The sequence below is a fragment of the Squalius cephalus genome (genome assembly GCF_949319135.1).
Source record: "Squalius cephalus genome assembly, chromosome: 1".
Lineage (NCBI taxonomy): Eukaryota > Metazoa > Chordata > Actinopteri > Cypriniformes > Leuciscidae > Squalius > Squalius cephalus.
In genome coordinates this window covers 48,955,829-49,100,007 of record NC_137122.1, presented here as the reverse complement: position 1 = coordinate 49,100,007, position 144,179 = coordinate 48,955,829, and the positions used below count along the sequence as shown (strand labels likewise).

Sequence of the window (144,179 nt, the reverse complement as noted above, 5' to 3'; positions counted from 1 at the left end):
ACAACCAATGAACGTCCAAAGGTCTGAAGCGGGAAAAATGTCTTTGTCTTAGTTCCCAGTTTAATTTGCATGTTTTATGGCAGCGTTATTATGTGATCAGTTATACTCTAACGAGGGTAAAAATAGTATCATACATTTTACCAGATCCTGATGCATACATTTGGTTCCAGTACAAGGAGAGCTTTACGTGGATACCGAATTAGATATGTTTCGAAGGTACACGTCGAGATAGATTATTATTCTGTAAAAATAAGCTTAAAAGTTAAACTAACAACCTAGGAATAAAATGAACCCAACATGTGGTGTACATTGATAAGTGGGCATTGAAGATTGGACTTTAGAAAGATCCACATGGCATATCTATGATTTAAAAAGGGTGCACATCTGCAACATTATTCCTTTACGGTTTACAAGAATACAAAAACCCATCACAGAGAAGAACAATCATGAAAAAGAGAAATTACATTCAGGCTTACATATTTCTTCAATGGTTATACATATAAAATATCTAGGATGAACACCTAATTCTGCTCTTCTGGCTAACATTCCGTTAGGTAATAAAACACAGTTCCACACAGGGGGGAAGGGATTGCCAGAGAATGTTAGTGAACCCTCTCTAACTAAAACACTATTGATTAAAGAATACATTTCAAAACCACACCTCTAGAAAATCATAATTATATGGTCAAACGAATTAATAAAACATGCGTACAGGAAGATCAAACCCAAATCTGAGTTACATACATTAAAACTATATTTCTATAGGAGGATGTTTGTGTGTGTGTGTGTGTGTGTGTGTGTGTGTAGAAGGTTTCAAGTTTTGTTATCTCTCTGTGGTCCAGAGAGGGGAAAGGGGGGGTTTGGAATGTCTCTGAGGTGACATTAGTGTCGAAAAAGTCAACTGGTTCCAGTCTTTATGGAGCCAAAGCCTGATTTGCACTCACGAGTTCAAAGTGCACCAGCTTTTGTATTCAGGAAGAAATGTTTTTAGCAACACAGAGTATTTGAATTTGTTAATTCAAACCAACGACGAATGATTCGATAGCCAATGTTGTTACAGAGCACTCAAACACACCAAACCAACTATTACTAAAAACACACTCAAAAACTGATTTTGCACGGGCACTTTGCACTAGCACTTAGAAGGTTGTGGTATACATAAACACTCAGTCAGCAACACTGTTTACTTCTGAATATTATAGTTTATTCACAGCCATCATTTGTAGTAACCTAGCCTGCTCCCTGAATTCAATGCATTCACAGTCTCTTTCACGGGCACCAAACCAACAATTACTAAAAACACACACAAAAACTGATTTTGCACGGGCATTTTTTGCACTAGTCTATCTATAAATTACAGAAACGTCTGTCTGTCTGTCTGTGTGTGTCTGTGTGTGTGTCTGTTCCTCGCATATCTCTCGAACCGTTAGTCCGATTGATTTCAAACTCGACAGGTGTCTTGCCACGGGCACGAGTAAGTGCAGTGCCAAGTTTGACATTGTTTGGATGAGAAATGCAAAATATATCGTTAAATATATCATTTTTAGAAGGTTGTGGTTTAAAAATAAACATTCTGACATTAGAGAGTTGTATCGGTCAAAGAAGCCCCAAGAAGGTTGTGGTTTAAAAATAAACATTCTGACATAAACACTCAGTCAGCTACACTGTTTACTTCTGAATATTATAGTTTGGTTCCCGAACGTGATAAATCCATCTATCTATAAATTACAGAAACGTCCGTCTGTCTGTCTGTGTGTTATTCGCATATCTCTCGAATGTGAGATAACCACTAAATGTGTGAAAACCACTATTTTCTGTTTCAAACTTTCACATAGCATCTTTAGGTTATAACAACATTGAAAATCAAAATCTGGATTTGAATTTTTTAAGATTTATTATAAAAACGGATTATTTTTTCCCAAAACGGATTATTTTTTCCCAAAAATGCAATAAATTCATGACTTTTTTTTTTTTCAAAATGCAATTAATCCATTGAATCAATATAAAGTTATTTTTGATCATATTGCCATCGCAAGAAATATCTCCTGAACTTTTTTGACGGCGATCAGCTCACAAAAACTGATTTTGCACGGGCACTTTGCACTGCTCCCTGAATCGACACGCTTATTCATTTGTGGATGTTAACTGAATCTGTAAGTCAGCTATGCTGTTTACTTCTGAATATTATATTTCATTCTGGTGCGCTTAACGCTATCGCTACTGTGTAATAGTAGCCTATGCTATTCACCAACTAAACATATCCTATTCAATGCGTTCACAGTCTCTTTCACGGGCATCATTTGTAGTAGCCTATTCTCAAACTGTTTCCTCAAGCATAGCGTTTTCTTGGAGTTCACTGTGTGCTTTCTACCATGCACAAATAAAAATGTCACTGAACTTTTGCTGTGTAATTGTAACAATGAGCACTCACCAAACCAACAATTACTAAAAACACACACAAAAACTGATTTTGCACGGGCATTTTTTGCACTAGTTGTTGTAAAAGGTGAAGTGTGTCATTTGTGTCAGTCAAACATAGTCCAGCCTAAACTCATGCCGGTGACTGAGCAACCAATGTCGAGATGCTCAAACAAACAGAGCAATGTATTGATTGAGCCACAATGACACACTGTACACTTTTCAGCGCAATCAATCTAACTGGGATAGGAGAATATATTTGAAGGTACACTATGTAACAACATTTAAATAATGAGTCAATACATCATCAATCATTCCTCCAAAACATGTTTTTGTCTTACCGTGATTCACTATGGTAACCCTGACATCAACATAGTGTCGGCCCAGATCCGGGCCACATCTGATACATGCGTACTAGATGTGGGCCGGATCTGGGCCGACACTATGTTGCTGTCTGGGAAACATATTATAAGTGTTTATATTTTAGACCCGTCAGGAAATTAATTTGAAACATTTCCAAACCCCACACTTTTGTACAGTTGTGGAAACGGAAAACAAATTTTATAGATGGCATTTCCAAATATGGATTTGGACAATTTGTTTAGTTCTGTTCCGAATTGTTGTTTTCCACCTCATTTCATTAAATGGTTCACTCAATTCAATTCTGAATGACACACAGCCCATGGTTTTGTCGGATTTATCTTACTTCTGGCATATTAGTATTTTGGCAAGTATTTTTCATCAATTATATGTAGGTCAAACTCAGGAGTTGTTTACACAACACCATTTTCAACTAAAAATATAAAACTTTTTATGTGTTTTGGTCGTTCATTTACATGACAACGGCGTTTTGGGAGCCTGAAAACACAACTTTTGATAAAGGGGTTTCAAAGTGCAAGATTTTTTAAGCGGTCTCCGTGTAAACATCAAAAACATGAATCTGTGAAAACGATGACGTCATGCACATGCATATTACGTGTTCAGTCTATAGTGTTTCATGCTACTCAAACAATTTTTCTCCTCACACTTCCTTTATATGGAATAATGCAAATATTTTGGTTGCCAATAAATCCTTATTTTTAAGGAATTGGTTTAACAGGGATATTAATCATCTTATAAATATGTTTGATATTCATGGAAATCTTTTGACATACGAACAGTTCATGAAAATCCATAGTTTTCCTGTGCATTTTAAGGAATTTAATTCTGTCATTAAAGCTATCTCCCCTACTCTGATTCATCTATTCAAAAGTCATATTCAGTATAACTCTACATTAATGACAAATCCAAAATTAATATTAAACGGCATTGATTTGATTGATAAAAAATGTAACAATAAACATATTTGTACAATATTTCAATTACAAAATAAAATAGCACCTAGAGTAAAAATTTTTTGGAACTCTTATTATTGATAATATTAATTGGAAGAATGCTTGGTTAATCCCCTTTAAATATTGCATTAATAATAAAACCAAAGAAATACATTTTAAAATTTTGCATACCATTTACCCTGTTAAATCATTAATTGCAAGATATTCTGATATTGATGATTTATGTTCTTTTTGCAAAAGTGGGAAAGAGGTGTTGACGCATTTGTTTTTTGAATGCAAAATTACCCAAAGATTCTGGAAGGAATTGGCAGAATTTATCTTTAATTTTGTGAAAATTAAATATTATTTTACATTAAAGGATATTATTGTGTATTATGAAAACAATGTTAACAAAGGTCTGGAATACATTGTTAATTTATTTATACTTTTGGCCAAATTTTATATTCATAAGCAAAAATATTTAAATTCATCCCCTTTATTTAAGCTGTTTAAATTAGAATTTGATTGCTTTATATCTTTGAAATTGTTAAAAAACAAAAAGTCACATGTGTGAAATACTTTGATATTATTTTTGGATCCCCTGCTACCAATTAATGTTTATCAGCTGACTACGTTTACAAGCTGTCAATATTCGGGTTATGGTCGGGTTAAGGTCACTATTTGGGTTTCTGAAACATTCGGAATAACCCGTTTACATGCGTGAGCAGAGAGAGTTACTACATGGAATTTGTAATAAATTGGCAATATCCCGATGTAAACGGCGACGCACGGTTAGCGTCTGGACGTAAGGACAACCTTAAGACGCAATATGTGTCATTTTGGATTCTTCTTCCTGTATCCAAAGACAACAACAACAGCAGCAGCACGCGGAAAATGAATAGTTCGGGGCAGATAGCGATCGCCTTTGTTTGCGCTTTCCTCCTCGCTCCAAAAGTGTGGTGCTGTGCTGCGTCTCGCCATGTTTACCTCTACTTCTTGTTTACTTCCGGTATACTGCACGCGGGTTTCTGTATGCGCCATCTCTACTCAAAAGACCAAGATTCCTTGCGAATAGAACATGCGCAGAACACAAATCAATGTTCCTTTTGATGGGGATATGCCGATACGCGTTTACATGACCAAATATTCGGGTTAGAAAAGGGGTACCCCAGGGATCATATCCGGGTTTTTAAAAATCGGGATATGAGCATATTCGGGTTTTTGCCGGTGTTTACATGGCCGTGCGCGACCGGGTTATTGCTAATATTCCGGTTTTGAACGGGTTATTGGCTGCATGTAAACGTAGTCACTGTCTTGTGATGTTGTATGCTATGTCTGTTATTTGTTCTATCTGCAATAAAAAAAATAAAAAAAAAGTCTGTAGTGTTTCATCGCCATCTAATGAACTGGCAGCAGAATACAGTGTTTTTAGTTGTTTTTGCGGATCTGTGTGAATGGGGATCATTTTGACAATGTCTGTGCGCGGAAAACTCAAAGTAAAAACTTCTCGGTTTTAAGCGTATCGTTGTCATGTAAATTTACCCTCACACTCAAACTTAATTTATATAATTATGTTGACTTTCCATAGACATAATGATTTTTATACTGTACAATCTGTATATTCTATCCCCTAACCCTACACCTACCCATCACAGAAAACGTTCTGCATTTTTTTATTTTCAAAAAACATTTAGTGTGACTTATAAGGTTTTCTCTTGTGGACAGAGCAATCAGGACACAGACGCCTCAAAGATAAAGCAGCTGACCCTGCAGATGTCCGACATGAGGTATTAACCAGTCACTCGTCAGAGACATAGGACAAACCATGTCCCACAGTTTCACATGGCATCAGTTTTTTTTTGCATTTAGTGGTCAGAATTGATCATTAAAACCATGCAGCATCAGTCAGAGTGCAGTGTCAAAAACAAGATGTGCAGATACAGTGGATATACATTTTTGTCATAAAATGAAACAAACATAAATCATATCAGAACTTTTGTTTAATGTAAAACGTTTAATGGAAAAATTACAACCTATGCAATGCCACTAAAAACCTGTGACATTTCATAGAAAAAAAGATAATTAAATGTTAAATGTATTTTTAGATTAAAGGTTCAATTCTTTTGTTGCTGACTTTTTATATCCACTGTACAGTTATAATATTTTTAGATGTTTTCTTACTTTCTCACTTTGTGAGGACATTCTCATTGTTAGCAGAATCTGGACATAATGATGCTATATCAGAATCAGTTTTCTCCTCAATTTTCTGGAGAAACACATCCCACTTGTTTTTGCACTGCAGAAGTGCATGAATCTGGACCTGATTAAATTAGAAAAGCAAGTGCAATTTCCTTTCACTGGTGGACATTTTGAGCCCTTTGTACATCACACACACTCATACAGGACTGCAGTGCACAAGCTGAACGACAAAGTGATGGTTCTGTTGAGAGAGGAGAGAGAGGAAGAGAGAAGCCGCCAATACAGAGACATACAAGAGCAGGTCAGACAGACAGAACTCCTCCCTCCAAAGGGCTGGGCCATATATCAAACTCAAATATTATAATATTACTAATAAATCACAATAACCTATATATTGCCCAGCCTTGTTGTTTTAATACCCTAGCATTGGGTTATTATTTTTCCTTAACATTATTTTCATTTCTTCTTTACGGTTCACCTGTAGTTAAACAGCCTCGGGGTTATAATTGAGGATTATGTCGAAAGCTCAGGCCAGGATTAGGTTCAGAGTTCACGTCAGGATCAGGCTCAACAGCAGGAAGAAGGTCACAATCTAAACCAGGAGGTCAGTCAGTTGCCCAAGAGTTACAGCTTGTGTTCATCGAGAAACAGGGGCATTTACAGTACATTCAGACTCAGTTACTGATTTTAATACGCAGTAATATTAAATTATTACCCTTTTGAAAAAGAAGTACACTTTAGCGTATACTTAAAGGGGTCATATGATAGTTCTAAAAAGCACATTATTTTGTGTATTTGGTTTAATGCAATGTGTTTACCCGGTTTTAGGTTACAAAAATAATTATTTTACACGTACTGTATATTATTGTGTCATTTGTGTCAGTCAAACATAGTCCAGCCTAAACTCATGCCGGTGACTGAGCAACCAATGTCGAGATGCTCAAACAAACAGCAATGTATTGATTGAGCCACAATGACACACTGTACACTGTACACTTTTCAGCCAATCAATCTAACTGGGATAGGAGAATATACTGTATTTGTACACTATGTAACAACATTTGTACACTATGTAACAACAATAATGAGTCAATACATCATCAATCCTTCCTCCAAAACATGGTTTTGTCTTACCGTGATTCACTATGAACATATTATAAGTGTTTATATTTTAGACCCGTCACAATGTTTTTCCATGGGAAATTAATATTTTACAATATTACTATTTTTACTTTTATTAAAAAAACTGCTTAATCAAAAGCTCACTGTTTGGTGAGCAGAAGAGTTTATATTTTAATTTTTAAACATTTTAAACATTTCCCTACCCCGAACTTTTGTTCAGTTGTGGAAACAGAAAACAAATTTTATAAATGACATTTCCAAATATGATTTGGACAATTTTAAGTTCTGTTCCGAATTGTTGTTTTCCACCTCATTTTAAATTCTGGAAATTAAATGGTTCACTCAATTCAATTCTGAATGACACACAGCACATGGTTTTGTCGGATTTATCTTACTTCTGGCATATTAGTATTTTGGCAAGTATTTTTCATCAATTTTATGTTGGTCAACCTGTGAAATCTGAGCTTGCAAAGTCCGTGCTTGAAATCCGTTCTGCACGATATTCTTGCTCGTTAACATTGTCAGGGTCTGAATCGGGTTTGAAATGGTTTGAAATTGATGCCATCGTTAATATTTGCATCTGAGTAGAGCTCGCGGTTATGGAGGGGCGGGACAATTCCTGAACACACACTAAGCTCTGCGTCACAACACACTGTTCCAGCTAACCAATCACAGCACATTTCGTATGTTGGAAGGAGGGACTTCAACGAAAACGACACGTTCAACCAGACTGGGGAGAGAGGAGCTGTAATAATGTAAAAATTTGAAAAAATAATGTTTTTTGAACAATCAAGCATGAAAACATATTCTAGTACACCCCAAAAACAAAATCAAGACTTCGTAAAAGGATATAATAGGACCCCATTAAACACACACACAGCAGTGAAGAACGAAGCTGTTTAAGTTGGCTGTAAATGAACACTGCACAAGCTATTTTAGTTACAAGGCTAACGGTGTTGAAGGGCTGGTAACACTGAGGTGCTGTTCTTGACCTTTGAACTTTAAATACCCTGTCTCTGCCCAAGTTGAGGCTCACAAGGTTATGGCCTATGCTGTGTGTATATCTTATCCATGCTTGGTAAACAAAGTCAGACTGTTTTTTTTTTCTGGTCCCAGTAGCAGCATGTGTGAAATGATCAGTGGTGTTTGTCAAGGCATGTATCAAACCTCATTGGTTTTCACACGTCAAGTGAACATGCTTGAGCTTCCGTTTAACACAACTGATGTGGGAGTTGATGAGCAACTTGTGAATAAAAGCTTAAAGTAAATTTTTTCAAGCATTTAAAGCGATAGTCTCTTCAGAAAATTTGGACTAAACCGCCCAATTCATATGGATTAGTTTTACGATCTTTTTATGAACTTTTTGAAGCGTCAAAGTGTTAGTTGCGTAGCTGTCAATGGAGGAGAAAGCTCTCAGACTTCATCAAAAAGATCTTAATTTGTAATTGGAAGATGAACGAAAGTCTTACGGGTTTGGAACAACATGATGGTGAGTAAATGATGGCAGAATTTTTATTTTTGGGTGAACTAAGCCCTTTAAGCTTTGCCTGTGAAACCGGGCACAAGTCTTTTATTTTTTTCTGATTGGATGTAAGTATTGTTTCAAATCAAAGTTTGGAATGTGATTCATCTGGAACCTGCTGGGTTTGTTCAAGAGAAACGAAAATATTAAAATCAATTTTAATTTAGAAATTTGAAACATGAACATCATAAAAGAGGTGTATCTTAGTCATAGCATGTATGAATTGCATTTGTTATGTAATAGATCTAGACAAACACAGCTGACTGACTTCAGGAACAAAGCTGACTGATAAAGGTCAGTGTTGATGTCACTGCCCTCATGCCTGACATGTGGATTGTTGATGGTGTTGCAGGAAACTGGAAGAGACCCATTGGCAGTCCCAGAGGTCCAGTGTAGTGGATGCTGGCCGTGGAAATGCCAAGACTCAGCGCAGCCACTCAATTGGGTTATGAGGAGCCGGCTTTAAAGGGGTCCTGTTGTGCTTTTCCACTTTATATTTTATAATTTTATATTATATTTTATTTTACAGAGTCCACTTTTCAAGAACTGCAACGAACGGCTTGTTCAGGCTACAAAGCGATTTTTCCAGATCTTATGAAATCATAATGTTTCTCATTTAATAATGAGATTATTACCCATGCAATACGCAAAAAAAGTTGGCGAGGCCTGGCTAAGCTGTGTTAGAGAAGATGAAGAGTCACTGTTTTTTCCACCCTGGTAAAAGTTTTTCTTAAGGCTGACGAACTTAGAGATGTTAAAATGTCTTTTTAACACTGTTCCTGAACATTATAACCTCATTATAACGTTTTAAGAAGAAAAGCTTCCAGTAGAGAGTACAATGCAGGCTATACGCACAAAAGCTTCTCCTGAAAGAAATAGCTGTTCCCATTTTGTCCGGACAATCTGTTGTTTATGGATCACAACTTCTAGGTATGTCTTATTATTTGTAGTTGTGTTTTCTATTTACAGTTCCAATTATACGTTTTATGTAGTTGCTATAATAGCTATGATGTAAACGAAGGGCAAAGCTTTGCCTCAGCTAGCCTGTTAACTAACATCAAATACATTTTAACTTGCTTGCCCAAGAGGGGTCTCAAAGATGGCCGCCGAGTGAAATGTGAAATGAACATCAAAGTCCCTTTAACACAAGTTTTATTTTTAGAATTACTAAGACGTCTAGTTTCAAATATAATTATTTTGAAGTGTTGGTGCTTAATATAGCAATATATAGTGTAAATGATAAATCACGTTTGAGATTTGTGCTGGCTACTGTATACAGGCCACCAGGGCACCATACAGACTTTATCAAAGAATTTGCTGACTTTCTATCACTGGCTGCAGATAAAGTCCTAATTGGTGATTTTAACATACATGTAGATAACGAAAAATATGCAGTGGGATTGGCATTTAAAGACATTCTTAACTCTATTGGAGTTAGACAACATGTGTCAGGAACTACTCATTGTCCTAATCATTCTCTAGATCTAATATTATCACACGGAATCAATGTTGATGCCGTTGAAATTCTGCATCAGAGCGATGACATCTCAGATCATTATCTAGTCTCGTGTAAACTTCATTTAGCCAAGGCTGCGAAGCGGACTCCGTGTTGCAAATATGTTAGACCTATCACTTCTACCACTAAAGATTGCTTTATTAATAATCTTCCTGATCATGATTCATCATCTCAGCATCCCAGATAGCTTAGAAGAACTCAATATTGCGACAGAAACTTTTAACTCTCTCTTTTCCAGACACAGTTGCTCCGTTGCCCTTAAAGAAGATTAAAGAAAATAGTCCAACACCGTGGTACAACGAGCACACTCGGGCCCTTAAGAGAGCAGCCAGAAAAATGGAGCGCAACTGGAAGAAAACAAAACTAGAGGTATTTCGCGTTTCGTGGAAAGAGAGCTCGATTGCATACAGAGAGGCCTTAAAAGCGGCTAGATCTGCTTATTTTTCAACCCTATTAGAAGAAAATAAACAAAACCCTAGGTATTTATTTGAAACAGTGGCTAAACTAACAAAAGTAAAGCTTCAAGCCCAGAAGTTTCCAAGCAGCACAGCAGTAATGACTTTATGAACTTCTTCACTTATAAGATTGATAATATCAGGGAGAAAATTATAACTATGCAACCATCTACTACAGTATCACATCAGGCAGTGCATTGTAGTCTCCCTAAGGAAAAATTTGATTCATTCGTTGCTATAAAAGAGGAAGAATTCGTTAAACTTGTTAAATCATCTAAATCGACAACATGTATGTTAGACCCTATACCGACTAAGCTACTGAAAGTGATGCTTCCAGAGGTCATAGATCCTCTTCTTAATATCATTAATTCATCTTTGTCGTTAGGATACGTATCAAAAACACTTAAGCTGGCTATGATTAAACCGCTTGTTAAAAAAACGCAATTTGATCGTACAGAATTAGTCAATTACAGGCCGATCTCGATTCTACCTTTTCTGTCAAAGATACTAGAAAAGGCGGTATCCTCACAACTATGTTCCTTTTTAGAAAGAAATGATATCTGCGATGATTTTCAGTCAGGATTTAGACCGTACCATAGTACTGAGACAGCTCTCATCAGAGTCACAATTGATTTGCTCTTATCATCTGATCGTGGTTGTATCTCTCTAATAGTGTTACTCGATCTTAGTGCTGCATTTGATACTATTGACCAAAACATTCTTTTAAATAGACTCGAAAATTATGTTGGCATTAGTGGAATTGCATTAACATGGTTTAAATCATAATTATCTGACTGTTATCGGTGTGTAGCAGTAAATGAAGAGATGTCTCATCAATCACAAGTTCAGTATGGCGTACCACAAGGCTCAGTACTAGGACCGTTGCTTTTCACTCTGTACATGCTACCCTTGGGAGATATCATTAGGAAGCATGGAATTAGTTTTAACTGTTATGCTGATGATACTCAGCTCTATATTTCTTCACGCCCTGACGAAACTTACCAATTCACAAAATTAATGGAATGCATAGGTGATATAAAAAATTGGATGACTAGTAATTTCCTACTACTTAATTCTGAAAAAACAGAGATTCTAATTATTGGACAAAAAACTTCCTCACGTAATAATCTAGAATACTGTCTGACACTTGATGGCTGCTCTGTCAAGTCTTTGTCGTCGGTTAGGAACCTGGGTGTGCTCTTTGATACCAATCTTTCATTTGAAAGTCACGTGTCTAATATCTATAAAACCGCATTTTTCCATCTTAAAAATATATCTAAATTACGTCATATGCTCTCATTGACAAATGTGGAACAATTAGTCCATGTGTTCATGACATCAAGGCTAGATTATTGTAATGCTATTATGGGTGGTTGCCTTGCACGCTTAATAAACAAATTACAGCTAGTCCAAAACGTAGCAGCTAGAGTTCTTACCAGAACCAGGAAGTATGACCATATTAACTCAGTTCTGTCAACACTGCACTGGCTCCCTATTAAACATGGTATAAATTTTAAAATATTGCTGATTACTTACAAAGCACTAAATGGTTTAGCGCCGCAGTACTTGAGCAAGCTCTTAACGCATTATAGTCCTTCACGTCTATTGCGATCTCAAAATTCCGGCCAGTTGATAATACCTAGAATAACAAAATCGACTGCTGGTGGTAGATCCTTTTCCTATTTAGCACCAAAACTGTGGAACAGGCTTCCTAACATCCTAACGTCAGTTCAAAGCTAGACTAAAAACACATCTCTTTGACCTAGCATACACATAACATATTATAGACTTTTATAATTCAATGTTAGGCTGCATAGATTAGGTCAGCCGGAACCGGGAACACTTCCCATAAATCCTGATGTAGTCAATACATCATAAGAAGAATGGCATCTATGCTAATATTAGTCTCTCTGTTTATCCCGAGGTTTCCAGGCCGTATCTAGATCTAATGAAGGACCTGCGCCTGGACGCAACGACAGTGCAGTCCTGAAATGTCAACTAGGCTCTTTCCTGTGAAGGCCTCCCTCCGGCTCCCTTTACCTATCTACAGATAAAGCGTTGTCGGGATAATTCCGGAATGATTCGTAATCATTCTCTAGATCTAATATTATCACACGGAATCAATGTTGATGCCATTGAAATTCTGCATCAGAGCGATGACATCTCAGATCATTATCTAGTCTCGTGTAAACTTCATTTAGCCAAGGCTGCGAAGCGGACTCCGTGTTGCAAATATGTTAGATCTATCACTTCTACCACTAAAGATTGCTTTATTAATAATCTTCCTGATCAGTTTCATCATCTCAGCATCCCAGATAGCTTAGAAGAACTCAATATTGCGACAGAAACTTTTAACTCTCTCTTTTCCAGACACAGTTGCTCCATTGCGCTTAAAGAAGATTAAAGAAAATAGTCCAACGCCGTGGTACAACGAGCACACTCGGGCCCTTAAGAGAGCAGCCAGAAAAATGGAGCGCAACTGGAAGAAAACAAAACTAGAGGTATTTCGCGTTTCGTGGAAAGAGACCTCGATTGCATACAGAGAGGCCTTAAAAGCTGCTAGATCTGCTTATTTTTCAACCCTATTAGAAGAAAATAAACAAAACCCTAGGTATTTATTTGAAACAGTGGCTAAACTAACAAAAGTAAAGCTTCAAGCCCAGAAGTTTCCAAGCAGCACAGCAGTAATGACTTTATGAACTTCTTCACTTATAACATTGATAATATCAGGGAGAAAATTATAACTATGCAACCATCTACTACAGTATCACATCAGGCAGTGCATTGTAGTCTCCCTAAGGAAAAATTTGATTCATTCGTTGCTATAGAAGAGGAAGAATTCGTTAAACTTGTTAAATCATCTAAATCGACAACATGTATGTTAGACCCTATACCGACTAAGCTACTGAAAGAGGTGCTTCCAGAGGTCATAGATCCTCTTCTTAATATCTTTAATTCATCTTTGTCATTAGGATACATACCAAAAACCTTTAAGCTGGCTATGATTAAACCGCTTGTTAAAAAAACGCAATTTGATCGTACAGAATTAGTCAATTACAGGCCGATTTCGATTCTACCTTTTCTGTCAAAGATACTAGAAAAGCCGGTATCCTCACAACTATGTTCCTTTTTAGAAAGAAATGATATCTGCTATGATTTTCAGTCAGGATTTAGACCATACCATAGTACTCATCAGAGTCACAATTGATTTGCTCTTATCATCCGATCGTGGTTGGATCTCTCTACTAGTGTTACTCGATCTTAGTGCTGCATTTGATACTATTGACCACAACATTCTTTTAAATAGACTTGAAAATTATGTTGGCATTAGTGAAATTGCATTAACATGGTTTAAATCATAATTATCTGACCGTTATCGGTGTGTAGCAGTAAATGAAGAGATGTCTCATCGATCACAAGTTCAGTATGGCGTACCACAAGGCTCAGTACTAGGACCGTTGCTTTTCACTCTGTACATGCTACCCTTGGGAGATATCATTAGGAAGCATGGAATTAGTTTTAACTGTTATGCTGATGATACTCAGCTCTATATTTCTTCACGCCCTGACGAAACTTACCAATTCACAAAATTAATGGAATGCATAGGTGATATAAAAAATTGGATGACTAGTAATTTCCTACTACTTAATTCTGAAAAAACAGAGATTCTAATTATTAGACAAAAAACTTCCTCACGTAATAATCTAGAATACTGTCTAACACTTGATGGCTGCTCTGTCAAGTCTTCGTCGTCACTTAGGAACCTGGGTGTGCTCTTTGATACCAATCTTTCATTTGAAAGTCACGTGTCTAGTATCTGTAAAACCGCATTTTCCATCTTAAAAATATATCTAAATTACGTCTGTATGATTAATAAGGGAATTAAGATCAATATAACTCAAAGGGGATTGAATTACAGTGAATAAGAACCGAATTAATATGCAAATTATTCAGAATTAATATTTAACACTTTATCAACTATTCGTCCACCGATAAATTGAGATTAGGGTATTTTATCAATTCTGGACAGAATATTATCCCGTGGCCTACGGTAATAATAACATAAAATTATGATAACTGATTATGAGCAAGGTAACAAAATCTACAGTTTAAGGCAGTAACTTGTAAGCACACTGCACAAGACGCTTGTGTGTAAAATCAACCAAGACTTTATTGAACTACTATAATAAACACAAACTAAACTAATGAAAACACACAAACATTTATTCAAACAGTGACAGAGAAAAGTGATGTTATTAACGGAGGGTGAATGAAGTCCCATATGTCTAGCGTTAGACACTATTTCTTGACCGCAACCTGAGAGAATCAATCTACTAGCACTTTAATCTTAGTTCGTTTTCTTAATAATTTGCACCAGTTCAGCCAGAATTAGGAGAGTGTGTACTTGCGTTTTGGATGCTCCTGTGAGCGCGTGGGTTCCCGTCTGTGATGAAGTTGCTGGAGGGAATCTCTTCGGCGCTGATTGGCTGGCAGTCGGTCGATGGTGCGTTCTGAGGGACAGCACTCAATGGTGAATGGTTGGTTGGCTTTGCCGGGTGGCGCTTTGTTCGTTGGATTTCCTGGATTGCGGGTTGCTATGCAACGGAGTTTCCTCTGAGTCTGGAGGAGCTGCTGGAGCGACTCTGAGAGTGTTTTCTTTGACGAAGTTCAATAATGGATCTTACGGAAGAGTTGATGAGTTTTGAGTGAGCTCTTGGTGGTTTAAAGAGTATGTAAGCATACACGCTGGACGATGGAAAGGTCAGCACAAACAAGCAAGAGCAAAAGTCACTGCGAAAGCAAGGCAAAAAGCAAAGCATAGCTGCTTGTCATTGGGTTATAAACGTGTCCATCCGACCCGTCCTTCTGAGTGCGACAGCCAATCAGATATTGTCTTGGGCGGGACCTACGCCCCGTTCTCCGGTTCTTGCATGTAATTAGCGCAATGTCCACGTGATCGCGTGTGCCCAAACTCCTGAGAGTTTAGTTAAACACTTTAATAAGCAAACTTAATAGTTTAAATATGGTGCATCCTACACTCATCTACTTTATATCAAAATTCTGGAAATCATTTACCCATCAAGTAGGTACCAAAATACATATATTTCCCATAGTTGAGGTGGGAGTAAATAAGGATTTAGCTGTGATAAGTGTTTAACGCACAAAATTAACTTGAGTAATATAAAGCATACATAATACAGAGAATACACATGTATGAGGCAACTTCTGATGATTAGCTCCTATAACTGATGTAGAAAACCCTACAAATAGCCTAGGCTTTTATAAAAGTTAAACACACAGAAAGAACTCCACAGGTTATATAAAACATACATGATACTTAAGATATATGTGAGGTAAATACTGGTAATCAATTCAGCTTATTGGAAGCAATTTTGAGACCGTTGTTTGTATTAAACCACAAGTAGGTTAATTTCAGTCTATTGGTTTTGGAGACAGAAGTCTCTGGAATTTACAGCTGCAGAAAGGAGCTGTCCCCTGGTTTAAGGTTTTTGGCCATAGGAATGCCTTAGCATCTTTTGTTTCCTGATAAGGCTGTGGATTTATGCATTGGGGTCACCACAGGGTTTCTTGGCCATTTGGTCTTAAGTTTGGGGAACAAAGAGAAATCTTTTCCTGCTGTCCTGGCATCACTGGTATGAGATTAGACAGGCACAGAAAGGGACAGGGGGGTCACATCTCCTTTAGCCATCTCGGCACCATGACTGTGTTTTATGACTTACTAATGGTTCGATGGGGAATCGTTCCGAACTGTGGAATGCGGTGTTGGGTTCATTTAATGAAAATGACTGTTCAAGGATAATCCTACATATTCCCCCTTTCGATCGGTGATGTTCCAGGTGAGGACATCGGCGAGCGCTGGAGAAAATAGGCAGAGAGAGGGAGACAAGCACACATACAAACACAACACTCCATCACTTAGCTGAGCTCTGGTGCAAGATTTTGCTTTTGAGGATATTGTGGGCCTATGGCGCGACAAGTTAACAATTATGATGATGATGGTGGCTTTTTCTTGATTACCCTAGTTTTTGGTGGTGCGACGCACGGGTAGAGGCATAATCTCAATTAAATTGGTCGAGTTCTCAGGTTCGGGATCTGGTTCTGCTCGCTCTTGGTTGCCAGCGTTTTGCTCATTGAGTCTTGTTCTGCATTAACCCTTTGGTAGAGAAGGAACGACAGGGTAAGCATTATGATGTCGCTAACGACAGTAGAGGCACATAGAGCGGTGTCTGAGGCCGACCCGGCCCGAATTATGGGAGAACTGAGTGGCGGAAGGCGAGCGTTTGCCTTTAAGGCCGTGTTAATGGGGTCAAATTAATCAGCTGAGTTCCATCCTCCTTGATCCTTTGTTTTGACTAGGGATCAAGGGTAACGGAGTGCTGTTTGAAATATTTTCTAGATTTTCGCGTTCCGTTTGAGATTCGTCGCCTGATAGGTTATTGAAAGCTAAATCATCGGTATGGAGGATCTACGTACAACTGCATGGTTATAATTATTTGACCGGTTGCGAGAGTGCCATGACGGGTAGCTCACGGGACTCTGCAATCCACGTTTTTGAGCACAGTGGACGTAGTGAGTCAATCCTATCGTCAGGCCCTATACCAAGTTTCTGTAGGTTTAAAATTGTTTAGGTGAGAGGAGTGGAGAGTGGAAGAGAAGGAATGGAATGCTCGATGGTGTTTTATGCCCCCAATGGCTCCTTAGAGGCAGCTAACCCTACCCTCAACCTTAAACCTACCCATCCCCTCGCTGCCTGGAAGGCGACGTTGGGGACATAAAACACCAAAGACCGAATGGAATAGTCAAGTCAAGTCAAGTCATCTTCATTTATATAGCGCTTTTAACAACGTAGATTGTTTCAAAGCAGCTTCACAGAGATAAGCGTATAATTTAAGGTAACAGAGATTCTTTGGAATAAAGAAAGTGAGCATTAGTAATGACACTGGTGGGATACTAATTACTTCTTGTTAGTGGGGCAATCTCAAAAGAGTGGGTGCATATCATTTGAACAACTCTGAGTAAAGTGTTTATGAAGACAATTGAGTGTTTCATTAAATGGGGTGTAGTGTGTGGTGAAATTGATCTGTGTCGGTCACTTTTGGTTTCCCCCTTTTCTTGTCTGTTGGAGCCCAAGTGCCTTTTTATCTGGTTTCGGTGGACCCAACGTAGGACTGGCTCATTGCGCTTTTGGCTCATCTTGATTCGGTATGCGACAGGTGAGAGCTTGTCCATGATTTCATGGGGTCCTGTCCAGCGAGGCAGGGACTTCTTTGACAGGCGATGGGGACCCGATTGTTGTGACTGCACAAAACTGTAGTACCACACTTTGTCTCCGATGTTGAGTTCTTGGTGAGAGGCCTTCTGGTCGTAATAGGCTTTGTGTCCTTCTGCACTTTTCTGTGGTTGTTGTTGTGCAAAGGCAAAGGCAGTTCTTAGATGGCGATGCAACACTTCAAGATACTGGTGGGTGGTATATGCCGTGACAAGGCTCATGTCACCTGGCTGGTAGAGCAAGTGGAGCGGCAGTGTCATTTGCCGTCCCGTCATTAGCTCAAAGAGTGGCACCCCGGTGGACTTGTTAGGAGTTGCTCTGATAGCCATTAGCACTAGTGGGAGCTTGATATCCCAATCCTTTTGGTTCGCAGACACAGACTTCTTTAGCATGCTGACCACGGTTCGGTTGGAATGCTCCACTTGCCCGGAGGCGATAGGGTGGTGGCTGATGTGCAACTTGGCCTGTATGCCCAGGAGTTTCCAGACTTCCTGCATGATTTCGGCAGTGAAATGTGTTCCGCGGTCAGAGTTGACTTTCAGCGGCAGTCCAAATCTTGAAAAGATATGGTTCATTAGGAGGCAGGCCGTGGTTTGAGCTGTATCATTGGGAGCGGGAAGGCACTCTACCCATTTGGTAAATTCACAGACGACGGTGAGGAAATATTTGTTACCCCTTGTTGACCTTGGTAGGGGTCCGACCCAGTCGATTTGGAGGTCCGACCAAGGGAAGGACATTCCTTTTCGCTGTAGTGGTGCTCTGTGGTTCGGGTTCGCCGGTTGGAATTGGCAACACACCAGGCACCCTTTTACATACTCTGCTACATCTTGCTGCATGCCAGGCCAGTATGCCACTTGTCTTAGCGTTTCGTAAGTGGCTCTGGCGCCGCTGTGTCCGGCACATGGTGCATCGTGGGAATATATGAGCATCACCCCCCTTTGGCACTGAGGGACAACAAGCTTGGGCGTAGTGAGTTCATCAGGGGCATATACCAATATGCCATGTTTTAGATGTAGCATGTGCAGGAGTGCATTAAGATGCCGGAAGTCAGAGGAAGCAGCAAGGTCAGAGGTGGTTATGGGGTTTGATTGTGGGTCAGAGAGGTGATTATTTAGGCGACTGAGTGCATTGTTGTGTTTGGAGCTCCGTCGAATTAATTCAGAAACCTTATTTTCTTCTTTACACTCTTTTACAAACAAACATTTTCATTTTTATAGCGTGTAAACATATCTGGAATACTATTCTCTTTAAAAAACAATCGGATTGCTTTGATATCGCTACTTATATCCGAACTTCCGCTACTAGCCTTAGCCCGCTAGCATTGTACGCGTGGTCGCGCCTATCGATCGTCTTATTTACACCCGTATCACTGAAAGCTATAATTCGCCATTATAGCACATCTGCTATAATGGCGAATATGACGGATGTGTGTCTAACGTTACCTTTGAGTGCAGGTGAGGACACCTTCGAGCTGCATTCGGTGCAGTTAGAGCTTGAGTCCGTGGAGAAGCAGATCCGCGACCTACTAGAGAGACAGGCCGAGCTGCGAGATCGGCGATCCGCGCTTGAAACATCACACGCCGATGCTCACAAGTCAGTGATTAGTAACCTTTTGACTCCGACCTCGTCTACTCCGTGTGTTTCTCTGCACAGGACCCGAGCAGCCAGGACGCGATCATCCCTGGTTTCGTTCTCTCCGGCACCGACACATCACCATGGACCCTGGGTGATTCCGAAGCGGAAGACGCGAGCCAGGACCAGAGCAAGGACCTCTCCGCCCCTCCCGGCCTTCGAGATCTCCACCCGGAACCGCTTCTCCCCTCTACGCGAGACGGAACGCGACGCTGTGATCATCGGCACTTCCATCGTCCGGCATGTCCACGCTTCCTCAGGTAAAGGTAAGGTGCGCACTCACTGCTTTCCTGGTGCTCGTGTTCTCGATGTAGCTGCGCAGGTTCCCGAGATCTTGAACGGTGACAAGCGTGTCGGAGCTGTCGTAGGCTTTTGAGTGTATTTTGCCACGCCCCTTTTCTAAATGACCCTGTTACAGCCACCCAAATGCCAAAGTTCAACTTTTTTTTGATAATTATTGTTCTAAAGAGTCCAGAGAATTGTCCTAGACTGGTTTGGTTCCGATAGGGCGAAAAACCAGGGACTAGGTCGCAAAAGTAGGTTTTGGACAAAATTCGACATTGCAGAAAATTTTCCCTGCCTAAATCAAAATCGGAGATAGCCATTTTGTCCGGCTTGAGCCACGGATTCCAACGATATAAGACACTTGATCCTGGGACAAACGGTCTAAGAGTTATGAGCAATTTTGAACTTTTGGCTGCTGTAGCGCCACCTATGGGCCATTCGGGGTCATACTCTGATAGGTTGTCCCCAAATTGAGGCTACTATCTGGCCAGGTTTCAAGTCTCTAGGCCTTACGGTTTGGCCTGCACAATGCGTTTTACAAATCCTTACAATTACAATAGGGTTTCAGCACTTCGTGCTTGAACCCCTAATAATAATTCTGCCACCATGTGTTTGTTTGACACAAGTGTGCAGTCGCGATTGTGTGATCACGTGGTACAGAGTGACACGCTTCTTCCATTTAACTCTGAACCAAAGCACCAGTTGACACACAAAGTTACAGTCCTTCGTTTTAACTTCACCACAGTCTGCGTAGTCATGTCTTTCTGTTCGTTCTCCGGAGGGGAGTTTTATAAAGATAATTTTGAGACTGGTAAGTTGACCCCGATGTAGCTACTGTATAACATATGTAAACAAGGCAACTTATGTAAGCGCATATGTAACTTGTGTTATGTGATTAGTAAAACTTATGGGAATGTCTTGTTTTAAAGTTATCACACATAGTGCTTGTGTGCTTGGTTCTCCACTATTTTTGACATGTTTATTTTACATTTAATATTGTCAAGCATCAATAAAAATGTAACATTAAAGGTTCATTTGTGTTAATACTAGTTGCTTTTCTTCATCCTTAAGTCTCAGTGATCAGTTTAATCTGTAACATTACATTAATTACATTAAATTACATTACATAACTTTACATTAAAGTCAAATTTTTTAACATGAATTAATGTATTAACTAATATGAACTAGCAGTGAGCAATACACTGATAAGCTAAAACATTATGAACACCTGCCTAATATGCTGTTGGCCCACTGCGGGCTGCCAAAACAGCGCCGACCCAGCCGAGGTGGGCTCTACAAGAGCCCTAAAGGGGTGCTGTGGTCTCTGGCACCAAGATGTTAGCACCAGATCATTTAAGTCCTGTAGATTGCAAGGTTGAGTCGCTGTGGATCGAACTTGTTGGTCCAGCACATCTCACAGATGTTCAATTGGACTGGTATTCAGGGGAATTTGGAGGCCGGGGCAACACCTTGAACTCTTCATTATGTTCCTCACACCATTCCTGAACAATGTGTGCAGTGAGTGTGGCATTGTGTATTATCCTGCTGAAAGAGCCACTTCCACCAGGGAACACCAGTGTCATGAAGGGGTGTACCTGCTCTGCTACAATGTTTAGTTATAGGTGACATGTGTCAAATTTACGTCCACTTGAATGGCGGACTCAGGGTTTCCCAGCAGAACATTGTCCAGAGCGTCACACTCCCTCCACTGTCGTCGTCCCACAATGCATCACTTCCCCAGGTAAACGCTGCACACGTACCAGACTAAACTGCATTTATTGAGACCATCCACGTGATGTAAAAGAAAACAGGACTCCTCAGACCAGGCGAACGTCTTCCACTGCTTTAAAGTCCGGTTCAGACACTTGCAGACACATATAGATACTTTCGCCGGTGGACAGGGGTCATCATCTCTCTGATTGGTCAGTGTCCACGCAGCCCCATACGCAGCAGAGTGTGATGTACTGTGTGTTGTGACACATTCCTCCCATAACCATCATTAAAATGTTGTGTGCCACTGTACACCTTCTGTTGGCTCAGACCAGACGGGACAGCGTTCATTGCCCTCGTGCACTGATGAGTCTTGGACGTCTAACACCCTGTCTCTGGTTTGAATTTTTTTCAACATTTTTTTTTTCAGCTCCGCTGTTGGGAAAACGCTCTGGTTGGTTGAAGCGCTGTCCTATTGCGTGCAGAGGGAATTTGAAAGACAGCCATTTATCCCGCCCCTCGGATTGAGCCGTGTCTATGGTGAGTTGCCAGACCCAACATCTTGATGTAGGTCTGGCTTGCCAGGCTATGTTTTATACACAGCTCAAATAGGCTGTATTTGACCGAAATTCCAGAATCGTCAGCAAGATGACTGAGCACGGTGAGTGTTTATATGGTTGTCAACGAATGGGACGTTAAATATCCTTTTGGCTCTAATAAGAATTTCCCAATAAATAGACCTGGTGTCCTACAAGATTCCTGTTCTTTCCGACAACAAATCACTTGAATGCGCCAAGCTCGTAATCACGACATCAGCAGTGGGAAGTAGGAACTTTCTGATAGCATGTGAAGGCAGCTTAACGTTGTTAAAGGGTTAGTTCACCCAAAAATGAAAATTGTTATAATTTACTAAGCCTCATGTCGTTCCAAACCCGTAAGACTTTTGTTCGTCTTCGAAACACAAAGGAGACATTTTAATAAAATCTGAGGGATTTCTGCTGGGTGAAAGACTATTCACCCAAAACTCTTCTCAAGAGTTCTTACGAGACACAATTGCTTTATAATGAGCAGATTGAATTTAGGCTTTTATTCACATATAAACATTGATCAGTGGACGTAGATAGAGCACACAAATATGGTAAACAGAAGCTCAACCGTACTTGAGGGTGACTAATTGATGACAGAAGTTTCATTTTTGGGTGAACTTTCCCTTTAAGGCCCGTTCACACACCAAGAATGATAACTATTAAAGCTGCAGTCGGCAAGTCTGGCAGATTGAGTCGACTTAGCCAAAATTTTGAATGTTTACAACTCTCATGCCCCTCCCCCACTACCAGCGAGCACCCTTCCATCGAGTTCGTGCTCGTCAGTCTTCTGTGAACGCATCTGTCTTTTCAGCATCGATCAACACCATGGACTCGGAGGTAGGCTGCCCTGGCTAATCTATCCATAGATAGCAATAACCGAGGAATTGGAAGCTTGTTAGTAGATTTTCTCTCCGCCATCACGCGTCGTACAATCCAACACAGGCGTGTGCATGTGATATAATCTTTCTAAATATAAAATATTAGCAGAGTTCACAACAACTGGAATGATAACGACACAGAGAAACAATATCGTTGAAATCACTTTCAGAACATTTTTTTTTCCAGCTGATGAACGATAAAAACATTGACAGCCAATCAGAATCCATCCTGCTTTAAAGCGCTGGAGCAGACAAAACTGCAGCGCGCGCTTATAATAAAAAGATATCGTGCATTATGCTAATATAGCTATGCTAATATCCTTCTTGGTGTAAACCGGCCTTGAATCTCTTATCTGGAGAATGTGAACAATGAATTCTGTGACATCTTTTACAGGTTAAATGTGGTAAGTGTGGAAATGGTCTTGGCCATGAGTTTGTGAATGACGGACCCAAGCGCGGCCTCTCGCGCTTCTGAATGTTCAGCAGCTCTCTGAAGTTCATTCCTAAAGGTATAGAGCTGGTAAGTCCCGCCCATCCGTAAAACCCCACTGGACCTCTAGGTTGAAAAATCGTCAAAGCAAGTGAATGGGAGAAAATAATTATTTTCTGGTCCCGTTTGAATTGTGCCATGAATGTGAACATAATGTTGTCTGTGAATTTTTTATGTAATGTTTCATGTTACGAGTTTGACAGTATATGGTATGATTCTTCAGCTAGCAGTTGTGGAAAAGACATAACGAGAAAGACTACATGTCGCCTATGTGACGTCACCCCATAAAGTTGACTTACCCGTGGTTTTCGCCAACCTCAACGATTTTGTCCTCTCCCTGAAAGAAGGCGATGAAGTGCACCAAAGAGATGTTTAGCGGGATCCGTGAGCTAGTGTCCGTGTGCGAGTGGTGTTGACGTTTCAAACGCGTCGAAAGCAGCGAAGAGTTGTAGTCCACAAAGTGCTCTCACACAAAGTCTAACCGTATTAAACTTCTACCCGCTAAATTGTAGCATTCTTCACACGAAAAGTTATATAAAAAATTCACAGACAACATATGTTCACATTCATGGCAAAATTCAAACGGGACCAGAAAATAATTATTTTCTCCCATTCACTTGCTCAGACGATTTTTCAACCTAGAGGTCCAGTGGGGTTAGCGGGAGGGGCGGGACTTACCAGCTCTATACCCCAGCTAACACAGTTACCTTGTGAAGACGTAACCGGACCGGACCATATTCGTCGTAGCGACGTACCACATAACGTTCCAGTGACGTAACTTTGTGATTCCCATAATCGTCGTGGCGACGTTATAGTGGTACGTCGCAAGAACGTGATGAGTACGTCTTAATAACCAAACTGGCACGTTGCGAGGACGTAACATCAAAGGACCATATTAGTCGTTGCGACGTACCACATAACGTTCCAGCAATGTAACTTTGTGATTCCTGTATTCGTCCTGGCGACGTTATAGTGGTACGTCGCAAGAACGTGATGAGTACGTCTTCATGACCAAACTGTGTACACTTTTACAACAATCAATACAAGTAGGCTGTGTTATTATACAGTAGTCAACATTTGAAGTGGATCAAAAAGTTGTCCTAAGACAAGAACGGGTATTGTTCAAAATTCATCTATAACTTTGATGAAAGGTTTTGATCCACTTCAGATGTTGACTAGCCTACTGCATTTTGATGTATATTATTATTGAATAATATTGAATTGCCTCATAATAATTCTAAAATAAAATATCTAATGTACCACTGTGATAGAATTTGTGTGAATGTGATCTGAATTTGTAAACTAATGGTTAAAGTGATCTCAATACATACTAATATGCTGTATTTCTTCAAGTAAGCTATTGATAACTGCTTCTATCTATGTACAGTATGTCTTTTAATACAGTTGTTTCTTCCACAGTCAAGAATGAGCAGCAGTAGAGCCGGATGGTTGGATAAGCATGCGAGGATGTTTCAGTAAGAGCATATGGAGCAGCTTGGATGCGTGTACCGTGTGGATGGTGAATGAAACACTCTGATGAAAAGCCCACAGAGGAGCGTTCAGAGTGATGATGTGTAAAACAGCCTCATGGGAAACATTTAGAAGCTTTCTCCCAATAACTGCTACTAGCAATCAATACGCACAACTATGCCAGATCAAATCTTTTATACTCTGCACAATATACACTACCGTTCAAAAGTTTGGGGTCATTAAGATTTTTTACATTTTTTTTAAATAAAAGTCTCTTCTGCTCTCCAATGCTGTATTTATTTGATCATTATAATTTAAAAGAACTGTTTTCTATTTAACTATATGTTAAAATGCAATCTATTACTCCAGTCTTCAGCGTCACATAATCTTTCAGAAATCATTATAATATGAAGAGTTGACGCTCAAGAAACATTTCTGATTAATATCAATGTTGAAAACAGTTGTGCTGCTTCATATTTGTGTGGAAACCATGATCTATTATTTAAGGATTCTTGATGAATAGAAAATTCAGAAGAACTGCATTTATTTGAAATTGGATTGAACGCATCTTTGCTGGATAAAAACATATTCTTTATTTAAAAGTAAGTTCTTTATTTCATAATAAACCGTATACTGACTCGAGTCTTAACTTCTGAATGCTAGTGCACATTTTATCTTAGTTTGCCTGTTATAGATCAATAGTTACTTTTAATGTGTATTTCTTGGTGACTTGATAACAATGATCCTAAATACTGACATAATTTCTGCAGCCTCACTTGGTCATGTGGAGATCAGCTTTAAAATGTTTACCACTTTAAATAATTTATGTATTTACATGTTTAGAACAATGACAAAAGATCAACTTTTGGAAACGTTTTGCTGTTTCTGTATATCACTGCTTGTGTGCTCACTACAAAGATTTCAATCTTTAAACTTGTTCGATTTTTAACCTTCTGCATTTTTCTGTTGTTACATATTGATAAAAAGCCCAGGAGATGTTTAAAGTTTAAAATCCCCTTAAACATCTTTAAAAAACAGGATTAGTAAATGAATTGATTGTGGGAATGAATATAGAGCTTGATACTTTGAACCTATAAAGACACATTTACAGTCTTTGTAGCAGTGTGTGTGTGTGTGTGTGTGTGTGTGTGTGTGTGTGTGTGTAACTATGCGCCATATACATTTTCTGGTGTGAGCATCAACTTAAATGGCTACTGAAAGGTGATATTTGAGAATAGATTTTCCTACATGTGTGGTTGAGCTGCTGTTTTTCATGTTTATTCATGTGACTGATCTACAGTATGCAATAATTAGTCAATTTGAAAAATAAAACGGCTCTGATTAAAGTACATTTTGTCCCGTTAAATAGTACACATTGTAACTTGAGGGCCAGGGGTCTTGAGAAAGTGAGAAAGCAAATCAGCCACAGGTCATTTTGCAGAATGAGAAAAGCATGAGATGACCACAAAATATGATGTAGTCAGATCTTTTTTTTATTTAGAAAAGATTAAACATTATACAATGTTTCCCATTCAGAGAATGTGTCATTGTCAGACATTGTGCTCACATTTAAAACAAATCAAAATGCTTGTGCTTTGCAGCTATTTGAGACTTTTTTCAATGATAAAATCAACCTTTTCTATCAACTTTAAATGTCATAGTCACAATGCCATCAATCCCAGCTTGAAGTTCATCATGTTCCTGGACGCTTGACACTCCTTTAGGGGTCCCAGTGAGAATGAGATCGCCTTCTTCCAAAGAGATGATCTCACTGATGTAGTTTATGAGAAATGGGATGGAAAAGATCATCTGGGATGTGCTTCCACTCTGTTTCAGGATATCGTTCACCTTCAACCACAGATTGATGCTCCCAGGGTCTGGGATCTTCTCCTTGGGGATGAAGTCACTAATGGGGCATGAGGTGTTGAAAGCTTTGGCCAGGGTCCATGGAAGACCTTTGGACTTGCATTCGTCCTGAATGTCTCGAGCTGTCATGTCCAGGCATAACACATATCCAGCCACATGGTCCATGGCTGAAGACTGAGGAATAGCAGTTCCTCCTTTACCAATGACCACCCCGAGCTCAACTTCATGGTGGAGATTGCTGGTGTAGAAGGGGACCAGAATAGGAGACCCTTCCCTAATGTAAGCAGACGGGGGCTTCAGGAAGAGCACAGGCTCGCTGGGAATCGCATTTTTGAGTTCGATGGCGTGATCTGCATAGTTTCTCCCGACGCATATTATTTTCTTTCCCCATTCCCAAAACCGAACAATATTCCTCGTGCTCATTTTGTCCTGCAGCCGGAAATAAGATGACCTTTGGTCGCTTGATAACGGAGGGCGATGAGACGCGTTAGTAGTACATTACGAAACATGTAAATCTAGTACAAATAGAACAATCAAGAAACTGATACGATTGTCTGGAGTTAAGACCAAGAAACATTATTTGGCTTGAAGAAGTCGAAACGATATCAATAATCCTACTACGGCAAACGGCTTACCTTATGAATATTAATTCATTAAAGCTGCGTTATTGAATATTAATTAGGTTTTTCTGACGCTCCTAGTTTGGCCATCCAATGACAAAAGCTCGAGTTACATTCCCAAGTCTTTAGCTATTTTTGAATTGTTTTCTATTGCTTGCATAAACTTTTTTGCATTTATATTGTTTGCATCAACAAAACGGATATGTATTTATGGATTTATATTTATGGATATATATCTGAATTAATTGCATTAAAAATGTCACTATTTGATGTTCCATCCCTCATAATAGTTGTAAATAAAATATACAAATTTTGTCTTTTGTTCTAATTTAAATGTTTTTATTTTCTAATTGTTTTATCATTGTATATAGAGGCTTACTGTGCGTTGTATTGTTTTTTTTTTTTTTTTGTTTTTTGTATTGTTATGGCTCTTATTGAATATTAATTAGGTCATGTGACATGCGTTCTGAATAAATGGCCAAGCCTTCATTAGGATTCGTAAATAGCCAGCCCGTTTATATGCTGCTACTATGCTACTGATAGGACGAAACTCAACGAGTGGACTAACCAACCACATGCAGGCAGAAAGAATTTAATTGGACCTGCCACATAGGCATATGAAAATAAATCTTTTTATTTATTTTATTTTTTTAAGTTTGCTATTTTTATCATTACATTATCATGTAACATGTAAAACTACATGTATATCGCTTTCCGCTCTCACGTGCACTGCAGATGATGCTGCCACTGAATCAGTTGCTAAGCACCCAAAGACGCCGCCGCTCGCTCACAACACTAAGCGTAAACAGAGCAAACTTGACCCAAAGCAAAGCAGCCGGTAACGTGCGATTTAAAATGCTCACCAAGACGCGACACATTTTATTCGCCATGTCCAATTGGCTACACTCCAAGCTCAAAACTACATTGAAAGAGGAGGACAACGAAGATGACAGCCCATCACAGAGCACTTCCCTGCCGGGGCCGTCGAGCCCGAATGGGGCGCTGGAGCAGAGGGTAAAGAGCTCCGAGCTCAAGAGCTCCTCCGACACGGCGCTCAGCGACAAGGTAAGAGACAGGAGGAAACTTACAAAAACTACTACTGTGAACTAGAAGTGTATACAGAACCATGGTAACTCCACTACACTGTAGGTCTATCACCACAGAACACAGTTGATAACTTACCTTGCTGGTAACACTTTACAATAAGGTTCATTAGTTAACATTAGTTAAAGGGGTGCTAGAGTTGTATTTTCATTCAAATTCACCCTCATGAAATTTCACAAATAAAGAAAGTCCACTGTCAAAAATGTGCCAATGTATGAAGCCTCTTGTGCACAGAAGTCACTTTACATCCCTCACACGATAATGGCCTTTTCACAAGATGTAAAATAAGTCTCTGATGTTCCCAGAGTGCACAAAACACCCCACAGATATTTTTTTATAGCATGTTTTTATAGCACTTTTTGAGGGTGAGCAAAAACGCGCCGTGTAAGCATCTTCGATTACCTAACACAGACACGCACTGAATATTTCAAAAAACTTTTAGCCTTTTATGTTCAAACCACAGTCAGACAAAGATGGAGAGACTCAAGAAGAAGTGACAACATGTAGACAATATTTCTGAATGGTTAGTTGATGAATTTATGTAGCTTATGTGTAGTTATCTTCTAGTCATTGATAAGCATATTCTGTCTTGATAATCTATAAATCGCGTTCCCGGGGGCGGGGTTTTCAGAAGCCAGTAACCTTTCACAACCATCCTAAATCTCACAGGTTCTTATTGCAGTCATTGTTTTGTCAGAGCAGGCGGCAGCTGCAGTTGAGGCAAACATTGACCTGAATGAATGATTTGCTAAATGTAAATGCATAACCAACATCTACAAACAGAAACTGAGGCCAAAAAACGAAGACATTCATCTCAGCCTCAGGTGGCATGAACTGTGCTTTTGTAAATGACATTCCCTCTTGCGTTCACAGGGGTTGCAGGGCACAGTCTCTGCCGCTAAAGACTCCGTACCCGTCCTCCCTTTGAACCCTGGTAGCCCGATTGAGGATGACAGAGCAGGTCCAAGTGGGACAGCTGGTGTAGATCTCTCTTCTCCAAATCAGTCCCTGTCTGACGAGAGCTGCCCGGAGACCGTAGAGGCTCTGGAGGAGGTGGGCAGACTGAGCCCGAATGGGGCGCTGGAGCAGAGGGTAAAGAGCTCCGAGCTCAAGAGCTCCTCCGACACGGCGCTCAGCGATAAGGTAAGAGACAGGAGGAAACTTACAAAAACTACTACTGTGAACTAGAAGTGTATACAGAACCATGGTAACTCCACTACACTGTAGGTCTATCACCACAGAACACAGTTAATAACTTACCTTGCTGGTAACACTTTACAATAAGGTTCATTAACGTTAGTTAACATTAGTTAAAGGGGTGGTATAATGCCCTTTTCACAAGATGTAAAACAAGTCTTTAATGTCCCCAGAGTGTATTTCAACAGAAATATGAAGCAGCACAAATCCTCTCAACATTGATAATAAAAAGAATGATTTCTGAAGGATCATGTGACACTGAAGACTGGAGTAATGATGCTGAAAATTCAGCTTTGATCACAGGAATAACTTACATTTTAATATATATTACAATAGAAAACGCTTTTAAAATTGTACTAATATTTCATAATATAACTGTTTTTACTGTAATTTTTATGAAATACATGGTAAGTATTAGAGATTTTCAAAAAGACACACACACACACACACACACACACACACAAATTGTATCGACCCCAAACTTTTGAACAGTAGAGTATATGTAATGGAAAGTTGCATAAATGTACATCTTGAGTCACACTTGGAAATAACAGCAGCTGTTAGGTATAAAAAGGGCATTGCATAAATAAGGAGCATAAAATAATCTGAATATTTTTGCAATAAATATGCTAATTAAACCTTTTAATTTTGCTGTATGATTTACTTTTAAATAAATATTTTTTTATAATTTTTCAAATTGTTTTCTAAACATGTTATATTAAGGCAACAAACAAAATTCCCAAATTATAGTAAATGTATAATACTAAATACGTAAAACCATAGAATTCAGTATTACTATGATACACAGTCATATGAAAAAGAAAGGATAACGTTACCCCTTTCTTTTTCACATGACTGTGTATCATAGTAATAGAATTATAAATAGTATTTTGGTACTCCCAAAAGCTATAATATTACCATGGTAGTTTTTAATACTGTTTTGTAGGTGTACTATTTGGTGTACCATCACATAATATGGAAATGGAACTGACCAATTACTATATTCATTTACCATTGTGTTTACAAGGTACTACAAGGTAACAGCCATAGTATTTCCATGGTATTTTATATATATATAAAAAAACAGGGTATTACCAGATATTTAAAAAAAGGTCTAGAAGCATAGTATTTCCTTTGTTATATGTCCCAACACTACCTAAATAGATAGAGAGATGAATAAAAAAATAAAAAGGGTATTACCTTAATGCACATCTAAAACAAATTCCCATATAACAGTAGTATATATATATTACCATGGCACATGCTCAAAAACATGGTATTACCATCTAAAAACATAATCATATTTTCATGCTATGTGTCCACAAACACTGTATAACTCTTGTCTTTGTCCAAAAACATGTTAATACCTTGTTCTTTTTGCTAGAGTTGTATTTTCATTCAAATTCACCCTCATGAAATTTCACAAATAAAGAAAGTCCACTGTCAAAAATGTGCCAATGTATGAAGCCTCTTGTGCACAGAAGTCACTTTACATCCCTCACACGATAATGGCCTCTTCACAAGATGTAAAATAAGTCTCTGATGTTCCCAGAGTGCACAAAACACCCCACAGATATTTTTTTATAGCATGTTTTTATAGCACTTTTTGAGGGTGAGCAAAAACGCGCCGTGTAAGCATCTTCGATTACCTAACACAGACACGCACTGAATATTTCAAAAAACTTTTAGCCTTTTATGTTCAAACCACAGTCAGACAAAGATGGAGAGACTCAAGAAGAAGTGACAACATGTAGACAATATTTCTGAATGGTTAGTTGATGAATTTATGTAGCTTATGTGTAGTTATCTTCTAGTCATTGATAAGCATATTCTGTCTTGATAATCTATAAATCGCGTTCCCGGGGGCGGGGTTTTCAGAAGCCAGTAACCTTTCACAACCATCCTAAATCTCACAGGTTCTTATTGCAGTCATTGTTTTGTCAGAGCAGGCGGCAGCTGCAGTTGAGGCAAACATTGACCTGAATGAATGATTTGCTAAATGTAAATGCATAACCAACATCTACAAACAGAAACTGAGGCCAAAAAACGAAGACATTCATCTCAGCCTCAGGTGGCATGAACTGTGCTTTTGTAAATGACATTCCCTCTTGCGTTCACAGGGGTTGCAGGGCACAGTCTCTGCCGCTAAAGACTCCGTACCCGTCCTCCCTTTGAACCCTGGTAGCCCGATTGAGGATGACAGAGCAGGTCCAAGTGGGACAGCTGGTGTAGATCTCTCTTCTCCAAATCAGTCCCTGTCTGACGAGAGCTGCCCGGAGACCGTAGAGGCTCTGGAGGAGGTGGGCAGACTGAGTGACAGGCATGAGAGTCTGGAAACCCATGTGAGACAGAAGAAAGCACACATGGCTCTTCGGAACGATATTCAATATCTGCAGCATCGCCTCACTACATTGGGTACGACATACACAGCAGGGTCTCAACCGACAACATCCTGCGTTATTTCTATTATTCATTCAGAATTCTAATCACATTTATAGTTCATGGTGACCTCACAAAGAGGCTTATGGCTTGAAAAGATGCCGATGTTAAAACAAGTTTTATCACAGACAGCAACATAGTACGGCCCAGATCCAGCCCACATCGAATCCACATGTACCAGATGTGGCCCGGATCTGGGTCGACACTACGCAGCTGTCTGGGATTAAAGGAATAGTTCTGTCATTATTTACTCACCATCATGTCATTCCAAACCTGTATGGCTTTCTTTATTTATGGAAAACAAGATATTTTGAAGACAGTTTTTTTCCATTCAATGGAAGTCAATGGGGTCCAAAACAACAATAATAAAAACAATTGACTTTTCACTTAAAAGCCACCGTTGTCGCTAATGACAAGGGTGCCTTAACTCTATATAAAGCCCCTTTAATATAAATTGGGCATTACAGGTGCCTTCATCTGCATTTTACACCTGCAAATCAATCAAATATATCCATTTATATTAACTACTATGTACTTGCATCAAAAAATATTTGTTATAGGTACAATGTAATTACAGCATTGATGTTGTATTGCAAAACACTTGTGCTGCTATTGAGGTGGATACGGGTAAGGTTAAGGACAGGTTTGGTGGTAAGGGTAGGTTTAAGTTAGCCTGGTCCTACCAGACTGTCGTACATCTCATTTGTACAGAGAGTCTGGCCACTCCATTGACGAGCGTTAACTTCCTTGTAGACGGGTACTCTGCTGAAGTTAAAAACTATTGGATCTGCCCAGAGCCACTCTGGATCTGCCATAACCAATTGCTAACGTTTGGTCGTGACGTAACCTTACAACTCAAACTTGCGCACGACCTTAACGTCATCGTTCTCAGCCACTCCCTCTGTTCGCTGATTGGACGGGTAAAAATTTGGCCGGAGAAAATCCACGAATATACCGCAAACCAAGACGGAGTACTGAAGGAAAATTAAAATTGAGCAGAAGTACGTAGGAAGGCGGAGCCAGGTTAGGTTTAAGTGTGGGTTAAGCTGTAAGCGAAGGTTAACAGTGTAATTATAGATGTGATTACAGAAATTAATTACAGCTGTAATTACATGCAGGTATTTTTATAAAAATTCATGGTCAATGTAAAAATGTACACAATAAGTGCATAGTTAGTACTAGTTAAATGCACTTAATATGAAGTGGGTACCAATTTTTATTCACAGGCAAGTTACTTTTTGTTAATATACTTGTGTAATTATGTTTCTGACATTTTGTTTGTGACGTCTGCAGGAGAGCGGCATATTCCTGACGATGTGCTGTTTCAGCTGCTTTATCTGAGGAATCTTGTGGACATTCTTCTAGAAGATGAAGCGAAGGTATGAGAGAAAATAATCCAACCTAACCTTTCCTCTAACCCTCTCTTTAAAAACACAGTTTAGGGTTATCAGATTATATGATAGTCAAGTTCCTCTAAAGGCTGTTTTCATCGGTACAGTTTATGTAATTATCTAAACAGAACTTCCCCTAGACTTTTATCTATCTATAAATTACAGAAACGTCTGTCTGTCTGTGTGTGTGTGTGTGTGTGTGTCTGTTCCTCGCATATCTCTCGAACCGTTAGTCCGATTGATTTCAAACTCGACAGGTGTCTTGCCACGGGCACGAGTAAGTGCAGTGCCAAGTTTGACATTGTTTGGATGAGAAATGCAAAATATATCGTTAAATATATCATTTTTAGAAGGTTGTGGTTTAAAAATAAACATTCTGACATTAGAGAGTTGTATCGGTCAAAGAAGCCCCAAGAAGGTTGTGGTTTAAAAATAAACATTCTGACATAAACACTCAGTCAGCTACACTGTTTACTTCTGAATATTATAGTTTGGTTCCCGAACATGATAAATCCATCTATCTATAAATTACAGAAATGTCCGTCTGTCTGTCTGTGTGTTATTCGCATATCTCTCGAATGTGAGATAACCACTAAATGTGTGAAAACCACTATTTTCTGTTTCAAACTTTCACATAGCATCTTTAGGTTATAACAACATTGAAAATCAAAATCTGGATTTGAATTTTTTAAGATTTATTATAAAAACGGATTATTTTTTCCCAAAACGGATTATTTTTTCCCAAAAATGCAATAAATTCATGACTTTTTTTTTTTTCAAAATGCAATTAATCCATTGAATCAATATAAAGTTATTTTTGATCATATTGCCATCGCAAGAAATATCTCCTGAACTTTTTTGACGGCGATCAGCTCACAAAAACTGATTTTGCACGGGCACTTTGCACTGCTCCCTGAATCGACACGCTTATTCATTTGTGGATGTTAACTGAATCTGTAAGTCAGCTATGCTGTTTACTTCTGAATATTATATTTCATTCTGGTGCGCTTAACGCTATCGCTACTGTGTAATAGTAGCCTATGCTATTCACCAACTAAACATATCCTATTCAATGCGTTCACAGTCTCTTTCACGGGCATCATTTGTAGTAGCCTATTCTCAAACTGTTTCCTCAAGCATAGCGTTTTCTTGGAGTTCACTGTGTGCTTTCTACCATGCACAAATAAAAATGTCACTGAACTTTTGCTGTGTAATTGTAACAATGAGCACTCACCAAACCAACAATTACTAAAAACACACACAAAAACTGATTTTGCACGGGCATTTTTTGCACTAGTTGTTGTAAAAGGTGAAGTGTGTCATTTGTGTCAGTCAAACATAGTCCAGCCTAAACTCATGCCGGTGACTGAGCAACCAATGTCGAGATGCTCAAACAAACAGAGCAATGTATTGATTGAGCCACAATGACACACTGTACACTTTTCAGCGCAATCAATCTAACTGGGATAGGAGAATATATTTGAAGGTACACTATGTAACAACATTTAAATAATGAGTCAATACATCATCAATCATTCCTCCAAAACATGTTTTTGTCTTACCGTGATTCACTATGGTAACACTGACATCAACATAGTGTCGGCCCAGATCCGGGCCACATATGATACATGCGTACTAGATGTGGGCCGGATCTGGGCCGACACTATGTTGCTGTCTGGGAAACATATTATAAGTGTTTATATTTTAGACCCGTCAGGAAATTAATTTGAAACATTTCCAAACCCCACACTTTTGTACAGTTGTGGAAACGGAAAACAAATTTTATAGATGGCATTTCCAAATATGGATTTGGACAATTTGTTTAGTTCTGTTCCGAATTGTTGTTTTCCACCTCATTTCATTAAATGGTTCACTCAATTCAATTCTGAATGACACACAGCCCATGGTTTTGTCGGATTTATCTTACTTCTGGCATATTAGTATTTTGGCAAGTATTTTTCATCAATTATATGTAGGTCAAACTCAGGAGTTTTTTACACAACACCATTTTCAACTAAAAATATAAAACTTTTTATGTGTTTTGGTCGTTCATTTACATGACAACGGCGTTTTGGGAGCCTGAAAACACAACTTTTGATAAAGGGGTTTCAAAGTGCAAGATTTTTTAAGCGGTCTCCGTGTAAACATCAAAAACATGAATCTGTGAAAACGATGACGTCATGCACATGCGTATTACGTGTTCAGTCTATAGTGTTTCATGCTACTCAAACAATTTTTCTCCTCACACTTCCTTTATATGGAATAATGCAAATATTTTGGTTGCCAATAAATCCTTATTTTTAAGGAATTGGTTTAACAGGGATATTAATCATCTTATAAATATGTTTGATATTCATGGAAATCTTTTAACATACGAACAGTTCATGAAAATCCATAGTTTTCCTGTGCATTTTAAGGAATTTAATTCTGTCATTAAAGCTATCTCCCCTACTCTGATTCATCTATTCAAAAGTCATATTCAGTATAACTCTACATTAATGACAAATCCAAAATTAATATTAAACGGCATTGATTTGATTGATAAAAAATGTAACAATAAACATATTTGTACAATATTTCAATTACAAAATAAAATAGCACCTAGAGGAAACATTTTTTGGAACTCTTATTATTGATAATATTAATTGGAAGAATGCTTGGTTAATCCCCTTTAAATATTGCATTAATAATAAAACCAAAGAAATACATTTTAAAATTTTGCATACCATTTACCCTGTTAAATCATTAATTGCAAGATATTCTGATATTGATGATTTATGTTCTTTTTGCAAAAGTGGGAAAGAGGTGTTGACGCATTTGTTTTTTGAATGCAAAATTACCCAAAGATTCTGGAAGGAATTGGCAGAATTTATCTTTAATTTTGTGAAAATTAAATATTATTTTACATTAAAGGATATTATTGTGTATTATGAAAACAATGTTAACAAAGGTCTGGAATACATTGTTAATTTATTTATACTTTTGGCCAAATTTTATATTCATAAGCAAAAATATTTAAATTCATCCCCTTTATTTAAGCTGTTTAAATTAGAATTTGATTGCTTTATATCTTCTTTGAAATTGTTAAAAAACAAAAAGTCACATGTGTGAAATACTTTGATATTATTTTTGGATCCCCTGCTACCAATTAATGTTTATCAGCTGACTACGTTTACAAGCTGTCAATATTCGGGTTATGGTCGGGTTAAGGTCACTATTTGGGTTTCTGAAACATTCGGAATAACCCTATGGTTTACATGCGTGAGCAGAGAGAGTTACTACATGGAATTTGTAATAAATTGGCAATATCCCGATGTAAACGGCGACGCACGGTTAGCGTCTGGACGTAAGGACAACCTTAAGACGCAATATGTGTCATTTTCGATTCTTCTTCCTGTATCCAAAGACAACAACAACAGCAGCAGCACGCGGAAAATGAATAGTTCGGGGCAGATAGCGATCGCCTTTGTTTGCGCTTTCCTCCTCGCTCCAAAAGTGTGGTGCTGTGCTGCGTCTCGCCATGTTTACCTCTACTTCTTGTTTACTTCCGGTATACTGCACGCGGGTTTCTGTATGCGCCATCTCTACTCAAAAGACCAAGATTCCTTGCGAATAGAACATGCGCAGAACACAAATCAATGTTCCTTTTGATGGGGATATGCCGATACGCGTTTACATGACCAAATATTCGGGTTAGAAAAGGGGTACCCCAGGGATCATATCCGGGTTTTTAAAAATCGGGATATGAGCATATTCGGGTTTTTGCCGGTGTTTACATGGCCGTGCGCGACCGGGTTATTGCTAATATTCCGGTTTTGAACGGGTTATTGGCTGCATGTAAACGTAGTCACTGTCTTGTGATGTTGTATGCTATGTCTGTTATTTGTTCTATCTGCAATAAAAAAAATAAAAAAAAAGTCTGTAGTGTTTCATCGCCATCTAATGAACTGGCAGCAGAATACAGTGTTTTTAGTTGTTTTTGCGGATCTGTGTGAATGGGGATCATTTTGACAATGTCTGTGCGCGGAAAACTCAAAGTAAAAACTTCTCGGTTTTAAGCGTATCGTTGTCATGTAAATTTACCCTCACACTCAAACTTAATTTATATAATTATGTTGACTTTCCATAGACATAATGATTTTTATACTGTACAATCTGTATATTCTATCCCCTAACCCTACACCTACCCATCACAGAAAACGTTCTGCATTTTTTTATTTTCAAAAAACATTTAGTGTGACTTATAAGGTTTTCTCTTGTGGACAGAGCAATCAGGACACAGACGCCTCAAAGATAAAGCAGCTGACCCTGCAGATGTCCGACATGAGGTATTAACCAGTCACTCGTCAGAGACATAGGACAAACCATGTCCCACAGTTTCACATGGCATCAGTTTTTTTTTGCATTTAGTGGTCAGAATTGATCATTAAAACCATGCAGCATCAGTCAGAGTGCAGTGTCAAAAACAAGATGTGCAGATACAGTGGATATACATTTTTGTCATAAAATGAAACAAACATAAATCATATCAGAACTTTTGTTTAATGTAAAACGTTTAATGGAAAAATTACAACCTATGCAATGCCACTAAAAACCTGTGACATTTCATAGAAAAAAAGATAATTAAATGTTAAATGTATTTTTAGATTAAAGGTTCAATTCTTTTGTTGCTGACTTTTTATATCCACTGTACAGTTATAATATTTTTAGATGTTTTCTTACTTTCTCACTTTGTGAGGACATTCTCATTGTTAGCAGAATCTGGACATAATGATGCTATATCAGAATCAGTTTTCTCCTCAATTTTCTGGAGAAACACATCCCACTTGTTTTTGCACTGCAGAAGTGCATGAATCTGGACCTGATTAAATTAGAAAAGCAAGTGCAATTTCCTTTCACTGGTGGACATTTTGAGCCCTTTGTACATCACACACACTCATACAGGACTGCAGTGCACAAGCTGAACGACAAAGTGATGGTTCTGTTGAGAGAGGAGAGAGAGGAAGAGAGAAGCCGCCAATACAGAGACATACAAGAGCAGGTCAGACAGACAGAACTCCTCCCTCCAAAGGGCTGGGCCATATATCAAACTCAAATATTATAATATTACTAATAAATCACAATAACCTATATATTGCCCAGCCTGGTTGTTTTAATACCCTAGCATTGGGTTATTATTTTTCCTTAACATTATTTTCATTTCTTCTTTACTGTTCACCTGTAGTTAAACAGCCTCGGGGTTATAATTGAGGATTATGTCGAAAGCTCAGGCCAGGATTAGGTTCAGAGTTCACGTCAGGATCAGGCTCAACAGCAGGAAGAAGGTCACAATCTAAACCAGGAGGTCAGTCAGTTGCCCAAGAGTTACAGCTTGTGTTCATCGAGAAACAGGGGCATTTACAGTACATTCAGACTCAGTTACTGATTTTAATACGCAGTAATATTAAATTATTACCCTTTTGAAAAAGAAGTACACTTTAGCGTATACTTAAAGGGGTCATATGATAGTTCTAAAAAGCACATTATTTTGTGTATTTGGTTTAATGCAATGTGTTTACCCGGTTTTAGGTTACAAAAATAATTATTTTACACGTACTGTATATTATTGTGTCATTTGTGTCAGTCAAACATAGTCCAGCCTAAACTCATGCCGGTGACTGAGCAACCAATGTCGAGATGCTCAAACAAACAGCAATGTATTGATTGAGCCACAATGACACACTGTACACTGTACACTTTTCAGCCAATCAATCTAACTGGGATAGGAGAATATACTGTATTTGTACACTATGTAACAACATTTGTACACTATGTAACAACAATAATGAGTCAATACATCATCAATCCTTCCTCCAAAACATGGTTTTGTCTTACCGTGATTCACTATGAACATATTATAAGTGTTTATATTTTAGACCCTTCACAATGTTTTTCCATGGGAAATTAATATTTTACAATATTACTATTTTTACTTTTATTAAAAAAAACTGCTTAATCAAAAGCTCACTGTTTGGTGAGCAGAAGAGTTTATATTTTAATTTTTAAACATTTTAAACATTTCCCTACCCCGAACTTTTGTTCAGTTGTGGAAACAGAAAACAAATTTTATAAATGACATTTCCAAATATGATTTGGACAATTTTAAGTTCTGTTCCGAATTGTTGTTTTCCACCTCATTTTAAATTCTGGAAATTAAATGGTTCACTCAATTCAATTCTGAATGACACACAGCACATGGTTTTGTCGGATTTATCTTACTTCTGGCATATTAGTATTTTGGCAAGTATTTTTCATCAATTTTATGTTGGTCAACCTGTGAAATCTGAGCTTGCAAAGTCCGTGCTTGAAATCCGTTCTGCACGATCTTCTTGCTCGTTAACATTGTCAGGGTCTGAATCGGGTTTGAAATGGTTTGAAATTGATGCCATCGTTAATATTTGCATCTGAGTAGAGCTCGCGGTTATGGAGGGGCGGGACAATTCCTGAACACACACTAAGCTCTGCGTCACAACACACTGTTCCAGCTAACCAATCACAGCACATTTCGTATGTTGGAAGGAGGGACTTCAACGAAAACGACACGTTCAACCAGACTGGGGAGAGAGGAGTTGTAATAATGTAAAAATTTGAAAAAATAATGTTTTTTGAACAATCAAGCATGAAAACATATTCTAGTACACCCCAAAAACAAAATCAAGACTTCGTAAAAGGATATAATAGGACCCCATTAAACACACACACAGCAGTGAAGAACGAAGCTGTTTAAGTTGGCTGTAAATGAACACTGCACAAGCTATTTTAGTTACAAGGCTAACGGTGTTGAAGGGCTGGTAACACTGAGGTGCTGTTCTTGACCTTTGAACTTTAAATACCCTGTCTCTGCCCAAGTTGAGGCTCACAAGATTATGGCCTATGCTGTGTGTATATCTTATCCATGCTTGGTAAACAAAGTCAGACTGTTTTTTTTTCTGGTCCCAGTAGCAGCATGTGTGAAATGATCAGTGGTGTTTGTCAAGGCATGTATCAAACCTCATTGGTTTTCACACGTCAAGTGAACATGCTTGAGCTTCCGTTTAACACAACTGATGTGGGAGTTGATGAGCAACTTGTGAATAAAAGCTTAAAGTAAATCTTTTCAAGCATTTAAAGCGATAGTCTCTTCAGAAAATTTGGACTAAACCGCCCAATTCATATGGATTAGTTTTACGATCTTTTTATGAACTTTTTGGCGCGTCAAAGTGTTAGTTGCGTAGCTGTCAATGGAGGAGAAAGCTCTCAGACTTCATCAAAAAGATCTTAATTTGTAATTGGAAGATGAACGAAAGTCTTTTGGGTTTGGAACGACATGATGGTGAGTAAATGATGGCAGAATTTTTATTTTTGGGTGAACTAACCCCTTTAAGCTTTGCCTGTGAAACCGGGCACAAGTCTTTTATTTTTTTCTGATTGGATGTAAGTATTGTTTCAAATCAAAGTTTGGAATGTGATTCATCTGGAACCTGCTGGGTTTGTTCAAGAGAAACGAAAATATTAAAATCAATTTTAATTTAGAAATTTGAAACATGAACATCATAAAAGAGGTGTATCTTAGTCATAGCATGTATGAATTGCATTTGTTATGTAATAGATCTAGACAAACACAGCTGACTGACTTCAGGAACAAAGCTGACTGATAAAGGTCAGTGTTGCTGTCACTGCCCTCATGCCTGACATGTGGATTGTTGATGGTGTTGCAGGAAACTGGAAGAGACCCATTGGCAGTCCCAGAGGTCCAGTGTAGTGGATGCTGGCCGTGGAAATGCCAAGACTCAGCGCAGCCACTCAATTGGGTTATGAGGAGCCGGCTTTAAAGGGGTCCTGTTGTGCTTTTCCACTTTATATTTTATAATTTTATATTATATTTTATTTTACAGAGTCCACTTTTCAAGAACTGCAACGAACGGCTTGTTCAGGCTACAAAGCGATTTTTCCAGATCTTATGAAATCATAATGTTTCTCATTTAATAATGAGATTATTACCCATGCAATACGCAAAAAAAGTTGGCGAGGCCTGGCTAAGCTGTGTTAGAGAAGATGAAGAGTCACTGTTTTTTCCACCCCGGTAAAGGTTTTTCTTAAGGCTGACGAACTTAGAGAGGTTAAAATGTCTTTTTAACACTGTTCCTGAACATTATAACCTCATTATAACGTTTTAAGGAGAAAAGCTTCCAGTAGAGAGTACAATGCAGGCTATACGCACAAAAGCTTCTCCTGAAAGAAATAGCTGTTCCCATTTTGTCCGGACAATCTGTTGTTTATGGATCACAACTTCTAGGTATTATTATTTGTAGTTGTGTTTTCTATTTACAGTTCCAATTATACGTTTTATGTAGTTGCTATAATAGCTATGATGTAAACGAAGGGCAAAGCTTTGCCTCAGCTAGCCTGTTAACTAACATCAAATACATTTTAACTTGCTTGCCCAAGAGGGGTCTCAAAGATGGCCGCTGAGTGAAATGTGAAATGAACATCAAAGTCCCTTCAACACAAGTTTTATTTTTAGAATTACTAAGATGTCTAGTTTCAAATATAATTATTTTGAAGTGTTGGTGCTTAATATAGCAATATATAGTGTAAATGATAAATCACATTTGAGATTTGTGCTGGCTACTGTATACAGGCCACCAGGGCACCATACAGACTTTATCAAAGAATTTGCTGACTTTCTATCACTGGCTGCAGATAAAGTCCTAATTGGTGATTTTAACATACATGTAGATAACGAAAAATGATGCATTGGGATTGGCATTTAAAGACATTCTTAACTCTATTGGAGTTAGACAACATGTGTCAGGAACTACTCATTGTCGTAATCATTCTCTAGATCTAATATTATCACACGGAATCAATGTTGATGCCGTTCAAATTCTGCATCAGAGCGATGACATCTCAGATCATTATCTAGTCTCGTGTAAACTTCATTTAGCCAAGGCTGCGAAGCGGACTCCGTGTTGCAAATATGTTAGACCTATCACTTCTACCACTAAAGATTGCTTTATTAATAATCTTCCTGATCAGTTTCATCATCTCAGCATCCCAGATAGCTTAGAAGAACTCAATATTGCGACAGAAACTTTTAACTCTCTCTTTTCCAGACACAGTTGCTCCGTTGCCCGTAAAGAAGATTAAAGAAAATAGTCCAACGGCGTGGTACAACGAGCACACTCGGGCCCTTAAGAGAGCAGCCAGAAAAATGGAGCGCAACTGGAAGAAAACAAAACTAGAGGTATTTCGCGTTTTGTGGAAAGAGACCTCGATTGCTTACAGAGAGGCTTTAAAAGCTGCTAGATCTGCTTATTTTTCAACCCTATTAGAAGAAAATAAACAAAACCCTAGGTATTTATTTGAAACAGTGGCTAAACTAACAAAAGTAAAGCTTCAAGCCCAGAAGTTTCCAAGCAGCACAGCAGTAATGACTTTATGAACTTCTTCACTTATAACATTGATAATATCAGGGAGAAAATTATAACTATGCAACCATCTACTACAGTATAGCATCAGGCAGTGCATTGTAGTCTCCCTAAGGAAAAATTTGATTCATTCGTTGCTATAGAAGAGGAAGAATTCGTTAAACTTGTTAAATCATCTAAATCGACAACATGTATGTTAGACCCTATACCGACTAAGCTACTCAAAGAGGTGCTTCCAGAGGTCATAGATCCTCTTCTTAATATCATTAATTCATCTTTGTCATTAGGATACGTACCAAAAACCTTTAAGCTGGCTATGATTAAACCGCTTGTTAAAAAAAAAACGCAACTTGATCGTACAGAATTAGTCAATTATAGGCCGATTTCGATTCTACCTTTTCTGTCAAAGATACTAGAAAAGCCGGTATCCTCACAACTATGTTCATTTTTAGAAAGAAATGATATCTGCTATGATTTTCAGTCAGGATTTAGACCGTACCATAGTACTCATCAGAGTCACAATTGATTTGCTCTTATCATCCGATCATGGTTGTATCTCTCTACTGGTGTTACTCGATCTTAGTGCTGCATTTGATACTATTGACCACAACATTCTTTTAAATAGACTTGAAAATTATGTTGGCATTAGTGAAATTGCATTAACATGGTTTAAATCATAATTATCTGACCGTTATCGGTGTGTAGCAGTAAATGAAGAGATGTCTCATCGATCACAAGTTCAGTATGGCGTACCACAAGGCTCAGTACTAGGACCGTTGCTTTTCACTCTGTACATGCTACCCTTGGGAGATATCATTAGGAAGCATGGAATTAGTTTTAACTGTTATGCTGATGATACTCAGCTCTATATTTCTTCACGCCCTGACGAAACTTACCAATTCACAAAATTAATGGAATGCATAGGTGATATAAAAAATTGGATGACTAATAATTTCCTACTACTTAATTCTGAAAAAACAGAGATTCTAATTATTAGACAAAAAACTTCCTCATGTAATAATCTAGAATACTGTCTAACACTTAGAATTAGTCGATTACAGGCCGATCTCGATTCTACATTTTCTGTCAAAGATACTAGAAAAGGCGGTATCCTCACAACTATGTTCCTTTTTAGAAAGAAATTATATCTGCGATGATTTTCAGTCAGGATTTAGACCGTACCATAGTACTGAGACAGCTCTCATCAGAGTCACAATTGATTTGCTCTTATCATCCGATCGTGGTTGTATCTCTCTAATAGTGTTACTCGATCTTAGTGCTGCATTTGATACTATTGACCAAAACATTCTTTTAAATAGACTCGAAAATGATGTTGGCATTAGTGGAATTGCATTAACATGGTTTAAATCATAATTATCTGACCGTTATTGGTGTGTAGCAGTAAATGAAGAGATGTCTCATCAATCACAAGTTCAGTATGGCGTACCACAAGGCTCAGTACTAGGACCGTTGCTTTTCACTCTGTACATGCTACCCTTGGGAGATATCATTAGGAAGCATGGAATTAGTTTTAACTGTTATGCTGATGATACTCAGCTCTATATTTCTTCACGCCCTGACGAAACTTACCAATTCACAAAATTAATGGAATGCATAGGTGATATAAAAAATTGGATGACTAGTAATTTCCTACTACTTAATTCTGAAAAAACAGAGATTCTAATTATTGGACAAAAAACTTCCTCACGTAATAATCTAGAATACTGTCTGACACTTGATGGCTGCACTGTCAAGTCTTTGTCGTCGGTTAGGAACCTGGGTGTGCTCTTTGATACCAATCTTTCATTTGAAAGTCACGTGTCTAGTATCTGTAAAACCGCATTTTTCCATCTTAAAAATATAACTAAATTTCGTCATATGCTCTCATTGACAAATGTGGAACAATTAGTCCATGTGTTCATGACATCAAGGCTAGATTATTGTAATGCTATTATGGGTGGTTGCCCTGCACGCTTAATAAACAAATTACAGCTGGTCCAAAATGTAGCAGCTAGAGTTCTTACCAGAACCAGGAAGTATGACCATATTAACTCAGTTCTGTCAACACTGCACTGGCTCCCTATTAAACATGGTATAAATTTTAAAATATTGCTGATTACTTACAAAGCACTAAATGGTTTAGCTCCGCAGTACTTGAGCAAGCTCTTAACGCATTATAGTCCTTCACGTCTATTGCGATCTCAAAATTCCGGCCAGTTGATAATACCTAGAATATCAAAATCGACTGCTGGTGGTAGATCCTTTTCCTATTTAGCACCAAAACTTTGGAACAGGCTTCCTAACATCCTAACGTCAGTTCAAAGCTAGATTAAAAACACATCTCTTTGACCTAGCATACACATAACACATTATAGACTTTTATAATTCAATGTTAGGCTGCATAGATTAGGTCAGCCGGAACCGGGAACACTTCCCATAAATCCTGATGTAGTCAATACATCATAAGAAGAATGGCATCTACGCTAATATTAGTCTCTCTGTTTATCCCGAGGTTTCCAGGCCGTATCTAGATCTGATGAAGGACCTGCGCCTCGACGCAACGACAGCGCAGTCCTGAAATGTCAACTAGGCTCTTTCCTGTGAAGGCCTCCCTCCGGCTTCCCTTTACCTATCTACAGATAAAGCGTTGTCGGGATAATTCCGGAATGATTCGTTATCATTCTCTAGATCTAATATTATCACACGGAATCAATGTTGATGCCGTTGAAATTCTGCATCAGAGCGATGACATCTCAGATCATTATCTAGTCTCGTGTAAACTTAATTTAGCCAAGGCTGCGAAGCGGACTCCGTGTTGCAAATATGTTAGACCTATCACTTCTACCACTAAAGATTGCTTTATTAATAATCTTCCTGATCAGTTTCATCATCTCAGCATCCCAGATAGCTTAGAAGAACTCAATATTGCGACAGAAACTTTTAACTCTCTCTTTTCCAGACACAGTTGCTCCGTTGCGCTTAAAGAAGATTAAAGAAGATTAAAGAAAATAGTCCAACGCCGTGGTACAACGAGCACACTAGGGCCCTTAAGAGAGCAGCCAGAAAAATGGAGCGCAACTGGAAGAAAACAAAACTAGAGGTATTTCGCGTTTTGTGGAAAGAGACCTCGATTGCATACAGAGAGGCCTTAAAAGCTGCTAGATCTGCTTATTTTTCAACCCTATTAGAAGAAAATAAACAAAACCCTAGGTATTTATTTGAAACAGTGGCTAAACTAACAAAAGTAAAGCTTCAAGCCCAGAAGTTTCCAAGCAGCACAGCAGTAATGACTTTATGAACTTCTTCACTTATAACATTGATAATATCAGGGAGAAAATTATAACTATGCAACCATCTACTACAGTATAGCATCAGGCAGTGCATTGTAGTCTCCCTAAGGAAAAATTTGATTCATTCGTTGCTATAGAAGAGGAAGAATTCGTTAAACTTGTTAAATCATCTAAATCGACAACATGTATGTTAGACCCTATACCGACTAAGCTACTGAAAGAGGTGCTTCCAGAGGTCATAGATCCTCTTCTTAATATCATTAATTCATCTTTGTCATTAGGATACGTACCAAAAACCTTTAAGCTGGCTACGATTAAACCGCTTGTTAAAAAAAAACGCAACTTGATCGTACAGAATTAGTCAATTACAGGCCGATTTCGATTCTACCTTTTCTGTCAAAGATACTAGAAAAGCCGGTATCCTCACAACTATGTTCCTTTTTAGAAAGAAATGATATCTGCTATGATTTTCAGTCAGGATTTAGACCATAGTACTCATCAGAGTCACAATTGATTTGCTCTTATCATCCGATCGTGGTTGTATCTCTCTACTAGTGTTACTCGATCTTAGTGCTGCATTTGATACTATTGACCACAACATTCTTTTAAATAGACTTGAAAATTATGTTGGCATTAGTGAAATTGCATTAACATGGTTTAAATCATAATTATCTGACCGTTATCGGTGTGTAGCAGTAAATGAAGAGATGTCTCATCGATCACAAGTTCAGTATGGCGTACCACAAGGCTCAGTACTAGGACCGTTGCTTTTCACTCTGTACATGCTACCCTTGGGAGATATCATTAGGAAGCATGGAATTAGTTTTAACTGTTATGCTGATGATACTCAGCTCTATATTTCTTCACGCCCTGACGAAACTTACCAATTCACAAAATTAATGGAATGCATAGGTGATATAAAAAATTGGATGACTAGTAATTTCCTACTACTTAATTCTGAAAAAACAGAGATTCTAATTATTGGACAAAAAACTTCCTCACGTAATAATCTAGAATACTGTCTGACACTTGATGGCTGCTCTGTCAAGTCTTTGTCGTCGGTTAGGAACCTGGGTGTGCTCTTTGATACCAATCTTTCATTTGAAAGTCACGTGTCTAGTATCTGTAAAACCGCATTTTTCCATCTTAAAAATATATCTAAATTACATCTGTAAGATTAATAAGGGAATTAAGATCAATATAACTCAAAGGGGATTGAATTACAGTGAATAAGAACCGAATTAATATGCAAATTATTCAGAATTAATATTTAACACTTTATCAACTATTCGTCCACCGATAAAATGAGATTAGGGTATTTTATCAATTCTGGACAGAATATTATCCCGTGGCCTACGGTAATAATAACATAAAATTATGATAACTGATTATGAGCAAGGTAACAAAATCTACAGTTTAAGGCAGTAACTTGTAAGCACTAAGCACACAGCACAAGACGCTTGTATGTAAAATCAACCAAGACTTTATTGAACTACTCTAATAAACACAAACTAAACTAACGAAAACACACAAACATTTATTCAAACAGTGACAGAGAAAAGTGATGTTATTAACGGAGGGTGAATGAAGTCCCATATGTCTAGCGTTAGACACTATTTCTTGACCGCAACCTGAGAGAATCAATCTACTAGCACTTTAATCTTAGTTCGTTTTCTTAATAATTTGCACCAGTTCAGCCAGAATTAGGAGAGTGTGTACTTGCGTTTTGGATGCTCCTGTGAGTGCGTGCGTTCCCGTCTGTGACGAAGTTGCTGGAGGGAATCTCTTCGGCGCTGATTGGCTGGCAGTCGGTCGATGGTGCGTTCTGAGGGACAGCACTCGATGGTGAATGGTTGGTTGGCTTTGCCGGGTGGCGCTTCGTTCGTTGGATTTCCTGGATTGCGGGTTGCTATGCAACGGAGTTTCCTCTGAGTCTGGAGGAGCTGCTGGAGCGACTCTGAGAGTGTTTTCTTTGACGAAGTTCAATAATGGATCTTACAGAAGAGTTGATGAGTTTTGAGTGAGCTCTTGGTGGTTTAAAGAGTATGTAAGTATACACGCTGGACGATGGAAAGGTCAGCACAAACAAGCAAGAGCAAAAGTCACTGCGAAAGCAAGGCAAAAAGCAAAGCATAGCTGCTTGTCATTGGGTTATAAACTTGTCCATCCGACCCGTCCTTCTGAGTGCGACAGCCAATCAGATATTGTCTTGGGCGGGACCTACACCCCGTTCTCCGGTTCTTGCATGTAATTAGCAGAATGTCCACGTGATCGCGTGTGCCCAAACTCCTGAGAGTTTAGTTAAACACTTTAATAAGCAAACTTAATAGTTCAAATATGGTGCATCCTACACTCATCTACTTTATATCAAAATTCTGGAAATCATTTACCCATCAAGTAGGTACCAAAATACATATATTTCCCATAGTTGAGGTGGGAGTAAATAAGGATTTAGCTGTGATAAGTGTTTAACGCACAAAATTAACTTGAGTAATATAAAGCATACATAATACAGAGAATACACATGTATGAGGCAACTTCTGGTGATTAGTTCCTATAACTGATGTAGAAAACCCTACAAATAGCCTAGGCTTTTATAAAAGTTAAACACACAGAAAGAACTCCACAGGTTATATAAAACATACATGATACTTAAGATATATGTGAGGTAAATACTGGTAATCAATTCAGCTTATTGGAAGCAATTTTGAGACCGTTGTTTGTATTAAACCACAAGTGGGTTAATTTCAGTCTATTGGTTTTGGAGACAGAAGTGTCTGGAATTTACAGCTGCAGAAAGGAGCTGTCCCCTGGTTTAAGGTTTTTGGCCATAGGAATGCCTTAGCATCCTTTGTTTCCTGATAAGGCTGTGGATTTATGCATTGGGGTCACCACAGGGTTTCTTGGCCATTTGGTCTTAAGTTTGGGGAACAAAGAGAAATCTTTTCCTGCTGTCCTGGCATCGCTGGTATGAGATTAGACAGGCACAGAAAGGGACAGGGGGGTCACATCTCCTTTAGCCATCTCGGCACCATGACTGTGTTTTATGACTTACTAATGGTTCGATGGGGAATCGTTCCGAACTGTGGAATGCGGTGTTGGGTTCATTTAATGAAAATGACTGTTCAAGGATAATCCTACATATTCCCCCTTTCGATCGGTGATGTTCCAGGTGAGGACATCGACGAGTGCTGGAGAAAATAGGCAGAGAGAGGGAGACAAGCACACATACAAACACAACACTCCATCACTTAGCTGAGCTCTGGTGCAAGATTTTGCTTTTGAGGATATTGTGGGCCTATGGCGCGACAAATTAACAATTATGATGATGATGGTGGCTTTTTCTTGATTACCCTAGTTTTTGGTGGTGCGACGCACGGGTAGAGGCATAATCTCAATTAAATTGGTCGAGTTCTCAGGTTCGGGATCTGGTTCTGCTCGCTCTTGGTTGCCAGCGTTTTGCTCATTGAGTCTTGTTCTGCATTAACCCTTTGGTAGAGAAGGAACGACAGGGTAAGCATTATGATGTCGCTAACGACAGTAGAGGCACATAGAGCGGTGTCTGCGGCCGACCCGGCCCGAATTATGGGAGAACTGAGTGGCGGAAGGCGAGCGTTTGCCTTTAAGGCCGTGTTAATGGGGTCAAATTAATCAGCTGAGTTCCATCCTCCTTGATCCTTTGTTTTGACTAGGGATCAAGGGTAACAGAGTGCTGTTTGAAATATTTTCTAGATTTTCGCGTTCCGTTTGAGATTCGTCGCCTGATAGGTTATTGAAAGCTAAATCATCGGTATGGAGGATCTACGTACAACTGCATGGTTATAATTATTTGACCGGTTGCGAGAGTGCCATGACGGGTAGCTCACGGGACTCTGCAATCCACGTTTTTGAGCACAGTGGACGTAGTGAGTCAATCCTATCGTCAGGCCCTATACCAAGTTTCTGTAGGTTTAAAATTGTTTAGGTGAGAGGAGTGGAGAGTGGAAGAGAAGGAATGGAATAAAGAAAGTGAGCATTAGTAATGACACTGGTGGGATACTGATTACTTCTTGTTAGTGGGGCAATCTCAAAAGAGTGGGTGCATATCATTTGAACAACTCTGAGTAAAGTGTTTATGAAGACAATTGAGTGTTTCATTAAATGGGGTGTAGTGTGTGGTGAAATTGATTTGTGTCGGTCACTTTTGGTTTCCCCCTTTTCTTGTCTGTTGGAGCCCAAGTGCCTTTTTATCTGGTTTCGGTGGACCCAACGTAGGACTGGCTCATTGCGCTTTTGGCTCATCTTGATTCTGTATGCGACAGGTGAGAGCTTGTCCACGATTTCATGGGGTCCTGTCCAGCGAGGCAGGAACTTCTTTGACAGGCGATGGGGACCCGATTGTTGTGACTGCACAAAACTGTAGTACCACACTTTGTCTCCGATGTTGAGTTCTTGGTGAGAGGCCTTCTGGTCGTAATAGGCTTTGTGTCCTTCTGCACTTTTCTGTGGTTGTTGTTGTGCAAAGGCAAAGGCAGTTCTTAGATGGCGATGCAACTCTTCAAGATACTGGTGGGTGGTATATGCCGTGACAAGGCTCATGTCACCTGGCTGGTAGAGCAAGTGGAGCGGCAGTGTCATTTGCCGTCCCGTCATTAGCTCAAAGAGTGGCACCCCGGTGGACTTGTTAGGAGTTGCTCTGATAGCCATTAGCACTAGTGGGAGCTTGATATCCCAATCCTTTTGGTTCGCAGACACAGACTTCTTTAGCATGCTGACCACGGTTCGGTTGGAACGCTCCACTTGCCCGGAGGCGATAGGGTGGTGGCTGATGTGCAACTTGGCCTGTATGCCCAGGAGTTTCCAGACTTCCTGCATGATTTCAGCAGTGAAATGTGTTCCGCGGTCAGAGTTGACTTTCAGCGGCAGTCCAAATCTTGAAAAGATATGGTTCATTAGGAGGCAGGCCGTGGTTTGAGCTGTATCATTGGGAGCGGGAAGGCACTCTACCCATTTGGTAAATTCACAGACGATGGTGAGGAAATATTTGTTACCCCTTGTTGACCTTGGTAGGGGTCCGACCCAGTCGATTTGGAGGTCCGACCATGGGAAGGACATTCCTTTTCGCTGTAGTGGTGCTCTGTGGTTCGGGTTCGCCGGTTGGAATTGGCAACACACCAGGCACCCTTTTACATTTCGTAAGTGGCTCTGGCGCCGCGGTGTCCGGCACATGGTGCATCGTGGGAATATATGAGCATCACCCCCCTTTGGCACTGAGGGACAACAAGCTTGGGCGTAGTGAGTTCATCAGGGGCATATACCAATATGCCATGTTTTAGATGTAGCATGTGCAGGAGTGCATTAAGATGCCGGAAGTCAGAGGAAGCAGCAAGGTCAGAGGTGGTTATGGGGTTTGATTGTGGGTCAGAGAGGTGATTATTTAGGCGACTGAGTGCGTTGTTGTGTTTGGAGCTCCGTCGAATTAATTCAGAAACCTTGATTTTCTACTTTACACTCTTTTACAAACGAACATTTTCATTTTTATAGCGTGTAAACATATCTGGAATACTATTCTCTTTAAAAAACAATCGGATTGCTTTGATATCGCTACTTATATCCGAACTTCCGCTACTAGCCTTAGCCCGCTAGCATTGTACGCGTGGTCGCGCCTATCGATCGTCTTATTTACACCCGTATCACTGAAAGCTATAATTCGCCATTATAGCACATCTGCTATAATGGCGAATATGACGGATGTGTGTCTAACGTTACCTTTGAGTGCAGGTGAGGACACCTTCGAGCTGCATTCGGTGCAGTTAGAGCTTGAGTCCGTGGAGAAGCAGATCCGCGACCTAATAGAGAGACAGGCCGAGCTGCGAGATCGGCGATCCGCGCTTGAAACATCACGCGCCGATGCTCACAAGTCAGTGATTAGTAACCTTTTGACTCCGACCTCGTCTACTCCGTGTGTTTCTCTGCACAGGACCCGAGCAGCCAGGACGCGATCATCCCTGGTTTCGTTCTCTCCGGCACCGACACATCACCATGGACCCTGGGTGATTCCGAAGTGGAAGACACGAGCCAGGACCAGAGCAAGGACCTCTCCGCCCCTCCCGGCCTTCGAGATCTCCACCCGGAACCGCTTCTCCCCTCTACGCGAGACGGAACGCGACGCTGTGATCATCGGCACTTCCATCGTCCGGCATGTCCACGCTTCCTCAGGTAAAGGTAAGGTGCGCACTCACTGCTTTCCTGGTGCTCGTGTTCTCGATGTAGCTGCGCAGGTTCCCGAGATCTTGAACGGTGACAAGCGCGTCGGAGCTGTCGTAGGCTTTTAATAATAATAATAATAATAATAATTCATTACATTTATATTGCGCTTTTCTAGGTACTCAAAGCGCTTTACATGAAAGGGGGAATCTCCTCAACCACCACCAATGTGTAGCATCCACTTGGATGATGCGACGGCAGCCATATTGCGCCAGAACGCCCACCACACACCAGCTTACTGGTGGAGAGGAGACAGTGATGAAGCCAATCAGTATATGGGGATGATTAGGAGGCCATGATAGACAGAGGCCAAGGGGCAAATTTGGCCAGGATGCCGGGGTTACACCCCTACTCTTTTTCGAAGGACATCCTGGGATTTTTAACGACCACAGAGAGTCAGGACCTCGGTTTAACGTCTCATCCGAAGGACGGTTTTGAGTGTATTTTGCCACGCCCCTTTTCTAAATGACCCTGTTACAGCCACCCAAATGCCAAAGTTCAACTTTTTTTTGATAATTATTGTTCTAAAGAGTCCAGAGAATTGTCCTAGACTGGTTTGGTTCCGATAGGGCGAAAAACCAGGGACTAGGTCGCAAAAGTAGGTTTTGGACAAAATTCGACATTGCAGAATATTTTCCCTGCCTAAATCAAAATCGGAGATAGCCATTTTGTCAGGCTTGAGCCACGGATTCCAACGATATAAGACACTTGATCCTGGGACAAACGGTCTAAGAGTTATGAGCAATTTTTTACTTTTGGCTGCTGTAGCGCCACCTATGGGCCATTCGGGGTCATACTCTGATAGGTTGTCCCCAAATTGAGGCCTACTATCTGGCCAGGTTTCAAGTCTCTAGGCCTTACGGTTTGGCCTGCACAATGCGTTTTACAAATCCTTACAATTACAATAGGGTTTCAGCACTTCGTGCTTGAACCCCTAATAATAATTCTGCCACCATGTTTTTGTTTGACACAAGTGTGCAGTTGCGATTGTGTGATCACGTGGTACAGAGTGACACGCTTCTTCCATTTAACTCTGAACCAAAGCAACAGTTGACACACAAAGTTACAGTCCTTCGTTTTAACTTAACCACAGTCTGCGTAGTCATGTCTTTCTGTTTGTTCTCCGGAGGGGAGTTTTATAAAGATAATTTTGAGACTGGTAAGTTGACCCCGATGTAGCTACTGTATAACATACGTAAACAAGGCAACTTATGTAAGCGCATATGTAACTTGTGTTATGTGATTAGTAAAACTTATGGGAATGTCTTGTTTTAAAGTTATCACACATAGTGCTTGTGTGCTTGGTTCTCCACTATTTTTGACATGTTTATTTTACATTTAATATTGTCAAGCATCAATAAAAATGTAACATTAAAGGTTCATTTGTGTTAATACTAGTTGCTTTTCTTCATCCTTAAGTCTCAGTGATCAGTTTAATCGGTAACATTACATTAATTACATTAAATTACATTACATAACTTTACATTAAAGTCAAATTTTTTAACATGAATTAATGTATTAACTAATATGAACTTGCAGTGAGCAATACACTGATAAGCTAAAACATTATGAACACCTGCCTAATATGCTGTTGGTCCACTGCGGGCTGCCAAAACAGCGCCGACCCAGCCGAGGTGGGCTCTACAAGAGCCCTAAAGGGGTGCTGTGGTCTCTGGCACCAAGATGTTAGCACCAGATCATTTAAGTCCTGTAGATTGCAAGGTTGAGTCGCTGTGGATCGAACTTGTTGGTCCAGCACATCTCACAGATGTTCAATTGGACTGGGATTCAGGGGAATTTGGAGGCCGGGGCAACACCTTGAACTCTTCATTATGTTCCTCACACCATTCCTGAACAATGTGTGCAGTGTGGCATTGTGCATTATCCTGCTGAAAGAGCCACTTCCACCAGGGAACACCATGAAGGGGTGTACCTGCTCTGCTACAATGTTTAGGTATAGGTGACACGTGTCAAATTTACGTCCACTTGAATGGCGGATTCAGGGTTTCCCAGCAGAACATTGTCCAGATCTGCACACTCCCTCCACTGTCGTCGTCCCACAATGCATCACTTCCCCAGGTAAACGCTGCACAAGTACCATACTAAACTGCATTTATTGAGAACATCCACGTGATGTAAAAGAAAACAGGACTCCTCGGACCAGGCGAACGTCTTCCACTGCTTTAAAGTCCGGTTCAGACACTTGCAGACACATATAGATACTTTCGCCGATGGACAGGGGTCATCATCTCTCTGATTGGTCAGTGTCTACGCAGCAGAGTGTGACGTACTGTGTGTTGTGACACATTCCTCCCATAACCATCATTAAAATGTTGTGTGCCACTGTACACCTCCTGTTGGCTCAGACCAGACGGGACAGCGTTCATTGCCCTCGTGCACTGATGAGTCTTGGGCGTCTAACACCCTGTCTCTGGTTTGAGGTTCGTCCCTCCTCGGACTCTGCTGATAAACCCTCATCACTGCTGACCGAGAGCGACACACAAGCCTCTCCGTTTCAGAGATACTCTGACCCAGTCACCTTGCCATAACAATTTGGCCCGTGTCAAAGTCGCTCAGATCTTTATTCCTGCCCATTTCTCCTGCATCCAACATGTTGATTACGAGAACTGATTGTTTGCTTTCTATCTAATCTACCCAGATCTTAATATGTGTGTTTGTTAGGAGATGATCAATGATATTCACTTCACCCGTGACTGCTCATTAGGGTGGTCCTTATTTTTAAAGTCTCCAATTGTCATACTCTTAAAATTGTTCCTTTATATAAGAAAATACAGCATGCCAAATTTTATGGCAGTAACATAATAATTACTGGTAGCTCAGCTTTAAACTTTCTGAGATTTTGATGATTTTCGTAAAAACAGATCATTTGAATTGGTATTGTACCTGGCTAGTAAAATTCCCAAAAAATCTCCATAAAAGCATCTAATGCACCATATATTCCTAAATATGTATTTTAGATACATATCTCAGTTGACTTATTGTAGAAACTAAATCCAAATAAATCCATCCATAACCCGGTTTAGCAGATTTACCTTTCCTGGTGGAATCAATACATATTTCTATTGATGACCACCTTGGTTATTGTTTGGGTTTAGAGCACATTTTTTGGTTTAAAAAATTACATTACGTTCCTTGAAATTGACCCGGAACTTTGGCCGAATCAAGCAGATTATCAGGAGGCATAGGCAACCATACATGCAATGAAAGTAGTCAATGATCACGCCGAGAGAGGAGTGGCTCTGATTCAAGAATACAATGGCTATCTCACACACTCTGAAGAGCAATTGCAGTTTCTCCTTCATGTGGTGGAAGATCACCGACGGATCTATCCAGACTGCAAAAAGTCACTGGCTGCTGAGCATCAGAAATGAGGGATTGTTGAAAACTTTGTGCTTTTTTGAGATTGTTGTCATGTCAGTGTTGCTCTGATTTCAATAATATTAAAAGTTTCCACTTTTAATATTACTTGCATATAACGCCGCACAGCTTAACATAGGCAATCCTCCACATGATTGAGCTACCTCTAAATATAATTTTTTTTGTCAACATTTTTGCATATTTCTAATTTTGAAGTTAAAAGGAACAGTTTAAGAGGTTAAGACATTAACATTTTGCAAAAAAAAAAAAATGGACTTGATAAGGACCACCCGAATGCTCATAATGTTTTGGTTCATCAGTATATTTTTTTTACTACAAGACAATGTTTTTGAATAGTCGTATTAGTGAATAGTGGGTTAGTAACTTTTATAAAATAAGATCATCTGAATCTTATTCCAACCGCTTGTGTGTGTGTGTGTTTCTCCTGCAGGCATGTATGTTTGTGCTGAATGTGGATATGAGCTGTTCTCCAGCAGATCCAAATATGAGCATTCATCACCCTGGCCAGCCTTCACAGAAACCATCCATGAAAACAGTGTGTCTAAACATGAGGAGAGACGGGGCGCTCACAAGGTAAAGGTTAAAGTGGTTTCCAGTCTGTAGAAGAACTCCTGCAGTGCAGCACGATTTCATTGAGCATTTAATGCTGCCTTCACGTGCTATGGGAATTATTGTAAATGGGTGGGAGACATGACATGCAATTCTACCCGTCCATGATGTCATAACCTAATAAAAATGGGTATTTGTTAAAAATATATATCTTCATGTTGTTCCTCTGACAAGATATTATTACAGCATACCATAGCTGTAGTTGGTGTATAAAGACCTCTACTTCAAATTTTTATCTAAACATCAAAATTGTCATGTGGTGTGACTGTCCGGGATATGTGTGACCTTACAAATATGACAATATATATCAGCAAAGTATAAATAATTGATAGATTTACAGTTTAAGTAACAGAATTAGGCCATTTCAACAGACAGAGAAAGTGTTGATGTCTGTGTATGATTTTAAAGCAAGTTCTGGCCAAATACATTTTGTCCGTAAAATGCAGTGCCATCTCTGGAGTGGTTTGCAAGGTCAAGAGTTGAGTTCTGGCTTTTTAATTTTTAATTAAAAAAGCTCTGTATCTGTACATTTAATAGTGAACATTAAATTACCTATACAATTAATGTAGTTCTACCAGAAAGACTCGGGAGAGTTATTTCAATAAACCATACATTTATTGACAGCTCAGCAAGCTGATAAACTACAAAGTCATTTGGCGTAGGCCCCGTCCGTAGTGCATAATCCGAGAGTATCGGATCTGCGATTCCTGCCTAAAGATGAAGGCAGGGGCGCAGCCGACCCCCCCTGGGAGGTATGGACGGGACCATCCTGGTGGTGGTGGGGAGGATGGGGGTAATCGTCACTTCAGTATCTGCGAACTCAAACATGTGTAAGTACCGTGCTTTTATACAGTGAGCATAAGAATATGATTGGATAGAAGTGAAGGCAATAAGTGACGTAGTAATTGAGTCTTCCCAGCAGAACTTATGCTAAAGCTTTCATTTCTACCAGAAAGACTCGGGAGAGTTATTTCAATAAACCATACATTTATTGACAGCTCAGCAAGCTGATAAACTACAAAGTCATTTGGCGTAGGCCCCGTCCGTAGTGCATAATCCGAGAGTATCGGATCTGCGATTCCTGCCTAAAGATGAAGGCCCCCAAAAATAGGTGGAGTATGACTACACTGGGACGGGGCACGCCAACCCCCAAAAGATGGTAACTGAGTATACCCACCAGTCTAGAGTCCTGGGGTTCCTGAAAAATAGAGAAGGAAGAAACAAATGGTGAAGATACAAATTAGATGTGAAAATACAGCGTGCCTAAAGTTTAATAGGGGAGAAGGACAGATAATTCTAAAATAACTATGTTTTTATTTGTTAATTTAAAATTATTTTATTTTATTTATTTATATATTTATTTTTTAATTGCCAGTTCACTCCTAGGAAAACACAGAGACAAGGCCTCATTAGACCGGCAATGCCGCTTTTGGCTTGCATAGACAAGGCCACATTGGACCACACAGACAGCCGCCTTGGCAAAAATAATAAACAGGCCTCCTTGGACCACATATAGCAGCCACCTGGGGCTGAGCATAACACAGACTCTGGCCTCATTGGACCACATGGCCTTTATAGACCACAGAGACGAGGCTTTAATGAGCCACACGGCCACAATAGACCACAGAGACGAGGCTACTAAGCCACAACGGCCGCTAATGCCACAAAGAGACCAAGACTGTAAGACTGGACAACACAAGTTTTTTTTTTTTTTTTTTTTTTTTTTCTTCACGGGATACAACAGCTTTAAGATCACGAAACATATGCCCCGGGGGGGGCAACTGGCCACCATTGCAGCTTTTAAGGACAAGACCGAGCCACTAGAGCCACAAAGACAAACCACACAAGACTACGGCATCTAAGCCACATTAAACCTCTGCCCCAAGGGGGCCACTGGCCATTCAGGCATCTTTTTAAAAGGACAAGGCAAACATATGCCACAAGGCGCCAAGCCCCACATGTACACAAGGCCCACGTGGCCACAAGGCCACTAATGCCACACGTAGACAGACATACTTGAGTACAAGGCCACTAGGCCACATTTAACCATGCCATGAAGGCCACAAGACCACGAGACAAGGCCACATTAGGCTACACGGTCACAGTAGACCACACAGAACATAAAGGGTTCCAAACCATAAGCCCACACATAGACGAGACGTACAGACAACGGCCACTAAGCCACACAGAACAAGGCCATAAGGGCCACAGCCTTGGAGGCCGAACATAGGACATGGCAACATGGACCACGAAGCCATGAGACCGACACAAAGACGAGGCCCACCAGGCCACAAGGCTGCTAAGCCACACTGAACAAGGCCAACGAGACAGAGCCACTAAGCCACACAGAACCTGCCATACTTTATGGCCACAAGACCACGGGACAGCCACATTAGGCTACACGGTCACAGTAGACCACATAGAACATGAATATCGCATAAAATAGCCGTTTTTTTTTTTTTTTTTTTTTTTTTTTTTATTATTTATTTATTATTATCAATTGACGAACATGTAACAAAGGCACGACGGCTGCTACAGCCACATAGAGACGAGGCCACATTGAACAGAGCCGCTAGGCCACACATAATAGTTGACTAGATAGTCATTGAGGAGTGCTAGCTAGAATAATAACAGGATGAAGGAAATAAGATTATGACACCACCACCAGTAGTTGCATAGTTATTTACCTTTGGGTTATTGTAGAGCTTGCTGGGCTTGAAGAATAGTTTTAGAATAGGGTCTTATATAAGACTTGAATGCAGAGGAAGACTATCTGCCCAGGATCTTGAAAGCTGAAGTAGAAATGCCGCGTTCAGCTGCTGTAGTGGCTGCCCCAATCCTAAATGAATGACCGTTATACTGGAGGGGAGATAACTTCAGCTTGAGGACAGAACTAGATGAGTCTTAAACCAGGCTTAAAAGAGATGCTTCGTAGGTAGGAAAATAGGGAAAGAGATCTGAGAATCTAGCACAGATTTTTAGGAATGTAATCAGAAGAGAAGGGACAAAATGTATTGCTAATTTTAGAAATTGTTGATGTGATACCAGAACTTGAGAGTCGGTTGATATGCTTAAGAAAGAGTAAAGAATTAGGGGAGAAGGTGAATCAGAAAAAGGACCTAGGGCAAGATCAGAGTGTTAGATCTGAAGAGAATCTGAAGAGCCATGAACATAGTTAAACATGGATACGATCTGGATATGAAAATAGGAAAAGAAAAACCAATATGGATGGGAGGTAATAAAGGGGGTTAAATGGATATCACTTTCTGTAATGTTACTGTTAAAGTATAAACAACATCTGCAAAGTTATAATGCACAAAGTTCAAGCATTGAAGATTAAATTAAAGAGATCGCTTTTAAAAGACTACAACAATGCTGAGAGAGACTGTGCGTCATTCCTTGGATTAGTGGCATCACAAACCATAAAGTTATATATTCAGCTCCCGGAATATAATTTATAGCATAACAAAGAGAATGAGCTAATCAATACTAGAAGATATAAGCTACACGATACATCAACTAACCATCCGGAAATGGGGTCTACATGTTGATGCTTCTTGAGTCTCTCCATCTTTGGCTGACTTGGTTTGACTATAAGCTAGAAGTTTTGAAATGTCTGTGAGAGGTAATCAAAGCTGCAAAACGAGCTGTTGAACTCCAGCCCTGTTCCGGGAGCAGCAGCTCAACTGCATCCAAAGGGACGACAAAAACCATGCGCTTTACTTACCCTAGATAATTCCAGCATAGGATATGAAATATATTTAGGACATTCCAAGCAAAACCCTTCACACACACCATGGGGACACTGAGACCCACCACGCATCGATTTTACTAATTGTAGATAAGGAAGGAACAACCGGCCGTGATCCGGATAAGAAATAAGGAATCTGAAAGAAAAGCGAAACATAATAATCAATTCTGCAGAAATACAAGCTTTAAAGGTGTAGGGAGCCACATCTTCAGTGATATACTGTCTAGCTGAATTGAGCAGAGTGACTAATTTATTTGATCACAGTTAAAGGAGGGCAGGGTGATGGATAAGGGTTCACTCTTACCCGAATTAGTTGACTTTACTCGCAAACGCGAGGAAACCCGTTGCCTTATACCACTTTAGTTTTTACACAAGCAGAAACTAAACATGTTTAGTTGTATTAACATATAACACTAACCTTTTACACAAGCTGAAACTAAACTTGTTTAGTTGTATTAACATATAACCCTAACCTTTTACACAAGCTGAAACTTAACATGTTATGTTGTATTAACATGGTTTAGGATAATAGGTTTACTATTGGGTACCCAGCATGCATTGCAAGTGTCACCATTGTTGAGATTCATATACAATTCCGTTGGATTTTCTGCTGAAAAATATTAGGAATAGTCAAATGCTACTGACTTTAGAGATTTATAATCTCTATTAATAACAGCATCAATAGACAGGTATAGTCAATTGCTCAGTTTACTCTTGGCTTTTTGCTATAACTATTGTGACTTACAAAATCACAGTAAAAGCAGTCAGAGAAAATATAATGTTTAAATGTCAAAGGGAAGAGCCCAACTAAAGCCAGCACCTTTCACCATCATGGTGACTACAAATGAAACAATAAATAATAAACATCTAAACCTCTGTTGATTCTCAACAAGATCTTTTGTAGACTCTGACGGAGATAAAGTCAGTCTGTTTAGTAATAAGTTAAGCTGGTAATGTTCGACTCTTCGGTTCAAAATTTAAATGACGCACTCTGCGCACTGTCACCTATTTAAATAGGCCACACCCCTCCCCTGCAGAAGCTTAACATAGCGAGTTATCTTAGCTTAACATAATTAGTGCAATGAATCTTTCAGCTAAATAGTACAAACAGCTAATGTTGTTTAGGAATGATAGCAGGTTTTTACTAAACATAAAAGTAGTAATGATTACTCGTAAGTTTAATTAGAAACAAAATCTGGGTTTACAGAGTTGCTGAAAGGCAGAGCCGCCTTAAGACTACAGTGCGTACATGCTTTGCAGTGGTCAGGAATGTGCTTGCGTGACCTTAATCATGAAATTGGAGACTACTGATTGCCGGCTGAGTGTCTCGGGAATAGCGTGATCGTCTAACGAGATCTGCCTTAGTGATGCAACCGAGCTTCATTAGCACATACAACATAAGTTTTGCAACCACTTCGAACCCAGAGATGTTAGCAGCCGCTATAAGATAATTTTGTTGAAGTGCGAATGAACAGAGTCTGAGTAGGCTTGGTAATTTATCTGACCTTTGCTATCCAAATGTCCAAATCTGAACGGATATGCACCCTTTGACTATGGTCAGTGTTGATAGGCGAGAAATAAATGCCCTGCCTTAAAGAGATACTTATGGTGAATTTTTAGAATTTTTTATTTTTTATTTTTTTATTTTTTATTATTAAATCTCAGTACAATACTTACCTGTAGTAAGGTGACAGCATACCGATAAGATACCTCAATCACGCTTGATATTCTGTTGTTGACTTTTGAGCAATCTTTCTCAGCTGCGCAGCGTACACCTGACATTACTCTCAAGTTGAATGAATGAAGATATTCACAACCGAGAGATCACTGCCATGGCAACCAAATGAGACCCTTGAATAGAAAAATAGGTGAACATTTCAATCATACAGATAAGTAAATATGATGTCATTCAAGTCTTCTTGACTGAGATTCGTCTGGTGATAGGTTTGAATTATATAGTCTACACTTATAACTTAGTTCTACTGTGTTAGGCAAGTTTTGGCAAAGTCTGTGACCTTTGACCTGAGCATCCTTAGTCTGCTTTTGTACATTTAATATCAAATCCTTATAATGTCGATATCTCTATGACTATATCGGTAGATTAAAGTAGTCGCCAAGAAAATTTGTGTTATGGCGGTTGTATCATATTTCTGTTAGTGAAGAACTTAAATGCAAGAATTAAAAGATCTTGATATGAAAAATCATATCATTGTAGGCCTATATGCCACAAGTCAAATTGAATAGAGATATAAGAATTATTAGCACTGTAAATGTATCATTTACTTTTGTATCAAAAAAACTCCTGCTACAAATACCCTACATACCCTTCATAACCTAACCCTAACGTAAAACATCCAACTTGCTTCTAATATGGACATATTTACATATATCACTTTCAATTTTTACAAACCCTTTATAGATTTATAACTTATGTATTTTTTATTTTTTAATAATTTAACAGTAGCTATTAATTGCTTTTGTATTATGTTTGAATAATACATAGTTATATTTACAGAAAATGAACGGAGATAAAATGCCCCCTTTTATTGGTTAAAGCGCAATCTAGAATAGAAGAATAGAAATCTAGGTAGGCTATAAGTTGATTCTTACCGGCGGTCGGGAAGTGATTAGCAAAACGTCTCCATAAATGCCGAAGCAATAACGAAATCAGATAGGGCGTAAAATGAGTTGAATAGGTATGCTCCTTTATTGAAAGGCACTCTCACATAGTGAGTGAGCGGATGAGGAGCGCGAGCTGTAAATGGCATAGGCCTAGATAAAGCCAATTTGATAAAGTTGCTCTTAAGCTTGATTTAATTATATTCAGCAACCCAGCTGTAAATATTTTGCAATTAACCATGAGAGCGTGGAATCAACAACACTAAAATAAATTAGTAGCTACTGCGCTGAGGATATCATATATACGTGTCGTGAATCTTTGCTTGCAATTGCTACAAACAGCGAGCTATCCGTCCCTTCTTTTAAAGCGTTACAGTATGTTACGTTGCAGACTGTAGCATGTATTAGGAATTTTTTTTTTTTTTTTTTTTTTTTTTAACTACCGCGTCACCAAAGTCACAACTGAACTTTACCTCTGAAGAAGGGAGCAGTAGAGTAGCAAGTTAATATACTTACCTGAATGGAATTTAATCATAGAAGCCTAATAAGGATGTAAACAGTGGCCGCGGGAATGTATACAACGTGAAAGCCTTGAAAATGGAACTTGAACTTGAAAGCCCTGTTAGGAGATCGTCTCGTGAGATTTAAAGCCACCACATTTGTTTCCTCTGCAAGCGTGGTGCATTCGCGCACCGCGAAAATGGCTGAGATCAAATCAACGATATGACTTGTGTTATGATTGGAATCGAACGCAAGTGAATGAACGCCGGTGTCGTTCTGCGAACTGAATTGAAGCGTCGGCATCTGCGAACTGAATTGAAGCGTCGGCATCTGCGAACTGAATTGAAGCGTCGGCATCTGCGAACTGAATTGAAGCGTCGGCATCTGCGAACTGAATTGAAGCGTCGGCATCTGTGAACTGAATTGAAGCGTCGGCATCTGCGAACTAATCGTCACTTCAGTACTGCGAACTCAAACATGTGTAAGTACCGTGCTTTTATACAGTGAGCATAAGAATATGATTGGATAGAAGTGAAGGCAATAAGTGACGTAGTAATTGAGTCTTCCCAGCAGAACTTATGCTAAAGCTTTCATTTCTTTTAAATTTTATACTTAATTTAATGTTCTTGAAGTGAGATGGTGTTTGATTTACTCATACACTCACCTAAAGGATTATTAGGAACACCATACTAATACTGTGTTTGACCCCCTTTCGCCTTCAGAACTGCCTTAATTCTACGTGGCATTGATTCAACAAGGTGCTGAAAGCATTCTTTAGAAATGTTGGCCCATATTGATTGGATAGCATCTTGCAGTTGATGGAGATTTGTGGGATGCACATCCAGGGCACGAAGCTCCCGGTCCACCACATCCCAAAGATGCTCTATTGGGTTGAGATCTGGTGACTGTGGGGGCCATTTTAGTACAGTGAACTCATTGTCATGTTCAAGAAACCAATTTGAAATGATTCGAGCTTTGTGACATGGTGCATTATCCTGCTGGAAGTAGCCATCAGAGGATGGGTACATGGTGGTCATGAAGGGATGGACATGGTCAGAAACAATGCTCAGGTAGGCCGTGACATTTAAACGATGCCCAATTGGCACTAAGGGGCCTAAAGTGTGCCAAGAAAACATCCCCCACACCATTACACCACCACCACCAGCCTGCACAGTGGTAACAAGGCATGATGGATCCATGTTCTCATTCTGTTTACGCCAAATTCTGACTCTACCATCTGAATGTCTCAACATAAATCGAGACTCATCAGACCAGGCAACATTTTTCCAGTCTTCAACTGTCCAATTTTGGTGAGCTTGTGCAAATTGTAGCCTCTTTTTCCTATTTGTAGTGGAGATAAGTGGTACCCGGTGGGGTCTTCTGATGTTGTAGCCAAACCGCCTCAAGGTTGTGCGTGTTGTGGCTTCACAAATGCTTTGCTGCATACCTCGGTTGTAACGAGTGGTTATTTCAGTCAAAGTTGCTCTTCTATCAGCTTGAATCAGTCGGCCCATTATCCTCTGACCTCTAGCATCAACAAGGCATTTTCGCCCACAGGACTGCCGCATACTGGATGTTTTTCCCTTTTCACACCATTCTTTGTAAACCCTAGAAATGGTTGTGCATGAAAATCCCAGTAACTGAGCAGATTGTGAAATACTCAGACCGGCCCGTCTGGCACCAACAACCATGCCACGCTCAAAATTGCTTAAATCACCTTTCTTTCCCATTCTGACATTCAGTTTGGAGTTCAGGAGATTGTCTTGACCAGGACCACACCCCTAAATGCATTGAAGCAACTGCCATGTGATTGGTTGATTAGATAATTGCATTCATGAGAAATTGAACAGGTGTTCCTAATAATCCTTTAGGTGAGTGTATTTATGAGTTTCTTATCATTTTAAAAGTTTTAAAACAATGTTAGGATGTTTTTTGATTAATGTTAACTGAATTGAATTAATTGAATGTTGAATGCAAATAAAATACAGTTTTTTGTATTGACAAATTGTGGAGTGGTGCAGTTCATCATATAGCGTGACACTATATAATTTGGTGTGACATTCAGAATTGTGCCAGTAAAAATACTTTCTTAATTATAAATCATAAAAAAGTCAACGGAACACAAGAGAAATAGTATCAGCAAGAGTCACAAGCATTTTCATAGATTTATAACCGGGTTTAACATAATTAATCTAAAATATCTGGAAAGGCTGAGGAGAGATGACTTACTTTGCATGATGGTTTAAAACAATACAAAATCTAATGAATCTGCACAAAAGAAATGTTAAATCTTAAGATAGTAATGAAAACAATTTAAGTTGAAGTTAGTTACTTAGGGAGAGTATATCCCATTTTCATTTTATATAGAATAACTTTTATGTCACACCATATGACAATTTTAGGCACGAATGCAACAAATTGGTGAATAAATCCAATTTCAAATACAAAATCTAAAAGACCACATATATTGTGGGAAATGCAAGAGTCAGTACAACACAACTCAATATTTTTTATGCCTAATATTTGAAGTAAAAAATAAAAACTTTTTTCAGGCTTATATGTCTCCCACCCAAATACAAGTTTCCTAGTTAAACATTGGACATGAACACCCTCTCAAGTTGTATTTACCACTGGGAAGTTTGGGGATAATTTTGATACCCAAGTTCCCGAGTTGGGCGAGCCATAAACTTAAGCCCTGTTGTTAAAGTAGTGCATATTTACATCTTGAGTAATCATTTGAAGCATATTGTATGTTTTATATAGCCTAGAAATCTAGACGCACCCTAGCGGCAGCAAAATGTATTTTGCAGCCAGGGTAGTCTAGCAACTCTCCATTGACTTTCGAGCTGCAAAAACCTAAATTGGGTCAGGCCAATCACGTCGTGTATAGAGTAGGTGGGGCGGGCTTAACATAATGACGACAGAGTTGCGATGGTTACCTGCCACTTGAAAACAAAGAATGGCGGCTGCTGCTGGCGAACATCTTTCGAATCGGCTTTGTCCGTGACTCTGGAGGACTTGGAGTTAGGTTTTTCTTTGAGAAAAGAGCAAAGAACGGCAGTTAAGTCATTCTTAAAAAAAGGAAGATGTGTTCGTAGTTTTGCCGGCCAGATATGGCAAAAGTTGAATCTATCAACTAGCTCCGCTGTTGGGAAAACGCTCTGGTTGGTTGAAGCGCTGTCCTATTGCGTGCAGAGGGAATTTGAAAGACAGCCGTTTATCCCGCCCCTCGGATTGAGCCGTGTCTATGGTGAGTTGCCAGACCCAACATCTTGATGTAGGTCTGGCTTGCCAGGCTATGTTTTATACACAGCTCAAATAGGCTGTATTTGACCGAAATTCCAGAATCGTCAGCAAGATGACTGAGCACGGTGAGTGTTTATATGGTTGTCAACGAATGGGACGCTAAATATCCTTTTGGCTTTAATAAGAATTTCCCAATAAATAGACCTGGTGTCCTACAATATTCCTGTTCTTTCCGACAACAAATCACTTGAATGCGCCAAGCTCGTAATCACGACATCAGAAGTGGGAAGTAGGAACTTTCTGATAGCATGTGAAGGCAGCATAAAGTTGTTAAAGTTCACCCAAAAATGAAAATTGTTATAATTTACTAAGCCTCATGTCGTTCCAAACCGGTAAGACTTTTGTTCGTCTTCGAAACACAAAGGAGACATTTTAATAAAATCTGAGGGATTTCTGCTGGGTGAAAGTCTATTCACCCAAAACTCTTCTCAAGAGTTCTTACGAGACACAATTGCTTTATAATGAACAGATTGAATTTAGGCTTTTATTCACAATAAACATTGATCAGTGGACGTAGATAGAGCACACAAATATGGTAAACAGAAGCTCAACCGTACTTGAGGGTGACTAATTGATGACAGAAGTTTCATTTTTGGGTGAACTTTCCCTTTAAGGCCCGTTCACACACCAAGAATGATAACTATTAAGATAATGATAAAGATGTAGTTCTAAAAATCTTTCTAAATATAAAAGAATAGCAGAGTCCACAACACAACTGTAATGATAATGACACAGAGAAACAATATCGTTGAAATCACTTTCAGAACAATTTTTTTTCCAGCTGATGAACGATAAAAACATTGACAGCCAATCAGAATCCATCCTGCTTTAAAGCGCTGGAGCATTTAAAGGGGTAGACGACAAAACTGTAGCGCGCGCTTATAATAAAAAGATATCGTGCATTAGTGTGGATGCTAATATAGTTATCTTTATAGATATCCTTCTTGGTGTGAACAGGCCTTTAATCTCTTATCTGGAGAATGTGAACAATGAATTCAGTGACATCTTTTACAGGTTAAATGTGGTAAGTGTGGAAATGGTCTTGGCCATGAGTTTGTGAATGACGGACCCAAGCGCGGCCTCTCGCGCTTCTGAATATTCAGCAGCTCTCTGAAGTTCATTCCTAAAGGTATACACTTTTACAACAAACAATACAAGTAGGCTGTGTTATTATACAGTAGTCAACATTTGAAGTGGATCAAAAAGTTGTCCTAAGACAAGAACGGGTATTGTTCAAAATTCATCTATAACTTTGATGAAAGGTTTTGATCCACTTCAGATGTTGACTAGCCTACTGCATTTTGATGTATATTATTATTGAATAATATTGAATTGCCTCATAATAATTCTAAAATAAAATATCTAATGTACCACTGTGATAGAATTTGTGTGAATGTGATCTGAATTTGTAAACTAATGGTTAAAGTGATCTCAATACATACTAATATGCTGTATTTCTTCAAGTAAGCTATTGATAACTGCTTCTATCTATGTACAGTATGTCTTTTAATACAGTTGTTTCTTCCACAGTCAAGAATGAGCAGCAGTAGAGCCGGATGGTTGGATAAGCATGCGAGGATGTTTCAGTAAGAGTATATGGAGCAGCTTGGATGCGTGTACCGTGTGGATGGTGAATGAAACACTCTGATGAAAAGCCCACAGAGGAGCGTTCAGAGTGATGATGTGTAAAACAGCCTCATGGGAAACATTTAGAAGCTTTCTCCCAATAACTGCTACTAGCAATCAATACGCACAACTATGCCAGATCAAATCTTTTATACTCTGCACAATATACACTACCGTTCAAAAGTTTGGGGTCATTAAGATTTTTTACTTTTTTTTTTAATAAAAGTCTCTTCTGCTCTCCAATGCTGTATTTATTTGATCATTACAATTTAAAAGAACTGTTTTCTATTTAACTATATGTTAAAGTGTAATCTATTACTCCAGTCTTCAGCATCACATAATCTTTCAGAAATCATTATAATATGAAGAGTTGACGCTCAAGAAACATTTCTGATTAATATCAATGTTGAAAACAGTTGTGCTGCTTCATATTTGTGTGGAAACCATGATCTATTATTTCAGGATTCTTGATGAATGCATTTATTTGAAATGGGATTGAACGCATCTTTGCATATTTACTTTATTTAAAAGTAAGTTCTTTATTTCATAATAAACCGTATACTGACTCGAGTCTTGACTTCTGAATGCTAGTGCACATTTTATCTTAGTTTGCCTGTTATAGATCAATAGTAACTTTTAATGTGTATTTCTTGGTGACTTGATAACAATGATCCTAAATACTGACATAATTTCTGCAGCCTCACTTGGTCATGTGGAGATCAGCTTTAAAATGTTTACCACTTTAAATAATTTATGTATTTACATGTTTAGAACAATGACAAAAGATCAACTTTTGGAAACGTTTTGCTGTTTCTGTATATCACTGCTTGTGTGCTCACTACAAAGATTTCAATCATTAAACTTGTTCGATTTTTAACCTTCTGCATTTTTCTGTTGTTACATATTGATGAAAAGCCCAGGAGATGTTTAAAGTTTAAAATCCCCCTTAAACATCTTTAAAAAACAGGATTAGTAAATGAATTGATTGTGGGAATGAATATAGAGCTTGATACTTTGAACCTATAAAGACACATTTACAGTCTTTGTAGCAGTATGTGTGTGTGTGTGTAACTATGCGGCATATACATTCTCTGGTGTGAGCATCAACTTAAATGGCTACTGAAAGGTGATATTTGAGAATAGATTTTCCTACACGTGTGGTTGAGCTGCTGTTTTTCATGTTTATTCATGTGACTGATCTACAGTATGCAATAATTAGTCAATTTGAAAAACAAAACTGCTCTGATTAAAGTACATTTTGTCCCGTTAAATAGTACACATTGTAACTTGACGGCCAGGGGTCTTGAGAAAGTGAGAAAGCAAATCAGCCACAGGTCATTTTGCAGAATGAGAAAAGCATGAGATGACCACAAAATATGATGTAGTCAGATCTTTTTTTTATTTAGAAAAGATTAAACATTATACAATGTTTCCCATTCAGTGAATGTCTCCTTGTCTGACATTGTGCTCACATTTAAAACAAATCAAAATGCTTGTGCTTTGCAGCTATTTGAGACTTTTCTCAATGATAAAATCAACCTTTTCTATCAACTTTAAATGTCATAGTCACAATGCCATCAATCCCAGCTTGAAGTTCATCATGTTCCTGGACGCTTGACACTCCTTTAGGGGTCCCAGTGAGAATGAGATCGCCTTCTTCCAAAGAGATGATCTCACTGATGTAGTTTATGAGAAATGGGATGGAAAAGATCATCTGGGATGTGCTTCCACTCTGTTTCAGGATATCGTTCACCTTCAACCACAGATTGATGCTCCCAGGGTCTGGGATCTTCTCCTTGGGGATGAAGTCACTAATGGGGCATGAGGTGTTGAAAGCTTTGGCCAGGGTCCATGGAAGACCTTTGGACTTGCATTCGTCCTGAATGTCTCGAGCTGTCATGTCCAGGCATAACACATATCCAGCCACATGGTCCATGGCTGAAGACTGAGGAATAGAAGTTCCTCCTTTACCAATGACCACCCCGAGCTCAACTTCATGGTGGAGATTGCTGGTGTAGAAGGGGACCAGAATAGGAGACCCTTCCCTAATGTAAGCAGACGGGGGCTTCAGGAAGAGCACAGGCTCGCTGGGAATCGCATTTTTGAGTTCGATGGCGTGATCTGCATAGTTTCTCCCGACGCATATTATTTTCTTTCCCCATTCCCAAAACCGAACAATATTCCTCGTGCTCATTTTGTCCTGCAGCCGGAAATAAGATGACCTTTGGTCGCTTGATAACGGAGGGCGATGAGACGCGTTAGTAGTACATTACGAAACATGTAAATCTAGTACAAATAGAACAATCAAGAAACTGATACGATTGTCTGGAGTTAAGTCCAAGAAACATTATTTGGCTTGAAGAAGTCCATCACAATCACGAAGCCCTTAAAGCGATATCAATAATCCTACTACGGCAAAGGCTTACCTTATGAATATTAATTAGGTTTCACAAGAGTTCTTGAAATCTGTCCAATGGCGAAAGCTGCTTCATTGAATATTAATTAGGTTTTTCTGACGCTCCTAGTTTGGCCATCCAATGACAAAAGCTCGAGTTACATTCCCAAGTCTTTAGCTATTTTTGTATTGTTTTCTATTGCTTGCATAAACTTTTTTTTTTGCATTTCTATTGTTTGCATCAACAAAACGGATATGGATTTATATTTATGTATTAATATATCTGAAGTAATTGCATTAAAATATCACTATTTGATGTTCCGTCCCTCATAATATTGGTAAATAAAATATACACATTTTGTCTTTTGTTCTAATTTAAATGTTTTTTATTTTCTAATTGTTACTAGTTACTAGTTATGGCTCTTATTGAATATTAATTAGGTCATGTGACATGAAGCCTTCACTATAGTAGGATTCGTAAACAACCTCAAAAACAGCGTGGATTACTGAGCGCGCGACACTCCCTCGTATTGGATTGGTTAAACGAGGGGTCAAAGTTAAAAAGTGGGCTGTTTTGCACTTTAAACCAGACCTTCTACTTCCTCCTCCCTGTCCTGGCTGTAATATCAGACAGCTGAAGTCCTGATATGCGGTTCAGGACACTGGCGGCGAGTGCCTGCACTCTCGGTGCTCTCGGAGCTGCTGTCGCGCATAAACTCGGTATGTTTACACGAGGATCTTCCCTCGCGCATGATCAGAAAGCATGCCTTATTTATCGACATGCATAATGCATCCATATGTCAGTGCTGTCACAGAACCGTTGGTGTAATGGCAGTCATTGTTTTGATCTAGTAAAAGAAGTGTTCCCTAAACAGTGCGGAGTTACATCATCTTGGCTGTTGACGTATGTCATCGAGCATGACATGTGGCATGAATAGATAATAACGCATTCTTGATTAGTGTTCATGTAAAAGGCAAAATGCAACACTTTCCATGTCGTGCGTGTGGAGTGACGTAAGTGTAAACACTTCGTGCTTTATGTTTGATCTGCGTTGTGCAATTGAAAGTTGTAAAACCATTTACCAAAGATTTCTTAATTCGCACTTTGGTGTTAACACACCCGTATTGCAATAATATAACACGCCGTGCATTATATTTGACAGTATTGCATTAGATGCAATAGGGAGAAAATGACTAAACCAGCATCAAAACATAAAAAAAAAATTCTCACAATATATACGCGTTTTCCATAAATTATAGATGAACAACAAGTGTTGATCATTTTTATAATGGTAATGTCTCAAACATATATATTTTTAAAGAAATGACTAGTTTTATTCAGCTTGGATGCATTAAATTGATCAAAAATGACAGTAAAGAAACTTCATTTGTGTTTTAAATAAATGCTGTTCTTTTGAACTTTCTATTAATCGAAGAGCCCTGAAAAAAGCATTGATGATGATGATAATAATAAATGTTTCTTGATCAGCAAATCGGCATATTAGAATGATTTCTGAAGGATCACGTGACACTGAAGACTGGAGTAATGATGCTGAAAATACAGCTTTAACATCACAGGAATAAATTACATTTTAAAGGATATTCAAATAGAATTTCAAATTGCAATAATGTTTCACAATATTACTACCAATACGACTAACTGTAGTTTCCACCAAAATACTACAGTTACTTTAGTAATTGTTGTCATAACAACTGTATAATCATAATATAAGAATGTAGGAACTCATTCTTTGGAATTTTTTTTTTTTTGTGTGTCATTTGGATTAATTGCATTTCAACATTGGAAAAAGCAGGTCGAACCAGTTTAAAGTAGGCAAGCTGATGAATCACTTCCGTTACGTGGATAATGAGCCTAACCAGTTCCGCAGAAACTTAGACAAGGTCGACTACCAGGAACTTATGAGCATAAATGACCAGATTTATCAGGTAGAAATGATGTAAAATGTATTGTACATTATCTCAAATTGTAGTAACTGGTATTTTGGTAGCAACTATGTTTTTCAGCACGTTTTGAAATGATGAACATACATGTATGTTATTCAAGCGAGAACATTTCCTGATCCCGAACCTCTGCTTTGAAGTTCCTACAGCCTGGTTTCACTCCGCTCTTAGGAAATCATCTCTGGTGGAACAGTCAGATATGAAGGTCGAACTGCTTCCTGCGCTCACCGACAACTACATGTACCTCCTCATCGATGAAGACACCAAGGAGGCAGCCATCGTCGATCCAGTAGAGCCTCAGAAAGTAAGAATATCTCATTGTGCATATTACAGATTCTGTATCGCATGGATTCATAATTGTCATCTGTCTCAGGTTGTAGATGCGGTGAAAAAGCATGGCGTGAAGCTCAAAACTGTCTTGACCACTCATCATCACTGGTAAGTCAGACCTGTAATAAAGTCCAGTCATTCTGTGGCATGTATACAGCCCATGCACACTAATATGACAGTTTGATTGTGGAATTAGAGGTGATGTTTCATAACTTCCAGGGATCACGCTGGAGGAAATGAGAAGCTGGTGAAGCTCATGCCGGGACTGACAGTGTACGGAGGAGATGACCGAGTGGGAGCTTTAACTCAGAAAGTCACACACTGCAACACTTTCAAAGTAAGACTGGTTTATTTAATATATACTGTTCGAACATTTGGGGTCAGTAAGATTTTTTTTATTACAGAATTTAATAGTTTTATGTGATAAATTGATCAAAAGTGACATTAAAGATCTCAAAGAATCCTGTAAAAAAGGTTTTCAAAAAATTATTAAACACCACATTGATAATGGTAATAAATGTTTCTTGAGCATCAAATCATCATATTAGAATGATTTCTGAAGGATCATGTGACACTGAAGACTGGAGTAATGATGTTTAAAATTCAGCTTTGACATCACAGGAATATACAATTTAAAACAGATTAACATAGAAAACGGTTATTTTAAATTGTAATAATATTTCACAATATTACTGTTTTTGATTAAGCAATATTACTGTTTTTGATTAAGTAAATGCAGCCTTAGTGAGCAGAAGAGACTTCTTTCAACATATTAATAAATCTTATTGACCCCAAACTTTTGAATGGCTTAAATTGGCTTTGAATGCAGCTTAGCCAATCAGAAGCATGCGCTTCATACCGCTGGACACATTTCAGATTGTTTGATCGTTCCAGGTGGGCTCTCTGAATGTAAAGTGTTTGTTTACGCCGTGTCACACCACCGGCCACATCTGCTATTTTGTAACAAAAGACAACAGTACCGAACCACCAGCTGTGTTTACGGGTAAGACACATTTTCATACTCTACCGTTCAAAAGTTTGAGTTCAGTAAGACTTTTAAAAAAAAGTTTTTGAAAGAAGTCTGTTCTGCTCACCAAGGCTGCATTTACTTGATCAAAAATACAGTAATATTGTGAAATATTATTACAATTTAAAATAACAGTTTTCTATGTTAATCTGTTTTAAATTGTATATTCCTGTGATCAAAGCTGTATTTTCAGCATCATTACTCCGGTCTTCAGTGTCACATGATCCTTCAGAAATCATTCTAATATGATGAGTTGATGATCAAGAAACATTTCTGATTGATTGACGTCCTAAGAATGCTGTTCTTTGATTTAATAGAAAGTGCAAAAGATCAGCATTTATACTTTTTGTAACATTAAAAATGTCTTTACTGTCACTTTTGATCAATTTCATGTATCCATGATGGATAAAAATATTAATTTCTTTAAAAATTAAAAAAAATCATACTGACCCCAAACTGTAGTGTACACTAAGTAAATAATAATTCTTTAACGATTTAACAATTTAAAAAAAACTTTTAAGTTCCACATTTTTGAGCAGAGACTACAAAAACTATTCTGCCAGTCTATGCACACTTTGTATTGACAAGCAGTTTTTTTTTTCTTATTACGTTCACATTCTGAATAGGAGACACTCTGTTCGTGGCCGGCTGCGGGAAATTTTTTGAGGGTACCGCTGATGAGATGTACAAAGCCCTGATCGAGGTTTTAGGCCGTCTTCCTCCAGAGACGGTAACAATTCCCCTAAACTCTAAACTCAAATCTCTGTCTTTGTGCTGTAAAATATCACTGAACATTTCATTTTAAAGCAATAAATGCTGTTAAACTCTTACTGTAAAAAAAAAAAAGCCATGTTTTAAGTAAAGGGTAACTCTTGCCTAAATGCAACCTAGCGTGTTTTTGTTAATCTACCCGAGGCAAACTTTCATTTAAAAGCATAATTAGAATGGAAACGCCACTTTTATGATTGACCGTATTTTCATTTTCGGTCAAATTGCCTTTTGAATAGGAGTGCTTGGGGCACTACAGTGATAGCATCAAAATTGCTATTTTTAAAACACTAAGAAGGCTCGACACAACATGAAACTGTGCTTGAAGTATCATCAGGGGCTCTACACATGAACTTAAGTATTGTTTGTGTACACAGAGTTTACTAAAAAGAAAGATTTTGATCAACTCACTGTAGCTGTGTCCGCCGGCATTTTGACAGTCAAAAATAGTCGATCTCCGAATGTGAATGAACAAACTGAATTTTAGTATTGCTTCTCATATGAGCATCCTTTTTCAAATACAAGATCAATATCGATTTTCACTTACGACAAAACAACAAATTATCCGTGAATTTATATGGAACTAAGCTTTAGTAGATTTCCATCTTTACTCTCCTCCCTGTTACGTTGCATTTGGAGATCGACTATTTTTGACTGTCAAAATGCCGGCGGACACAGCCACAGTGAGTTCAAAACCTTTCTTTTTAGTAAACTCTGTGTACACAAACAATGTTGTCAACGCTCGAGTTCATGTGTAGAGCCCCTGGTGATACTTCCAGCAAAGTTTCATGTTGTGTCGAGCCTTCTTAGTGTTTTAAAAAATGCTATCATAGTTGTGCCCCAAGCACTCCCATTCAAAAGCCAATTTGACCGAAACGAAAATACGGTCAAACTTAAAAGTGGTGTTTCCATTCTAATTATGCTTTTAAACGAAAGTTTGCCTCGGGTAGATTAACAAAAACACCCTAGGTTGCAATTTGGCAAGAGTTACCCTTTAAGTAATAAAAAGTCGCATGTTCTAAAACTCACAATTTCCTCTGGTTTCAGCGCGTGTACTGTGGGCACGAGTACACGATCAATAATCTGAAATTTGCACGGCACGTCGAGCCAAAAAACGAGGCCGTCCGGACAAAGTTGGCATGGGCTAAGGTGTTTAACTCTTCTCTAACATTCATTTACTTGCGTTGCAAATACTATCATAGTGCATGTGTTTGAATAACCTTGTCTTACATTGATTAGGAAAAATACGATAACGGAGAGCCGACCATTCCTTCTACGGTGGCTGATGAGTTCACATTTAACCCCTTCATGAGAGTGAGGTATGTCAAATCATTCCCAAATATACAGTTAATTATATCTACAGCAAAAGATAGAAGTAACTCACTTAAAACCATTTTTTTTGAGATGGTCCTCACTGCAGAGCATAAAATCCAGGGGGAGGAGTCGGATAAAATCCAACTCCTCCCACCTTACATACCTAAACCTACCAATCTCCACCCCCTGATCCCTAAACCCACCCCTAAACCTACCCATCTCCACCCCTAAACCTACCAATCTCCACCCCCTGATCCCTAAACCCACCCCTAAACCTACCCATCTCCACCCCTAAACCTACCAATCTCCACCCCCTGATCCCTAAACCCACCCCTAAACCTACCCATCTCCACCCCTAAACCTACCAATCTCCACCCCCTGATCCCTAAACCCACCCCTAAACCTACCCATCTCCACCCCTAAACCTACCAATCTCCACCCCCTGATCCCTAAACCCACCCCTAAACCTACCCATCTCCACCCCTAAACCTACCAATCTCCACCCCCTGATCCCTAAACCCACCCCTAAACCTACCCATCTCCACCCCTAAACCTACCAATCTCCACCCCTTATATAAGATCCGACTCCTCCCCTCGGATCTTGTGTACTGCATTGAGGTGCTACTGTTTTTTTTGGGGGTGAAAATACTAACGTCCCTAAGACTTTTGCACCACTTGTTTGTGCATTTCACATTATCTGGACATACGAGTTAACTTTAAAATTTAAGCATTGGTTTGAACTTATTGAAAAACATTGAGACAAAAAAAAAAAATAGAAAAAAAGTATTTTTATTATAAAAAATAGTTATAAAAAGTATTATTTTAAAATCTATGTTAAAATGCTTAAGTACATTTATTATTTAAAATGTAATTTAGTATTAAATAAGTTTTCATTAGTAAACTACATTAGTTAACATGAACTAATAATGAATTCTACAGCATGTATTAGTCTTTGTTAATGATAATCTCAACATTTACTAATACATTTATATAAAGAGTTGTCTATTAACATTAGTTTATGCACTGTGAACTAAAATGAACATGGACTTTTTTTTTTTTTAGCTAATATTAACGAAGGTTAATAAATGCTGTAAAAATATATTGCTTAATGCATCAACTAATGTTAACAAATGAGACAATGGTCTTTGTGTTTGCGCTTCAGAGAGAAGTCGGTACAGGAGCATGCTGGGACCAGTGACCCGATTGAAGCCATGAAAAGTATCCGTAAGGAGAAGGACAGCTTTAGAGTCCCGAAGAATTGAGTTTTCAGGCTTGTCTTTGCGATGGTCATCGCCACTACGCTCATCGTTTCACTAACAATAGCAGGACATGAGGCACATGCATAAACTCTTGCTTTTTTTACACATGCTTAATTTATATCAAAAGCACAATTTCTGGGCAGCGTATCATCTTCAATGAGCAATACACAGGAATGTTAACCTGCAAAAAACAATGTATTTAAATCATTGTTACAAGAAATAGATCAAACAAAAACAGATAATGTTTTCATCGTTAAAATATACATTAATGCCGTCGATTTGCATTTCAAAAAAATACAAATGTACTAGGTCTGTGCTGTAGGTCAGGTTTTATTTACGTAAACTTGCGTAAGTTTTATTTTTGGAAGGATCCAGGCCATGTCTGAACCAATGTCGTGTGGTTAAATTATAGTTTTATTTCAGAATGTTTCGTCTTAATGTGCAATGTTTTTTTTGTAAATCGAAAAGAATTATTTTTAAGATGTTGACAAAGCGAGGTGGTCCAGCTAAATTTAATTTGGTGTGTTTTAATGTCCATAAGAAAATTGCATTTGATTGAACTGCATTTATTTTGATGTTTCTGAATGATTTTGAATGTAGAAAATATTGAACACTGCACACTTGTTTCAGCTTTTCGTCTCGTTTCAGCCAATCTTGCACTAGTCATCAGAAGTAACAAAGAGATTTAATTATAATCATTCAAACTGAATAAAGTTTTAATATAAATGTACACAGCTGTTTTTGTTTTTTAGAAATGCAGCGACACAGATTTTCCTAATGATGCAGTTTTTTTATTACCTGCTTTGTTTATTAAGTACTAATTGTAAAATACTAATTATGTTGCAATATTTTAACACCAAACAGTCCTGGATCAGATTCATCATGGCATAAAATTTAAATAAAATTATACCATAATTCAAGGTTTATATTCCCGGTTTAAATACCATGTTACACAAATGAAAATAATGTACTGTGCGGGACTAATTTTAATATGAATGTTTTTGTTGTTGCTTTTTGGAAGATAAAAAAAAGGATTAATTAAAATGCCCTGAATCAAAATGCCTGATAAAAAAAAGAAAATCACAAATACACACAAATTTATTGAGTAAAATATATGTATAGTTTATTTCCTCAATAAATATAATTACATTCATGGAATGATTATATACAGGGCAACGTTATCATTTTTATTGTCATCATGAATCAAAATGTATTCTCAAAAAGTACTGTTTTCAGTGCATACTACATAGTAACAATGAATTCACAGAAGCATTCAACGCTTTCAAAAAACAAAAACTCATGGATAAATGAGAGTAAATAAAACAAGGCAACATTCATGGACAAGTGTAAAATACATAAAGGCCGGTTTGATATGTAATCTGAACTCAACGTTCTTCAGCAGATATCTGTAGACGCATATTTGCAGGAAATATTACTTCATCTGTCCATTCAAACGTAGTAACATGTATAGCTGGTGTAGTGTCTACTGTGTGTTAGATATTGCCTTAACGCACACAGAAAGGAAAAACGCTAACAATGTAGTTGGTTTATCAGAGTCTGGGCAGCTCCTCACCACTTTATAGTGAGGCCACTGTTGTTTTTTTCTATGGCGTGGTACTGTGTGTGCAGTAACTGTCGGGCTTTCTCCTCTCCCACGCTCTCCACCCAGCGCTGATAGAGTTCAGCCACTCGCGAGTCCTCCTCTGGCACTGCGGTGCGTTCACCGTTGTAAGACTCCTCCACCTGCTGCAGCAACTCTTTGTTGGATTGATCTGATGAAGGTTTGAGCTGACCGCCACCGTTAAGACATCCTGTGGAGTTCAATTAAACGCGTTTGTGAATCAGACCTTATTTTAAAACGCTACTAAACAACACTAACATCAAGGGCCCTATTTTAAAGGTGCATTGCGCAAGTCTGAGTTTTTGCAGAACTATGCCCCCTCTGGCGACAAGCGAAACTGCAACCAGAGGTGTGCACGCTCATGACGTCACGCCCAGTCTCAAATTCCGTCCTGAATCCCTCTTATTTATTTTACTGTACAGGATTATAGAGGCAATCGCAGTGATCCGAGAAGGGCTCATTCAGCCCATCAGGCAATTGTTTAAGCATGTTTGGTTTAGAAAAACGGGTATTTTTAACATGAAATGTTGCGCATTGCACCTTTAACGATCTAAGCGCATGGTCAAGTGCATTTAGTGCATTTCCGAATCCACTTTTGCTAGTTTAACGACGGTAAAAATGGTCGGCGCACCCGGCGCATGGTCTAAGAGGGTTGTCCCTATTCTCTTAATGAGTAATGGGTGTGTTTTGGGCGTAACGTGCAATAAACCAATCAGAGGCTCATCTCCCTTTCCCTTTAAAAGCCAGTTGCGCTCGCGCCATGGCGGATTGCTATTTACATGGCGGAATTTGCAAGCGGAAAGACCGAACGCGTCTCCAGAGCGCAAACGGATCTGCTCGTGCGCGAGGTAAAAGCGTGTGAGCAGACCATCTACGGGACAAGTCAGATTCCACCATATCTTTATGTACACAATAATCATCTTTTACATTGTAATCCTTTTAATTTATTTTTGTGTGCTGCTGCGCGTCCCTGTGTGTGTGTGATAAGCAGAGTGTACGCGCATTGTGGACCCGCCTATAGGCGCACATTACTAACGTGCTCTTTAACAAAAAAAATATTTCAGTTGCCTCAAAATAGCAACACGCCAACAATGTGCCTGAACACACCTTGTTTTCAGGCCAGCAGCCCATGGGCGCAAATGCATTTGCTATTTAAACAACGTGGAACAGGACGTGAAAATGATAACTGCTTCAGGCTGAAACTGGCAAAAAACACTTGCGTCGCACCTGGTGTATGATAGGGGCCTAACAGGTTATGCAAGTATGGCGTAATCTCCTACCTGACGGACATGCCATCACTTCTACAAAGTGGTACGGTGACTTCCCTCTTTTCAGCTTCTGCACCAGGTTCTGAATGTTCCTGAAGCCGTAGGCGGCAGCAAAACGGAGCAGAACTTGACCATCCTTCTCCAGAGTGACTTCCTGGAAGTCCTTGTTTCTGTTTGAACAAAAAGAGAGACAAATAAGATGTACCTTACGAAAAAAGTACTGAGGCACTACCACGATACACAACTTTTGGAAGTTTTATTTGAAGAACAAACACTTGTTCAGAAGAGTCTTTTTGAATAAATCAAATGCGACAAGCATATTATTCCTTAACAAAACAGTACTGTGGTAATACCATGGTAAAGGTATCAGGGTATCTTGTTTGATTATCATATTCATATACCAAGGTATCTACACTGTGCTCCAGTGCACTTCAAATAATACCATGGTATTAAATGGTAACTGCAATTTCTGACCAATTTCCAGTTATAAAATTGTTTTAAATGGTTATTTTTTTAAATCATTTTATACAGAAATTAGATTAAATTTGTAATCAGTAAATTAGAAATTACTGGGTGATTTCTTTATATTAATTTCTAGTCAAAAGAGAACTTTTAAAACAACTGGGTGTAACTACTGGCTATAGAAAATTCCATGATATTACCATGATCTAAGGTTATTATTATTAATAATTTGGACTTTTCCAGACCTGAAAAATCACACTTTTAAAAATTCTCTCATATTTCTAGGTTTTCCTGGTCTGCGGAAACCCTGATGGAACCATTTAACATTTATCCTTAAAATGAATATTCATTATTTAGGTTATATTTATTAAAATATCAATAAAGTGTATACACTACCATTCAAAAGTTTGGGTTGATAACATTTTTTATGTTTTTGAAAGAAGTCTCTTCTGTTGTATTTGATTAAAAAATAATTGTGAAATATTATTACAATTTGAAAGAACTTTTTTTCTATTTGAATACATTTTAAAATGTAATTTATTCCTGTGATCAAAGCTGTATTTTCAGCATCATTACTCCAGTCTTCAGTGTCACATGATCCTTCAGAAATCAGTCTAATATGATGATTTGATCAAGAAACATTTCTTAATATTCAATGTTAAAATGTTTTGCTGCTTAATACTTTTGTGGAAACCGATACATTTTTAAAGAGGTTCATAGTTTAAAAGGACAACATTTATTTTAATTTTAATAACACTTTTGATCAAATTGAATGCATCCTTGATTAATTAAATATTAATAAAATATTAATTTCTTTAACAACAACAAACAAAGACTGACCCCCAACCTTTTGACCGGTAGTGTACATATAACCCAGTTCTGGGATCTTTGTAACAGTATTGCTGTGTTCAGACATACTTCACTGTCTTGTAAGTGAGTTCATCTACTTCAACCCCAAACAGCTGTTTTGCGGCATGTTTGTAGATGTGATGAAGATATCCTCCAGATCCACTTCCTGCGTGACGGAGCAGCTCCTCCCCACAGACGTTACTGAACCTAAAAACACACATTCATGCATGACACAATTTCTATTATGTATTAATACTATTGGTTTGGCAAACTCACATCGTGTCTAAAGGAGCCAACTCCACATCTCTCAAGGACACATTCTCCTCCTTCAACATCTTCAGAACTTCTCCTGTGAACCAAACGCATACTGAGCCTCGTTGTTGTACACCCGTTCATCTTTTAATGTTGTTAGATTCACTCACCTGAAGTGATAACACAGTCCACCTCTCTGGTCTCAAACTCGCTAAGGTAAAAGTCTGGTCTGGAAGCCTCTAGTTTCTTATCATAGCAGGGCATCACAGTCACATGGTAGATATTCTGTGGTAAAATACCCTATCAAAGCAAATGATGGAGATTAAATGCCTTTTCACCTTGATTTTGTCAAGTAAATGAAAATAGGTGAGACATAACTTAACTGAGAAATATTTAAAGGCTGCCTGTCATTTTATTTACTATGTTTACTTATGTTAATACCCGATGTAAATAAAGTTATGTGTTCAATAGGTGTGTGTGTTCCATAGATTAGCCTTTTCTGTAGTATAGACTCTTGTGAAAGACTCTTGACCAAAGCAAAGTTTATATTCACTTTACATAAGAAAATAATGTACAATATAGTTAAACTACAATGAAACAATACAGGTTTTTTAATGTGGGACTTCGTATTTGGCACAAAGCATTGAGGGCAGTTCCTCCCTCTGTGAACAGAAATTAATTGTTTAGTACCTCCTGAGAGGCAAAATAGCCCTTGACTAGAGAACCCATGATCTGCTGGGGCGAGCGCGTTGTGCTGATGTACGGGAGGACGAATTCACCATGAGTCTTCTCAGCATAGCAAATCCACCCTGGATGAAATACAGAGAATAAATCCATGTTGGACCCATAATAAAGCACACCACCATGAATATTTCAGAAAATAAAAATACAGATTGAGAAAAGACTACCTGGACAGGCAGACGCCAGCATCGGTAGGGCCTTCTTGTCCACTTCCTTCCGACTGAATCGCTCCAGAAACTCCTTCTGGCTTTCTAACAGGCTGAAAGAGCGACTGAAGCCGGTCTCAAACACATGATGGACACCTGAAAGATCAGTGTGAAAGAGCACTTTCATGATCTCAATACACAGAGGAGCATATGGAAAGCCATTTAGCAATTTGTCACAATTCCGACAATATCTCCTAATTCTGAGTTTACATCTCGCAATTCTGACTTTTTTCCTTGTAATTCTCAGTTTACATATCATATTTCTGACATTTTTCTTGTAATTCCGAGTCAACATCTCATAATTCGGACTTTTTCTTGTAATTCTAAGTTTACATTTCATATTTCTGACATTTTTCTTGTAATTCCGAGTTTTCATCTCATAATTCTGATTTTTTTTCCTCCTAATTATGAGTTTACATCTCGTAATTCGGAGATTTTTTCTTGTAAATCTGAGTCAACATCTCATAATTCTGACTTTTTCCTTGTAATTCTAAGTTTGCATATATTTCTGACATTTTTCTTGTAATTACGAGTTTACATCTCGTAATTCTGAGATTTTTTTCTTGGAAATCTGAGTCAACATCTCATAATTCTGACATTTTTCTTGTAATTCTAAGTTTACATATTATAATTCTGACATTTTTCTTGTAATTCCGAGTCAACATCTCGCAATTCAGACTTTTTCCATGTAATTCTAAGTTTACATCTCATATTTCTGACATTTTTCTTGTAATTCCGAGTCAACATCTCATAATTCGGACTTTTTCTTGTAATTCTAAGTTTACATTTCATATTTCTGACATTTTTCTTGTAATTCCGAGTTTTCATCTCATAATTCTGATTTTTTTTCCTCCTAATTATGAGTTTACATCTCGTAATTCGGAGATTTTTTCTTGTAAATCTGAGTCAACATCTCATAATTCTGACTTTTTCCTTGTAATTCTAAGTTTGCATATATTTCTGACATTTTTCTTGTAATTACGAGTTTACATCTCGTAATTCTGAGATTTTTTTCTTGGAAATCTGAGTCAACATCTCATAATTCTGACATTTTTCTTGTAATTCTAAGTTTACATATTATAATTCTGACATTTTTCTTGTAATTACGAGTCAACATCTCATAATTCAGACTTTTTCCATGTAATTCTAAGTTTACATATTATAATTCTGACATTTTTCTTGTAATTACGAGTCAACATCTCATAATTCAGACTTTTTCCATGTAATTCTAAGTTTACATCTCATATTTCTGACATTTTTCTTGTAATTACGAGTTTACATCTCGTAATTCTGAGATTTTTTTCTTGGAAATCTGAGTCAACATCTCATAATTCTGAATTTTTTCTTGTAATTCCGAGTTTACATCTCGTAATTTTGACATTTTTCTTATTCCTTCTTAGTTGACATTTCGCAATTCAGATTTTTCCATCCAGTTTTCATCTCATAATTATTTTTCCTTAGAAATTATAAACTTGCAATTCTATTTTTTCCTGCCACGGACTAAAAAATAAAAAAAGGTATTTGCAAATTTTGTATTGCCATTCTGAGTTTATACAATTCTCCGAAAAAATTTTTTTTAAGAAAAAAGTCGCTATTACCTTTTTTAAATGTATTTTTAATTTCATGGCAGAAATGCGCTTCCATAGGAGGATGTCTTTGACTGATCAGATGAATTGCAGACTCCAACTCACCCAAATTTTTCAGGAATCTGGTGAGTCTGTGGGCCACCTCACTGCTTTTGAGACCGTAGTGTGCAGCTAAAGAGGCTCTTGACTGAGGCGATACAGACACCACCACCACCTTCTGCTCGCTACTGCTAACTTGCTGCTCAGAGACACAAACATGTTTTTAGGTGAACTATTCATTTGGAGCAAAAAGTTAAATGCAGTTTAATGAGTGTAAAGTACTGCACACTTTATTATGACGTAGCACACGGAACAGTTCCTCATGACTCTGTTGGATGATAAGGACGCTTTCCGCAGACGTGATGCAGCCACTGCAAGCGAGACAGTCGTTCAGCGTAATCTTGGCTTTCTCCAACTTTTCCTTTTGACCATCCTGGGAAATAAGAATATTCAACATATCTATCTAAGGTTGCAAATCAAAAACATACTTTGCTTTTTGCTATCAAATGAAACAAGACACAACACCACAATACTGGCTCAAAATAAAAGTTGCACAATTTGTACTCACCTGATGGACCTGAAAATAACTGCCATCATCTTCTATCTGGATTTTAGCCACAGATCTGCCCTGTTTCTTTTCCACCTTTACAGGCTTTACACATTCCTGAAAAATTGGGCAAACTAACAGCGGTGAAATTATATTCTGGTATACATTACCGTTTAAATGTTTTAAGAAATTAATTTACTTTTAATCAGCAAGAGTGCATAAAATTGACCAAACGTGTCAGTAAAGATATTTATAATGTTACAAAATATTTCCATTTCAAATAAATGCTTTTCTTTTCAACCTTCTATTCATCAAAGAATTCTGAAAAAAGTATCATGGTTTACACCTAAGATATTAAGCAGCACAACTGTTTTCAACATGGATAATGATAACACGGGAATAAATTACATTTTAAAATATATTCAAATAGAAAACAGTTATTTTAAATTGTAATAATATATTTTACAATATTATTGTTTTTACTATATTTTTGATCAACTAAATGCAGCCTTGGTGAGCAGAAGAGAGTCATTTCAAACTCATTCCTGACCCCAAACTTTTAGACACTTAGGTCATAGTTAAAATAAATGTACGACTGCTATTGCTTTAGATGAAAAATATATGATATGTCAAAATATCAAACCAAGTGTTATCGGCAATAATTGTTTATTAAATGGTGTAGCAGTAAATTTCAGTGCATGACAAACTGTCAAAATACATTTTGAATAGAATATAATATCCAACAAACTTGTGTTTGTCATTTGTTTTGTTTTAAAGTTATGTTTGCACTGTTTTTCTTACAAATAAAACACTTGGTTGGATATTTTATCTAATGCAGTGACATTTAAGTGTGCCATGAAGTGTACAAAAACTTTTTAGGACCACTGTACATGTACATTCATTTTACATACAGTAGTTGGCAGATCGAACTAGGCAAATGTTATTGAAAATAAGAACTATGATAAAATAAGCATTTACCGTATTTACAAGACTAAAAACAAGACCTGTCAGAAACATGTGTCACTCTTAGAAACGGTATCGTTATCTGTATTATACAATGTTACATCCATTTATCTTTTGATCAGCTGACAAATTTTTTGCCCAACATATTCAGCTGATTAAATGTAAATGCGTTAAATTAACATAAATGTGGCTGCTTTTAATGTTACGGACAGAAACAACAATTCAACCTGAGACGGAGTGATAAAATCATCCAAATCCGTGAGCTGAAGCACACCGCTGAAATGCGACGCCATTGTTTTTTACTGCTACCCGTATGTCCGTGCTGTGGTTGGTAGGGCTCTGTGAATGACTTCTAAACTCTCCAATCGTAGACCGCCTAATAGAGGCTCTGCCCAATCCAAGCAAACAGTAAGAGGATAAGGGCGGGACTTAAAAGAAATCAGCTGATATGACTACAGGTCAACTGTATTGTCACATGTCACACTGGTGTATTCATTCAACGTTTTTGCATTTGACATATTTTCATGTAAGGCAAACATCTTAATGTTTTTCTAAAAGCATTGAGATTAAACTATTTAACTTAATGCTGATTATGCAATTTATAAGCATGTAATAGCTACATTAAAACAATGCAAAATACAAATTTCACCAATGCTCTCAGATTCGGACTTTCTAAAATATAACTGGCAAAAAATATTTTTAAATATTTAGATAGTTTTTGTCTTAAAAAGAATATTTAGATAATGCTTTAGCTGGAGTATATCATGTAGCCTAACATAGCAGGGCTCCGATGTTACGTTCTTGACATGCAATGTCAACTGTCAACTTGGTTTTTTGTTGTTGTTGTTGTTGTTGTTTAACAACGGTAAGTCATGTATGTTGTACTGTAACATGCTGTACATAATTTGTGTTGTACTGTAGTAACTGGTATTATTTATGTGCGCATGTATAAGACTTATTACGATCGCCTATCGGAATAACACACGTCGTAAAGTGTCGATGTGACGCGCACTCTTACTTTCACTGTCAGGTGTTCGCGTCTGGTCAGGTGAGTTTGCCAACGCAATGCAAATAAACTGCCGTGAGAACGTCACGCAGTTAAACAGGTTGAGCCAGGGTTGAAATTGTCAAGATTTCAAGCGCACAAATGCACTTGCAGCACAAGGAACTACTTACGGAAGTAAATGTATGTCTTCTTTCCTGCATCAAAAAGGATTTATTTTCCCTAAAGAATTGATGATCTTTTACAAAGTAAGTAGGCGTTTCGATATTTCTAGAGTAATAGCAAGATGCATCCATTTATAAAGCCTCTATGTAAGGAAAACATTTCTCCTGTAAGTCAGAATTGTGAGAAAATAAATAAAATGCATGCTGTATTTTTTATCTACGTTGCTTATTGGTGCATTTTCTTTTTTTAAACCAGACCATTTGCTAATTTGCATTTGTAAAGTGCTTTCAAAGTGTTTTATGATGATTATGATTATACATATATTTAATAATAAATACGTATTTAGAAGAGGAGTTTTTTTTTCTATTGATATTATAAACACTAACAGGTAAAACATTTTAGCTTGCCATTATGTGATTTCCGATGCAAATTTTGTATTTTAAAGGTCACCTGAGTTTAAAGCCTGCCTTAAATTGTGTGGTTTATCCCATCCACCTGCAGAGACACTAACATGAACAATCAAAAGTTACTGAGGTTAATCATCGGCGGGTTGGTGATTGTTACCATTTGGAAATTTATCTTAAGCCCAAGGTGAGGATTGTAGGTCTCAAAGGTCTCCATGTACACACGTGCATCCTTGGATCTTTCAAACCAGGCTTCATTGTCCCAAACAAGCTCGTAATTGCAGTTTATTTACCCTCTATTTATAGCTCAAGCAAAGGCACAAGTGGACAGACACACCAAACCATACAAGGTAGTAAGTTCTGGGCTGACCAGCGTGTCCCGCAGCTGAATTTGGATGAAAAGCAGGAAGACCCTGAGAAAAAAGAACATACAGACGGCCCAGTGGTTCAGCCAGTGGAAAAAAACATGATCCAATCAAACCAAGAGGACTCTGAGCCAGGTGTTTCTGACGATACACAGACAGATCCACTAAAGATTGTACACTTAGATCTGAAAGGTGCAGCACCCAAAGTCACATACCTCAAAGAGGTGGGAATCAGTGTATGCAAACTGTAATGTGTTTCAAACGTGTGTGTATGAATAGTGTCCTTTTTAAAGTTTCCCTTCGTGTTCTTTAACAGTTATTCCCTCTACTGTCATCTCTGGGTGCTAATGGGATATTGCTGGAATATGAGGATATGTTTCCCTATGAGGGGGAGCTCGCAATTCTCAAATCAAGCTTTGCGTACAGGTGTGTTACTGATTCTGAGCTTCTGATGGTCTGAACTTGACTTACTTTGACTCAGAAATTCAAATTCCATTATTTACTCACTCTCATGTCATTCCAAAGCTGTGTGCGGTTATGTTTTGTGGAATGCAAAAGTAGGTATCCTGAAGAATAGTTACTGTATGCAGGACTTTTCCATACAATTTTTGGGTGAACTGTTGTTAGAATATATTCAGCGATCATAATCTCATGATTTGTGCCTCTTTCTCTTAATTGCTTTCTCTTAATCTCTATTTACATGTATTTTCCCCACTTGTTTGTCTTTATTGTTTACGGTAAAGTCCGGAAGATATAGAGGAAATTAAGTCACTTGCCAAACAGCACAAGCTTGAACTAATTCCTCTTGTGCAGGTGTTCGGACACATGGAGGCAAGTACAGAACAAGCTAATTATCATAAAACTATATGTGTCTCAAATATGTGCTCACTACATATACTTCAGTAAAGCGCTAAAGGCACCTTTACATTTTTTATATGTTTGGAGGCAAAACTCATTCAAATGCCGTAGATGCATTGTGAGTTTACTTGACTTTATTTGCATGCCTAACACTCCTGCTTACACTTAACCAGTCTTTCTGTTCACATTGCAGTTTGTGTTGAAACACAAGAAGTATTTCAGATTGAGAGAAGTGGAAACGTTTCCCAATAGCCTAAACCCTCTGGCCCCAGAAAGCATGGAACTTGTTCAGGACATGTTAACTCAAGTTATGAACAAGCACCGGGATGCACGGTGGTTCCACATTGGAGCTGACGAGGTCGGTGGATCTTTATTCTTTACGGATCAGTTAAAAATGGTCGTTTCATGGAAGAAAGAAAATAATATGATGAAAATAGGAAAATGTTTTCATTTTTGAGTGAATGATTTTTATCCACTGTCAGTGTTGGGGAAGTTACTTTTAAAAGTAATGCATTATAATATTTTGTTACTCCCTAAAGCTTTGTTACTTTTTCTCATCTGGGTTGGGCCGGGCTTGCTTGTTTGTTTTTCAATAACAAAAAAAGTTCTATTCTTGACAAATGTAAAGGCCCTTTCACAACAAAAGTTAAACGAATAAACCTCATCTGTATGAATAAGTCACCTCTATACAGTATTGGGTGCAGCTAATGCGATGCATTGTTGAAGAAATCAACTTGCTAGTCACGACTGTTTCCCGAAAACCGTATTTTTCGCAAATTGGTTAATAAAGTGAGATTAAATACATAAAGTATATTTGTGTAATTGAGAATATTTGAAAAATATCTCAGATATTTTCTTGTAAATTTAAAAGTAATGCATTACTTTACAATTTACTTGAAAAAAAGTAATCTGATTACATAACTCATGTTACTTGTAATGCGTAACCCCCAGAGCTGTCCACTTTCAATAAAATACATCTAGGTGCGTGGCCTGGGCGAAAGCGAAGATAACAACATAACTTGCGACCATAGTTGGCTAACGATGCTTTTGGGAAACGCACCCCTGGATTGCAGAAGAACACAATGCAGGAGAAGAAAGTTCAACATTCTTTCTTCAGAAATATTTTTTTTAAAAATGAACACATGTGATGCTTATCTTAAGTTATTTTTGCTTAGTACTATGGTTGAATTAGATCATCAAATGTCAACAGCAAAGACATTGGTTAATAAAGTGAGATTAAATGCATAAAGCATATTTGTGTAATTGAGCATATTTGAAAAAGTATCTCAGATATTTTCTTGTAAATTTAAAAGTAATGCATTGCTTTACTATTTACTTGAAAAAAGTAATCTGATTACAAGTATTATTAATTACATGTCCTTGTTACATATGGAATTACCATAGTTATTAACAGTAAATTATGCATAATTACATGCAACTAACCCTCAACCAAATCCTAATCCTACCCTAACCCTATAGTTGCCTAATATTACTCAGTACTTAAATATATAATTACACTGTAACAATGACACCTTAAAATAAAGTGTAACCCCTTACTCATGTTACTTGTGATGCGTAACCCCCAGCGCTGTCCACTTTTGATATAATACATTTAGGTGCGTGGCCTGGGCGAAAGCGAAGATTCAAAGCGCTGGTTGGAGGCCAACAATGGAGACATGGGAAGGCTGTTCCTAAATCATGTGACCGCAGTGGGGAAATTTATGACCAAACTGAAGCGAGGAATGAAGCTGATCTTGTGGGATGACATGTTTAGGAAGCTCAGCTCCAAATCTATCAAAGGTTTAATGCAAGCCTTTAACTTCATTATTTCTTTAAATTGCAGGTGTCAATTTTGATAAATTCAATGTATCCAAATTATTGTGTAATATTTTTGGTTCTGATTTTTAGAATCAGGTTTGCAAGATCTTGCATCGCCAATGATATGGCAGTACGCTCAAGACTTGAACGTGAAGGAGATCGGTGAGGCCATCTTCTGTGTCTTATAAATGACAAAGTCAACGTGAAAATATTGCCCCAATTTATTCGCTTAAAACATATTCCTTATTGTGAATGATTCATCTATGCATATTATTCAGAAGGAAAATAATGTCATATAACAATGAATAATCTTTCCCACCCCAAACTTTTGAAATTTGTCAATTGTTTCTCAAACATTTTCTCAAATAATATTTACTTATTGTTTGTAGGTAACTATATCTCTAAGTATGAGGAGGCTGGATTTCAGGGCGTGTGGTTTGCTAGTGCTTTTAAAGGAGCCTCTGGAATTGACCAGACATGGACTCCAATCAATCACCATTTAAAAAACCACCTACAGTGGCAGGAAGTCATTACATCCATGCCGCAGTACAAGTCTGTGAGATTCCAAGGCATTGCGCTGACTGGCTGGCAGAGGTACGCTTGCAATTTTACTCGCTTGTTTCTTCAAATATTTTGTGCCATTAAACGTGCAATAACGCAAACTATAAAAGGTAGAAACATTTTAGGAACTCCCAAACCTAAAGCATTACAGTGTTTGCGATCTAGTAAATCAGTGGTTCCCAAACTTTTTACAGTAGCGTACCCCCCGGGGCAGTTAACATTACTCTGCGTACCCCCTCTCTTGCACTTCTCCACTTCCACCTTTTCCATTAAGGGACCATATTTGCCCCCTTAAATTGATGTTACAGTGCATTTTTTACCTTTATAAAATAAATGTTTAAACAAAAACAAAAATTCAATAGAGAAATTTGCAATGAGGATGCAAATAAGCAACATTTAGGCTATAATAACACGTGTATAAAGTAGTGTGCATAGTAAGGTGCCTCGCTCGTAGCACATCTGGTATAGGTTTTTCCACAAATACTACCAGTGTGGTAAAAAACAAAAAGCGACTGTTCCTATTACACCATGAATGTGTACAACAGCAATGCACATAGATTTAACCTACAAAGGCCATAATTTGTGGAGAGCCAGAGAAGCTGCAGTGTCAGGGGCTTTAACACCTGTTAAGAACAATTTGTACACATGACCAATTTGAACACCATCCAAAAATGCCGTTCGTCAAGTTATGAAGCAACTAGATATAATCCTCTTGCAAAGGCAAAATTGCAGTGCAAGTGAGGAAACATTCAAATCACAGGACTGACCAGAGTGCTCAGCATGAGTTGGTCATGTAGATGGGCGAGGTGATCAGCCTTTTTGTGCCATTTGGCATTTTTATTGCCAGGGCATTCTACAGTGCGAACATTAAAATGATTAGCGACATGCCGATTGACATGCGCTATTTGAACATGAAACTTGAAATATTTTAGGTTCACTAATCCAGCCCCCCTGGCCAAACCTGCGCGAGGATCTGTTTCAATGTGCTCATTTGAACGCATGTTTTGACAGCGTTATTTGGTCCAAGATGGGATTGGAACCGCCATTTGTCAGGGCCCGGACAGTAGCCTGCCACACTTCTGTATAACATGACAGAAGCTGAAGAATTTTGTGTCTAAAACAATGCAATTTGCCGCTTGAACACTACACACCCATATGAAAAACAGCTGGACAGCCGGTTTTTATCACAGAAGGCAACAAATAAGCGCGTGGCCGGAGTATTTTGTGCCTTAAGCAGGACAGACCGCCACTCTGAGACGCTTCTATTTCGCAATCTCACGCGAGAATTCACTTGTGAGATTTCATAGGTCTTCAGTAGATTTGAGGAAGCAGGGGATTACCCCATAACGCCAGCTCTGACGCAAAGCCGAGTGAACCGAACTCGAAATGGAACTGCTGTGTCTTTCGTTGGAACTATTATTTTGTTGCAAAATAGAGCATACTATACTGAGAATAGTACATCACTTAATATTACCATTTTGTTTGTTGAACTATTGTATAAAATCAATGTCATATTTGGGAAAAAATGCATTCTTGCTCATATATTATCAACATTAAAAACAATAAGAACTCACACAGGGTATGTTTTTGTATTGAAGAGAGTTTGAGTCTTATATAGATCTGTATGCACAGTCTGTGTCTATATTGTTCTCCGTGCTAGTAAGTGTTTAATCCTCACTTTTACAAAGGTACATTGTCAATAACGGCAGTTATGTAAATTTGCTAATTTAATAACAGACTGCACGCAACCTATCATATGCACGCTGCTTGTGTGGATGCAGTCAGTTTTGATCACGAAAGATGAGGTAATTTGATTGGATCTCATGTATTTGACCTTTTACGGCATTTTGCCTTTCAGAAATGCATGCTCGGTTTTAATGTTATTTTAAAGTGGTGTAGAATTAAATGAACGGCAAAACACAGCATTTTGTTTACGTACCCCCCCTGTTAATTCACATACCCCAGTTCGGGAACCACTGTAGTAAATGAATATGCATTGCGTATCAACAACAGTAGACTATTACTATGGTTAATGAAAAACTGAAAATGTGTGTTTAAGGTATGAGCATCACACTGTGCTGTGTGAGCTTCTCCCGGTGGCCATCCCTTCTCTGGCTGTCTGTCTTCAGACACTAAAATATGGTGAGTATTTATGAAATCCATGTATATGGATATATGGTGTATATATGGATTATGCTGACCAACACATTTTATTTCAGGAATGGTTAAGTATGGGAATAAAACCATATGTGAGGGATTGCAACGGTATCATGCTGATCATGTGTTTTGTGTGCATTAGGTTCATTTGATGCCAAGGCACAGAGTGAAGTACAACGTATTATTGGCTGTGAAATTGAGCTGAGCAAAAATGAGTGGTATGAAAATGTTCACACACACACACACACACACACACACACACACACACACACACACACACACACACACACACACACACACACACACTGTTTGTAACAGATCTGTTCTTGGATGTTCTGCAGTAAGGGTGTATCCTTTCCTGGCTCAGATGTTTATGAAATGGTGAAGAAGATCAACGACAACCTTGAGAGTTCAGTCAAAAAGATCATGCAAAGCTAGTGAGTGATCAGAAAAATATGAGCTCAAATGACATCCACTCAGCGCATAAGCCAGTATTAATTCTCTTTCACTTGGTTGTTTTGTTGGTCTTGTGTTGTGCAGCCATGTCAAGGGATCATTTAGTTCTTATCATCGCAAACGCAACTTTGCAAACCCCCGGAATCTTGCATTTTTCAAAGATGAACTGAAAAAGTAAGATTTTTTTTTTTTTTACTCTGTCATATTTTATAAATATTTCATAAAACATTTTGGTTATTATTTAGATACAGGTTTCCCACAGTCATAGTGAGCCAGTTGTTGTTTTGAGACGGTTCTTTTCACTGAAGTTCTCAGAAACGGTTCACAAATGATGGTCATTAATGAATTGGTCTGTATCAATTTGTTTAATCCTTCAACAGGAGAGGACATGCAACACTCATGAATGTGTTTGTCACTATGTATGTTTGCTATCAGGTGTAGGAGATTATTATAAACCAGAAATTCTGGTTCAAAGAGACCATCTAGTAAAGTTTGTTCATGACAGCATGCGTAAAGTCAAACATATTTACAATAACCTAAATATTTTGCTTTTCTTCCTTGTCAGATTGATGAATGAATGGGATTCCTTTTTAATGACTTTCCAGCAAATTATGAATGCTATCTTCTACCCAGACACATTAGAAGAGTGGTTGGAAGAGAACGTCAACGAACACATAGAAAGACTTAATGAAATGGTGGTTGACGTAGAACGAATCATTAAACTCAATGGACAGCCAAAGGCTGATGCCTTGTTAACTAGGTGAAATGGACAAGCGGACCAACAGGGAGTATATTCCAAAATGTGACTTTTTCAAACCTGTCGTGCTCTCAGTAACAGGTGTTTTTTTTTCTACCTCAGGGATCCTGCTTATTTCCTGAAGGCTTCGCTGGTAGTGGTAATAACATTAAAAGTAGTACTCTAAAAAAGTACTGTAATTACACTAGGGGAGACCGGGGATGGTTGTAACACAGGTCACTTGTAACAGTTCAAATCTGTCCAAACAGGAACTAGTTACAAATCCCATAATCCACTTCGCACATGCTCAGTTTAGTCCTTATTCCACATGTAATGAAGTAGAGCCCTGTGGCAAACACAGCAGATGTTAGAGTGGAAAAAACTATTTTGAGGTATGAAAGCAACTTTTTTACTTTATTTTTGTTAGGGGAATTTCTGCTTTATAGTTAAACCTATCAAATTTAAATGATGTTTATTGTGTATCTGTGTAGATATATTTTTCATGCAAGTTGTTAGTGCTAATGTTTTGCCTGTTAGCTGTAAGGTGAGCTAGTTCATGGCTACATGACTCTGGGTTAGTTGTAACAACAATGAAAAGTTACAACCTAACCCTAACACCTTACACACACACGTTCAATTAAAATTTTATGATGGCCAATACTATAACTGACACACACACACACACACACACACACACACACACACACACACACACACACACACACACACACACTGTTCAATTTAAATTTCTGACAGTAACAAACATGCTTACATTTTTGTTTGTGTTCAAGTTAAATTTATAATGGTCAATTTCTATGACTGAGAGTGACAGACACACACATCAGTTATATTTAAAAGTCAGTGTTGGATAAAAAAATTTTTTGGTCAAATTTTTTTTGGTCAAAATCCTTATTTCACCCTTATTACATATCACCCTGGTGGATCTCATAATGTTACATCTCACCCCAGGGTATGTTACAACTAACCCAGACTATGGGGTGAATTGTAACATTTCACTCCTCGTGTTTGAAACTAAACCATGCATTTTCTGTTTGTGTTGCAAAGATAATAACTATGTAATTTGATAGCAGACACTTGTAACTAGTTTGAATCACATTTTGAACACACTGGCTTAAGAGTACTCCAAGATATAGACAGAAAGGTAAAAAATGTTACAACCATCGCTGGTGTCCCCATATATGCATGCACTTCTTGAAGAAGTGTACACTGTGCATTGTGCATTGGTGCCTTGACAACAGCCCCTCATGGACGACTGCTGTCACATATAATAAAACAAACACAAGTCCAGGCTTGTCATAGCTCCTCCTTTTATGCTTCCGCTCCTCCGTGAGAGATACGAGACCGGTGCGTCTCACAGGTGTCGCTCATTAGCAATCACGTAACCGGCCTCGCACCGTTCTCCCACGGCCCTCGGCCTCGTTCTGCTCGCCACAGTTCCATAAAAAAAGCATTAAACCTGAAAACCTGCTGGTCCTGGAGCTTATTTTGCATTATAATACTGCATTATAATACTTATATTGCATTATAATACTAAAACATGATTTGCATCAACATTATTTGCTTGAAATTGTTTCATTTCTGTGTTTTGAGGGGTTTACAATGTAGAATAAAAAAATGGTAAATGTATTTTGTACTTGTTTTCATTGCTTATTAATGCAAAATCTCAACAACATTTAAGATTGAATAGTGTCTGTGCTTCCAGTATTCAGACACTATACATTCCACAGTGAATATAGGGCCAGTTATAAAACATGTCTCTGAGAGTTGTGAAGGAAAGTCAGTGTAAACATGTATGATAATCATCATTGCGTTGTTACTTATCTCTGTGATCATGTTAAAGTATGAAGGAAACTAATATTTCACTTCTGTTTTCAAAGTTCTCAAGTTTAACATCACAAATATGACAGTTTTGTGACAGATAATTTAATAGATAATCATAGTCCTTAAGACAATTTACTGTTCAATAAGAATATTTATATTTTGTGATTATTTTTATTCCTTTCCATGTAAAGCACTTTGAATTGCCACAGTGTATGAAATGTGCTATAAAAATAAACGTGCCTTGCCTTATATCAAAATTTACTGTTGTGTTTTTGGGTTTGGACCAAACATTGTAATGAAATGACTTTGTTTGTGGCGATGTCCTATACGTGAACAAATTGTTATTTTGAGTCAGGTATTGTCAATGGATCCGAGACAGAGAACTGAAAGCTATAGCTAATAGTAACTTAGGGAACACTAAAGGGATAGTTCACCCAAAAATGAAAAATATGTCATAATTTACTCACCCTCATGTTGTTCCACACCTGTATGAGTTTCTTTCCCCTGTTGAACACAAAAGAGGATATTTTGAAGGATGTTGGCAGTTGACAACGCCCATTGACTTCCATAGTAGGAAAAAAAAAAACTACTATGGAAGTCAATGGGTGCCATGGTCAACTGTCTGGTTTAAGGTTACCAACATTCTTGAAAATGTATTTTTACTTCAACAGACGAAAGAAATTCACACAGAACAACAAGAGGGTGAGTAAATGATGACAAACTATAGTTTAAGGGATAAACTATCCCTTTAAGGCAGAAAATGTCCAAAATAAATGTGCTATATTGCCTGGGATTGGATACATGAAATTACGATTAACATACGTATCAAATATAACTATATATTATAAATAAAATACTTAATAAACAGCGATATGTAATAACTCTGACCGGTTTTCGAAAGAACCGATTTGACTGGAGAATATGAGTGAGCGGAGCGCGCCTTCATTTTGAATTTACAATGACGTGCTGCTCGCTCACGCTCAACTCGCCGCCCTTTTGTTGTTATGACTACGAGGTCGTAAATCCGCCATGTTTTCCTTGCTGAAGCGTTGCGACAGAGACGGAGGTCTGGAACGACATGACTGAAGAAAATAATAATACGGCAGCAACAGTTACCGACCAAACGGAGCATAGCAACATCATCACCATCCAAACCACTCTTGGAGACGAAGGTAGAGCCAGTGTTACGGGACACAATCACATAGTAAAAACGCGATTAAATGTGTGGGCCTGACTTTGTGTCGTTCAGTCACGCTAGCAAAGTCTCCATTAGCTGCAATGTTCTTTTTGAGCAGCATGTTTAGGCTGCTAATGCTGCTTAGCATCGTCCTGTATTGGATGAAGAAGATCTAACAGCTCATCCATGTTCTTGCCGCAACAGTAAAGACTGACATTAAAACTGCACTGTAGATTTTTGTACAGAAGAAAATCAACACTCTTAAAAAAAAACACAATGGCCATTTCCACAACAAAGTCAGTTGCACCTTAAATTATGCATTTTGTTGAATAGCTTTCTGTGATGGAAATTACATTTTAAATATTCATGGAATAAAATTGCTTTGTCTTTCTTGCTAGCATTTTATGTCCTAAATGCACAATTAATACATTATATTGAATTATTTACTATTAAATGTATAGGCTATCTTATAAATATATTTATTTAGCCTTTATTAACTTTTTTAGATGCATAAATGATGCCACAGCTGTGTGAAAATGTGATTTTATTTTAGATCAGTAAATAATTGTTTATTTCATTTTTAGTTTAACTTTGCACAGATAATTTCACAATGTGTGCATGATCTGTCAAATTGAAGTTAGGTCAGTATGTTTGTGTTCCCTGTCAGATGAGGATATTCATAAATGTGGCAGATGTCTGGAGGAGTTTTCTGCTCTGGATGCTTTCATCCAACATAAACTCAACAGGAACTGCAAGCGTCCTCTGCAAGACCATCAGGTCTGTGTGTTATTGTTATAATTCCTTATTGAGCGGATACTTTCACATCCAGAGTGACTTTACTGTACATAGGCTATTTCTTGTTGGGGGAAATCTCCCTGAGATTAACCATATAAACCAGCAAAACGAGTAAAGCTTTGTGACTTTTATTCATCAACATACTGTACATTAAATGCATGCAAAGTAAACTGTACAGCCAAACATGCCATGTTATTATCTTTTACTTTAAAAACATTTCACCTAAAATAAATGTTTGTATTCACATTGATACACATACACATTCAAAGTTTGGGATCAGTTAGATTTTATTTTTGAAAGAAATTACTACTTTTACTCTTCATCGGACATATTTGTTCAAAGTGACACTAAAGACATAATGTCACAAAGATTTCTATTTCAAATAAATGCTGTTCTTTTAAATTTTCTATTCTTCAAAGAATCCTTAAAAATGTATTACGGATCTTACAAAAATATTAAAGTGTCCCTATTATGCTTTTCCGGATATTACCTTCCATGTAGTGTGTAATATAGCTGTTTGTGAATGTAAAAGGTCTACGATGTTTTAAAGATCAAAGTGCATGACAAATAAAGTTATTGTCTCTTAAACGAAAGAATTGATTCTGAACTGCTGAAACGAGTCATCAGCAATTCATGTCTCACTTCCTGTTACATACAGTACTACGTAACAAATTGGCATTATGCCCGCCTTTTGTCTTCACTTGCTGCTTGCAAACTATGTCTATTATGACCCGCCCTCAAATGGAAGATTTTGGTTCTTGTTGTCGAAACGTCGAGAAGACACTGTTCTCAGAACTGCGAATCCACTTTACATGCATTTCAAAAGGATGAGGACTCGCACTGGAATTGATATGGGAAACTTGACAGTGACACCATCATTACTGTTTGTATCACTGTGTGACAAGCACAGAGGAAGATCCGGAGCTGAAATTACAGATATGAAAATTAGTGTTTCCCGATAGACATATCCTAACAGACTGTGCCATCTGACCAATCAGAGCAGAGTAGACCAGTCACAACAGAGTGAACCATCTGACCAATCAGAGCAGAGTAGACCAATCACAACAGAGTGGGCCATCTGACCAATCAGAGCAGAGTAGACCAATCACAACAGACTGGACAATCTGACCAATCAGAGCAGAGTAGACCAATCACAACAGACTGTGCCATCTGACCAATCAGAGCAGAGTAGACCAATCACAACAGACTGGGTCATCTGACCAATCAGAGCAGAGTAGACCAATCACAACAGACTGGGTCATCTGACCAATCAGAGCAGAGTAGACCAGTCACAACAGACTGGGTCATCTGACCAATCAGAGCAGAGTAGACCAATCACAACAGAACGGGCAACAGATCTGACCTATCAGAGCAGAGTAGCTCTCAGGACAGAGGGGTTTAGAGAGACAGAATCTTTTATCGAACTGTTTCAGACATTGTGAGAAAAGAGGTGATGCTGCAATTCATATTATGAGAAAATCAAATTTTATTTGTTATTTTTTTCAACTTGGATGCATGTAAACTTAAACGCGATGAACCTAAAATATTAATATCATAATAGGGGTCACTTTAAGCAGCACAACTGTTTTCAACATAATCAGAAATGTTTCTTGAGCATCAAATCATCATATGAGAATGATTTCTGAAGGATCATGTGAAGACTGGAGTAATGATGCTGAAAATACAGCTTTGCCATTAAATACATTTGAAAAAGTATTTAGATAGAAAACAGTTCTTTTAAATTTTAATAATGTTTCACAATATTCCAGTTTTTACTTTGTTTTTGGTCAAATAAATGCAGCCTTGGTGAGCAAAAGAGACTTCTTTCTAAACCATTTAAAAAAAAAAAATCTTACTGACCCTACACGAGAATCTGTAAATGTAAAAATGTACCTTGAGGTCATTGTAGGAAATATCTGTCTGTCTCCTCCCTCAGACAAATGTTGTCCCTAATGAAGGCGCTTCCATTGAGGTGAAAATAAGTGAAAATGACTGTTCATCTGATGAAGCGGGAACGTCCAGTGCAGGTACTGCACTTTTTGTTATTAAAGTCATTAAAATATCATTGTCATGGGGGGACCAGAAGCCCAATTTTAGTGGGACAGGACCTTTTCATGATGTCCCAACTTATTTGAATTTGTCTTAAATACAGGGTCGTCCAAAGCCAAACAAGACATCTGCTCTCCATAGTTATATACAGTATGATTACAATGGGATCATTTGGGGGTGAATTTAACGTAATTTACCAGTCCATCTGTCTTTGTTTGGGTACTAAATGAAGTTGCTTTGTCCTTTTAGACAAGACGGAGAAAAAGGCGGCAGCTGGAGGAAAAAAGAGAAGATGCTCTGTAAGCGAGGATGACAGTCCCAGTCCTGCAAAAGTGGTTTGGAAGTTAAACACAGAGGGACGATACATCTGTGAGATATGTGATAAGACCTTTAAAACGGTACAATATTTGATCACTTTTATGCATTTAAATACTATGTGTCATATTTATGAATATGCAACTAAAACTCACTTGATCCATTTCTATGTCCCTTAGACAAATATTCTGAGAACCCACATGTTCACGCACACCGATCAGAAGGATTTTAAGTGTGAGATATGTGAGACTGCGTTTAGGACCAAGGGTTCGTTGATCCGACACAAGCGTCGACACACAGGTAAATCTATAGTCCATTATATTGGACTATACTAGGTTGTGAAATTTATATCAAAGTCTTGATTTTGTTTTTGTGGTCTACTAGAATAGGTTTTAGAATAGGTTGCAGCACCTCTCTTCCCAGTCTGTCAGTAACGTTCTGTTTAGTTCCTGTCTCTATGAAGCACCTCTTCTGAAAAGCACAATGCGCTCTGATTGGTCGGCTGGATCAGTGTGTTGTGATTGGTCAACTGCTTTGAGCGTGTTTGGGAAATGTCACGCATTTCATAACCGCGAGTTTCAACACTACTTTCTAACTCTACCAGGCCCCGCCCCTTTAATTTGCATATGCCTTGGGCAGGAATTATTTAAAATGAGGGACACTGATGGAAGAAAACTCAAGACTACAATAGAGGCGTTTCAGGGAGTTCAGAAACGGTGCACACTTATATGGAGAGTATGACTCTGGAGTAACTTTATAGACCTTTTTCATGCTCAAACAGCGACATTTCACACTAAAGAGAGTTGAAAATGTAAAGTATAATAGGTTTCTTTTAAGTTTTCAAGGTTGTCTTTTGAGAAATCATATCATGATGTAATTTTCTTCTGTAGATGAGCGTCCGTACCGCTGCAATCAGTGTGGACTTGCGTTCAGAGAGTCCGGAGCTCTCACCAGACACCTGAAGTCTCTCACGCCTTGCACTGAGAAGATTCGCTACAGTCAGTGTAAAGAGATACTCGTCAGCAAAGATGGAGTTCAGAAAGGTAATCCACATCTCACAATGGCTTTTCATAGTGACCTTTTCAGTGATAGAAGGGTGTCGTTTGAAAATATCCGTTGGACATGGTTGTTGTTGGCCAACATTTTTAGCTGATTTGTTCGTGTCACAATAGTGTTTTGTTTTTAATGTGACAACTGTTGTAAAAGGGAGGTTTTCTGATTCTGCCACTGTTGGGTATCGTTCTAGAAGTTCAGCCGTCACATCCTGAAGCTGAGAAGGAGCAAATTCCCGTTGTGAGAGTGGTGGAAGCTGGCCAGGAGATCATCCAGATCGAAGTGCTAGGACAAGTGCAACAGGTCTGAGACTAACAGACAAAGTATATTATGCAAAAACAGCATGTTGAATTGCGCTAATTGAAACAAAACAAACATTAACGATTATTGCATATTTGGGGGCTGCAATTTTATGTTTTTATATTTAAGCATATGACAAGGTTTGTCCACGTTAAAGATTTTGCTTGGTTGGATTTCCCCTTGCCATTTTTAAACATATATTGATCATTTTAATGTTTCATATGATGTAAATTTAGATTTTTTATTTATTTAAATGTTTAAAATGTATCTTTTTTTTTACATTTATTATTTAATATTTATAATTATAATATTTTTACATTTCGTTATCCATTGTTTCAACAGTTGTTATGTTTTCTTTACATGGAAAATTTACTATAATAGCTGAACATTAGACAATTTGACAACATTACTTAATGCGTTAGATTTCACAAACTAACAATAAGAAATACATTTACCGTATTTTTAATCTAGGTTAATGTTAATTTCTACATACACATGTTTAACATTTTAAATGAATGTATTATGAACAAATATAAATAATCAAAGAACAATAGTATATTTATAAATTAGCATTTATCTTGAGATCTTTTTTATTATTATTGTTAGTTAATGATAGCCTGGTAATACCAAACTCTGCTACTTCGCTTTGCTTCGTAGACAGAGTCTGGCATGGCATAATTGAAAAGCGTTTTCTTTCTCGCGGGGGGGGCGCTTGTCTGAAGTTTAAAATCATTGGTTACCCGTAAGCCAATCACATAACGTTTGTTTATGGCGTGTGTTATGCGCATGCTCAGCCGCATCTAACTTTCACTGTAAACACATGTATGATGCGAAAACAAACCATCGAGCGAAATACCGGAGTGAACATGGCTGTGAACGACTTTTGCAGATTATGTGAAGTAAAACTACGCATCCACGGTACAATCAGTGTCTATGTCGTCACGGCTCTCTGCCCGCCCTCTGTTCGTTGATTGGCCGGCTGTTTTCAGGCCGGAGGAAAACGGGGAGATAGGTTGCTATCTCAGACTGAGTACAGAAGCGAACTGAAATTGAGCGGAAGTACGAAGTCTGACGTAGTCTTGCTAAGTTAATGATGCCTAAATCATTAACTAATGTTAACAGTATTAGTTAAGGAAGGAACTCACTAAAAAAAATACAATGTTTGTATTTATCCTAAAAAATAATGAGATTCACGTGTTTAAAAGGGTGGGTCAGTGAAAAAATAGTACTTTTATTCAGCAAGGACTAGGGCTGAGAGATACAGTGAGGAAAATAAGTATTTGAACACCCTGCTATTTTGCAAGTTCTCCCACTTGGAAATCATGGAGGGGTCTGAAATTGTCATCGTAGGTGCATGTCCACTGTGAGAGACATAATCTAAAAAAAAAAATCCAGAAATCACAATATATGATTTTTTAACTATTTATTTGTATGATACAGCTGCAAATAAGTATTTGAACACCTGTCTATCAGCTAGAATTCTGACCCTCAAAGACCTGTTAGTCTGCCTTTAAAATGTCCACCTCCACTCCATTTATTTGAGGTCGTTAGCTGCATAAAGACACCTGTCCACCCCATACAATCAGTAAGAATCCAACTACTAACATGGCCAAGACCAAAGAGCTGTCGACACTAGAGACAAAATTGTACACCTCCACAAGGCTGGAAAGGGCTACGGGGAAATTGCCAAGCAGCTTGGTGAAAAAAGGTCCACTGTTGGAGCAATCATTAGAAAATGGAAGAAGCTAAACATGACTGTCAATCTCCCTCGGACTGGGGCTCCATGCAAGATCTCACCTCGTGGGGTCTCAATGATCCTAAGAAAGGTGAGAAATCAGCCCAGAACTACACGGGAGGAGCTGGTCAATGACCTGAAAAGAGCTGGGACCACCGTTTCCAAGGTTACTGTTGGTAATACACTAAGACGTCATGGTTTGAAATCATGCATGGCACGGAAGGTTCCCCTGCCTAAACCAGCACATGTCAAGGCTCGTCTTAAGTTTGCCAATGACCATTTGGATGATCCAGAGGAGTCATGGGAGAAAGTCATGTGGTCAGATGAGACCAAAATAGAACTTTTTGGTCATAATTCCACTAAACGTGTTTGGAGGAAGAAGAATGATGAGTACCATCCCAAGAACACCATCCCTACTGTGAAGCATGGGGGTGGTAGCATCATGCTTTGGGGGTGTTTTTCTGCACATGGGACAGGGCGACTGCACTGTATTAAGGAGAGGATGACCGGGGCCATGTATTGCGAGATTTTGGGGAACAACCGCCTTCCCTCAGTTAGAGCATTGAAGATGGGTCGAGGCTGGGTCTTCCAACATGACAATGACCCGAAGCACACAGCCAGGATAACCAAGGAGTGGCTCTGTAAGAAGCATATCAAGGTTCTGGCGTGGCCTAGCCAGTCTCCAGACCTAAACCCAATAGAGAATTTTTGGAGGGAGCTCAAACTCCGTGTTTCTCAGCGACAGCCCAGAAACCTGACTGATCTAGAGAAGATCTGTGTGGAGGAGTGGGCCAAAATCCCTCCTGCAGTGTGTGCAAACCTGGTGAAAAACTACAGGAAACGTTTGACCTCTGTAATTGCAAACAAAGGCTACTGTACCAAATATTAACATTGATTTTCTCAGGTGTTCAAATACTTATTTGCAGCTGTATCATACAAATAAATAGTTAAAAAATCATACATTGTGATTTCTGGATTTTTTTTTTTTAGATTATGTCTCTCACAGTGGACATGCACCTACGATGACAGTTTCAGACCCCTCCATGATTTCTAAGTGGGAGAACTTGCAAAATAGCAGCGTGTTCAAATACTTATTTTCCTCACTGTATATCGCATGACATTGTTAGGCGCATCTCGTCAGTAAAGCCGGTTCCTTGATTAGTAGTAAATCGCCATCACCTGCTTTCAGATGGAGCGGCATTTACTACACAGAGCCGTAGTTAACTGACAAGCTGAGCCATATCGCATTAATTATCACGGATGGCTCAGCTTGTCAGTTAACTACGGCTCTTTGTAGTGAATGCCGCTCCATCTGAAAGCAGGTGATGGCAATTTACTACTTAATCAAGGAACCGGCTTTACTGACGAGATGCGCATAACAATGTCATGCGATATATCTCTCAGCCCTAGCAAGGACACATTAAATAGATCAAAAGTGACAGTAAAGACATTTTTTAATGTTACAAAAAATGCTCTCAAATAAATGCTGTTCTGAACTTTCTATTCATCAAAGAATAATGGGACGCATTTCTGAAGAATCAGGTGACACTGAAGACTAGAGTAATGATGCTGAAAATTCAGCTTTGATATCACAGGAATAAATTACAATTTAAAACAGATTAACATAGCAAAACAGTTATTTTAAATTGTAATAATATCCCACAATATTACTGTTTTTACTGTATTTTTAATTTAAAAAAATGCAACCTTGGTGAGCACAAGTTATTTTTTTCAAAAACATTAAAAACCCTTATTGACCCCAAACTTTTGAATGTTAGAAGTAGTTGCTTTTTAAGGCCATTCTCTGCTCTGTCCGTAACAGGTGGTGTCTCAGCCTCAAACTGCGTCTGTGGTTGAAGCCGACAATCTAATCTGCCAGGCCATCATCAACTCTGGCATCGCGCTGGAGACCGAAGCCACAGAGGCAGCTGAGCAGGCAGAGGCCCGATCACCTAAAGCCATCCTGCAGTCTCCTGAGGCCGAGACCAGACTCACTGACATCCAGGTGACAGAAGAGTGTGTGGAGACCGTGTCCGAAGAGGCGCAGGTGAGTTTCTAAGGTCGTGGTGGCATGTTTTATTACAATAAAATTGCAGAGCAACACAAATGAGACTTCAAACTCTTTTTATCCATGGTAGGATTCATCTGTGAAGGAAGGAGAACCTGTTGAGTCAAAATTATACAAATGTCCTCACTGTGAGCGCATGTTCAAGACATTGGCCTACCTGAGGGTCCATGTCAAAGGGCATGTTGGTAGGCCCCATTTAAAAGCAATTTATTAATTTCCCACAAACCTACTTATTAAATGTTAAATGTATTAATTTTGTAATTATGAGTCACACTTTATATTAGGTGTCTTTAACTACTATGTTTACATTTTATTTTGCCAAACACTTTTACTGCCATTGAGGTGGGATACAGGTAAGGTTAGGGACATGTTTGGTGGCATGGTGAGGTTTAAGGGTGGGTTATGAAGTAAGGGAAGGCTCTACATTGTAATTATGTATGTAATTACAGAAATTAATCTCAGAATAAATTACATGCAGGTATTTTATAAATATGAGTACAACATGTATCTGCACAATTTGTGCATTACTGGTATATCAATTGATTAATATAAATCTTAGTTCATAGTAGTTAAAGACACTTAAAGGGTTAGTTCACCCAAAAATGAAAATTACCCCATGATTTACTTACCCTCAAGCCATCCTTGGTGTACATGACATTCTTCTTTCAGATGAATACATCCGGAGTTATATTAAAAAATGTCCTGGCTAATCCATGCTTTATAATGGGTGTTTGAAGCCAAAAAAAAGTTAGAAAATTTGAAGCCAAAAAAGTGCATCCATCCATGATAAAAATACTCCACACGGCTCCGGGGATTTAATAAAGGCCTTCTAAAGCGAAGCCATGGGTTTTTGTAAGACAAAAACACCTATATTTATAACTTTATAATCTAAAATAACTAGCTTCCACCAGACGACCATACGGATACTATGCAAGTCGACTTGCGCCACAAGGGTAACCCAACCCACAACATGCAACAAGCAAGAAGTATCGTAAGCTTAGAAGCCTCTCGTGGTTTAAACAAATAGGGCTGTGCAACAAACTGAAGCTCCTCTTCCATTATATAGAAATCCTCCGACATTTCTCTTCAAAATGGCTAATTCGCGGCCAGTGTTTTTGCTAATTCGTTGTGCATCGGATCATACGCATCGATTTACTCTTCTACCGTAAATCGATGCGTACGGCCGTCTGTCGGAAGCTCGTGATTATAGTTTATAAAGTTTTAAATATGGGTATTTTCCTTACACAAACGCATGGCTTCACTTCAGAAGGCCTTTATTAACCCCCTGGAGCCATATGGATTACTTTTATGATGGATGGATGCACTTTTTTGGGCTTCAAATTTTCTCCAGCCATTCACTCCCATTATAAAGCTTGGAAGAGCCAGGACTTTTTTTTTTTATATAGCAATGATTGTATTCGTCTGAAAGAAGAAAGTCATATACACCTTGGATGGCTTGAGGGTGAGTAAATCATGGGCTAATTTTAAATTTTGGGTGAACTATCCCTTTAATATAAAGTGGGACCTAATTATGAAAACTTTTTCAAAGGTGTATTTTTTCCCTCCACAGGTTATAAGCCTTTTAAGTGCTTAACATGTCAGAAGGAGTTCCTGACAGGCTACGTGCTGAAGAAACACATGGAGACGCACGTCAGCGAGCGGCGGTACAAATGCGGAGAGTGCGGCAAACAGTTTAAAGCCATAGGACACGTGCGGGAACACATGAGAGCTCATTCGGACGATAGGCCGTACCATTGCAGCTTCTGTGACAAGAGTTACAAGACTAAGGTGAGACACCACAGAAGAACAATACGCAAAAACAATCCTTGGGTTTATGCAGTAGATATGTTTCCATCCAGAGTTTAACTTGTGCAAAATTAGGACGTCGCATAAAAAATGTGTGATTAAAGCAGCGTTTCCATTTCGTGTTCAAGAGAACATAATTGTCACTTCCTGGGAAATTGGCGCAAAATATCTGTAATAAAAATGGAAGTTGCTGCAATCGGGGAAGAAACTGTGGCTCATTTTTAGTACATCATAAAATTATTACATTTTAGTACACAGTAAACGCTGACATGTTACTTTGTGTTCGAATGCTGGTGTTTGATACGCTTCTGGGAGGGAATTAAACCAAATAATTCCGATGACAGACTTTGGCTGAGACGTTTCAGAATGATCGAATGATCAGTGCTGTGCAATGAAATTAGTCACTGCTAAGTCCAGTTATCCAATCACATCCACTGTTGAGGCAAAGTCACATGAGTTTTCTGTTGTGCATAGAGAGGGATTTATTCTGTAAATGTGTTTCTATCTTAGTTTATGTTCATGTCTTATCGGATAAAAAATACATCTGCCTCAATCTTGGAATTTCCATCCAGTGTTTTTTATGCTATATCCCAAAATGCACATAATAATAGGTTGATAGAAACATAGCTAGTGTCATCCGTAAAGTCATCATGAAAATTTAAATTGATCATTCTTTTTTTTTTAATGCAATATTGCAGTATTTATTATGAATGATTTAATGGCGTGGTGGCAGAACATTTTTGCTTGTTCGAGAAGCCGTTTCACTCAGACATATGTCACAATAGGGAAGAAAAGACTATCACAACTTCGGTTTCATGCCGACTCATATCCGTTGTGTGTTCCAGAATGCCCTGCAGGTCCACCATCGCACTCATGCAGACGAAAAGCCTTACGTGTGTACGCACTGCTCCCGTGGCTTCCGGGAAAAAAGCGCTTTAGTACGTCACATCCGACATCATACGGGAGAAAAACCCTTCAAGTGCTCGAAATGTGGGCGGGGCTTTGCTGAGCATGGAACGCTGAACCGCCACCTGCGAGCTAAAGGTTTGTAAATATGTAGAATTGTTATTAATTAACCATTCAAATGAATTAAAACACCAATACTGAAGTGAATGTTCGACGACAACTAGTAAACAAGGTCAGCATAAATATAACATGTTTTCTGGCATATTAAAAGTCCTAAATATAAGCTACAAAATCTATAAATATTTCTTAGGGGCAGATTGTCTATATGGATAAGTGTTTATATTGCTATTTTGTATTGAATTAAACTCTCTTTTTTTTTTATCTCATGTCTTGAAATGACGTGTCTGATATGGATAAGGATTTCAAGCCCTTTTGAGCCATTTGAGTATTTTGTTAAAGGTGCAGTAAGTGATTTCTGAGAAACGCTGTTGAAAATGGATCGGACCGTACAGCACAACACACTTGTAGTCAGTCAGCAGTAGGGGGGCGTGTCCACTCATGATGGGGGAGGAGAGAGAGAGCTAATCAGCAGTAGGAGGCGTGCCCACTCATGATGGGGGAGGAGAGTGAGCCAATCAGCAGTAGGGGGTGTGTCTACTCATGATTGGGGAGGAGAATGAGCCAATCAGCAGTAGGGGGCGTGTTCACTCATGATGGGGGAGGAGAGAGAGAGCTAATCAGCAGTAGGGGGCGTGTCTACTCATGATTGGGGAGGAGAGTGAGCCAATCAGAAGTAGGGGACGTGTTCACTCATGATGGGGGAGGAGAGAGAGAGCTAATCAGCAGTAGGAGGCGTGCCCACTCATGATGGGGGAGGAGAGTGAGCCAATCAGCAGTAGGGGGCGTGTCTACTCATGATTGGGGAGGAGAATGAGCCAATCAGCAGTAGGGGGCGTGTTCATTCATGATGGGGGAGGAGAGTGAGCCAATCAGCAGTAGGGGGCGTGTTCACTCATGATGGGGGAGGAGAGAGAGTGAGCCAATCAGCAGTAGGGGGTGTGTTCACTCATGATGGGGGAGGAGAGAGAGTGAGCAAGAGGGAGATTTGAAGAAAGACTGTAGAAAGAAAGATGGCTGAGAGACATTACAAAAGAGAAAAGGTCAGAGGAATATCAGTGGCAAAGATCAGTTATGGTTATGGTTATGATCAGACAAAAGCTTTAGGACCCGCGTTAATATTAGAAAAGCTTTCCAGCGCTTGAAAGACCGAAGCAGGAAGGCTGAAAACAGACTCAGAGGTTGAGTTGTTTCTGCTCCATACGTGAGTAACATTTCACAGGACCAAGATATGCTGCTGTTGTAATGTTAGCTCTTGTAATGTTAGTAACAGGACAGTTTTGAGTGTCATTGTTTCTAGAGCTGCTGTGCTGCTGGCGACAAACAGTCAACTCTTGCTTGTATTTACTCTTGTGTACTGTGTGTGTGTTAATTTTTTGTTCTTCCTTTTCGCTACAGCTATGATAGAGACATCCACTCTTGCATTGTATGTTCGAGCATTTTGGGGACGGAGCAATGAAGGGAGGGGCGTGTTTGTTTGGGTTGATTACAAATATCAACCGTTTTTGTCAGAAATCGCTTACTGTGCCTTTAAGACTTATCAGAGGCTGATGAGATGAAAAAAAGCTTGAATTTTTCTCTAAAACGTGAGGACACTTGAGAGACTCGTTTAAGCTATTTATAGACATCAAGACCCATTCACACCAAGGATAATAACTAAAGATATCGTTTTAAAATTAGTTTTTCCGGCTGATAAATGATCAAAACATTGACAGCCAATTAGAGCCCATTCTGCTTTAAAGAGCATTTAAAGCACCAGATGACATAAGTGTGTGCTTATAATAAACAGTGTTATCATTCTTGGTGTGAAAGGCCCTTTACAGTTGTCATTGGTGATGACTGTATGTTTGTGTGCGTGTGGTCAGGAGGCTGTTTCGCTACGCAGCAGAAGGACTCTGAACACGCAGGGAGCTCTGATGAGCAGGAGGTGACGGCTGAGAACGTCTCCACCACTATCGTATCAGACGACCCTCATGCTGTGCTGGTGGAGTTCTCCTCAGTAGTGGCCGACACTCAGGAATACATCATAGGGGTAAATGCGTCACTTGTGTTTCTGTATGCTTGCGATGTGACATGAGATTTGATGAAAATCCAACCAATTTGATGTCTTTTGTTTTAATTTGAATTAGTTTTCGTATATTTTCATGTCATTACATGTATACCGGCAATATATATGATTTTCACCATTATGTACACAACAAAAGTTTGGAGTCTGTAAGATTTTTTTAAATGTTTTTAAAAGAAGTCTCTTATTCTCACTAAGACTACATTTGTTTGATCAAGAATACAGTAAAAAACAGTAATATTGTGAAATATTATTTCAATTTAAAACAACTGTTTTCTATTTAAATATATTTTAAAATATAATTTATTTCTGTGATGCAAAGCTGAATTTTCAGCATCATTACTCCAGTCTTCAGTGTCACATGATCATTTATAAATCATTATAATATGATAGTTTGATGCTCAAGAAACTCAAGACATTATTATTATTATTATTATCAGTAAGTATTCTTTTGATGAATAGACACTTCAAAAGAACAGCATTTATTTGAAATAGAAATTATTTGTCACATTACTGTCACCTTTGATAAATCTTCAGTTTAATGCATCCTTGCTGAATATACTATTATTATTATTATTATTATTATTTAATTTTTTTAATTCATACTGGCCTCAAACCTGCTAACGGTAGTGTATGTTTAATCATATTTTTATAATCAATAAAATGGATGACCAAATATTTATCTAAAAAGGTATCAATTGAGAGATTAGTTGTTGCAACACTATGATTTTGTTAAAAGTACAGATTTTGTCTCATTTTTTTGCAGGCACCAGTTGAGGAAGCAGCTCAGGAAGGGGAGGAACTGGCAATAATTCAAGACAGTCAGCAGCAGGTCATTTCTCACTTTTGTCAATGTCAACTTAAAGCAAATATTAGCAAGGTAAAAAAAAAAAAAAGGACTTTATGAACCAAATAGAGTTAACCACATTGCTCAATGTGTCTTGACTTCAGATGGACAGTCACATCATGAAGGTGGTGCAGCAAATCGTGAGCCAATCACACGGAGGACACCAGATCATCGTGCGTAACGTGGCCGCCGACGAAACGCCCGGCATCTCGGACTGCGGAGACACCATCACAATCGCCACACCAGAGAGTTTGACCGAACAGGTGGCAATGACACTTGCAAATGCCATTAGCGATGGCACACTCCTTACCGCGACAACAGAGGGCGCCATCGAGACGCCCCACACCACAGTTACAATGGTAACAGCCGAGAACATTGAGCCAAATGAGCAAGAGGAGCAGTATGTCATTGCTTCACCTGACGAAGTGGAAATCCAGACTGTGGTGGTGGTCTAAGATGCAGGTTTCGTTAAGTTTATCTATTTTAACAGCGGTGGCGTTGCATTTCCGTTCTCCGTGAGGCTTTATTCCACATGCTTTGCACTGCATGTGGAAGGCCTGATGGATTCAAAAACTTTGTGTTCGGGTTTTAAACGGATCACTTTCGAGCTGCAGGTTCTACTAATGAACTATGGCATTTTCAATGGACTGTAAAACCATGTTTCTGTTCTATTCATTTGATAACGGATATTACAACCCAAGATTTATTGTACAGCATTCATTGCAGTGATGCCGCCATACCGACATTTCTGTCCTGCTGAATGGCACGCAATCATATATGACTATCATCTACTCATCATGAATGTGTATTATAACATCTTTCCACCAATACAACAGCTGGCAGGGAGTGAAAGTACAAAATATGAAATATATTTTTATGCACCTCTGTATTTTTTCAGTCATTGATCAGTTCTCATTTCTGCATGTTTAATAATGCACAATTTGCACAGTCGCCTCCTAAAAGGAATATTCTGTGCACAAGAAGCATGTTAAGCTTTATTGAAAGCATCTCTGGCATAATATTTCATCCCCCGGTTGATTAAAAACATTATAAAATGCCTATGGGACAAGGCTTTCTGGAGTGTTTAAAAGCAGAAAAGAGCTAAATATGTCTAAATATGTTCTTTTTCAATAGGAGTTTTCAATAAACGTTCGGTTTTCTGACTTAATACCGGCACATGTCATGGAGACAGTGCCTTTCTGCTATTTCAAAGTTCATAATCCAGACAGGAGTTGAGAAATTGGATATGGTTTTGGCCAGTCAAGGTTAGTAAGCTTCTTTTTCTTTTTTTTAAACCACAGTGGTAATGTTAAGATGTTTAATAATTTGTATAATAAGTGGCTGAAGGTATATTTGAATGTTTATGCTCATAATAAGTGCATTACTGTAATTTTTGCTTATTTAAACAAACTGATGGACTAAAATGGATGTCCATTAGGGCTGGGGAAAAATCGATTCACCTATTAATATTTTTTATTATTATTATTTTTAAATAGATTTTTTTTTATATATTCCAGAATCAATATTAATTCACATTGAACTGCTTTATTTTAGTCCTTGCTTATAGGCAAGGCGGACGAAAGTTACCTCTTTTGATTCAGCAGAGGGCGGGGCTCAAGAATAAGGCATGCCCAATGGCAGCTGTCGCAAAGTGTGTCATTATTCAATGTTAAAGTACTTTCTTCTTTTCCAGGTCAGATGCAGAGAGAACTGTGAGGAAAGACTGGCTCTGTGATGCTTACGAAACATCGCTTTATTTGTCTGACCAGCTGGACACAGCAACATTGGCAATGATGTGAGTTTGGGATGGGACTATCTGTTTGACCAGTGGAAGACATTCACGATGCTTGTGGAAGAGAAATGGCGCGATCTGTCCTGTCCTAATATTGTGAACTAAATTTTTACAAACTTAGTACACCACCATTCAAAAGTTTGGGTCGGTAAGATTTGTATATGTTTTTGAAAGAGGTCTCTTATGCTCACCAAGGCTGCATTTATTTGATCAAAATAAAAACAGTTTTGCTGCATCATATTTTTGTGGATACATTGTTCCTTTTATGAATAGAAAGCTCAAAACATTGAACTTGTGACTGATTGATTGATATATTTCAGTCTACAAGCCCGCGTGGCTTCTGTCGTCTTGATATTTGGCAAGGCAAATACAGTACGAGGTTGGTGTATTTTTCACGTCCACTCTGTTCTTTCATTAGGCGATAGATAGATGTAGCAGTAGACGCTTCATTCTGGCAGATCGGGTTCATGATGAAGCTTTGGTCACCTTGACTCTACTTGTCCTCCTCCCCATCAGCTCATCATTGCACATGCGCAGTGCTTTGCCCCTCCAGGCCTTCACATATGCCCATATATTATGACATCTGTCTTTTATTTCCAGCTATAATTGAATCCTGACCTGACTTGCTACTGATCCGTTGAAAAGCCCTCTGGTTTGACAAGTTTCAGCGTGATATTAAATAGGGTTATCAAGGGTCATCTTTTAACATCATATGCCTTTTAACACACATTATATTACTGTTATCTCTCCATTATAGCCAGCAAGTATTCCTTTTTTAAATGATCTCACTGGACGTTTATAGATATTCAGGTCACATTTCACTTCACAATCAAAACATACAAATAAGATGGAATTTTATATATATATAAAATCGTTCATATTTTTTTATATATATATTTTATTTATATTTATATATTATTTTAGTTTTGTTTAAAATGTATATATTTATTTGTTTTGATTTTACTTGACTTTTGTTCATTTTAGTTTAGTTCTATTCATTTTTGTTTTTGTTTACATTTAATAGATTTGTTTCTTTTTGTTTTGTTTTCTAAACTATTTTTGTTTTGTTTAAAATGTATATATTTAGGTATTTTACTTGGCTTTTAGTTTTGTGTTATTTATTTTTTTGTTTTGTTTAAATTGTATTTTTTATTTCTTTTTGTTTTGTTTTTAGTTTTATAATATTTTTTGTTTAAAATGTATATATTTAATTATTTTGTTTTGAATTTACTTTGCTTTTGTTTTGTTTATTTTACTTTTATTTATTTTTTGTTTTGTTAAAATTGTATATATTTGTATTTTTTTTTTTTGCATAAATGTTGTGTGTGTATATATATATATATATATATATATATATATAAATAAAATATTGTTCTTTTGTTTTTTTTAGTTTAGGTTTTTTATTTTAGTTTAAATAATTTAATGTTTAATAATTATAATAATAACTTTAATAAATATTAAAATAATTGGAGTATATTTATTTACATGAAAGTAAACAAAGTACTTCACTGCACTTCAATTACTTCCCTACAACCTGAGGTTAAGGGCACAATTGTGATGTGCTGTTGCTTTTTCTTAGCTGAGGTCAAACCAGCAACCTTCTGGTTACCAGCCCTGAGTGCCACAGATCTCCTCATTACTTTCTGACGTCATGCTGTAAATGCTATTAATATCATATTAAATCATACCTCTCACTGCAGTGTTGGAGGTTAACCATTCCTGCTGTTCTGAGACTGTTTTTTTGTGCTGGAACAGTTTTTCTAAGGAACAGTTGGAAGAATGGATCAGATTCTTAGACTGGGAATTGGAGTTAAATGTACCAGACTATATCTAACTGTACCACAGCATCTCTGAGGATCTCTAATCGGAGCGCCATCCTTTGCTGCTCTGACAGGCAGTTTCTGGGTCAGTCCTCAGCCCTGAGAGAGGGCCCAAACCACCAGCATCACACAGAGAGAGAGAGAGGGAGAGGGAGGTATTTATAGAAAAATGGGGCTTCACTGTACCTTTTTCTTGCAAAAGAATCATTAAAAGACCCAGCTAGCTTGTCCCAGATTTCTGCTCGGTGCTCTGCATGAGAGTTAGGACTGGACCAACTTAGTGGAGATGTAGAGCCACGGCTGCAGAGAGCTTGACAGCGCTCTCTTGATCTACACTGGACTGATTTCTTCATCGATGGAGGCTAAACCTGCTGGATCAGTTCCTTCACTGAAGGCTTTTTTGGTACAAAATGGAGCAGTGACTTGTTGAGGAGGGTTATGACCTGACCTGAGGTGACCTCGTTGAGCTTGACTTCAATACCATTCAGAAGACCCAGAAGCCATGATGAGAAGATTTTTGAAGAGCCAGAAGGGCCGTTTCTCTCTTCGCCAAAGCCGATCGGGATCCCGCAGTGCCTCCAAAGATTTCTGTAAGTTCCTAAAGCAAAACATGGAGCTCTGTAAGGCGGTGACTGCATAGTCATATGCCTTTGAGTCATTACCTGAGAAAAAAATTCTTGTATTATAGATGTTTTATTAAATAGTTTAGATGCACTATATATACTATATTATGTATATTTATATATAAATATATAGTAAAAAAAAAATCTCTGCAGAGTGTAGATAATACTTATGCCATTTTACCTTATATAATATGTATATAATGCATACACATACATACATTCATACATACATACACAATTTAATGTGTTTCTTCACTTCCACAGACCCAAACCCTAACGTGCTGAGAGAATTCCCACTGAATATTGGTGCGTAAAGTAATTTCTTGACCTTCTTTCTTTTTTTTTTCATCTGTTATTAGGTCACACAAATCAGATAGATCTGATTTCAATAGATGTGTGGATTTTGACTGTCTTCCAACATTTTATTTTTTTCATTTACTTAAATCTGGATGGATGGATGGATGGGTTTTGGTATGAATATTTTAAATATTCTAAATTTAGAATTCTATATTTTTAGATTTTACTTTAGATATATTGTTGAGTATTTTGTATGTGTGTGTTTATGTCCCTCAAGATAGTATTTCAAGATACTGTATTTTGAAGGTAATTTTGAGCTTTACATCTCTTTATTTGAAAGGGTAAATTATGTTTTACATGCTTGTACAATGAAGCAAAAACAATTATTGCTCATGCCCCAGTGGACCAGTCCATCAGACACTAACAGTTAACAGGCGGAAGACTCAGTTTCAATGTAGGACACTAAAGAGACCTTTCTACTGACTCTGAAGAAAGATGCCCAGGGTCTCTGATCATCTGCCATGTGATCACCTGTCAGTGTCTCTGAATATGCCATGGTCCTGCTGCAGATGTGAACAGAGCAATAAACTGCAATGTTCATAATGTAAGACAGTGAGACGGTGTTACAGGGAGAGAGAAAGGACAGCTGATCCATGAATATGAGAACTTGCAGATGTCTTGGTTGAAGAGTGTAACATCTCAAAACAAGAACTGGCAGATCTTTTATGGTCTATGAGGATGAGATGCACTGTAGGACTTAAAGCAGCTGGTGGACACACCACACACTGATTCCTACTTTTGATATTGACCCCCCCCCCCCCTCCCCCCTTTGTTCAGGGGCTCATTATTCTATTTCTGTTCATATACATAATTTATTGACTTTTTTCCCAGAACTGGGCCTTCCAGCAAATAACCAGGGTTGGCCAGAGGAGTTTGGCTTTAAGCTGGGTGGAGATGGACCCAGTTACATCCTCTCTGTGGTGGAGGGCAGCAGCGCTTACATGGCCGGGCTGCAGCCAGGTGACCAGGTTCTGGAGATCGATGGGCAGAACGTCTCCTCTCTCAGCACCAAAGCTCTCGTCGCTCTGGCTCAGACCCTCAAGACTGTGCCGCCCAGCATCGGAGTCGTGTCTAGAATTGAACAGGTCAGTTTGTTTTTTATTGATGTTATATTTTACTGTTAATAACTAAATGGATGGATGGATAGATGTACATACAGACAGACAGAGAGATGGATGGATGGATGGATGGATGGATGGATGGATGGATGGATGGACAGACAGATGGATGGGTGGATAGATAGATAAACGGATGGACGGACAGACAGACAGACAGACAGATAGATAGACAGACAGACGGACGGATAGAGACAGATAGATAGACAGACAGACGGACGATGGATGGATGGATGGGTGGACAGACAGACAGATATTGGATGGATGGATGGATTAATGAATGGACAGACAGACAGATATTAGACATAGATGAATGGATGGATGGATGGATAGACAGACAGATAGATGGATGGACGGACAGACAGACAGACAGACAGACAGATAGATAGATAGATAGATAGATAGATAGATAGATAGATAGATAGATAGATAGAACAACTGACAGATAGATAGATAGAACAACTGACAGATAGATAGATAGATAGATAGATAGATAGAACAACTGATAGATAGATAGATAGATAGATAGATAGATAGATAGATAGATAGATAGATAGATAGATAGATAGATAGAACAACTGACAGATAGATAGATAGATAGATAGATAGATAGATAGATAGATAGATAGACAGACAGACGGACGGACGGACGGACGGACGGACGGATGGATGGATGGATAGATGGATGGGTGGACAGACAGACAGAGATATTAGACATAGATGAATGGACGGATGGATGGATAGACAGACAGACAGATGGATAGATGGATTAACGGATGGACGGACAGACAGACGGATAGATAGATAGATAGATAGATAGATAGATAGATAGATAGATAGATAGATAGATAGATAGATAGATAGATAGATAGATAGATAGATAGATAGATAGATAGATAGATAGATAGATAGAATAAAGGTAACCTTGTTGTCTAAAAGAGAATTCAGATCTCTCTTCTTTTTCCCTTGCAAAAACTAACCACCACAGCTGGACATTGCCCCAGGGCCTGATGGTCGTTTTGGCTTCACCATAGTGGGAGACAGTCCCCTGCTGGTGGAGAACTGCATGCCCAACTCTCCAGCGGGCCGGAGTGGACTGCGAGCAGGGGACTATGTGATGGAGGTGAATGGGATTCCAGTGAAACAGCACGAGACGGCGGCGGCCATGATCAAGGCCTCTCAGGGACGTACGCTGCGTCTCGGCGTGCTCCGTATTAACCGCTGGCAGAAGCGCACCAGCAGCAGCATGAAGGAGACCTATCAGAGCGGAGACATCGTGAGGCATGACCGCAAGCACAAAGCTCTGGAGTTCAACAAGAAGGTCAGTCCTGAAGGCATATAAAAATGGTTCAACTGTAACTCCAACCCCCAAAAGTTAGTTATATTTTCAACAGCGTTTCAAACCCCAGTATAAAAAGTAAGTGTGTGTAAAATTGTCTGTTTTGAATTTTTATAGGTTGAGGAGATTTTAGGGGAGGAGCCTGAGGTGAAAGAGAGGCTGTTTGATTTGCTGAAGCAGTATGCAAATGAGAGGGATGTTGAAGGGCTGGCGTCCACACTTCCAGAAATACTGCTCACCGAGGAGCATCAGCAGCTGATTGACAGCATCAGGTACCAATGAGCTTTTTAATGAACCCTGTTATATGACCCGCCTCCTTTTTTCTTTTTTTACCAATTCCAACTCATTACATTATAAGTTACCTCTTTGTGTTTGGATTGTAGACAATGCTGAATTTTATTTTATTGGCTGAATTAGTTCCACCTTGTCTTGCATTGCACATACTACAAGATTTGAACATATCGCAGTGTCTCGAGACGGGCACAGATCGCGTTGCTGACCAACTCATACTTAACAAACATCGGTGACTGCAGAGAGCGCCGATTTGGCCGCCATCGGGTGGGTTTTGTTGCAAACTTTGGAAATCATTCTGTAACCGCAGAATCCAGCCAAAGTTGTGTAATGTGAGCTTGCCTTAAGACAATCAGGACAGCCATGAACTGGATGCTTGTGTTTTATATTGTGAATCTGAATTGTCCTGCCTGTAGTGGAAATGAATGGTGCTAAGAAATTGTTAACTGAATGTAGTACTGCCTCTTCTAGTTCCTCTTGGATTTTCAAAGTTTAATGTCTCATAATGTCTTTTCTTATCTAACAATAGAGGAGGTGCTGATTAGGATAACAATCATTCATTAGAGATCATTTCTCTCAGAATTTTCATTAAAATGAGAGTAACACCATCTTTATAGCACTTGGAAACTTGGATCAATCCACTTTCACATAAGCAGCCGTGGTTAAGAAAGCTATTTGTTGTATTTCAATCAAAGCCATTGATGGTGTTGTATTTCTTTGCATCTTCTGTTTTTTTGCCACGTCCTCATACAAAAGATACCTCCTTAATAACACTCTCCTCTGATGCTCAGCTTCAGAGTCTCCCTGTTAGTTTTATGCTTCAGTTTTGTGTATTTTGACATTTCTGGTGATTTCTGAGTCATCTGACCTGATCTGATCCATGAGTTAAAAGGTGCAATAATTCTTTCAAAGTGGATTGAAATATTTCAGAACAATTTGTTGTACAGTGAAATAGTGAGAGAGCAGCTTTATGTAACATTCATGTAAAATTTGCCATGGTGTCATTATGGACGGCTGGTTATTCTCTCCATTCCTTATTTAAAAACTCTTTGTGGGGTGACAAACCGGAACACTGGTCTCATCGGATCCGCTTGTCAGAGAAAGTGTTGAACTGACGCCGATATCGATATCAGCTAACCTACCTAGTTCACTTTGCTATCGGCATTTTATCTAAATATCTAAACATTAGTGTGAAGAAGAAAAAAAGAAAGAAAAAAACTTTAGATAGCAATCTGCACATGCGAGGGACATTGATTACGCTCATCTTTGCTCGCTCCTTTTTATTAATAAGTTATCTTGAGTAAAACAGATAATTTTTTCACAGAACACATAGAAAAGACCTGAACTAGAAGCGATGCGATCTGTTTTACTGAAGTTAAGGAAGTTAAGTTGCGCATAAGCCCTAAAACGTCAGCTATCTAAGTTTAGCTTTATCTGACTCTTTAGTTTGTTTCAACATGCTTATGGCTTAATGCAAAAAATTCTTTGCATATTTTTATATATAAAACCTTTGATCATAGATGATGTATTTCATCATTCCTTAACATTTTTATCATCATGAACAATTAGATCACAGATTATTATTTGATTTTAATTAGAGATGCGTCAAGACTGTCTCCGCCGATACAGATAGCAGATTTTTCAAAATATCTGCTGATACCAATACTTTATGTTTCTTAAGGAAAAAAAAAAAATCTCCCAATTAATGCTTTAATCTATACAGGGAACCCTCTCAGTTGGTACACTATAATATTAGAGGTTAACATTTGCAACAGAGCCCAAACTATTATATTTAACTGCTATTTATTTTCAGGTATAATAATTACACTCAAATAAAAACTGAAATATTTGTAGACAACTCAGCTGCACATAAGGTAGATTTCATAAACACTTATCTTCATGACAAATTTATTCAATCATACATATATAATTAACAGTAGATAAGCTTTAACATGGGCTAAATGCAAAGTTAAGTAACACTGTGCACAAGCTGTTTTATTGACGTCTTTCTGCGGTTCTCAACTTTTCTCTATTATTTATAGAGTACAATTAAAAATAACATGAGTTTAATCAAAGTGCTTTACAGTACACATAACATAATATAACTCTTCTATAACATCGATAAATACCTTTTTCCGCAATTGAAATACTGATTGAGCGACTACATTGGTAAGTTGTTCTGTATCTTTCAACATACCTTCTGATGTTCATGCAAGTTTTTTCATGCTATTGTATTGAAGTGTATTGAAGTAAAGACTCGTGCTCTGCGCTGCCGCTTGAACTGAGGCGCTACAGCGATCTGTCACGTCACATTTAAGAGCGTCAAAGCTCTTTGCGATTATTGGATAGGAAGTGCGCTACAAATAATGTTTGGTTTAAGTGAAAAACTGCGGACCTGGCAACCCTGGCTTGAACTACGGTGATTCATAGATTCGAACAGATCCTGCTTTAATGGCGCTGTTAAGCATCAATGCATCATTGCCATGTTAATTTCGAAACCCCTTAATACAACACAAGAGACATTTTGCAGTCTGACATGTTTTTCCAACCCTTTTGATTGACAGGATATAATCGGCCCTGATCATCGGCTGTTTTTAAACAATTAGCCTATGGCCAATAGTGACAATAATTGCTTTTATCAGCCGATACCAATATTTAGCCAATAGTCGGTGCCTCCCTAATTTTTACATAATTAATTTATTAGATTTATTATTAATTATTTTATATTATAGAGACGTTTGTTATAATTTATTTATTATAATTAGATTCAATATTATATTTTGTGAAAATAAATATGCTCTCTAAGAAATGTCTCTTTCTCTGTTTGTCGGTTCTGTTGTGGTAATAACTCGCTGATGAGGGTTTTTGTCAGGAGAATTTGACTCGTCTCACAGCTGAAAGGTTTTCAGTTTCACTAACGGAGCAGTTTTAACAGCAACCGCCTCTGGCTACCAGTGAGGAATTATCCCTGTGAGGTTTACCAGATAAAATACTGTTTCATCAAGTATTTATCATATAAAGATGTTATGATTTAAGTTTAAACTCTCAGAAATGGGAACTCTTTTGGAGTGCTCTTACCTTCATGAAGAGTGAATTATGAAGAAGGACAGCATGCTCCAGATACCTGGATTCACACTTCTCGTCAGCTTGTTCTGATTAAACTCTTGATAAGCCTATCCTTGTATTATCAGGAACCATGAAAGCCTTTTTTAGCAAGTAAGAAACATTTTTGTATTTGCACAAGCTTCAGTTTGCTGTCATTTTCCATTGTTCCGAGTGAAGTTACTCTTTTATAGGATATTGCTGCATGTCTTTATGAGATGTTTTGGTATTAGAATACTCTTGTTGGTGTTTGTTTTAAATATTGATCACATTTGACTTTCAATTGAGTGAAAAGATAGTTCAGACACTACTGAAAGCATGACATTTTTAGCTCATTTTCCTCATTGATATCACTGCATTTTCACTGTCCTTCAGTGGACTCGAGCACTGACCAGTTTGTGTGCTGCGCTTTGTCCCTGCAAAAATTTGCCCAGTTCTCCCCATGGAACCTCCCTATTTTTATGCAGCCTACTTCTTGTAATAAATCTCTCTTAGGTCCGTGACGCACCAGAAGTTTGAACAAAATCCACATAACTTTCTTGATTTAAACTACAGCTGAGGTACAAAGATCCGGCTAACTAGATTTTGGGACCTTACCTTAATTGTTAAAAGAATCAGTTCTTTGTGGCTTCATGTTTTGCATTCAACTACGACTTTTTATCTGGTTGGTGTCGGTTGTGCAAACTCAAGAGTTTTCTACTTTTGTCCTTGTGAACCTGGATGCTTCAAGGATCTTAACTCATGCATTATGTGGATCGGATTGAATAACTCTCTCCTACATGATGACCTGCCTTAGATATCCAGTGGGACAGAGTATCTATTCTCTCTCTCTCTCTCTCTCTCTCTCTCTCTCTCTCTCTCTCTCTCTCTCTCTCTCTCTCTCTCTCTCTCTCTCTCTCTCTCTCTCTCTCTCTCTCTCTCTCTCTCTCTCTCTCTCTCTCTCTCTCTCTCTGTTCTTGCTGCACTCTTTTATTCTATTCTCTCTCTTCACCTTTGAAGCAGCTGCAACTTTGCCTCTCGTCTGCAGTTGAAGGCATCTGGTCTACAGTTCTGGATGTAGACTCCTTTCTAACGTTAAACTCCCTAAGGCAACCCAGCATGGCATTGTAGGCGATCTTGCCAAAGCTGACTCGATGATGACGTGAACTGAAGTTTCCTTCTTCATACATGCAACGTCATCGCTCCTCAAGTTGGCGCTAATAAGCATCTCCTCATCTGGCTACTGGACATAATGGCTTTTCCAACTATCCTGTTTTATTCAGTGAATGATTATTTCAGCTCTATGAAGAATCCTGCACTGAGATCAAGAACATCTCATTGTTTCTTTGAGACGTAATGTGAAGGAGAGATGGGACTCAGACGTTTTCGGTAAGGAGAACCTTCTCATGCTCAGAGAAACTAGTTTCAGAAGTTGGGGTTTGATTCATTTTCTAGAGAAATTATTACTCTTTAATCAATTACGCCATTTCAAGCATTATTAGATCATAGATCTAGAGAGCAAGTAGAAAAAAAAGATTAAAGCTTTGAGCTTGCTTTCTTTAATAATGCATTTTCCATCATTTTATGTGATTGAGGACTTCTTAAGGGGATGTTCATCAGTTTGTAAAGTGCATGGCATGCTTTGTCGATTATAACTATACAAAGAGGAATTAAAACAGTTTGAAATGGGTTTAGAGTTCACATGTGTTAATAGATGTCTTTTATAATTGAGACTCTTTAATACGTTCTTCATTCCCACCTTCATTCATTTTGAAAAGTGTGTCCTTGATCTGCGTTCCCTCCCCTCTCTGACTCGGGGTTAATTTTAGATTTAGTGTGACCTCCTTCTAATTGAGGGCATCTTGAACTAAATAAAAGTTAACTTTGAGAGAAATGTGGATTTAAGTTTCATTAAGAGTTTTTGGGAAAACTTTTAAGAACGAATACACTGAAGAGAGGTCTGTTGCACAATTGTACTTGGGTACAGTAAGTGTGAATGAATGACACATGAATCTTAAAAAATATTAGTTTTAAGTAGTTTTGTTTTTGCTTGGAACGTAATGTCTCACAATTGCTGGTCTCTGAGGTCTTCAGAGGCTAGAAGAACAACATATGTTGTATATGGAATACAACAACTTTATACAAACAGGGATAATGTAAAGAGTGAAAACATTCATGTATATGAGGTTATTATATATATATGTACAATTGCAGTTACAATTGTGGCAATTGCAGTTTATAATCTAATCTTCACCTCAGTACTATTGTGATTTAGATACAGTACAAGGAACGATTCAGTTTTTACAAATACAGGTTGCAGATCTGTTCTGATCAGATGACGCTACAAATTATGCTAAATGCAAGTAATAAAATGCTGCTAATCAAATAAATAAATAAACAGGCTTATCAACTTTTACAGAAGACAAAATTCTTCTAATATCCTTTATTGTTGAGGTCTGTACATTATTGTTATTATTAAAATCACTTGTTATTTACACTGCCAGGAAATCAAAAAACATGGTAACTAATAAACACAGACAAAGGAAACTGATCTAGAAACAGTGCAGATCAACTTACTGGATAACAATGAACAACGACAGAGACAAACCAACTCAAAGTACTACAGAAACACAGACAAACTAAACATTATCCCTGACATTAAATATCCCCGGGAAGGCGCGTTTTCACGCTGTAACCAAAACAAAAGTCCAGCAGAGGATGGTGGGCAGGGCTTGGGAAGAGGGGACAACCCATGACGGAAGAGAAGCCAGGGAGGCGATGATGGCTAAAGGGGCCAGTGAGGAGATACAAGCAGGAGGAGACAGGTGGAAACCCAGAGAATAACCAAGACGAAGGCCCTCGGTGGGGGCGATGCTAGGAGTAGTCATGGTGGAGTCCGCGGTACAACCACCAGTGATGGAGCCAGGAGATCTGGAGACCCAGGCGTAGCAGAGGAGATGATGACACGAGACGACACTGGAGGCCAAGCCGGAACTGCAGCGATGAGCGGCCGAGGTGGAGCTTTGGTCTTGGAGGACTGAGACGGAGCCGAAGGGGTGGAGAGACGAAGCGCAGGTGAAATCCGTGGTGGAGGCAGAGCGACGACTGACCAATCGGAGCCGGAGGAACAAGGTAGCTCGTTGGAGCGGTAAGGACAACGGTTCCAGGTGGAGCAAAGGGGACGAGAAGCCAAGGTGGAGCCAAATGGTCGACGGGCCAAGGTAAAGCCAAGGAGATCCACTTGCAAAGGCAGAGCTGGAGACTGGAAGACTCGAAGCGGATCCAAGTTGCAAGGCAGCATCAATATAGGAGCCAGCAGAGGAAGGACTGGCCTGCTTGGATAGAGGAGGCGGCAAAGGGAGTCTGGGTGGGAGTAACAATGGACTGTCGTGGCTGGGATGAGCATGGCGTGTGTGGAGTGGCCGTCCTCCTTAGGCTCCTCAACTGTAAGGGGAGATCCAGTCATCCACAATGCATATTCAATGTACTGAAGTAAAGTGTATCTCCTGTAGGCAAAGCCTGGGACGCAACACAAGACAAAGAACTGAACAAACTGAGGACTGTATAGACAGGGCAAGCACAGGCAAGAAACAAGGTAAATCTAGAAACAGTGCAAAGTAAACCAAATAACAGGATAACAACTCGAAACAATGAACAACGACAGGGACAAACCAACTCAAAGTACTACAGAAACAGACAGAAATACAGAAATTACTACAGAATTTTTATTTTATTTTAAGGACCTTATGTTTACTTTTTCACTGTACACAGTTTTGGTATTGTGTTGTTTCTCCACTTATTGCCCAAAGTAGAATCTGTGTCCTGCAGCTAAACAAGTTTTGAAGCAGTGTTTGAGATGAGTGCATCTGGAGGATTAACCCAGACTGAAGCTGGTTCTGGGGCTGTGAGTTGTGATGGTGACCTTGATGATGCATGGGTTCGTTCAGTTTTATGCGATATCTTCGGCTTTCTCAAAATAGTCAAAATAGTCCAGTGGGTAATGCACATTTAGTGCACTGAAAAAAAAAAAACAATTAGAAAAATGTACTAAATTTTCCTTTCGCAAGTTTTTGCACGCATATTTTTTAAGTAAATTAAATTAACAAAGAAAATAAGTAACTTTAATTTGGCCAGTTAAAGTTTGTTGAGTAAAATCTACTTAGTTAAAGTTTACTTTTCAATATTCTGTGTAAAGTACAAATTCTCAAACAATATAACACTGAATTAAGCCATGCTTTTAAAGTGTATGTAAATAACGCATTGTCTTGTAGTCAACATGACTACATAAGTATTGTTGTACCCATTCAAATACTGAGATCTCAATACTTGGTACACAATACACAATAACGGTAACATTCAATGGATAATTTTTGAGTATGAATGTGTCATTTTGAGTAGAAAATGAACTCCAAATGTCAGTGCAAACAATAGCAAGTAACTAAACCTAACAACAAAAGCAATGATAAAACATCCTAGATACAGCTGTAAAACAGTGAAAATTGCAATCTTATTAATGATTCCTCAGTGCATGATGGGAACACCAGTATCAGAAAGTTTTACTTAATTCTATAACGTTGATATTTACACATTAATTTCTAAAAGCTTAAATTGAGTACTAATATAGAATTTACTTCACCACAGAATCAGTATATATATATATATATATATATATATATATATATATATATATATATATATATATATATATATATATATATATATATATATATATATATATATATATATATATATATATATATATATATATATATATATATATATATAAATATAAATAACCCACACTGGAACCCACAAAACCCACTCATCAGCAAGATGTATATATTGCTGATGACATGTTGACAGGCAGCACGCAAAATATGTAGTTTTTGTGGTTTAATTGTTATAATTAAGTCACACTCACAATTGCTATATTAACGGATCATATTTTTCATCCAAATGAGGAATAATTCAATTAATAAATGATAAAAAGAGAAATGATATATTGCAGAAAGTAAATTAAATTACTGATTAAAATGATTATTACTGATAATAATGGTTATTACAAAAATGAGAATGAAATGACAATAATCATTGAGAATAATGAGATTGCAAAATAAAAACAATGCAAAAATGTTAATAGCCCTAGTATAGGCTTAATTTTCTGTATAGGCTAAATCATTCATGTTTTATTTCTTTTGAGATGAAAAATATGACCCAAGCATATTTATATATCAAGGCACAGCTTTATTTTTGTGTATCTAGGGTTGGTAGAAGCTAATGAGAATGTTTATAACTTTGGACTTGGTTTTAAAGGATGGTGAGAATTAAAAATTCAGAGACGGCTTGTATCACAGAGGGATAAAAAGCACTTTCTTTTTCACTTTAATTATTTATCCTCCCAGAACTTCAAAATACCCATCAGACATCTTTCAGAAGTCACATGCTTACCTGCTTAGCTTTTGAAGTTGATCAAACAGGATATTTTTACCTGCGCCTCTTCACAGGAGAGTAAAAAAAACAAAAACAAAAAAAACGCTTCATTGGATCACATGAGCCCTCTTTTTTTTTTTTCATAGCAGGTCACAAACATCTCCATAATCTGGTGTAATTATAGCAGACTCTTTCTCATAGCTGTCCCTCCTCCTCCATCTTTGCCTGTTTGTCTTCTATCCAGTGTCTGTCTCAGTAGGCATGGAAGTGTTCACACGCCTGAACAGTTTCTCCTCTGTGACTCCGTCTGTTGTGTGTGTGTCATGTTTGTCAGGATCTTCATCCCTAAGAAGCACAGGCAGCGCTTTGATGAGATGGTCTCTCAGAGTTTGATCAGTCGGTTGAGGGGCCGAAGCTTCAGCGAGCACAGGAACAACCGCCTACGGCGCAGCCGGAGCGAAGACCACCCCGATCGACTGCTGTCTGTGTCCACTAGAGCCAGTTCTGTGCCCCGGACCTCAACTGAGGATGTGGTCATGCCTCCTGCCCGCGGCCTCCGCAAGACCACCTCTCTCATCGCAGGCCATTCCAGCTCCTTCTCTACCCGCAGGTCAGTGTCACTCTCAGAAGAATTACACACTTTTCTTTTTCTCCTGTGGTTTATTGTTGGTGTGGTAGAAATTTCAATTGGCATTTGCTTTTGTATTTTGGAATGTTTCATATTCCAATAAATCAGTTAGATTTCCTTTAACAATTGTTTTACTTTTATGCTTTTTAATTTTAATTATTCTTATTATTTTTATTTATGAGTTTTATTTATGCTTTCATTTGATTTTTTTATGCTTTTATTTTATTTTGCTATATTTGTTTTATTTTTTATTTGTTTTTGTTAGAAAACAGTTGTCATGTGTTACATTATTAGGTTCATGTAAATATAATGCTGAGTGATGGAAGCATGGATGGATGGATGGATAGATGGATAGATGAAAGGATGGATAGATAAAAGGATGGATGGATGGATGGATGGATGGATGGATGGATGGATGGACAGATAGATAGATGGATGATGGATTGATGGATGGATGAAAGGATAGATAGATAGATAGATAGATAGATAGATAGATAGATAGATAGATAGATAGATAGATAGATAGATAGATAGATAGACCCTTCTTGTTGGATTTTCATAACTGTTGTAGCCTGTAAATGCTGGAGATTTTATGTCACTGCAATATTTCACTCTTATAATTCATGTTATTTTTAGTCATATTATTTGACACCTGCGTATGTGTGAGAGAGTAAATATGACACATCACTAAGATTCATCCCCAATATTATGCTTTAAACTTTACTACACGAGTGTATTTCGCAAGTGTGAATTAATTATCTCTTAATTTTGTGTCTGATACATAAATAGGAAAAGGTGGGAGGATGTGAAATCCTGTCAGTCACTAGTACAATACACACTTAATGAAATGTCGCCGGGAATGCAGGTGTAGTTTCTTTTTAATAACGTGGGTAAGACTGAATGTGTGGTTTCACTGGAGAATTGCTAGCTACGTATTTACATAATGACAGCATATGCATAATGGAGATTCCTTGAGCCACACAGGGAAAGCAAATTAAGTCTGTTGAAGAAGAGCTCTTTATATGCAGCAGTAATCTGAGTATATGACTGTAGTAGAAGAAATTCAAAGAGATTATCTGACATTATCTATTAATAGCACTACCTTAAAAGAAAACAACAATCAGAATAATATATGTGGCCCATGAGCAAAATGTATCGTGTTCATTTGCTTTCTCTGTGTGGCTCAAGACTGAACAAACACAATATATACACACACACACACACACACACACACACACACACACACACACACACACACACACACACACACACACACACACACACACACACGGTGTTTACGGTATATATACACTGTGTAAACGTGTGTGTAGTATCTATATAATATTTTCCAGAAATATAAAATTCATATTATTTTAATAAACAAGTCAGCTTCCATTTTATAAATAATCAAGATATTCTACTTAGACATCTTGTTTTTTAAAGATATTTTCTATTTCTTTTCTCCATTGTGTTTCATTAGGACAGTACGCGTGTACAAAGGGAACCAGAGTTTCGGGTTTACTCTGCGTGGCCATGCTCCAGTCTGGATTGACTCTGTAATACCAGGTATGAAATTAACAAAAATGGTTATGGTTATAAGTAAAGTGTCTTGTGCCAATGTTAAAACATTTGATTAAACCTTAATATTTATAGGTTTCACTGTTATATATCTTTATAAAAAAAATTAAAAAGTACACTTACTGCGTTAGATTAAACTGGGAAGGGTCATAGCACTTGAATATTGTTGTCCTATTGTTAGTTTAACTGCTTCTATTGTTTTCATTTGTAAGTCGCTTTGGATAAAAGTGTCTGCTAAATGAATAAATGTAAATGTAAACAACTTGGATTTTATAAATGAAAAAAAAAGCTTCCTTTTTACATTTGTTGTATGACAGCAATATTATTGTTGCTCTTCAAAATGATTCACAGAGTAGTATTTTCAAACGTTGAACTTTCGTCTTCATAAGGGAAGAGCTTGTGTCTTGTGATGCATTTATTGCAGTTGACATCCTACAACAAAACAAGTCTATTTTAGAAATATAAAAAAAAAAAAATTGGACATGAAACAAGTGAAGGGGAGTCAATTATTAGACATATTACTGAAGCAGATGACATGAATGCCGAAGTTCTGTCATTTCTGACTCATGGCGGCCATTAAAAAGTTAGGCTGCAAAAGCTGGCAGTGTGCAAGAACAGCAGGAGACGAGAGAGAGAGAAACGAGAAGACACAACAGCAGACTCTCCATAGGCTGATTCAGAGGGGCACAGGTGGTAGAGCTCTGTTTTCATCTAGCACAAATCCTTTTAGATTCACACTTTTCCCACAACCAGCACTCAAAAGCCAAAAAGAGGCATCCATTCTTGGGCAGGATGTGACAAACACCCAAGCTGCAGTGTGTTGACTTATAGATCTCACGTCATTTCAAAGGGCATCTTGAGCACAGCTTAATCTCAGTTGGAGCACACATGATCTGCTGTCAGTAGTTACTTTCTGCTTGGTCTGTTGCCATTCCTTCTCCAGGCAGCCCTGCTGAGAAGGCGGGTCTCAAACCTGGAGATCGCATCCTGTTTCTCAATGGGTTGGACATGAGGTGAGGCTTGTGGTTGGGTTGCATCGGAATAGATTGCTTTTATCCTAATGTGGAACTGCAATAGAGTTTAAAGCAAGCATCACTATTATTTTTATGCATAGGCTGGGTTAGAGATTTGAACAAACCCCTAAACATAAGTATTAAACTTTCTACATCATTGTGAAAATAAATTTATATACTCAAATAGGTGTGCTGGTACTTCTCAAAGCCATCAGACTTGGTGGATTTAAAGGCAAAATAGTCCCATAGAGACCAGAATATGGGGTGGGTGGGGACTTTTGACCAGTTAGTATCCAATTACAACCCCCTAGTGACACCCAGAACATCCTACCAACCCCATAGGAGCACAATAACTAACAATCAGAACTCCTTAGCATCCACCTAGCAGTGCCATGGCAGCAATGCACAACACTGTATCATCGCAGTACTTGATGATTCAGTTCTCTTTGATACATTGGTTATTGGTTAGAATAGATCTGGTCAAGTTCCACTAATATATAAATACCCTTTGTGATCACATTGAATCTTCTTTGCATGTTTATAATCCTGTAAGATAACACTGTAGGTGTGTCGTGTATTTGTTCATTTTCTCAGGAGCTGTTCACATGAGAAGGTGGTGTCTATGCTGCAGGGGAGTGGGGCAATGCCAAGTCTGGTGGTTGAAGATGGCCCGCCAGCCTTCACCATGGCTGAACCAGAGCAGGTGGAGATTTCCCCCCGCTCCCGTGCTCCCGTGCTCAGCTCCCTGCAGTGGGTCGCTGAGATCCTGCCTCCCAGTATCCGCGTACAAGGCCGCACCTTCAGCCAGCAGCTCGAGCACCTTCTCACGCTTCAGGAGAGATACACCATTTGCAAGGCCCTGGAGGCCTTCTTCCAGCACAGGTGAAGGACATGCCCATAATATTAAGTGAAAGAAAGTGTATTCTCAGATGGAAATGTTACGTGGCTTCTCTAAGAACATTTGTGTGAAACCTGATTTGATTCACTTTTTCTTCCGTGCCATCAGAAATGTAGACACTTTGATTGTGGACGTCTTCCCTGTGTTGGATACTCCAGCAAAACAGGTGATCTGGCAGTTCGTTTACCAGTTGCTGACCTATGAGGAGCAGGAACACTGCCAGAACAAGATCTCCCGCTTCCTTGGCTATAAAGTTACACGTGAGCACTACTTTCTGGTCATTCCTCTTCTGTCTGTACAGAATATTTGTATGTATGCATGTATGCTTGCATGTACTTATTATTGATGGTGCCAACAGCAGATCCCGAACCTCCAGCCCATGAGCCTCACCGTCGCAGCAGCTCTATGAAGGTGACAGGAACCACCTACAGGAGCAGTGTGAGGGGACGCAGCTCAGATGATCTGGTTATCGGCACTCACCTGGGCATGGGTAGGCTGTCTTCAAACACTATGTTGTATTACACTGCATCATATAGCATAGGACAGTGGTTTTCAAAATCTTTTGTATGCCAATGCCCCTCAAATATGATTTATCTTACTGTTAAAAACTAGGACTGTCTATAGTCAAAATAGTGGTTTAATCTCATGATTTCCGTCTAACCTTTACAAAAGAAAATTGGTAAGTATGTTTGAAAAATTGCTGTTAAACATGTCGTTTACCTTTGACAGCCCTAAAGAAACACATTTAACAAAATTCTCTATAATTTTTCCACTGACCCCCTAGGACCTGGAGGTCTGGCATGAGTTCAAATGTATATTTGATGTATATTTCAAATGTATATATATATAGTGAAATTAGCATTACAGATCATGAAAACAGCACTGTAGACATTATTGTAGAAACCTGGAGCTCATTTCTCATCAGCTTTCTTAGCAAACCAAAATAGTTGATGGGCTATTTTCTTTCGTCATAAGGAATTTGCACTGAGCCAGTGGAAATGGCGCCTATGAGACTAACTCCTGGAGAGAGACAATCAGGGGATGGAACATCCTTACCAGAGACACCCAACAATCTGACTAATGTGAGTGCTCTTCTTTGATTTGTACAGGTTTGCAAACACTGAAACAGTTGAGAAATTACACAAATGCACTGTCTTTATATTAAAAACCCAGTCCCTGTGCTCTGTCTAGCTGTCAGCTGTGTATGCCGAGCTGGAGAATGTCTATGCCGGGAAGAGATCCAAATCCCTGAAGACTCGAGCTCCTCCTGCTCCTGACTCTCTGGTTAGCGTGGATGTCTTCCCGCACGCTTCCTCACAGTCTGTCAGGGCACACTCTTCCTCTCCATCTGTTCGGGCCACTTCAGGTACATTGTGCATTGTAGCTTCTGATTTTCTAGAATGTCCTTGTCATTTCTCTGTGTAATAGGTGGACATTTCATTTGAGGCTGAGTCTAATGTCAGAGACATTTTATCTTCCTAACCATTGGTTTTTCATCTTCATCTCTCAGGTAGCCGCAAATCTGCATCAGCGCAGTCTGTGCCTCCTCCTCCGCCACCTCCACCTCCTCCACAGCCTGACTCTTGGATGCAGGAGCCTCCCCTCAGTCCTCAGTGCCCCTGTTACCCTCCAGGTCTTCCCTCTCAAACAAGTGCTGAGTCCAACCCCTACATCAGTTTAGACAGCCCACCTCTCTCTCCACCCTCTCCTCCCGACTACCCTCCTAGTCCACCCATTCGCAAAAAGCGCTATACCTTCTCACGTCCACCCCGTACCCCAGACACAGATCTGTTCATGGAGGCTCTGAGTGAACAGCTTGGACAGCAGTTATCTGTGGATGACTTCCTGTCACCAGAGAATGACTATGAAGAGGTTTGTATATTAGAATGGTTAATTGCTTTGATATTTGCTTTTTATTGTTGTGACAATACTTCATTGGCTTGACAAGTACAGTGGCTAATCTTAAATGCCATTTGTATGTTTTGCTTCAAAAATAAAACCAGGATGTTGTCCAGATGACTTTCCAGGATGAGGAAGAGGAGGTAGAGGAAGAGGAAGAGGAGGAGGAGGAAGAAGAGGAGGAAGAGGGTCCATACATGCCTCCAGAGTTAAGCAGCCCAAGCGAAGTGCATAGTAGCAGCGATGATGCCAGCTCTCTCACCTACTCCTCCAGCTCTGAGCACATTCCTCCACACCCTCTGACTCCTCCTCCCCCTCCCCCTGTCCAATTCAACGACCAGCCTACACCTGCTAGATTCACCCCTGACCACACACCTCGACAGTTGACCATCCGTCGCCACCCTGGACCACCTCCTCCGCCTCCGCCAAGGGCTAACCCGCCTCCAAAACGACAGTCCATTCACAAGGTGTTGCCCACACGTGATGAGCAGATGACTCAGCACCAAGTCCTTCAGGAGCACCACTCACTTCCAGTTCAACCAACAGCTGGCCACCCTCAGCAATTTCAGCAGCAGATGCACCAATCTCTGCCCCCTATGCTTTCTCCAGAAATAAACCAGTCATCCATCCCCAGTCATGCAATGTACGAGACGCACCATCAGGTTAATCCAGCTCACCAGGTTCATCAACACCACCAGATGGAACAGGATCACCAGATGCATCCAATGTATCAAAATAAACCAAGTCGCCAATCTCAGTCTATCAAAGTGCATCAAAACCGTCACTCACACCAGACTGTTCAGACTCAACTCTCTAGTTCTATGGATAGGCTTGATAGGATTGAAAGAAAAGAACGCTCGGATAGACATATCTATGAGATGCAGCCCCAACCCTTGCATTCAGATCAACAAATACAACATGCTTATCAGATGCATCAGAGTCATCAGGCCCACCTCTCAAGCTCTATGGATAGACTTGACCGATTGGAGCACATCCAGCGCATGGAACGCTTGGAGAATTTGGAGCGAATTGAGAGATTGGAAAGGGCCGATAGACAAATGCACAGAGCACACATGGCTCAAGCCGTTTCTCAAGCTATTCAACCATCTCAGCAGACTCAGCAACAGTACCTCCAACAGATGAATCAAGGTCATCAAGCCTACCCACCCACCCAGCCTCCTCCGCCAAGCCGCCACATTCACCAGATCGAACACATACACCAGGTTCAGCCCATCCAGTCGGCTCCTCAGTACCACCAGATCCACCAGCCCCACCAAACTCACCAGAACCAACAGATTCTGTCAACCTTCCAACCTCATCCTTCACAACAGCCGCAACAGCCACAGCAGCTTCAGCAGCAACAGATGCAGCAGCAGATTCAACAGCAGCAGCAAATTCAACAGCAGCAGCAAATTCAACAACAGCAGCAGATTCAACAGCAGCAGCAGATTCAACAGCAGCAGCAGATTCAACAGCAACAACAGCTTCAGCAGCAGCAACAGCTTCAGCAACAGCAAATTCAGCAGCAGCAAGTTCAGCAGCAACAACAGATTCAGCAACAGCAACAGCATCGCTCAACCCCTCAGATTCCCCCCATTGCACAGGCCAGACAGAGCCCTCAACCCATGTATCACGAATATCGTCATCACCACCACCATCATAGCCACCATGAAGCCCAGTCCCAAACACAACGACCAAGTACACCCCAATCTCAAACTCACCACTGCACTGAAGGGTCCATTGTGGAGCCACCTCCTCCACCACCTTTACCCCCACCTTGCGTGCCTCCTCCTCTACCAAAGGCCTCACCGCAAAAATCGGATTCCAGTCATATGAGTGTAAAGAGGCTACGCTGGGAACAGGTGGAAAATTCTGAGGGAACCATTTGGGGACAGGTAAAGTAGTTTGCCTTGAAACCAGCCTGAAAAGCTGAGTGTTTGTGTGGTTAAGAATTGCTTATGTCTCAAATAGCTGTTATTAGAGATTTACAGCATTTACTCTTGACTCAATAAATTTAGACAATGTTCTACATCAGTTCTGGTAGCAGTTCTGGTAAGCTTTAAGGATATCTGATTCAAGTGGTTGTTTATTATATTTGCGGTTTCAAACCGGAAAAAGAGCATAAACCACTCACAACTGACAAATCTCTAATATTTGGAGGAGACCTTGAAAGGAAGTAGTATACCATTTGAGACATATATTGAGGTCTGTAGTAATGGGGAATATTTCATGAGGTCCATTGTCATGTGTTTGTCTTATTCCATTAGAATGAAGTGTGTAAGGACAGATGTGTTTTCTCACTGCAGCTGGAAGAAGACTCTGATTATGACAAGCTGAGTGACATGGTGAAATACCTAGACTTGGAGCTTCATTTTGGAACACAAAAGAGCCCTGGTGAGTAAAGTTTGAGAAAAGTTATATGTATTACTCATTTCCAGGCTGATGCAAACAAGCTGCTGACCAGCTTCTGACCAGCAATCACCAATTGCTTTAAAAGAGAAAGATACAGTGCGGTGAATAGGTAGTAGGCAACATTTGTTGTTTGTAGAGTGTACTGAACCCATTTTCAATGAACAAAGATAATGGAATATTTCTGTGCCTTTTAATACTTAAAAGTACAGTAAAGTCCATCATTTAAAGTTAGAAAATGAGGAACACCTGTGATTCTGCCCAGAACTGGCTGTCCTTGAAAACCGAGTGTTCAGACAACAAGAGCCATAGTAAAAGAGGACACTAAGATGCCTACGGCAGCTTTTAAGGAGTTACAGTCCTCCTTGACTGAGACAACAATAGCTTGCACATATCATGAATCTAGCTCGAACTGAAGGGTTGCAAGAAAAAAATGGGGAGGGGGGACTCTCACCTTGAGAGACCTTGAGAAAATCTCTTTATAGCACATCATGTGGAAGACAAAAAGACAGAGGGAGATTCTAAGGTCTTATATGATGGAAAATTGAACTTCTGGGCCAGTGAGCTGTTTGTCATTGACCTTTAATATAAATCCATAAAACATTTAGTCGCTTTTCCACCGGTGAGCCGATGGTTCTTAGAACGGTAAGGAACGGTTCCAGTTGTATTTCCACTTGAGCTTGGTTCGGCACAGCAGGATTACCAACCATTTTCGGCTTGGAATTCTCGGCCCGCCAATGGGAAAGTGGCTTTTTATTTGTTTTTAATTTTTTTAATTTTATATAAAACCCAATAAAGAAATATGCAGGGGAAATTATTCCTTTAATCTTTTGAGCATCTCAAGTTATGTCAGAAAGATGAACACCAACACAATGTTGTGGTGCCAGTGGTAAATGTCTTCACGCCCAGACTTTCCGCCTTGCAGTGTGAAATGGGATTGTTCATAATTAAGTTTTAATTGTAAATGTTGGCTGTACAAATTATTTTTTTGTTTACTGTGGATGAAGAATGGTAGCAAAGCTTGCCAGAAAGCTCTTCTCCAGTCTATGAGGAGGCAGGGTTGTGTGACAAAACTATGTTTTCCTATCATTTCCAACCAATTTCAGAGTCCGAGAGGACTTGAAGGCACTATAGGACATGACTATTCTTTTTTATCAATTGAATCAGTGTTTACCGTCATAAGTTCTTTTCACTCACGATACAATTCATGTCTCAGTCTCTCTTCCAGAGTTCTCACCTCAGGTGGAGACTTTCAAGAAGAAAGATGTGGTGGAGATTCTGTCCCGTAAGAAAGCCTACAATGCTTGTGAGTAACAATCAATGATTGAAGTCAAGGAATTTTTCTTGTTTTCCTTTTTCGGGCTGTTTAGATGATGTTCATGTGTGCTTCCCAGTCAAGTATATACTTATATATGACCGTGTCCTTTTTTGTCTTGCTTCGTCACAGTATATTTGGTTTTAAATTAGACTTGATAACAGCATGCTCTTTTCGCTTACCATCCCAACTGTTAGACGATGAGCATCTTAGCTTTTAGCCATTAGCATGCAAGCACATGGTCCTTGCACACTTTATCGTCTCTTCTATCATTTTTATAGCAATCTTGATTGCCCATCTGAAGCTGTCGCCAGGCGAGCTACACCAGGTGCTGATGACGATGTCAAGCGAACGCTTGGAGTCCCCACATATTAAACAACTGCTCCTGTATGCCCCAGATGATGATGAGGTCAGACAGTACGAGCAGTACAGTGATGACCCAAGCAAACTCAGCGAGCCTGATCAGTTTGTCCTACAGGTACATGATGAATAAGAGGTGTAGTGATAGAGTTTGATAAATAAATGATGATTATTTTGTTTTAGCAGGATATTTATCATTACGATTTTTTTGTTGCGCCAGATACTATGATTATATGTTAAAGTATATGTTTTATTATATTTTATTGGTGCGTGTATAATTTTAACAATTTGTACTTTTGTATATATTCAGATGCTTTCGGTGCCCGAGTATAAGACCCGCTTGAAAAGCCTGCATTTTAAGACTACATTGCAAGAGAAAACAGAGGAGATGAGAGGGGCCTACGACTGTATTTTCCAAGCTTCAATGGAGCTCAAGAATAGCAAAAAACTGGCCAAGATTCTGGAGGTATAATTCCTTCTGTCATTTAGTTTCTCCCCAGGCATGCATGATCATACATGCATGGTCACGCAATCAAACAAAGAAAATCATTCACAGATAAAAGACTGTTGACATGGTCTTAAGGCAGGCTGTTCATAATACACACTGAATACTGTTGGATAAAAATGACCTTCTTATCATGACATGTAGATTAACTTATTTGTTTGTTTTTTTCCAGTTTGTGCTGGCTATGGGGAATTATCTGAATAACGGCCAACCAAAGACCAATAAAACGACTGGATTTAAGATCAATTTTCTCACTGAAGTAAGCCTTGTCGCTGTATATGCATCTTTTGCAGATGAATTCATGAGGTTCATCATTAGGTTTTGTTCGTAAAAGTTTATTTAAAGCATTCATTTTTAACATTTATATAACTACAATTCTCCATTTTTCTGCTTGAAGCTCAGTACCACCAAAACAGTGGATGGAAAGTCAACATTTCTTCATATCCTGGTGAAATCATTGTGCCAGCACTTTCCCGAGGTTCTGGACTTTAGGAAGGAGCTTATGACGGTGCCACAAGCAGCCAAAGGTGAACATCTACTTGAGTCCAGTTCCTCAGGACGTTTCTCTTATGCAGTCCGAATTCATTCGGTTTTTTAGTGATGTTTCATGGATGAAGGCTAAAGACTCATTCAAACACTGATTACAAAATCCATGGTGCTCCTCATCAAGTTATGTCTAAGATATGGATCATCATTCCCATTTAATGTTGGTTTCCATAGAGGGTGCTGCAGATCTCTTTAATATTTGCCATTGATTTGTTCTCCACAGTGAATCAGAGAAACATCACCTCTGACTTTGACGACCTACATGCCACAATCCAGGACATTCGGTTAGCCTGCCAGCAGATGCCAGCCGCCGCTGAGGATCGATTTGCTGTTGTTATGAGCGTATCCTCCATCAAAATATCTAAAATGGCTAGATATGATCTTATGGTGCATTCAAGTCCACATGGGAAGTTCATTTTTACCAATTGGGAAGTCATAATTATGACGTCAGCTGCGTTCAAATAAAACTTTGGTCGGAGATAATGATGTACCAACTAGAATTTAGCTAGATTTTTATACCACATTCACAAAATGATGATAATGTGCATTGGGTGTGTTATTATTAAATTTATGAAGGTGAATGTATATAGAATTGTTATAAATTTTAATGTAAATTGTACAATACTATGGTATTTAATGGTATTGTACATGCAACTTTGATGTAAATTAAAAATAAAATCATTCATTTGAACAAATTTACCATTAATACAGTTGCAGCATCTATTAGATGCAACATGTTTTCTCTCTGACATGTGGAAACTCTAGGTTTCCACCAAAGTCTTTGGAAGAGGAGTTCAAGGTAACGAGAGCTAGGGAAGTGTTGCTTTACAGAGACTCAAGTGATCCAAAGGTGGCAACGGCTGGAATTGAAGTGAGGACTGGTCGGAAGTAGAAGGCTGAGGAGGCTGTTCGACAAGCAGTGGCAAGATTACATCACAAAAGGCTGGTGGGGATGGTAACAAGAAGCAGGGCTGGACTGGGTTCCTTTTCAACTCCCCACATGGACACCACCAAAGGGAAGGAAAAGCGCTGCCTAGTCCAGGAGGAGGTGAGAGCAGTGGTTGAGGAGGAGAGAACCTGCAGGACAGTAGGAATGTTGCAACAGGGTGCCTGGACACGATGGGAGAACGCGATCGAGAGGAAGGTGAAATTGGCGTAGCTGTGGAAGGCAGAGCCACAGCGGATCAAGTTTCTCATCCAGGCAGAATACGATGTGCTTTCCAGCCCATCAAACCTTCACATATGGGGCAAGGTGGAGTCACCAGCATGCCCACTGTGCTCCAAGCGTGGAACCCTAGAGCACATTATGAGTTGCTGCTCAAAGGCACTGGGAAAGGGAAGGTACAGGTGGAGGCATGACCAGGTGTTGAAGGCCATCGCTGAAGCTATTGCTACAGGAGTCAAGTAGGCCAAGCGCTCCCGCCCCTCTTTGTCAGAGCTGGAGAGCAGCCAAGACCAACTGCAAAAACATCTGCAGGCGTCCTGGCCACTGCGTGGGACTCGCAGCTGTTGGTGGAATTGGAGCGGCAACTCAAGTTTGTCGTTCTCTTGTCTGAGTCCACCAACCAAGTGGTTCTGTTGGAGTTTACAGTCCCTTGGGAAGACCGCCTGGAAGAGGCCTTTGAGAGGAAGCTTGCCAAGTACGAGGGACTGGTCAGCGAGTGTCGACAAGCCGAATGGAGAGCAAGGTGTCTCCCAATAGAGGTAGGATGCAGGGGCTTTGGACCCCAATCCCTGTCCAGAGCCTTCAGTCTGTTAGGCATTGAAGGAGTGAGGAGGAGAAGAGCCATCCGCAATATCACTGAAGCGGCAGAGAAAGCCTCAAGATGGCTATGGCTCAAGAGAGGAGATCCATGGGGGCAGGGTAGCTAGATTTGCCAACTGGACACAAGCTGGTGTCTGATCAGCCACAGCTGGGTCGCCTGGATGAGGGTGTATGGTATTAAAACACCCAATGACTCCAGGAACATCACTGAAGATGTGTCTAGTAGCATCAGTAGATGTTTCTGCATAGAGAATGCACTTTTAGAATGTCTTATAGTTGCAAAAATGGAATAGTGACACTTTGTATTAAACTTTTCCAAGCAGATCCAGGTCAGATACCAAGCAGGGCAAGATTATATGAACATTTAAACCATGAAATATGCTTGATATTTGCCAAATTCATCACAAACCACCTTAACTACTTGCATGTAGGGATTTCTGGAAAACAGTCACCCTGCAGTGCAGTCTCTGGAGTCTCTGCAGCAGCTGGCGATGGAAGAGTTCTGCAAAGTCGCTTCATTCTTCGGGGAGGATGGAAAGACCACCGCCACTGAGAGTTTCTTTGGTATCTTCGCTGAGTTCATTGCCAAATTTGAGGTAAGCTTTGTATTAGACAACCTGATGGATATTTATCTTTCAATTTGCATGTCAATCTAGTAAATGAGGTGAATGCTAGCAAAGAAATGCATTGAGGCTTTTAGCACAGACAGGTGGAAAAATAGGTCACTCATCCTTCCCTCATCAGAGCTCACTCGAGAGCTGTTTTTAGACATGCTCTACTCGCTAATGTTTTACCAAACATTAACAATGTCTGTTACAAGACTAACACAAAGAATGTCATTGATGCACGGGTCAAAAACCAAAGAATTATAAGTTGCAATATTCACAATAAAGAAAAGCATGAATTTCATTGACAAATATATTAACAACTGATATTTATTAAAGATACCCAAGATGAATCGCATAAAAATGTTGTTAAGAGATATCACCGTACTTCACCGGTTGGCTGAGATTAAGAATTGCAAAAATGAGGCATCATCTATTTAAATAAACACTAAATTTCCCCAAAAATTCGACATAGAGTTAAAGGTTTTTTTTACGGTGGGCTTTTTGGGTAACTATCATAAATTAGAAAATACACTCAATGGGGGAAAAATTTAATAATAAAAAAAAAATGTTGCATAAAATCAGGTAAATGACGTATGAACAGACCCCTCTGTAAAAACCTTCAGAATATAGATAGGAATAAAACAGTAAAGTTTGGTGTATCTACAATGTACATTAAGTGCTCTGAAATAGAAATTTCTGGCACAGCTCTGGAGATAAAATATATGTACTTTAATTAAAATCTACACATGCAAATAAAGTGCAATAAAAATTAACACTTAAAAGTGTATTTTGAATGTTTTATTTCCACTAGTCTGAAACAACACTTTATGAAAAGCCAAATAGCCCAAAATCTCAAAATTGACCAATGCTTTACAAAATCTTTTTGCCTGCAGTGTCTTGACTTAATAGTGAAAATGATTAGATTTTATGATATTTCTTATGTACCATGAGTCTGGATGAGGAGTTTATATTTTTTCGGTATTATATGTGTATTTCAATATGTTTGTTGTTGTTTTTAGAGGGCTTTGAGTGATATCCAGACCACAGAAAACCCTCCGCGCAGCCCCAGGAGCCCTCGCACAGCCTCTCCTGTAGCCTGGTGACGAAACCACCCAACATGAGGCACACAGACTTACAGTACATAAACGCTCACTTACATACACTCCTATACCTGTCCAGTCTGATTTAGTGATAGCCTTACGGTAATTCAAGGACACGTGTACAGTAACAATATGATGAGTCCTGGTGAGTTGTACAGGTGAACTCTCGGGCACAGATCGGACAGGAAAGTTTCTGTTGTAGAGCAAATAGTGCAGGGAAAGATCATAAATGGCTTAAAAACATTTGCTCTAGGATGTTATTTACAGGATGGACTGTTTGATTGTTCTTGGTACTCAAACACCGGGATGTTTTTGCCTCTTGTAAATGGACGAGCCAAAAGTTGGTGCAAGAATTGCCACCAAACTTTTTGCAGTGGATTTGTAAACATTAATAAGTGCAGTTAGATAAGATATATTAAATGTAAAGTTTAATTAGGACTGTGAGCGTCTTATTTGGCTGACTTGATATATTAATAAAAGTGTTGTTTAGGAGAAAAGTGCTTTAACAATGTGTCTTAATTCTGCTTAAATGTATTTAAACAACTTGGTGCGGAGTTGTTCCTTGGTCATTGTACTGTAAAGCAGGTATTTTGTTAAACTAATGTCTTGATAAAACTGATAAAAAGTAATTCCTGATATGCAGAATGTTTAAGTGCAATATATTATGAATTATTGATGATTTCTTTCAACAAAAAAAACTTTATTGATAGAGAGATATTATTTTACAAGAGAGGCAGTTACTGTAGTTGATATAGGCCTATTGCTTTACTAGTTACAGAAACAATGCTGAGCTAGATTATGATTTCACTATATGCAATTGCTATTTTTAAATATTAACTTTTTATTAAAAATTAACCTTTGTGCTGCTTTATATCTGCTTTAATTCCTTATTACCATATCATATTGTTCTTGTATCATTCTTTTAAGTGCTATTCTGAATGTTCAAAAACATTAAACTGGACTTGATTTGTATTAAACTGTCCGATTGTAAAAAAAAAAAAAATTTGTGAAAATATCACACGTGGTTGAGCCTTCATCTAAGTGTTGACTGGTTTCCCAGATGTACAAATATTTATATAATATTTATCATGTGAATTCATTTTAATTGCATCATGGTTGAAATGAAACTAAATGTAAGGAAAATATTTTTACCTTATGATCAAAGCACATTTCATAGCTTTCATTTATTACTGTTATTTATTGTAATGTCAGTCATGTAAAGTTTCCTACATGCTTAGAATTTTTCTTTTAGGGCTTGTTTCAGAGTGTTAATAGCTAATTTTCGTGCTCTCATCATGGATAGGACGGCCCAAAGAAGAATTTTAGGTTTGATCGACTTCGGGCCCTATTTTAACGATCTAAGCGCATGGTCTAAAGCGCAGGGCGCAAGTGCACTTAGGGCGTGTCCGAATCCACTTTTGCTAGTTTAACAACAGGAAAAATGGTCGGCGCGTGGGACGCATGGTCCAAAAGGGTTGTCCCTATCCTCTTAATGAGTAATGGGTGTGTTTTGGGCGTAACATGCAATAAACCAATCAGAGGCTCATCTCCCTTTCCCTTTAAAAGCCAGTTGCGCTCGCGCCATGGCGGATTGCTATTTACATGGCGGAATTTGCAAGCGGAAAGACCGAACGCGTCTCCAGAGCGCAAACGGATCTGCTCCTGCGCGAGGTTAAAGCGTGTGAGCAGACCATCTACGGGGCAAGCCAGATTCCACCATATCTTAAAGTACACAATATTCATCTTTTACATTGTAATCCTTTTATTTTTAATATTTGGGCATGTTTGTGTGCTGCTGCGCGTCACTGTGTGTGTGAATAGCAGAGTGTACGCGCGTTGTGGGCCCATCTATAGGTGCACATTACTAACGCGCTCTTTAAATAACAAAATAAATACTGCGCCATTGACTTTAGACCAGGTTTCAGTTGGTTTGGTCAGTCTATTTTAGTTGCCTCAAAATAGCAACGCGCCAACAATGCGCCCGAACACACCTCGTTTTCAGACCAGCAGCCCATGGGCGCACAAATGGGAGCAAATGCATTTGCTATTTAAACAACGTGGTGCAGGATGTGAAAATGATAACTGCGTCAGGCTGAAACTAGCAAAAAACACTTGTGTCACGCTCTCCGCTGCATTGCGCCGGGTGTATGATAGGGCCCTTCGTCTTTAAAGTGCCATAGAAGGCGAATTAATGGCTGGTGGTGATAAATGCAAGAAAT

General features: G+C 38.7%; 8 protein-coding genes and 1 pseudogene across 21 annotated transcripts; 6 read left to right on the top strand and 3 right to left on the bottom strand.

The window, feature by feature from the left end:
* The first annotated feature begins 20,420 nt into the window (after positions 1-20,420).
* Positions 20,421-25,451, top strand: LOC307171639 (methionine-R-sulfoxide reductase B1-A-like; annotated as a pseudogene). The gene is made up of 3 exons: positions 20,421-20,564; positions 23,318-23,437; positions 24,838-25,451. The product of its transcript is annotated as a methionine-R-sulfoxide reductase B1-A-like (transcript).
* Positions 25,452-26,358: 907 nt separating this feature from the next.
* LOC307167414 (oxaloacetate tautomerase FAHD1, mitochondrial-like) lies at positions 26,359-27,299 on the bottom strand. The gene has a single exon (XM_079886500.1). It carries the CDS (start codon positions 27,175-27,177, stop codon positions 26,518-26,520), a length of 660 nt encoding a protein of 219 aa, XP_079742626.1. The 5' UTR covers positions 27,178-27,299; the 3' UTR covers positions 26,359-26,517.
* Positions 27,300-29,282: 1,983 nt separating this feature from the next.
* On the top strand, positions 29,283-69,240 carry LOC307167395 (methionine-R-sulfoxide reductase B1-A-like). Of its 5 annotated transcripts, none has more exons than XM_079886452.1 (8): positions 29,283-29,621; positions 31,796-32,090; positions 33,408-33,493; positions 37,772-37,833; positions 52,204-52,448; positions 56,320-56,462; positions 67,690-67,804; positions 68,206-69,240. In XM_079886452.1, exons 2-8 carry the CDS (start codon positions 32,039-32,041, stop codon positions 68,223-68,225), a joined length of 723 nt encoding a protein of 240 aa, XP_079742578.1. In that variant the 5' UTR covers positions 29,283-29,621; positions 31,796-32,038; the 3' UTR covers positions 68,226-69,240. The 5 variants fall into 5 exon arrangements, with proteins under 5 accessions (XP_079742578.1, XP_079742579.1, XP_079742580.1 ...); XM_079886453.1 differs by having other exon boundaries at positions 29,301-29,621; positions 52,204-52,442; XM_079886454.1 differs by lacking the exons at positions 29,283-29,621; positions 56,320-56,462; positions 67,690-67,804; positions 68,206-69,240 and adding an exon at positions 66,510-66,651 and having other exon boundaries at positions 31,969-32,090; positions 52,204-52,442.
* Positions 69,241-69,678: 438 nt separating this feature from the next.
* Positions 69,679-70,711, bottom strand: LOC307157009 (oxaloacetate tautomerase FAHD1, mitochondrial-like). The gene has a single exon (XM_079868739.1). It carries the CDS (start codon positions 70,493-70,495, stop codon positions 69,836-69,838), a length of 660 nt encoding a protein of 219 aa, XP_079724865.1. The 5' UTR covers positions 70,496-70,711; the 3' UTR covers positions 69,679-69,835.
* Positions 70,712-71,161: 450 nt separating this feature from the next.
* hagh (hydroxyacylglutathione hydrolase) lies at positions 71,162-78,086 on the top strand. Of its 4 annotated transcripts, XM_079868709.1 has the most exons (10): positions 71,325-71,416; positions 72,511-72,643; positions 72,799-72,962; positions 73,032-73,096; positions 73,208-73,325; positions 73,883-73,991; positions 74,642-74,745; positions 75,831-75,932; positions 76,023-76,102; positions 77,260-78,086. In XM_079868709.1, the coding sequence occupies exons 3-10, from the start codon at positions 72,858-72,860 to the stop codon at positions 77,357-77,359; spliced, it is 783 nt and encodes a 260-aa protein (XP_079724835.1). In that variant the 5' UTR covers positions 71,325-71,416; positions 72,511-72,643; positions 72,799-72,857; the 3' UTR covers positions 77,360-78,086. The 4 variants fall into 4 exon arrangements, with proteins under 4 accessions (XP_079724834.1, XP_079724835.1, XP_079724836.1 ...); XM_079868708.1 differs by lacking the exon at positions 72,511-72,643 and having other exon boundaries at positions 71,162-71,416; XM_079868710.1 differs by lacking the exon at positions 72,511-72,643 and having other exon boundaries at positions 72,762-72,962.
* A 373-nt stretch (positions 78,087-78,459) lies between these two features.
* narfl (nuclear prelamin A recognition factor-like) lies at positions 78,460-86,235 on the bottom strand. Its single transcript, XM_079868697.1, has 11 exons — positions 86,118-86,235; positions 84,949-85,044; positions 84,670-84,813; positions 84,447-84,579; positions 82,717-82,851; positions 82,499-82,617; positions 81,979-82,108; positions 81,833-81,905; positions 81,626-81,763; positions 80,258-80,415; positions 78,460-79,167 (listed from the first exon to the last, which is right to left on the bottom strand). The coding sequence occupies exons 1-11, from the start codon at positions 86,181-86,183 to the stop codon at positions 78,926-78,928; spliced, it is 1,434 nt and encodes a 477-aa protein (XP_079724823.1). The 5' UTR covers positions 86,184-86,235; the 3' UTR covers positions 78,460-78,925.
* Positions 86,236-86,936: 701 nt separating this feature from the next.
* LOC307170360 (hexosaminidase D) lies at positions 86,937-95,549 on the top strand. 2 transcript variants are annotated; one of them, XM_079891451.1, is made up of 14 exons: positions 86,937-87,141; positions 87,560-87,649; positions 87,769-88,051; positions 88,144-88,253; positions 88,571-88,658; positions 88,879-89,043; positions 90,302-90,485; positions 90,594-90,665; positions 90,893-91,097; positions 93,124-93,206; positions 93,364-93,439; positions 93,563-93,658; positions 93,762-93,851; positions 94,243-95,549. In XM_079891451.1, exons 2-14 carry the CDS (start codon positions 87,570-87,572, stop codon positions 94,439-94,441), a joined length of 1,731 nt encoding a protein of 576 aa, XP_079747577.1. In that variant the 5' UTR covers positions 86,937-87,141; positions 87,560-87,569; the 3' UTR covers positions 94,442-95,549. The 2 variants fall into 2 exon arrangements, with proteins under 2 accessions (XP_079747577.1, XP_079747576.1); XM_079891450.1 differs by having other exon boundaries at positions 87,032-87,141; positions 87,504-87,649.
* Positions 95,550-97,264: 1,715 nt separating this feature from the next.
* Positions 97,265-112,377, top strand: e4f1 (E4F transcription factor 1). Its single transcript, XM_079889414.1, has 14 exons — positions 97,265-97,427; positions 98,100-98,209; positions 100,164-100,254; positions 100,526-100,674; positions 100,771-100,891; positions 101,482-101,634; positions 101,838-101,947; positions 105,502-105,726; positions 105,818-105,932; positions 107,318-107,535; positions 108,399-108,597; positions 110,442-110,608; positions 111,408-111,473; positions 111,593-112,377. The coding sequence occupies exons 1-14, from the start codon at positions 97,334-97,336 to the stop codon at positions 111,941-111,943; spliced, it is 2,169 nt and encodes a 722-aa protein (XP_079745540.1). The 5' UTR covers positions 97,265-97,333; the 3' UTR covers positions 111,944-112,377.
* Positions 112,378-115,340: 2,963 nt separating this feature from the next.
* grid2ipa (glutamate receptor, ionotropic, delta 2 (Grid2) interacting protein, a) lies at positions 115,341-142,949 on the top strand. 5 transcript variants are annotated; one of them, XM_079886404.1, is made up of 24 exons: positions 115,341-115,690; positions 115,988-116,029; positions 116,912-117,165; positions 118,184-118,516; positions 118,652-118,806; positions 127,671-127,946; positions 129,445-129,530; positions 130,486-130,555; positions 131,150-131,437; positions 131,562-131,713; positions 131,812-131,943; positions 132,429-132,535; positions 132,645-132,819; positions 132,964-133,325; positions 133,457-135,247; positions 135,620-135,746; positions 136,978-137,067; positions 137,358-137,554; positions 137,747-137,902; positions 138,114-138,200; positions 138,339-138,468; positions 138,711-138,829; positions 140,684-140,848; positions 141,880-142,949. In XM_079886404.1, the coding sequence occupies exons 1-24, from the start codon at positions 115,603-115,605 to the stop codon at positions 141,961-141,963; spliced, it is 5,466 nt and encodes a 1,821-aa protein (XP_079742530.1). In that variant the 5' UTR covers positions 115,341-115,602; the 3' UTR covers positions 141,964-142,949. The 5 variants fall into 5 exon arrangements, with proteins under 5 accessions (XP_079742530.1, XP_079742534.1, XP_079742531.1 ...); XM_079886408.1 differs by having other exon boundaries at positions 115,342-115,690; positions 131,815-131,943; positions 135,659-135,746; XM_079886405.1 differs by having other exon boundaries at positions 115,342-115,690; positions 131,815-131,943.
* The last annotated feature ends 1,230 nt before the right edge of the window (positions 142,950-144,179 follow it).

Coding starts and splice junctions, on each gene's coding strand:
- LOC307157009 (XM_079868739.1), bottom strand. CDS start 70,495: ATGAGCACGAGGAATATTGTTCGGTTTTGGGAATGGGGAAAGAAAATA.
- narfl (XM_079868697.1), bottom strand. CDS start 86,183: ATGGCGTCGCATTTCAGCGGTGTGCTTCAGCTCACGGATTTGGATGAT. Junction 81,906..81,978: donor GGACTGTGTTATCACTTCAG/GTGAGTGAATCT, acceptor TTTGGTTCACAG/GAGAAGTTCTGAAGATGTTG. Junction 79,168..80,257: donor AGTGATGGCATGTCCGTCAG/GTAGGAGATTAC, acceptor TGAACTCCACAG/GATGTCTTAACGGTGGCGGT.
- LOC307167395 (XM_079886454.1), top strand. CDS start 32,039: ATGGCTCTTCGGAACGATATTCAATATCTGCAGCATCGCCTCACTACA. Junction 33,494..37,771: donor TTCTAGAAGATGAAGCGAAG/GTATGAGAGAAA, acceptor TCTTGTGGACAG/AGCAATCAGGACACAGACGC. Junction 37,834..52,203: donor CTGCAGATGTCCGACATGAG/GTATTAACCAGT, acceptor TTCTCTGCACAG/GACCCGAGCAGCCAGGACGC.
- LOC307170360 (XM_079891451.1), top strand. CDS start 87,570: ATGAACAATCAAAAGTTACTGAGGTTAATCATCGGCGGGTTGGTGATT. Junction 87,650..87,768: donor AAATTTATCTTAAGCCCAAG/GTGAGGATTGTA, acceptor CTCTATTTATAG/CTCAAGCAAAGGCACAAGTG. Junction 93,659..93,761: donor AAAAAGATCATGCAAAGCTA/GTGAGTGATCAG, acceptor TGTGTTGTGCAG/CCATGTCAAGGGATCATTTA.
- grid2ipa (XM_079886404.1), top strand. CDS start 115,603: ATGATGAGAAGATTTTTGAAGAGCCAGAAGGGCCGTTTCTCTCTTCGC. Junction 132,820..132,963: donor ATCTGTTCGGGCCACTTCAG/GTACATTGTGCA, acceptor TTCATCTCTCAG/GTAGCCGCAAATCTGCATCA. Junction 135,747..136,977: donor TGGAACACAAAAGAGCCCTG/GTGAGTAAAGTT, acceptor TTCATGTCTCAG/TCTCTCTTCCAGAGTTCTCA.
- hagh (XM_079868707.1), top strand. CDS start 72,539: ATGAATCACTTCCGTTACGTGGATAATGAGCCTAACCAGTTCCGCAGA. Junction 72,963..73,031: donor ATCCAGTAGAGCCTCAGAAA/GTAAGAATATCT, acceptor CATCTGTCTCAG/GTTGTAGATGCGGTGAAAAA. Junction 73,097..73,207: donor TTGACCACTCATCATCACTG/GTAAGTCAGACC, acceptor CATAACTTCCAG/GGATCACGCTGGAGGAAATG.
- e4f1 (XM_079889414.1), top strand. CDS start 97,334: ATGACTGAAGAAAATAATAATACGGCAGCAACAGTTACCGACCAAACG. Junction 110,609..111,407: donor CTCAGGAATACATCATAGGG/GTAAATGCGTCA, acceptor ATTTTTTTGCAG/GCACCAGTTGAGGAAGCAGC. Junction 111,474..111,592: donor TTCAAGACAGTCAGCAGCAG/GTCATTTCTCAC, acceptor TCTTGACTTCAG/ATGGACAGTCACATCATGAA.
- LOC307167414 (XM_079886500.1), bottom strand. CDS start 27,177: ATGAGCACGAGGAATATTGTTCGGTTTTGGGAATGGGGAAAGAAAATA.